Below are 101,869 nucleotides of genomic sequence, written 5' to 3'. Positions count from 1 at the left end.
AGGTAGTTCCAAGGGATTTATATTTGTGCAGGCAAACACAAAATATAAGGGATAGTTTTAAGTGGGTTCAATTTAATACGAAAATTAAATTAAATGAAAATCGCTTATTGTCACAAGTAGGCTGTGAAAAGCCCCTAGTCACCTCATTCCGGCGCCTGTTCGGGGAGGCTGGTACAGGAATTGAACCGTGCTGCTGGCCTGCCTTGGTCTGCTTTCAAAGCCAGCAATTTAGCCCTGTGCTAAACCAGCCCCAGATAATATTTCTGTGCCTGGAAGGATAAAGCCTATAGTTAGGTTCATTTTTGATTGGATTGGATTTGTTTATTGTCACGTGTACCGAGGTACAGTGAAAAGTATTTTTCTGCAAGTAGCTCAACAGATCATTCAGTACATGGAAGAAAAAGGAATTAAACAAAATTCAAGAAAATACAATAAAATACATTAGAATACATAATAGGGCAACACAAGATATACAATGTAGCTACATAAGCATCGTCATCGGTTGAAGCATACAGGGTGTAGTGTTAATGAGGTCAGTCCATAAGAGGGTCATTTAGGAGTCTGGTGACAGTGGGGAAGAAGCTGTTTTTGAGTCTGTTCGTGCGTGTTCTCAGACTTCTGTATCTCCTGCCCGATGGAAGAAGTTGGAAAAGTGAGTAAGCCGGGTGGGAGGGATCTTTGATTATGCTGCCCGCTTTCCCCAGGCAGCGAAAGGTGTAGATGGAGTCAACGGATGGGAGGCAGGTTCGTGTGATGGACTGGGCGGTATTCACGACTCTCTGAAGTTCCTTGCGGTCCTGGGCCGAGCAGTTGCCATACCAGGCTGTGGTGCAGCCCGATAGGATGTTTTCTATAGTGCATCTGTAAAAGTTGGTAAGGGCTAATGTGGACATGCCGAATTTCCTTAGTTTCCTGAGGAAGTATAGGCGCTGTTGTGCTTTCTTGGTGATAGCGTCGACGTGAGTGGACCAGGACAGATTTTTGGTGATGTGCACCCCTAGGAATTTGAAACTGCGAACCATCTCCACCTCGGCCCCGTTGATGCTGACAGGGGTGTGTACAGTACTTTGCTTCCGAAGTCGATGACCAGCTCTTTAGTTATGCTGGCATTGAGGGAGAGATTGTTGTCGTTACACCACTCCACTAGGTTCTCTATCTCCCTCCTGTATTCGGACTCGTCGTTATTCGGCATCCTTTGGACAAAGGTGTTTGTATGATGCAGAAGGGATTTACCAGGATGTTGCCTGGTATGGAGGGCATTAGCTATGAGGAGAGGTTGAATAAATTTGGTTTGTTCTCACTGGAACGACGGAGATTGAGGGGCGACCTGATAGAGGTCTACAAAACTGAGCGGCATAAATAGAGTGGATAGTCAGAGACTTTTCCCCAGGGTAGAGGGGTCAATTACTAGGGGGCATAGGTTTAAGGTGCGAGGGGCAGGGTTTAGTGGAGATGTACGAGGCAAGTTTTTTTTACACAGAGGGTAGTGGGTGCCTGGAACTCGCTGCCGGAGGAGGTGGTGGAAGCAGGGACGATAGTGATGTTTAAGGGGCATCTTGCAAATACATGAATAGGATGGGAATAGAGGGATACGGACTCCAGAAATGTAGAAGATTTTAGTTTAGACGGACAGCATGGTCGCGCAGGCTTGTCTTGCAAATCTTTTTGTGCCAGAATTGGACAGAATACCCCAACTGTGGTTGAATGTCTGCCCGCCCACCATTGCTACTTCCTCAATGACATAGTAGTTTGCCAATTCAGAATGCTGCCACCCATTATCAAGATGGTGCAGTCTGAAGCTGGGACCTCTAGGGCCAGAGCTTGTGGAGGTCATAAATGATTTAGAACAGTAGTAAGGCTTTCACTACTGCTAGGTTACTGACCATTCAAAATTCAGATTTCAATCAAGACATTGAAATATGCATTCTTGATATCATGAGATGTTCAGTGTCATTATGACTGATTACATTCAAGAAACTTGTAATATTAGTTAACAATTCTACTTATGTTTTAAACAATATGCATTATTTTATTTTCCACGTTATCCTCTGCAGTGTTATGTTTTTCCCCTATGCCATGGTCCTTTTCTTCACTGGATACTCTGCTGGTAAACTCACCCCAGGCTGCTGACTGGTATGTTGGTTAGGCAATGTTCCAATTTTCTGTCCATCAGGGATAATCCCTATTTTCTCCATAGTGTCACCATCAGATCACCCTATTGAAGTAGCTGCGAGTTGTTTGACAGGTACCTCCCACATTGTAACAAATGAGATCAGAAACATGCGAACATATTCATCCTTTTTCAACTAAAGTCATAAATGTGTAAGAATCCTTAGTTCCCATTTCTTTTATTGTTATTTTTGGTCCGTGGACCCATAACCAGGATATGCCGTTAAAGCAGAAATCTCAAAGTTGAAGCAGCCAGATCACTTCCCAGGTTTTGTATTTTGGAAGGAAGTCAGACTCCTCAGCACTGGATCATAGGAACCAGCTTTGGAGGGACTTGGTTTAATTTGCTAACTGGCAACTGATGGGTTGGCCAGCGTTCTGTCAGCCAACGATCAGTGATTGGTTCCTGCACCAGAGAAAGGAGCAGAAGCGTTTAGACCTTGGAAGTGAAAGGGATGGTGTCTCTCTCCTGCTTGCTGAAGTGAAAGAACGGCTCTGCCGTTCTGAAAGTAGCAGGTGCCTGGCACATCCTTTGCTGTAAACCTGAAATGATGCAGAAGCTGCAGAGAAAGTCGACAACCTAGTCAAGAAAACCATCTCAAGCCTAGAAGGATGTACCACCCTTTCCCTCCTGTGTTGCTTGTGTGTAGACAATGGGGAGAGTTAGGAAGAGGGGGATATGGTTTACAAAGGGTAGTAGGTAGTCAGTTGCAACTACTGTCCGTTTAATCATACTTAACATAATAAAAGCTTTTGTGTTTTAAAGTTACAACCTGGTGACTAGTTTATTGGTCTCAACCAAGGATCTTAGGCATTTTAAAATACAATCTAATTTCACCCGTGTTGTAACTGTGGGTGGCCGTGGTTAGCACTGTTGCCTCAGTGTCAGTGACCTCGGTCCGATTCAGACTTTGGGTGACTGTGCGAGGCGTTTGCATATTCTCCGTGCCTGCGTGGGTTTCCTCTGGGTGCTCTGAATTCCAAGATGTGCGGGTTGGCTGCATTGGCCATGCTCGGTTGCCCCCTATTGTCAAAAGTTTAGGTGGGGTTACTGGGATTGGGCCGAGGTAGGGTGCTCTTTCGGAGGATCTGTGCACACTTGATGGGCCACATGACCTCCTTCTGCACTGTAGGGATTTTATAGAAGTGGGCTGGAATTGACTGCACATTAGTCCAGGCTCTTTGCATTAAGGAGTAAGATTCCTCTATATCTCACAACCCCAGCTTGAAGTAAAACAAATCAAAAGCAAATCCAATGGTTTAAAGAAACAGCACTGCAGGAATCCATGCGCAGGTCAAAGGACCTATTCCTTAAATCAGTTACTTTGCCCCAAGTACTTGTAAATGTACATTATTTGTTGGCAATGGATTGATACTGTAATCGCAGCGCCAGAGACCCAGGTTCCAAATCCGGCTTGGATCACTGTGCGGAGTCTGCACATTCTCCCCGTGTCTGCGTGGGTTTCCTCTGGGTACACCGGTTTCCGAAAGACGTGCTGTTAGATCATTTGGACATTCTAAATTCCCCCTCTATGTACCCGAACAGGCGCTGGAATGTGGTGACTAGGGGCTTTTCACAGTAACTTCATGCAGTGTTAATGTAAGCCTACTTGTGACAATAAAGATATTATGACAATTGTGATATATATATTAAAAATGAATTCAAGTTCATCTGAACACCGTGCCTGATGGTCATGTTATGTGGTCTCAATTGCCAAATTCAGTGACTGCCATCATTATATCATTTGTAACCTAAAACCCAATCGCAAACAAACAAAACAAAGACTAGGTTCATTCAACTTTACCTTTAATGGGATTTTACAGCTGTTCATTCATTGACCAAGTTTTATTTCAGTAATACAGCTGATTAGATACAAGATGATTAGCATGGAGAGAAAAAAATGTAGCGTCACACCATTTTTACTCAGGCAACTAAATAACGTAGTCCTAGCGGCATAATGAGGCAAGATTCTTTAGCAGTAAAGCACCGTGCCAAAATACCGATCTTGGAGGAGGGGAAAAGTCATCCAAGATCAGATACAATGTTCTACATATAAAATGTTAGGGTGAGATACTTGTGCTTTTTTTTTCGGGAGTTGGAATCATAGGTGGGACAAAGATTGTTTAACCTCGAGTTTTATGTTAATTATTGTGCAGAATTGAATTGTCCTACTCCTTGTTGTAACCAACAGGATTGTCCATGCAACTATTGTCAAATGAATGCTCAAAATGCCAATTGAACATGAAAGAAGGGTGTCCTACTGAGACATCCAGTCAAGCACAGCATAACAAATATAATGGCAATAGTGATATCCTACCACTCTTAAGTTCCACTAAAAACACCAACTTTCTCCAGCTGAATTCCTTTAATCTAATTGGGAGATGGCATCTGAACATACTCCCAGATCGGGGTGGCTGCAGGTTGTACAGTTCTCTGGTACTTGTGAATGCATTAGAGTCAGAAAAGTTGTCAAATGTGGCATGTGGCGCAGTGGTTAGCACTGGGCTTGTGGTGCTGAGGGCCCGGGTTCGAATCCCGGCCCTGGGTCACTCTGTGTGGAGTTTGCACATTCTCCCCATGTCTGTGTGGGTTTCACACCCACAACCCAAAAATGTGCTGGTTAGGTGGATTGGCCACTTAATTGGAAAATAAAAATAATTGGCTACTCTAAATTTATTTTAAAAATAAGAAAAGCTGTCAAAAGTTCTGAAGCCCTAATTTAGCAAAAATTCAGCTGCAATTATAGTTCCATCACACTTTCGGGGAATACCCTTTTTACCTGCGTTGCTTTTATAATATCTATTTCTTATACCATTAACCTTAATCAATAATCAACATGTGCAACTATCTGTTTGACAATCTGCTACATAAGTGGCCACAAATACAGATGATTGTAGAAAGCAAGATAAATTTAACGACTCCGTGATAAGTGGCTTCAATAAAGTGAAAATTGGTCATCACAATACATTCAGCAGTTGCTACCACATTCAGCCTCCCTTTGAAACGGTTTACATTAACTAGTTTACACAATGTTGGTAAAATATTGTGGTTTGTCTCTTTGCTGGTCACTAGAAATTTGGCAATCTCCACATGCCACATGCATATGATCGAGGCAAGCCGGAAATGTTGGCGTTACCAGTCATAGTAAATGGGCTCTGGCTTCCACCAGCACAGCTGCCAACCGTAGCTTTACAAAGTCATTCATCCCAATCCCCAACTCCAATTCATTCAACAAATGCAAGAATGGTAACTTCACAATTAAGGTAGACCTCTTCAATATCTGTAACAGTCACAATTGAGCCACAAATAGCCAACAATCTGGGTTGCTACAGTTCTATTGTCAGAATTTGCATAAGTATTGGCTTTGAACGTCTTTACATGCTGGTATACGTAATGATGGTACAAGTCAAAAATCAATGCCCACAGTGGTTATACAATAAGACCATTCAACAAATATGAAGCCCGCTTTCTGTGTTTAAGCATTTGAGACTTGATTGACAGGCTAATTGTGCCCTTCACTTATCCTACAAATTATTTTTCAATTAAAAAAAGATATCCTGATGGATGATCAATTGAAAGTATCTGCACGGAGGTTGGCTATAGTTTGAATAAAGCACAAAATAAATATGAAACCCCTTGATAACTTTAGGAATTCCCTGATATTTGTATGTACAGCATTATAACATTCATATCCAACCCAAAAAGCAATATCATCCAGTCCCTTATAATCCAGTGCACGGTGTTTTGGTTTAGTTGGGAGAGGAAAAAGGCTTCAAATGAGGCTATTGCAAAACAAAAAAAATAGATAAGACTTCCCTTTTGTTGAAGCCTTCAAGTTTGCAATCTCATGAGACAAAGATAATGACAAAAAGATTGACTAACACTTTGGATGGGACCCTTAGTAATAAACTGAGGTCATATTCAAAATGTCAGTCCTGACAGATTGTGATGTGCTGTGCTTTTCTAGTCATTTCTATTTCAGGTTTCCAGCATTTGCAGTTTTTCTGCATAGTTCTGCAACAAGATAACTATAAAAGTATCTATGAAGTTTATGCAAATAAGATTGAGAGATAATCAGATATGGATAAAAGTATATTGCAGAGGACAGCTGGTCACACAATTAGATTATTCACTGCACCATGAGTTCATCCAAAAAAAAGATTAGAAGGGAATGCCTTTGTACTCAACAGTTGAATCATGTTCACCATACCCAAGGAGCACTCTTAACTTTTTAAACTTAGCACATTGCGGAGATGATGAAATTATATATATTTTTTAAAAACAAGGTGTCATATTCCCCTTTTCTTGTGCCCTACTTTTTCAGATCAGCAGGCAAACTGGTCTCAGATCTGTGTACGAGTAGCAGCATAGGATGTCTAGCGTCTCAATCTTCCTTCTGTTGCAGAGCACCAGGCCTCTACATGGGGCTTCAGGACCTTCCAACTGAGGGCATGAATGAACCTACGTTCTAGTCTGTGGAACATTACATTATACAGACAATCCATCATGCCATCACATCAAATGGATATTAAATGATGAAGCTAATTGCAATACTTGGCCAGCAAGTAAGATTACAGACAGTAATGAAACAAAGATTATGGCAATAATGACTCGAATAAATCGGGAAGGATTCTGCTGCATCTCAAATATGAGAAGATTCATGCAATACAATTGTTTCCAAATTACTGCTCTGATTAAAAGATGATTAAAGAACCAGCGAGAGAACACTGCACATAATATGGCAGCGAAACATACATGGGAGCAGTGTGAAAACCTCAATCCCTTATTTGTACTGATTCAGTTAACTTGACCTCATTGTCCTCAAAGGGGTGGAGTTGAGGTGCTGGGCAGGAGGGTGTTGTGGGTCTGTGACCATTTAGTGTAAATACGTGTGTGGGGTAACTGGACAGTAGAGTTCAACTGTGTTGCCCTCCAGAGCAAAATGGCAAACCAAAGCTAATTTTTTACGAATGGAGTTGGTGGAGTCATTGGAAGGCTAATGGTGCTTCCCAGCAACAGAAAGGTGAAAGGCACAAAAAAAAACTTGCATCGCTATACAATACTTTTAAGGATTCCATGGTTTTAATGTTTTGGAGCTGTCCTTTTCTGGCTTTGCTTCAAGGGAGCTGCCAATGGCGCATCCTGGACAGGTGCAAGTAGTTTCACAAGAATAACCTCACTGCCTCACAGCCTTTGATTTCCCATTCCTGTGGAAGCCTGTGATCAATTCCGCATCTATCAGGGCAGAGGTAAGAAATTCATTGTATTGAATCCTTGAGCTCATGCCTTTGTTCTAAAATTCAGTCATCTTTCTTTAAAAATAAAGCAGGTAAAACAACATGATGCACTCACATATGTTAACAAAGCCAATAATAGCGTGAACCCTGAACTAATCCAGTGCCTTGCAGCTATCAGTTGGTGAGAAAGGGTGGGTCTACTAGTTTGGTTTTGATTTCCAGTGTGGGTGAGGCTGCTGTAGAAGAGGTGCGAGGGTGAACTGGACACAAACTGATTATTAATTCCCCGTCATTAATCGAGCAAATTACCACAGGTTAAGATGAATTTCATCACTTGCTTGACGATATTCCTAGAGAAAGTGAGTACACTTGGAGCTTAACCACAATGATAATTCAAGCACTCGTTAGTTCATGCCAAAAATATCACCAGGAAGAAACAAACAGGCACGCACTTCCCTGTTCTTTGCAACATTTAAATTGAAATGATTTTTTAAAAATGCAGTTTTAGAATATTTATATTTTCAGAACTGTCTAAAGACCCAAAACAATTTGTTTAGGCTCCAATGTTACACTACAACATTGGTACAAGACAGTTTTGAAGTTATAAAGTTATAATATAAAACCCGATCGAGGTTTTTTACTAAACTTTAGAGTGAGACTAAGATTCTTATTCCAGGTCCTAGGCCCCAGGTTTCCCCACCAGGAACAAGGCAAATCGAGAGAATGATACAGCTGAAGTGTGGACACAGCTGTTGACCATCCAAGCCAATCGCAGTGGGTTGGATCTTCCCGCAAGGGATGGAGTTGACAGCTTTGCAGCGATCCAACCCACTGCTCACACACTGGAGCGCTGCACCAACCGCGTAGCGGTGGGTGGCAAGCTATTGGTGAAGTACGAATACGTCTACATGAATTTCTACCTCTTCATCTAATGAGCAAACCCGAATAAACATTATGGCAGCGTCCATCGCCACATTTACAGACAAAAATAAATTTAGTAGCCTATAAAGACTATACATTCATAAAAGTTTTAAAGCTTTGATTAAAAAACAAATTGATATCTCTCCCCACTTCTCCACAAATTTAAGAGTTAAAAATGACAAAGAAACCAATAAATCTACAAAATAAACCCCCAGGGGAGGGAGGAAGCAATTTACAAAATGTTTGCACTACAATTAAATTGCAAACCTATTATACAAAAATAAGGATCGACCCAAACATTTATAAATCTGTTGAAATACAAAGCCCAATTTTGAAATTAAATCTATATTGAGTTTGAGCCTTTTCATTATTTACAAAAAAAATAGAACGGGTTGGGGGGGGGGGGGGGGAGTAATTTGCATAGTTTGAACTTGACATGAACCCAAGTGTCCACCATGACTAAAAACATCAGAACGGAAATGTGTTTTCAGCCTCCCCTCCCCCAATAAAGTGTTGGATGCCTCTCTCTCCCCCCCCCCCCCCCCCCCCCCCCCCAGTCTGAGGAAAGACCACCGCAAGAAGTGTTTGGGGAACGGTGTGTGGTGAGGGCAGAAACTCCTTGTTCTTTCTGAACAACATATCCAAATACCAACTCATTAAAAGTTCAGGGCAAGACAAGAGTTCTACGAAACTATTACCTGCATGCAAAATTGATTGTGCACCTCTCTTAAAAGAATCCCTACACCACTGTACTAGTGGCCACGGCTATGTACATGAATCATACACAGTGAGCATGTCGGCCAATGGTAGGGGAATTACAATCAATTGCGAGTTGAATTATCCAAATGGGCGTTTTAGCAAGTTTATTCTCAAGGACATTCTCCCTGATGCTATATCGCCCGTCAGAAGATCAGACATCAATTTAAGTCACTCAGCAAATGTTTGTAAACTGTCTATAGCCCTTCAGAAATCCAACCATTACAATGAATCAAGATGCGAAACACCCCCCCCCCCCCCCAAAACTTAACTCCTCTAGACTTTTTCAAAATGGGGGGGGGGGGAGAGAAGAGAGAAAAAGAGATCAGGCTGTAAAAGTTAGCATTTGAAAGAATCGAATTAAAGCCAAAGCAGACTTTAATTATAGCTCCTTAAACTGAGGTGTTCAATACTTTTAAGAAAGTTCCCCAGATGTCACAAAAAGCTCATGATACAAAAATCTTAAACTGAGATAAAGTTCAGCACAATTCTTTGTAAGTGTTGGATTTTATTTAATAAATGACACCAAAACTCATTCCAACATGCGTTTTAGTGCTCTGTAATTACAATCTTGAAAAACATATTGGCCTTTACATGATTGCAGATTGCTAAATAAAGAATCATAGAAGGCGAGAGACTAACTGCAGAACTAAGTGATTCATTGCTATTTTCGGTGATCGGTCAACAGTGGATGTGAAGCGGTACTGATGTATGACAAAATGTCAACTAGCATGATCCACATAGCAAGTCTATTCTCCCCCCCCCCCACCCACCCAACCTTCCCAAATAGTCCATTGGGTAAATGCATCTTTTGATAATCCGATAGATCCACTCCCATCATGCAGTGCTTACGGAACACAATGAGACAAGTGATGGGGAACATGCAGCCACTGTTCTCTCAGCCTTGCTACATCCAGCATGTCAGCTCTCGTGGCCACAGCCCAGGGCACCTGCAACCCATTTCCCAGCTCCTAGCAAGTGCATGATCCAATTTTAATGATTCAGCAAAGTCATCCAAGGCATAATAGCCCGTCTGAGCTAAGAGGCCCAATTTCCAGTACACTCAAAGGAAATTTGTTTCAAAATTACTTAGAACTTGACATTTATAAAACTGTCATTTTTTGGATGCATTTATAGGTTAAGCAGACATTATTTCTCAGATATAACACAGGTAACTGATTTGATTTGTATGCTGAAATATAGAAACAAGTTACTTGGGCAATGGGAATATTCAATTATACGAGTGCATTCATTCATGGCCTCTGGCTTTTCAGATTATATTCAAAAATGAATGGAATCATGGAATTCAATCCAAAAATCTTTGCAAATTCTCCATACCCATCATCACATAATGGAACTGGACATACTCAGAAACAACAGACCTGATTGTACAGAGAGTATCTCTTTCATTATTAATAACAGTAGATTTGAAGGGAGGTGTATACACTGGGCTTCAGCCTTTGTTGATTGTTTTTATATAGAGTTAAATAGAAATTTACAGGTTTCAGCACTAAAATACAAAAAAGACAGTTTTTGAAGTCATTGAAAAAAGTTGAATAACGAAGGTGAGAGGTAGTTATGCCTTTGTAAACTTAAGATGTTAAGTTTAAAACTTCGGTAAAAAAAATCATGACTTCAACTGAGCTTTCGAGTTAAGAGCACAACTGCCCTCTTCCTCGAGGATGTTTGCTGACAAATGTGGCTACTTCTGGGAGTTTACAGTTTCACAGCATCTCACACAGGAAGCTTGTTAAAATTGCTCCAAACCAATTCTCACATGACACCGCATTAAGTGCATTACATACAAGCTGACCATGCCAAATGGTTCAATCTCAGTCGGGTACGCCAATTTGTTGGGAGCCACTTGCGCTGCAGCAGTGATGGGACCACAAACCACAAACTTTTTAAATTAAAAAATCCAATCTGTCGTGTCACCATGAGGAGCTGATGTGTGAATCAGCGGCAGGGCAGGGGGAAAGAGAGAGAGAGAGAGAGAAGAGGAGGAGAGATGCCACCCGCACTTCAATGCGTGCCCTGCCAGCTGATCACACAGCAACCTTGCCAAAGAGCAAATTTTGATATTTCTTGAGCTGAACATTTCAAATCAGCCCAAAGAAAATTTAACCAAGTGCAACTGCGGCAACTTTTAGAGCAGTTAAGTCTGAATTATAGCCTTGATTAACTGTAAAAGGACTTTTATGGCAAATTAATATACAGTCAGCAGCACGGATTAAGAGAAGGCCATTTTCAAACAAAGCTGAGGAAGGCAGTTTTGGTGGGAGTTAAACATGAGAAGTGAACAGAAAACAATGATGATACTTAGCATTTTTTGTTGACTGATTGGACAAATATGCTCAACTTCAAGGTTGTCATCGAGTGTGCATGCTAGCTTGGGCACATATTTTCTGAGTCAAGTGGACAGTTCCAAGGTGTGTGATTGATTGGGTGATGCGCTCAGCATCACAAATTCAAGCATGTGTCAGCAAGTTTGAATATCCGGTACTGAAGCTTGAGGTTTCTGCAGCAAATTATAGGCTGATCAGCGCAAGTCCGATGCCAGAACACGAATCTTTCCACTTCTATAACACTGAGAATTAAAAATGGTACTCATGTTGTGTTGCAAGACCCAAATTGCCTGCATGTTTTCCCAAATCAGGAGTGGAATTCTCAGCTAAAGTTTTGCTGAAAAATAGAACAGGATAATATGATTTGAGATTATTTAAAACACGTGCCTTTAAAACACAATGGAATTATTGCAGGGGAGAAAATAAAAAGGTGGAGTCAGCAATTAAGGTCCTAAATAAAACCGAACTTTAGGGTTGAACACATTTAAGAAGCCATTTCCTCTCTCCAATCTGTGGTCTCTTGCTACCATTTCTTATGCCTCAGGCTGGTATACTCTGCCCACAGTAAGGCCATTTCATTTGCCATGATTTTCTACTTGAGAAACGTCGGGAAGCATCCAAGAAAGACTTTTAATCCATTTCTAGAAGCAAAATGCTGTTAATGATGTAGGTTTGGGAAAGATGATCCTTTAGATAATGATCAAGTCCTGGAATTTCTTTAGCAAAACAAATTCAAAATTCAAGTAGCCTAAATTAACGAGAACACAGTTCTTCAATCCAAAGGACAAGAAATGGGATTAAATATTTATAAATTTAGCAAGACAATAAAAATCACTGAAATGAATGGCTTCTGAACTGCATTTTCATGTCTCTCTATGAAAGTCTGTATATATAACAGCTGCTTTTAAGCTTTGATTTAAGATTTAAGCTGTCATATAGGTTTGTACTCAGAAAAAGGCCTGTGGCATGCCAGATTGCCTTTCCGTGCGTAAAGACATTTATGGCTTGTATCCTATGGCTCAACTGATTTCAATAGAAGAGACAGGTGTGGGGGAAAAAACAGCTTGTAAAAAGAAAACAATTTCAGCACACACTACACTCCACACATTCAGACATGAAAGTTTAGAACATAGCATGACGGAATCAGAACACACATTAGACAAGTACCGTAGCTGTGGAAAACATATCTTATAGATGGGCTTGATGCAGCATCCTGCTCAGAGCCACAGTTTATCCACGTGAGGGTGCCAACACTTAATTTCAGACTCTTTTGAGGAGCTTGAATGTAGGAAGGGAAGATTTTTGAGTCTAAAAATTTAATTCCTTCATCTCCTCCTTATACTTACCACATCCAGCCGATTGGAGGAACACCAGCATTGGGCCTACTGCACTAGAAATATGCGGCATGGGTACCAGCATGTTAACATATTTCTAAAGAGAACAACAGTGAATTTTAACGGGGGTAAAAAGGAGAAAAGATTAAACTTGAGGAAACGCAAATGGGCCAGATATTAAAGTGCTGGTTGCACATCACCACCTATTTGGTGGCACTCTTGGGAGATGGTATTACCCTTTTTTTAAAAAAAAGACAGATCTATTGCAGTACTGTGATAATAGACAGCTCTAAGAGAGTATAGTTGCAGTAGGCAAAAAAGGCAGATAATGTGGTAAACTTTAAACCTCTTCAAACATTAAGTCTACACAAAGCAAATTTAAGCTTTTAAGACTTGTATGTACAAAAGAGTTAATACAATTGTATCACCATTGTACGCATTACAGCGTAGCATATAGACTTTTTTAATCCATGATCTCTTTCCATAAACTGTATTTATGCGGGCTCCAATGTGTTACAATACAAGATTGAGTGTCTGAGACTTTGGGCTCTGATAACATTATGACAATGTGCAATCTTTCCTATTCCGGATGCAGGCACACCCAGCATTCTTTGCACCCTTCCCCACCCTCTGGACACAAGCGGCAGTTTGATTGAGAGATTCAGGCAAAGCCGTGCAACAACTCTGCCTTTGGTAATACTGCGTTCATCAGGCACCTAAGCAGAAAGATTTCTTCAACACCATTAATGATGGTGAGCCACGGGACTTTTCTGTTAACGTCTAGTGCAGAACCTCAAGAGGTGAAATGCTGTGTGGGACATTAGTGCCCCTACACTGATGCAGTACATGCGTCTCACTAAGATGTTCATCACCCCGCCAATTATTTTAATCTCCCTTTTTTTCACCCCCCCCCCCCCCTCCCCCCATCAGTGATGCATATGTTTCCATTGAGTAACTGTCCTGAACCAAGACTTCCATGGTTGTTTTTGAGAGGGTGTTGGGGGAGAGAAAGCAGGGAGGCTTGGTACCCTCCCAAAAACACTCTCACATTTGTACTTGATTAGCGCTCGCACAAGCGCAGTCTTGCATTGATGATTGGTTTCTTCCCTTCCTTCCATGTTCACCTGGTGTCATAGATTCATGCGCAGGTGTGCTGGTCTGTTTGGGGGCACTGGATACGTTTGCTTTTTGAAAGGCACAGAGCTCACGCCCATGGGATGTCGGATTGGCAGTGGAGCGGATGCCTCTCCACTGACCGTCACGTCCATCTGTTCCATCCCGACATCCATTGTGTAGTCTGATGATCCACGTTCTCTGGGTGGTTCCATGTTGGCTGCCCGGCCCCAGCATTCAGCAGATGAGAACTTCACTGGACTGCAAAATAAAGCGGCATTATGTGAACTATTCACAGAAATTAATTCGCTCAACCTGGCCAAAACTAAATTAATACTGGACGAAAATATGTGCAGCAGGAAACTAAACCAAGACTGTCCAACATTCTGTACAAACTACTCTACAAGATCACCTGGATTTGAGGCAACTCCTGTACACCTTTTGTTACAGCCAAGCAAAAACCTAAAAAGAAAAGCTACAATCCATGTCATAATAAGAGGGAAAAACAAAGGCTAATCCTCATAAAGCTCAGAATATTTTAGGCTTTCGCTACTTGGAAATTACAATATGGAAATGGGAATTCACCCGTGATGCAAGCAAGTCAATTTACACCCTTTACCTTCATCCACCTATCTATTTAATCTTGAATGTTCACAAGTTTCTTTCTCTATGTGAATTCTACGTGAACCCTAGAAGTGAATTCCGCAGGCTGACCACTGTCCATTAGTGAATCAGTCGGGGCTTTTTTAACAATCTGATAGTTTCATGGTCACTTTCATTGATACCAGCTTTTTATTTCCAGTAGATTTTTTTTTTTAAGAACTATATTTTTTGAAAACCAAATTCAAATCCTTAAACTATCCTGGTAGGATTTAGACTCTCATTTTCTGTCGAGGCCTCTGGATTATTAATCCAATAACACAAGATCCAAAGATGTGCAGGTTAGGTGGATTGGCTATGATCAATGCACAGGGTTACACGTATAGGACGGGGGAGTGGGCCTAGGTAGAGTGCTCTATCGGAGGGTTGGTACAGACTCGGTGGCCTGAATGGCCTCTTTCTGCACTGCAGGGATTCTATGAATAATTCAAAAGCACTGCAATTTATGCAGAAATATAATGTGTATAATTCATCCACCCACAATCAAGTCAGTTTTCTCTCCTGAAGATATACATTGCATAATTCAGCTGCGTATAATATTATTTTTGCCAGAATGAAGATGACTGGTTAATTACTCCACCAATCACACCTTGGAGGTACCACTGTAAGCACCTGGGATTCATTGTATGCACATCATTTTTATGTGACTACCCTGCACTCAGTAATTTGCTGGAAAAATAAACAATTAGTATTATTTAACGAACCTCCACTTACTGCATTTTGCTACTTTCATCAGGAAACATTGATGTAGTTTCTGTCACGAGTACTTTTGCTGCAGTTTCTGGCTGTATATAGAGGCACCATTAATGGGTGGCACGGTAGCACAGTGGCTAGCACTGTTGCTTCACAGCCCAGGGACCCGGGTTCGATTCCCGTTTTGGGTCACTGTGTGGATTCTGCACGCTCTCCCCGTGTCTACATGGGTTTCCTCTGGTTTCTTCCCACAAATCCCAAAAGATGTGTTTGTTAGGTTAATTGGGCATTCTGAATTCTCCCTCCGTGTACCCGAACAGGCGCTGGAGTGTGGCGTCTTGGGGATTTTCACAATAACTTCATTACCGGGTTAATATAAGCCTACCTGTGACACTAATAAAGATTATTATTCCCATTTGCTGTACTATGCGATTTAAACAAACTGTTTGTTGGGTAACTAGACTTTGCTGGTTGTAAAATTCACTAAAATCTGCAGTAAGTCCCAACCTACCTCCAACACAAAGGTATCAATAGACACTCTAATTTTCCTTTTAACATATGGTTGTGGACACTCCTGCTGCCTTGTATGAGATAACTGAACCGGTGACCAAACCTGGGATCTTCTCAGTCTTCATGCTCAGTATCATTTCATGTCCCATATGCTGGGACTTCCTCAATCTACAATATTTATCATATTTAAAACAATTTTTTGGTTCTGAGCAGTAACATTACTTTTATATTTATGCCCACAGAACAAAAGGGCTATGCTAAGAATTTGCTGGACAATTTAAGCCAACATCAAAATACAAATGAAAGGTTGCTTCTGATTTATTCAGTCGGGGGCAGCCGTTGTAAAATGAATACACAACAGTTCGCTGACCTACATCCTTAATTAGCAACACTTCTACAATGAGGATAAAAATTTCATTTCCACAGAAATCACACCACAAAACATTCTGTATCGATTTACTTATGTCACAAAATAAATCATTCAAATTAATTTTGTCCTGTCCGTCATAAATCATCTATCATCTGTGTAATATGAAATATATCCAACTCGGGAAGCAATCATTAATTATTGTCAGCCTTGCTTGTACGGGTTTGGTGACTCAGTGATGTATCAGGGGTAATTTCTGCATGTCTCCACTCTCTTTGTTGAAAAGGCCATGGGTCAGGGATAGAGCCAAAGCATCAAATCATTGCAATTTTTAAAGAATTGACTAAAAAAAAACAGAGGTGGCATGAGGAGAATCTTTTTACACAACAGGTGGTTAGAATTTGAATACACTGCCCAAAAGAATAGTGGAAATAGATTCAATATTAGCTTTCGAAAGGGATTTGGATAAATATTTGAGGATGAAAATAAACTGAAGGTTAGGGAAGAGGTTGTGGACTCGATGGCTGAATGATTCAATCTGCTGCCATTTAACAACAAGCTATAACAGGAGCTCGGTCAACCCAATCGACGTAACTGAACTACTACTTGTAACATTAACTCCTGTAGATGTTACACTTCAGGTGACAAAAGTATAAAATCAATTTTCTGAAAAGCACGAGGAGCCTATCTAAAACATTAACATTTGATCACTGGTTCTGAGCAGATTGTCTGCAGAATTATTTACAAATCCTAGAACCACTTCTGATCTATCTTTGTTTCTATATATAATTTGCATCTAAGGTTTGTTGGAAAAGAATAACAGCCAAACGTTTTTAAAAATAAATTTAGAGTACCCAATTCATTTTTTCCAATTAAGGGGCAATTTAGTGTGGCCGATCCACCTACCCTGCACATCTTTTGGGTTGTAGGGGTAAAACCCACACAAACACGGGGAGAATATGCAAAGTCTACGCGGACAGTGACCCAGAGCTGGCATCGGACCTGGGACCTCGGCACCGTGAGGCAGCAGTGCTTTTTAAAAATAAATTTAGAGAATCCAATTCATTTTTTCCAATTAAGGGGCAATTTAGCGTGTCCAATCCACCTACCCTGCACATCTTTGGGTTGTGGGGGTGAAACCCACGCAAACAAAGGGAGAATGTGCAAACTCCATACAGACAGTGACCCAGAGCTGGGAGCGAACCTGGAACCTCGGTGCCGTGAGGCTGCAGTGCTAACCACTGCCCCACTCTGCTGCCCTAATAACAGTCAAACTTACCCAATGCCGTTTCACCAAAGTGACAGCTGCCTGGGCTACAAGTGTTAAATTATGAGCACAGGTTTCACAGACCAGGCTTGTATTCCCTTGTGAACAGGTTAAAATGGTGATCAAATTGAGGTGTTCAAGGCGATTAAAGGATTTGAATAGATAGGTAAGAGAGATAGCATTTCCTCTGGTGATAGTCCTGAATATGAGACTAGAATCTATTCACAAAGGGAAGTGGAAATCTGGAACTTTCATGCCAGAAAGCCTTTATGATCTGGACATAAATTGATCCGAATGCAAATTGAGTTTTAGTTAAGATGCATATCGGAATGGCAAAATAGGATTGAGATTGAATGGTCTTCTGCTCTTTCAGTCTTGCCTGTAAGTGACTCCAGTTTCACACCAGTTTGGCTGACTTTAACTGCCTCAGATGCGGGTTAGCAAATCACTTAGGTGCATCAATTAAGGGCAGCAAAGGATGGATGATCAATGCTGACCGTACCAGCTATGCACTCCCCAAGGGTAAAATAAAGATCTTGCATCCCATCAGGAGTAGGGAATTCACTCGTTTCAACATACCCAACAAAATCAAACACAAACTCCATTAAATAAATTCAAACACAAAATGCCAGAAATGCACACAGCAAGTTAGTATCTGAATTAGAACTAAAGTTTAAATATCGGGTTGGACTCTCGAGTAGAACGTATGGGGAAAATAAATAGTAATAGACTGGCTGGGTCATGGGGCTCATTCCAGCATTGGCATTGTAGGGAGGAATACACCCAAAACTTCTATTTTCATGTTCAGCTATATATGCATTGCCCATATTTTCATCCTGACCTCCAGTTTTAATTTGTGTAACATTATCTCAGTTACAGGGAGTGGAACTTATTACTAACACAAGAGGATTGTGCTACAAGTGCAAAGTGTGTGTCTATTGCCGATATAGAACATACTGAAGAACATTTAATTACCTGACAGGAGTCCTAGGACTGCCAATAAATCTGCGAGGTGAACGGATTTTTGGCTCAAAAGAGAATTTTTCCTTAACGCTTTCCAGTACTGATGGAGCCACATAAGTGAATCCCTGAAATTGGAGAAAAGAAATGTCATATTTTCATTCTCATGCAGCTGCAAATCCTTTAAAAAAAAAATAAAGTACCTAATTATGTTTTTTCCAATTAAGAGGCAACTTAGCGTGGCCAATCCACCTACCGTGCACATCTTTGGGATGTGGGGGTGAGACCCACGCAGACACGGGGAGAATGTGCAAACTCCGCATAGACAGTGACCTGGGGCTGGGATCAAACCCTGGTCCTTAGCTCCGTGAGGCAGCAATGCTGACCACTGTATCACCCCTTGCAGCTGCAATTCCATAAGGAGCTGGAGCCCTAATATCTTTCGCAATTATTCATTCTTCACATGAGCCGTGACAAGATGAGCTAGGCAGCAATCACAATGGCATTCGATCCTGTCCTTGCCAAACCTCACCTGCACCTATGTAAGACTGCTGTTCATTGACTACAGCTCCGCTTCAACACCATTATCCCAACAAGACTAATCGCCAAACTCCACAATCTTGGACTTGACCCCTCCCTGTGCAGCTTGATCCTCGACTTCCTCACCAACAGACCACAATCTGTCAGGATAGGGAACAGCACCTCCTCCACAATAGTCCTCAACATCAGGGCCCCGCAAGGATGTGTGCTCAGTCCTCCACTGTCTTCCCGATACACACATGACCGCGTGGCAAGATTTAAGTCCAACTCAATCTATAAGTTTACGGATGATACGACTGTGGTGGCCATATCTCAAACAACGATGAATCAGACTGCAGGAGGGAGATAAATCACTTGATTGCATGGTGCACCGAAAGCAACCTCTCTAAATGTTGGAAAAACCAAGGAACTGATCATCGACTTCAGGAAGCGTAGCACGACACACACTCCTGTCTGCATCAGTGGCTCCGAAATGGAGATGGTCGATAGCCTTAAGTTTCTGGGGTCAACATCAACAGTCTGTCCTGGTCCACTCACGTTGATGCAACAGTCAAGAAAGCCCAACAATGTCTCTACTTCATACGGAAGCTAAAGAAATTTGGCATGTCTGCATCGACTCTCAAAAACTTCTGCAGATGTGCGATAGAGAGCATCCTACCCAGCTGCATCACCGCCTGGTATGGCAACTGCTCGGACCAAGATCGCAAGAAACTGCAGTGTTGTGAAATCAGACCAATGCATCACACAAGCTTGCCACACCCGCATTGATTCTGTCTACACCTCCCGCTGCCTCAGGAAGGCAGACAGCATTATCAGAGACCCCTCCCACCCAGGCATTGCCTTCTTCTCGAACCTTCCATCAGGCAGAAGGTACAGACGTTTGAAGACCCGCACATCCAGACCTAGGAACAGCTTCTTCCCCACAGCTACAGGACTCCTCAACAACTCCCCCTCGGACTGATCTGTTCCCTGTAAGAACACTAATCACGACGCCCTATGCTGCTCTTGTTCATGTATTTGCTTTGCTTGGCCTCTTGTTCCGCACAGTAACCAATCACTGTTTGTCGATGTACCATTTGTCAATGTTCTCTGTTGATTATTCTTTTGTCCTTGGCAGCAGAAAAATACTTTTCACTGTACTTCTGTACATGTGACAATAAATCTAAATCAATCATAAGGTGTAATTAGATAGAAGCAAGAATTCTGGTTCATCTCTTGCCTAATTTAAAAAAATTAAATTTGGAGTATCCAATTCTTTTTTTCCAATTAAGGGGCAATTTAGCATGGACAATCCACCTGCCCTTCACATCTTTTGATTGTGGAGGTGAGACCCACAGAGAATGTGCAAACTCTACGCGGACAGTCACCTGGGGCCAGGATCGAACCCGGATCCTCAGCACCGTGAGGCAGCAGTGCTAACCACTGCACCACCGTGCGATCTCTTGCCTAGTTTGATCTTTCATTTCCCGCAACACCTTTTTCTGCTGTGATGAGTTTCCGAAAGGATATTGCAGTCATTTTCTGTAAACGTACCTAGCCCTACATATCTTTTGGTGATTTTGATTGAGGGATAAATATCGGCCAGGACACTAGGGAGAGCTTCTCTACTCTTCTTCAATTAGAACCATGGGATCCTTTATTTTCAACTAAGAGGGCAGATGAAGGTGGCACAGCATTCCTTCAGTACTCCTTTGCAGTGTCTGCCTGGATTATGTGCTGAAAGTTTCTGGAAAGTTGCTTGAACCTCTAACCTTCAGATTCAGAGGCAAATGTGCTGCGGCTGACTACCCAGAAAGTACATAATTTACATCTTTCACCAGAAATCTTTTGACTGAATATTTTCAATGAAATCCTAAAACCAATGTTGAAAAATCTTCTCGTGTATCTGACTAAAAAAGTTTATGAGAGGCAAGGCTAGTGTTGGGGAGCCTGGTATATCAAAGGACACAAATTTAAATTAGTGAAAAATAAACTTAAAACAGGGAGTAGGAACATTCTTTTCACTCAGCCGACAATAAGCTTGAATATATACATCTTTGTCATACTGCAACCAACCAATCATTAGTGGGATGGGGTTACAGCGCATTAAGGAATTTCATTAAAGTCCGTCCAAGCTCATGGGGGAAAAGGTTTCCTCTACCTGCTGGTTGCAATGGTTCTGTGAAGTAAATCTGAGCAGTCTTAAACTAGCACCTAGGTGGCACCTGAAGGAGGTTCTTCAGGATAGTGCCCAAGGCTCAATTATCTTCAGCTGCTTCATCAATGACCTTCCCTCCATCATAAAGTCAGAAGGGGGGATTCGCTGATGACTCCACAAAACTGATCCCTATTTAGTACCAACTGACATGAATGGTAAAACTGTGAGATGCTCGAGGTCAATGCTGAAGCGCATTAATGGAATGGAGGGGGATCTTTTCACATGATTTTCTACAGCTGCACCTACCCCTGATGCCGACAGGGATATTACATCTGGTCTACGGCACAGAAATGGACCGTCCAGCCGAACTGGTCTATGCGTGTACTAATGCTCCACGTGGCCTTCCTTACACCCTGCATCAGGATACCTTTCCATTCCTTTCTCCCTCAAGTGCTCAACAATTTTCCCTTAAATGCATCTGTACCATCTTCCCCAAATAGTCCTCGTGGTCCATATCGTGTTCCATTCTCCGGTGCCAAAATTCGTCAACTTGATGGGAACTTTAAAAAAAACACATTTAATTTACCTCAAACAGGGGCACGTGGTATATCTGACAGGCTTACCAGGAAGACTTGATTGGCACTTTCACTGAGGGTTGAGTCATCAGGGCTGTCAACAGGTGTCTGTCGTGTGAACTTTGAATCAAACTGACTGACATCATCATCCGATTGCTGGAGAGAGAAAAGAAAAACACATGACTAATCTAGAATTGGGTGACTAATCCTTCGGATCTTCTCATTCTTTGTCTCCCATTCATTCTTTCTGGACATTCAGCACAACTCTGAACAAAAAAAGTCCTTTGTTTACATAGAGCATGGGTCAACACAAGGCAGAATAATTACCTTGCACAAACAAAATTCAGCACTTTTGAAACATTAGATTGAGATCCATTAAAAAAAAAGTCAATTCCTTTCGTATGCAAGTTTCTTTTACCAGAACATTTTCTGGTAAAAATGGAGCAGAGCCTGACACAAATGAAACAAAACATGACCATCTTATATTAATGTGACAAGAGGGGAAAAAGCAACTTTTGGAATCACTAATTCTCCTACACTTCACCATTACCTCCTATCCGCCGACAATATTCTAAATCAAGTAACAGGTTTTCATCATTTATTTTATCCTACCTCCAGTCACATATTATACAGTCCCATGAGAATGTTGGTAATTAAAGATAACAGAAACACGTCAAAGCTACTGGAAGGGAAGCAAAAATAAGAACACACAATATTATTTGACCAGGTGCGGCATCAAGGAGCCTCAGCAAAACTGCAGTCAATGGGAATGAAGGGGAAAATGCTCCATTGGTTGGAATCATACCTGGCACAAAGGAAAATGGTTATGATTGTTGGAGGTAGGGGGGCAGCATGTGGCGCAGTGGTTAGCACTGAGACTGCGGCGCTGAGGACCCGTGTTCGATTCCCGGCCCTGGGTCACTGTCTGTGTGGAGTTTGCAAATTCTCCCCATGTCTGCATAGGTTTCACCCCCACAAACCAAAGATGTGCAGGTTAGGTGGATTGGCCACACTAAATTGCCCCTTAATTGGAAAAAAAGAATTGGGTACTCTAAATTCATAAAAAAAGAAAGAAAATAAATTGATTGTTGGAGGTCAATCCCAGGACATCACTGCAAAGGTTCTTCAGGATAGTGCCCAAGGCTCAATCATCTTCAGCTGCTTCATCAATGACCTTCCCTCCATCATAAAATCAGAAGGGGGGATTCGCTGATGACTCCACAACGTTCTGTACCATTCACAACTCAGTCCATGCTGGTGTACAGCAAGGCCTGGTCAGGTTTGTGCTTATGGTTATCTTGGTTTAGCACACTGGGCTAAATCGCTGGCTTTTAAAGCAGACCTAGGCAGGCCAGCAGCACGGTTCAATTCCCGTACCAGCCTCCCTGAACAAGCGCCGGAATGTGGCAACTAAGGGCTTTTCACAGTAACTTCATTGAAGCCTACTCGTGACAATAAGCGATTTTCATTCATTCATATAAGTGGCAAGTTACATTCATACCTGAAGTGCCAGGCAATGGCCATTGGCAACATGAGAATATGCAACCATCTCTCTTTGACATTTAATGGTATCACCATTGTTGAATCTCCTCACTATCAGCATTCGGGGGGTGGCGGGCGGTGTTACCATTGACCAGAAATTAAACTGGACCAACCATATAAATACTATGGTCAGAAGAGATCAGAGGCGTGGGATTTTGTGGAGTGTACCTCACCTCCTGACTCCCCAACGCCTGTCCACTACCTTCAAGGCACAAGTCAGGAATATTCAGGAATATTTCCCACTTGCCTGGATGAGTGCAGCTCCAACAACACTCAATAGGCTCGACACCATCCTGGACAAACCAGCATATCATCTATAATGCATTGCACCAAATCATCCAAGACTCCTTCAACAGCACAATCCAAGCCTGCAACCGCTACCAGCTTGAAAGACATGGGCAGCAAATGCATAGGAACACCACCCCACCTACAAACTCCCTTCCAAACCACATACCATCCTGACTTGGAACTAAAGTCATTTCCTCACTGTCGCTGGGTCAAAATCCTATACCTCCCTGCCTTACAGCGCTGTGGGTGTACATATACCACATGACTACAGTGGTTCAGGAAGGTGGCCCCCCCCCCCCCCCCCCCCCCCCCCCCCCCCCCCCCCCCCCCCCCGACCCCCACTGGCCCATTCAGTTAAAAAATTCTCATTAATCTGTACATAGTTTTTTGCAGCCAGAACAGTAGCTAAATAAGTCCATGGATCCAATCATAATTTATAAAATCACTCAACTTCGTATTTACACTTACTTCTATCTACTGTTGTGTGTATTACTTAGTATATAAACAAAAACTAGAACAAAGATAACATTTAGGCGCCAGGCAGTTGCAACTGAATGGTTGCAGCGAAGGGTTAGCGTCTGTTGAATTTTCATTGCACAAGTTCACATTCCTCCAAATTACAGTTCAAAGAAAGTAATTCTCGGAATAAGTTCTATAGTTTTCGACTTAAATATATTCTAAAGTGTTCAGTCTCAGAGCTAACATTCCTTGGGGAGATTAATTTTATTGGTTCTGGAGAGATGGTCAACATTGACAAGGCTCCATGCATTGTCCAGCCCTAATTTTAAGTGACTGTGATTTGCTAGGCCAGTTCAGATAACATTAAAAGCGACCGCTGCAATGCAAACTAGTGTCACGCCTTTGCCAGATCAGGTAGGGCACCATGAACAAATGAGATTTTTACAACATTTTGGCAAACTTTCACGTTCCAGTCTCAAATAATCAGATTTACTGAATCCCATTGCATAACCTGCCATTGTGGAATCTGAACTCAAACGTCTTGTTGCTATGTCAGTCCCGTAACCATTACAGTACCATACTCATGTTTAAAATGAATGTTGCGTATGGAAGTTAATTATTTAAACAGCTCTTTGATCCTGTTCCTGTGGTTTAGAAACATGGCCCCAGCAGAAAACAGTTTGAATCCTATCTTCAATGTCAGACAATGGGCCCTTAAAAACAATAAATGCAACCCCTCAAATTATTCAGATATATTTAAGTGCTAGCCTTGCCTCAGTGGCAGAACTGTCATGAGCCAGAATTTTGTAAATTCAAGCTATATTTCACAGACACATGGCAGAATCTGGGCCGACAGGTCACTGCGGTACTATTTTACAGATGTCATTCCACGGCACCATTTGAAAGAGGGGCAGGGTTCTCAGTGATCTGTGCAATATTTATCCCCTAACCCAGTGTTTTTCAAACTTTTTTCCCCGGGACCCACTTTTGCCAACTGGCTGACATTCAGGATCCACGATCGCTGGCAGACATGATGGGCTGAAGAGCCTCTTTCTGTGTTGCAAAACTACATGACTCTATGAAAGTAGAGATATATTCAAAGTGCAGACTACAGAGGAGAGCCACGAGGTTGATGTCAATGTTGCAAATATTCAAAAAAAACAACAAGATTTACATTTTTTTCTAACGCATTCACAACTGCAAGAGTATAAAGTAGTTTTCAACCAATGGTAGCACAGTGATTAGCACAGTTGCTTCACAGCTCCAGTCCCAGGTTCGATTCCCGGCTTGGGTTACTGTCTGTGTGGAGTCTGCACGTTCTCCCAGTGTCTGCATTGGTTTCCTCCGGGTGCTCCGATTTCCTCCCATAGTCTAAAGCTACTCAATTTAAGTTTAGTTAATTGAAAGATTTCAGTTCAGTGAAGAGTCGGATTCATTGGTGACGACCCCCTGTCCCATTACTCAGCTTCAGTATTGTCCTTGTGATGGTTCCAAATTACAGCTAGCCATCTGTTTGCGATGTCTGTCAGTCTGCCAGTCCATTCTGCTTCTCACTCCTGGGCCATACATTCTCCCGTATCTCACCTCACACGAGCCATTTTCATGGAACTTTTTCGGTTTGCGATCCTGCTGATCTTACCCAGTAGTTGGGATACCCATGTTAATTTCAGGACGCGGCACGACCCTTTTTACACCTGCCCGCAACCCACACGCAGGTTGCGACCCCCACTTCGAAAAATCCCACCCTAACCAACATCATTAAAACAGAGGGACGGCACGGCGGCATAGTGGTTAGCACTGCTGCTCCACGGTGCAAAGGACCCGGGTTCGAAACCGGCCCCAGGTCACCGTCCGTGTGGAGTTTGCACATTCGTGTCTGCGAGGGTCTCACGCCCACAACCCAAAGATGTGCAAGGTAGGTGGATTGGCCACGCTAAATTGCCCCTTAATTGGAAATAAATAATTGGGTACTCTAAATTTACAAAAAAGATTAAAACAAATGATCTGCTCATTATTTCACCACTGTTTGTGATTGGCAACCGTGTTTCCCACATTACCATAGTGACTACACTTCAAATGTACATGGATCATAACTGCTTTAGGACACTCCAGTCATAAAATGTACTAGCATAAATACAAGTATTTTTCTAGGGAGTGCTACAAGTTTCTATTTTGAGATGAGATTTTAAACTGAAGCCCTGACTGCCTGCTCAGGTGGACAGGGAAACAAATCTTCAAGGAGCAGGGCAGTTTTCCCATTGTCCGGAGCAATATTTATTGTTTAACCACCAGCAAGACAGATCGTCTAGCCATTTATTACAATGTTGCTTGCGCGTCTGTGTGTATTTCTTTCTGCCAGGTTTCCCTACATACAACAGTGACTACATTTCAAAAGTATTTAATTAGCTCTGAAATGTACTGGGACATGATGAGCTCATAAAGTAGCAGCAGACACACAGGAACACCACCACCTGCACGTCCCCTTCCAAGTCACACACCATCCAAACTTGGTGTTATACTGCTATTCCTTCACCGTCATTGGGTCAAAACCCTGGAACCATCTTCCTAACAGCACTGCAGGTATATTTACTCCACATGGACTGCAGCATTTCAAGAATGTAGCCCATCATCATCTCAAAGGAAATTAGGGATGGACAATAAATGCTGGCCTAGCCAGGGACACCCACGTCCTGTGAAAGAATAAACAAAGAAAAACCTATATAACCTCAAGATTGTTGGGATGCCTGAAGGTATTGAAGGTGCGGAGGCCGGGGTGTACGTGGCAAAGATGCTGGAGATATTGATTGGGAGCGAGGCCTTTGACTGGCCCCTAGAGATTGATCGAGCACGGAGGTGAATTTTGCTTGGGTGGCAGGACTCGGAGCCAGCTGAGGGCGGATTTATGGGTGAGCGACCTGGCGGAATTCCTGAGGCTGGAGAAGGTTAAGTTGTTGCAGTCAAACGAGGGCAAAGACCTCCCCATTGGTTCGGTCTACACCTCCCGCTGCCTCAGGAAGGCAGACGGCATTGTTAGTGACCCCTCACACTGAGGCTTTGCCCTCTTCCAAACCCTTCCATCAGGCAGAAGATGCAGAAGTCTGAAGACCCGCACATCCAGACATAGGAAGAGCTTCTTCCCCACAGCTACTAGACTCAACGACTCTCCCTCGGACTGATCTGTTCCCTGCAAGAAAACTATTCACGATGCCCTATGCTGCTCTTGCTCATGTATTTGCTTCACTTGGCCCTTGTTCCGCACTGTAACCAATTATTCTATTTGTCTACTGCGTACGTTCCTTTGGTCGCAGAAAAGTGCTTTTCACTGTGCTTCGGTATATGTGACACTAAATCAATCAATCAAAGAGGGAGACTTTCAACTCCTCCATACCTGATCGTAACAGCACAACTTAACTTTTTATTAAGTTATTTTTCCCTTGGTTAAAGAATTTATTACATTTATGAAACTACCAAGAAACTTATATGCAGCTAATTGGGATAGCCCTGGAAGATCCCATGTTCGATGCAATGTCTGTGTTGAAGTGGCTGATCTCAGCCTTGATAACAACATGGGCATTAAAATCAGCCTCAGCAACCTGGTTCTAGGAAGTGGAAAATGGAGGATTTTCTATTCCCAATATTATTCAGCAATGCTTGAATGAAGTAAGCATATGAGAATATGATTAGGCTTGACTGTGATGCCACTGCATTGGCCAAATGGTCGGCTGAAATTCACTGCGTAGGCTCACGCAATAGAAATGACAAGTGCAGCACCATGGGAGCAGCCCCATGAATCAAAACCAAGAAACAGAATAAGGGAAGGGATAAGCTTACACTTACCAGAAATGGCTTGAAAGGTGGTTCAACTTTCCGAGCTAGAAGATCCTCCCAGTTTGTGTGTCGGAAGAAAGGATGAGCCTGTATTAAAATTAATTGAGTCAATTAATAAAAACCGAATTTCAAATTTAAAAACTCACATCACATAAGTACATATAACACGGAGTCTGCAAAAGATAGAATCCATATATAGAAAATATATTTATTAGTTGTTAGTCTCATATGCGTTTGCACTTGCTTAGCACAAATAGCTTTTTTTATTTGTTTTAAAACTCTCAAAAGCAATTAGTTGGTTGCGAAATATCTTGGGACATCCTGGGAAATGATACATGTACTTATATAAATTCTTGTTGTTACGATTTTGGTAGAGAACAGTAAGTTTTTTTTTAAGAATCCCCAATCCTAGGTATTTACAAAAAACAAATCAAAGAACATATATTAATAACTACATTATCTTAAATTATCATTTACATTAAAGACATACCAAGGGCAGCACGGTGGCACAGTGGTTAGTACTGCTTGCCTCGCGGCGCCAAGGTCCCTGGTTCGATCCCAGCTCTGGGTCACTGTTCGTGTGGAGTTTGCACATGTTTGCGGGGTTTTGTCATAATATCCACTCATGTATATAATGAGATGCAGACAGGTAGTGATTGACACACAGGATGACCAATGAACACAACACAGAACCAATCACCAGACAGGACACCACCATTATAAAGCCCACATGGCATTAAGACTCTCCCTCTCTCAGAACCAGGCTACTGAGACAATCAGAGTTCACAAGCTAGTGAGCACTATCACCATGCGGTAGCTAGTAAGTCTGGTCAAGCCAGTAAGAGGTCATTGTTAGATTAGTAGAGTGTCAACCCACAGCTGAACATGTACAGCAGTCTACTAATTAAATAAAATAGTGTTGGATCATCTCATGTGTCAGACGTCTGTTTCTAGCTTCACTGCATCCAGTTGCAGTCAACGTCGAACCAATCTGCCCAACACATCATGGTACCAGAGTGCTATTAATCCTAACGAACCTACCTCGAGTGAATCTGCAATGACCAGCAAGCAGCCATCCAGCGACATGGAAAACATCCAGCCTCCTCCACAGCTCCGCATCTCTGGCAACCTCTCCGCCAATTGGAAAATCTTCAAGCAAAAGTTCCTCCTGTATATCGAGGCCTCCGACCTAGAGGTAGCATTGGATGCCAGGAAGGTCGCTCTATTCCTGTTGATTGCGGGGGATCACGCCATCCATATCTACAACTCGCTTACGTTTGCCGATGGCAAAGACAAGACGAAGTTCAAGACAGTTCTGCTAAAATTCGACAGCCACTGCGACATTGAGGGGAATGAGAGCTTTGAACGGTACATCTTCTAACAGAGGCTTCAGGGTAAGGATGAACCTTTTCAGTCCTTCCTGACCCATCTCCGCATCCTAGCGCAGTCATGTAATTATGACTCGACGGCTGATTCCATGATCTGGGATCAGATCGTTTTCGGGGTCCACTCCGATTCCCTGCAGCAGCAGCTCCTCAAAATGGAGAGTTGACCCTCTCCATCACTATCGATACGTGTGTAGTCCATGAGCATGCCAAGAATCGTTACTCCAACATCAGGACGGCAGAAACTGCAAAACTGGCCTCCCACGAGGCAGAACGGATGCAGGCCATTGCAAAAATGCACGGCCTAAGCATCGAGGAGAGTGGCCATTTTGCATGCTTTTCCCGGGTTCCTACGCATGCGTGTCATGGCCGGGTGGACGGTGAGGCCGAAAACCCTGACGCGCAGGTGCATATGTTGTCCGACAGCATTGCGCATGCGAGATGGCGCACAGAACGCGCTGACGTCAGCGTCATGACGTGTCCGAATTGTGGCTCCGCCCATTTAAAGCGACATGTCCAGCCAAAGGACAGCCATGTCTACAGTGTGGGAAGCCTGGCCATTACGCGGCCTTCTGCAGGTCCGCTCCACAGATCATCAGCCAGCGATCCCAGCTGCGGCGCAGAAATGTCCGCTCAGTACAACAAAGTATGCAGGATTCTGATCCCGACAGCGCAACAGACCCCGATGCTGACTGCCTCGAGTCTCCATATCGGGTGGGCATCATAACCACATGTGAGCTGGTCTCCACCGCACCTGAAAACCGCCTTTCGATCCTCAGTGTGGATCCCGACGACGAGTGGTATGCTGTCCTAACAATCAATCAGGCTCGTATCTGATTTAAACTGGACACTGGCGCATCTGCGAACCTCATATCACAGTCAGATCTCGATGGCATCAGTGCCCAACCAAGCATTCTTCCACCAGCTTGCCAGCGCCTTGACTACAATGGCAATGCCATAGCTGCCAGTGGATCAGTCAGATAGCGGTATCTCACAAGGCAATCATTACGATTAGAGATCGTCTGGCCTGACAGGGCATCCCTGCTCGCGCCTGCAAGCTCCTGAATCTGGTCTAGCGAGTCCACACCATGTCCTCGATACCGGCAACTGCCTCGCCCGATGTGAATCTTCAGGCCGAGATAGACGTCATTCTCACGCAATACCACGTGTTTGATGGAATGGGCACGCTCCCATATCGCTACAAGATATTACTCAAGCCAAACGCCACCGCAGTGATCCATGCACCACGCCGGGTGCCAGCTCCTCTCAAGGATCGTCTTAAAAAGCAGCTACAAGACCTCCAAGACCAGGGCATCATCTCAAAGGTCACGGAATCAATAGACTGGGTCAGCTCCATGGTCTGCATAAAAAAAACCTCTGGTGAACTCCGTATTGCACTGATCCCAAAGACCTGAACCGCAACATCATGCGAGAGCACTACCCGATCCCAAAGCGTGAAGAGTTAACCAGTGAGATGGCTCACGCCAAATTATTTACCAAGCTGGACGCCTCCTGTGGCTTCTAGCAAATACAGCCGGACACGTCCAGTCGGATGCTGTGCACGTTTAACACTCCGTTCAGCCGCTATTGCTACAACCGCATGCCTTTCGGTATCATATCACCTTCTTAAGTATTTCATCGCATTATGGAGCAAATGATGGAGGGCATCGAGAGGGTGCGAGTCTATGTGGACGACGTGATCATCTGGTCCACAACGCCCAAGGATCACATTGCTCAAACAGGTCTTCCAGCGGATTCATGAAAATGGCCTCCAGCTCAACAGGGCCAAATGCTCATTTGGTCTATCCGCTATCAAGTTTCTGGGTGACCACATTTCACAGCAGGGTGTGCAACCTGACACCGACAAGGTGCTGGCGATCAATGCCATGAAGACCCCAGAGGACAAGAAAGCAGTCCTCCGCTTCCTTGGGATGGTAAATTTTCTCAGGAAATTCATTCCCAATATGGCAGCCCACACTAGGGCCCTCCGGCATCTCGTAAAGAAGTCAACAGTGTTCCAGTGGCTGCCCGCACATGAAAAGGAGTGGCTTGAGCTGAAGGCGAAGCTCACCACAGCCCCAGTACTGGCGTTCTTTGACCCAACCAAGGACACCAAGATATCTACTGACGCAAGCCAGGACGGCATTGGGGCGGTGCTCCTCCAGCGAGACGACTCCTCGTCCTGGGCTCCAGTGGCATATGCCTCCAGGGCCATGACACCGACCAAACAACGGTATGCCCAGATCGAAAAGGAGTGCTTGGGTCTCCTGACAGGAATAGTCATGTTTGATGACTACGTATACGGCCTCCCAAAGTTCACGGTGGAAACAGACCACAGGCCTTTAGTCCACATAATCCAGAAGGATTTAAATGACATGACACCTCGGCTACAGTGAATTCTTCTTCGTCTCCGCCGATATGACTTCGAACTCGTCTGCACACCGGGTAAGGAACTGATCATCGCGGATGCCCTACCCCGATTCATCACCACGCCGTGTGAACAGGGCGACTTCATCTGCCACATAGAGGCACAGGTGCAGTTGTGTGCCAGCAACCTCCCAGCCACTGATGAACGAGTGGTCCAAATAAGCAAAGAAACTGCTAAAGATCCTCTACTGCAGCGCGTGATGCAACACCTCGCCCATGGCTGGCAAAAGGGGCAATGTCCCCAGTTCTTTAACGTTAAGGACGAGTTAACGGTTGTTGAGGGAATCCTTCTTAAACTAGATAGGATCGTCATTCCTCAAAGCTTGCAAGCTATGGTGCTCGGACAGATCCATGGGAGGATCACCTTGGGGTCGAAAAATGTCGACGCAGAGCTCGGGAGGCGGTTTATCGGGAGGACATTGCCGACACGGTCCTCAACTGCACAACCTGCCAGAAGTTTCAACCGGCTCAGCCCAAGGAAACACTGCAACAGCACGAGATTGTGACCTCTCCGTGGTCTAAAGCAGGGATAGACCTTTTTCACGCCAATGGGCGTGACTACGTGCTCTTGGTCGACTTCTTCTCCAGTTACCTGGAAGTGATGAAACTGTCGGACCTCACGTCCAAGTCAGTCTTCAAAGCCTGCAAAGACATGTTTGCCAGGCACGGGATACAACTCACAGTAATGAGTGACAACGGTCCATGTTTCTGCAGCCAAGAGTGGTCCGACTTTGCACAATCCTACAACTTCAGTCACATCACCTCCAGTCCCCATTACCCGCAATCAAACGGGAAGGCCGAGAAAGGGGTCCATATTGTCAAGCGGTTGTTGTGCAAGGCTGCAGACAGCCTCCGATTTCAACTTGGCGCTGCTGGCATACAGGGCAACCCCTCTGTCGACTGGTTTGTCTCCGGTGCAGCTGCTCATGAACCGCAACCTGAGGATGTCTGTTCCAGCCATCCATATTCCAGGCCTTGACCACCTCACGGTGCTGCAGAAAGTGCAGCGATCCAAGGACCAGCAGATCACATATGATGCTCATGCCACGGATTTGCCTGCGCTGGCTCCAGCAGATGTTGTTCGCATCCAGTTGCCTGAGGGAGGTTGGGCAGCCCCAGCTGTTGTTGTCAGGAAGGCCGCCCCAAGGTCTTTCATTTTTCAAATGGCTGATGGCTCCATTCTGCGGCGCAACAGGAGGGCGCTGCGAAGAGTTCCCCGCCCACCACCTGACTGTATTGCTCCGCTGGTTATCATGCTTCCTCCAGACGTCTCCTGCCACGAGGCCACCGATCTCTGCCAGCGATCCCGCCTGTCCACGAGACCACCGCAATGCCAGCGATCCCGCCTGTCCTAGTGCCGGCGTCTCCTGCTCCACCTCTGTGGTGATCGACAAGAATTCGTCGCCCGCCTCAAAGACTGAATTTATAGACTTAACTCTTGAAATGTTGTTCAGTTTGCTCTGTATCTGCAAGATAGACACCTTCCCATGTACATATGTTCATTAACACACCACTTGTACATAGTCAGGCATGTATATACCTCCACGTTCCAAAATGTATTTTTTAAAAAGGGGAGATGTCATAATATCCACTCATGTATACAATGAGATGCAGACAGGCAGTGAGTGACACACAGGATGACCAATGAACACACAACGCAGAACCAATCACCAGACAGGACATCACCACTATAAAGCCCACAGGGCATTAAGACTCCCCCTCTCTCAGGACCAGGCTACTGAGACAATCAGAGTGCACAAGCTAGTGAGCACTATCACCATGCGGTAGCTAGTAAGTCTGGTCAAGCCAGTAAGAGGTCATCAGTTAGATTAGTAGTGTGTCAACCCACAGCTGAACAAGTACAGCAGTCTACTAATTAAATAAAATAGTGTTGGATCATCTGTGTCGGACGTCTGTTTCTAGCTTCACTGCATCCAGTTGCAGTCAACATCTAGACAACCTGCCCAACACATCAGGTTTCGCCCCCACAACCCAAAAGATGTGCAAGGTAGGTGGATTGGCCACGCTAAATTGCCCCTTAATTGGAAAAAAATAATTGGGTACTCTAAATTTATTTTTAAAAAGTACAACAAATTATGTTACTTATTCTCTAAATCGATCCAACTTCAACTGTTAATAAAAAAACCCTCTTCCTTCTTCCACACATCACCATTTTTTTGATGCACTCTCAAATATTTGTTTAAACATCTCCTCCCTCTCAAGAGAAATTAGGAAACAGGCACTAGAGAAACTAAATTAACAACAGGCAAAATTAATTTGTATTTCAAGTTCAAAATTTGATGAATGTATAAAATAGCAGCCACAGTGTCAATGATAGTGGAAGGAGTACTCAACCCTGATGTTTCCGCAATCTTATTTCAGATGTGTCAAGGATGGCCTTTCTGCAATTGATGCATCTGACTGGTGAAGTGTACCAGTTACTTACCTCTGTTCTCGTCTTAGGTCAACCCATATTTGGAGGCTAAGTGATGTCAGGATGCAAGGAATCTTCTAACCAAATCTGAATTTTAAAGTATCTGCTACAAACATACCTGGACATCTGCTGCATCCCCAACTCCAGCCCCGAGGCGTGACGAAGCATTTCTTTTTAGCAGCTAAAAAACACAACATAAATGACAAAAGTGCAAATTTAAAAGTTAGCTTAGTGATTTTACACAGTTGGAATTGGTAGATGTGCTCAAAGAAATAAATCAGTTTTATGAAAGTGTTGCAGCCCCATTAGCAAAGTTCCAGGTTCAGGTTGTGACAAATCACCACGGTTTCTGGCATTATACTGAACTTAATGCTTCAACAAGGGCTGTGAACAAAACATATCCACTGCGTTATGCATCTTAAACTCAATTGCCTCGATGGAACAAAAATCAGCTTACTCAGCCTGGACAGTTCAAGTTGCTATATTTATATAATTCACAAAGGCTTAATTTGTGACGGTGTCATCTCACACTCGCTCTCAATTTGGCGAAATTCCGTTCCGACCACCTATTTTAATTCCACCCTCTAGTCACACCTTAAAGAGCATATTAACAATTTTAAAAATGAATTGGCCCTTGAGATAAGAGTATTGAACTATCAGCTTTCAGCTGGGTCATGTATGTTGCGTCAATGGCTCAAAGAGGACGGGGAGAGGAAACAGAATTAAGTAATATTTCAAAAGCCCCTGTGATTCTTAGAGAAATGGAACTACGGTGGAACACTGGAGTTAAGATACAGATCAGCTATGATCCAACTGAACGACAGATTAGAATTCCTACAGTGCAGGAGGCTGGCATTCGGCGCATCGGGTCTGCACTAACCCTCCGAAAGAACACACTGTCTCGGCTCATGCTCCCACCCTATCCCCGCAACCCATCCAACCTTTTTTGGACACAAAGGGGCAATTTATCATGGCCAATCCACCTACTCTGCACATCTTTGGGTTGTGGGGGCGAAACCCACGCAAACACGGGGAGAATGTCCACACAGACAGTGACCCAGAGCTGGGATCGAACCTGGGATCTCAGCGCCGTGAGGCAACAGGGCTAACCCACTGTGCCACCGTGCTGCCCTGTGGGAGGAAACAAGAGCACCCGGAGGAAACCCACGCAGACACGGGGAGGATGTGCAAATCCACAGTCACCCAAGGACCGAATCGAACCCGGGTCCTGGTGCTGAGTCTGCAGTGCTAACCACTGTGCCATCACGGCGCACTCTGAACAGGCAACGATCCTAAGAATGCGAAAACAAAGGCTGAGGAAGACAAGGAGTTAATTACTCAGCGAGCACAGGAGCACTGACATATTATTTAAGACATGTGACAAACCGTGCTAAAGGGAGTGGTGTGGCATTTGGAATATTCAGATCTTCAGATATTCAGATATTAAGCAATTTGATCTAATTAAATGAATACTCCGGTGCTCAAATTCAGGCAACATGGAGATCCCAGTAAGGCCCCACAGGCCACAAAAACGAGCCTCAGGGAAGAATAGTTATCCCTGAATGTACTGATTTGGCCACTTTACAAAGCAGAGGCCTGGAGAAGACTATCTTAACTGATCAAATCAGCTGTGAAGGCCAGATCTCAGTGGTGATTTTATCTGACACACCTTTCTTTTTTTCCTTTAAATTTAGAGTACCAATTATTTTTTTCCAATTAAGCGGCAATTTAGCCTGGCCAATCCAGCTAACCTGCACATCTTTGGGTTGTGGGGGTGAAACCCACGCCGACACGGCGAGAATGTGCAAACTCCACATGGACAGTGATCCAGGGCCGGGATTCGAACCTGGGTCCTCAGCGCCTTAGGCAGCAGTGCTAACCACTGTGTCACCTATTTGACACACCTTTCAGCGACTATTTCTGCCAACAATTTATTCTCACTACAAGCCAGCTTATATCAGGAAGAAAATTGGACAGCATACCTTTTTAAGAAGATCTCTGGCTTCCTGCGTGAGGTAGGGTGGCAGATTGAGTTTACACTTCAGGATCTTATCAATTGTCTTCTTCCTATTTTCCCCAGTGAATGGAGGCTAAGCAAAATTGAAAAAGCACAAATCAACTCATACTAAAGTTTAAAAAACAAAATGAAATTTTAAGTGTCAAGAGTCTCAAGAATGCCCGATCATTAACAATTGATATACTTAAGGTAAAAGCGTTAAACAGAAAAGATGAAAATTATTTTGTCTTGTATAACCGTATTTCATCTCGTCAAAGCTACCAGTTTATTTTGTGTTCCCTATTCTTGTTTATCTTGCAATTCTGCACCTCAAAAGGAATGGGGAAGCAATTTATGCTCCAATCAGTCCTGTTTTTCAGGAAGCTACTAAGAGCTATTCAAGTGGCCAGCAGGATATTGGCACACCAGTTTAGGAAGCGGGAGGCAGCGACGGAGATTGGGAGAGTGGGAGGAGGAAAGGGGGGGGGGGGGGGGAGAAGAGAGAAAGAGAGAGAGAGAGAGAGAGGGAGAAGCACGGTGCGTAGTGCAGTGGGGATTAACCGGGTCTTCAGGGACTTCTATGAGGGACTGTATCGGTCTGTTGAGGATCCTCAGGGAGTTTGGGGATTTCTCCGGGTATAAGCTTAACATGGGGAAGAGTGAGCTGGTGACGGCATCGCTGCCGCTCCCTCCGATGAGGTACACTACGAGCCCGGTGGTGGCGGCGAACCTCAAAATCTGGGGGCAATGGAGACATCACAGGGGGGAGATGGGGGCTTCGGTGTGGTCCCCGATATGGGAGAACCATCGGTTTGCCTCGGGAAAAATGGATGGGGGGGTTCCGGAGCTGGTACAGGGCGGGTATTAGGAGGGCTGGGGACCTGTTCATCAATGGGAAATTCACGAGCCTTAGGGAACTGGAGGAGAAATTCGGGCTCGCCCCCCCGGAAACACCTTCCGATATATGCAGGTAAGGGCATTCGTTAGGCGTCAGGCGGTGGAGTTCCCGCTGCTGCCGGCACCCAGGGTTCAGGATAGGGTGTTGTCGGGGATGTGAATTGGAGAGGGCAGGATTTCGGCAATTTATCAATTGATACAGGAGGAGGAGGCCTCGGTGCAGGAGTTAAAAGGTAAGTGGGAGGAGGAACTGGGGGAGGAGATTGATGAGGATACGTGGGCGACTGCCCTGGGAAGAGTAAATTCCTCCTCCTCTCGCGCCAGGCTTAGCCTGATACAATTTAAGGTACTGCACAAGGCGCATATGACCGGGGCAAGGCTGAGCCGGTTCTTTGGGACTGAGGATAGGTGTGAGAGATGTTCGGGGGGTCCTGCAACCCATACCCACATGTTCGGGGCATGCCCAGCGTTAGAGGAGTTCTGGAGGGGTGTAGCGAGGACGGTGTCAAGGGTGGTGAACTCCAGGGTTAAGCCAAGCTGGGGGCTTGCAATATTTGTGGTGTCAGATGAGCCGGGAGTGCAGGAGGCGAAAGAGGCCGGTATTCTGGCCTTTGCGTCCCTGGTAGCCCGGCTAAGGATTCTGCTTCAGTGGAAGGATGCGAGACTCCCAAGCGTGGAATCCTGGATTAATGACATGGCAGGCTTTATTAAATAGGAGAGGGTGAACTTTGCCTTAAGGGGATCTGTGCAGGGGTTATTCAGTCGGTGGCAACCGTTCCTAGATTTCCTGGCGGAGCGTTAGGAGATGGTCAGTAGCAGCAGCAACCCGGGGGAGGGGTTTGTTTATGTTTGGTTGGAGATTTATTATTGTTTATTGGTTATTGTTCATTGTTCATTTGTTTATTTATTTTCGCTGTTTCACTGTTCTGTACAGGGGTGGGGGAGGGGTTCTATTTTTCTTTTCTGTCATTTATGATGTAAACATTTGAATAAAAATCTTTTTTTTAAAAAGAGCTATTCAAGTGTATTAGTTAATGAAATGACTTAGATTCACTCTGTTCACACAACCCAACCCACCACCCCCCTCTCATTCAACCAGTTGATGTGGGCTTGAGAATAAAACACACTGGAACTGCAGAAGTCAAGTCGACTATTTTACAGCAGAGGCTACACAAAGTATTAAATAGAATTCACCACAAATTTTAAACTTGCTTACAAATATTTCTACAGAATGCTTAAAAAAGTCAAATCTCATTACATTTCCTTAAGGTTTTGCAAAATTCCTCACGTTGCCAATTTTTAACCAAAGCAAATAGCTGAAGTTCAAACTAAAATTAATTGATATTTTATGATATTAGGTTTTAACCACAGGGTGTTTTCTTAGGCATAAGTTTTAAAACTGCTCTGTTCGTAGATTCTTTGTATAATCTTACTGATGATCATAACCTGACGATTTAAAACATTAACTACTACTATGCACTTCCAAGTAGAATTAAGGCATTCATTGTGAAGTAGCTTGATATTTTTCAAAGTGCCATATAGTTTAGTTTATAGATCTAGATTATTGGATCTTCAAAAGTACTTTTAATTTTAAAAATGGGAGGGGAAAATATTATCGATGCCACTTCTGGGGTATTCAGTGGCCCACACATCTGAATTTCAGATTAAGGCAAAATGGGTTTGATTGTTCTGCGCCTCATGCCAAATAACCCTTTCAATAGTCACTGGTCACAAGGAATGTCCACCAGGAAAGTACCAGGGACTGTTAGTACTTGTCCCGAGGGCACAAGATCACAAAGGCAAGTTAACCCGTTAACATAACACCTCCTTTATCAATAGGTAGTATCTATTTTCACTAATCTTCTCAGTGGTAAAAAAAATGCAACCGCCCGCCAATTTCAAGTGGCACTGTCTTCAGTTGAAAAATGGCTAATGAACTATGGGCTACTTGGGAGTGACTGGGAAAAAATGCTTTCCAGGTTTTATTAAATCTATTGTCCAAGTAAGTGAATTAAGTGATTCTGAATTTACACTGGGCGTATAATCATGGCTTTATGAATAATAATTTAGTTCCCTCACCACTGGCCCCCATAACTATTTTAAACCAATATCTAGGCATTATTTCAACATAAAATTAGGCTAGAAGAGAAATTGATAGCACAAAATTATGTTGAAATAATGCATTCCTAAGGTGTGAGAATTCAATTCTTGTTTAACTGTAGATATTTATCACTCGTCTTTGTTATGGGGCTTCAGCTTATGTTTGGACTGCAATCTTTAACGCAGAATTAAATAAAATCAAGGCTGTATGAAGATGGTTTACAAAAAAATAAAGCAAAGACAAAACAGATAAACTAATCCTGCAGTCTAAAGGATTTAACTTGCACTTTGTAGGGAGATTAGGGGGAAAAAGGTTGGATATTTGAAATTTAGCTACAGCAATGGGAGACAGACTATTTCAGAACATTTTGAATAGCCATCACACCAACACAAGAGAAAAAGAAAATTAGGGATGAGAATGGAACCTCGGGAAAAAAGCATAAAAATATCGGCATTTCTACAACTTCTTAAAATGGATGCAATGTCTGTTAAATATTGCTGATGTAATATTATTTTCTTGGAGTACAATTATCATAGCCAAAACCCCGGTCCACAAACAGGGTGATACATCTGCACCTACTGTCAACATCAACCATTTATCAGACATGGCAATCAAGTTAAAACTATATGCTGCAAGTAATTTGTGATCCATGAAGCCCAAGGCAACTATTTATGACTATGTTGCTTACCTACTTGCTTTTCTTGTTTGCTTCATTGTTACATAAATCCCAAGTCATAACACCAAGTGCTGATATCAGCAGTCTGAGATATGTATAAGTGGATGGGGCAAGATTCAAATTCTACTGAGTCACCATGGTAAGATTTACTGTACCACTACTCCCCACTAGGTTTCTCACCATGTTTTAGAGCACATTAATGACATTCAGTACCTAATTGCTGGACACTGTGAAAGGGTCAAAAGCATTCAGTTTTTAAAATTGTGCACCTACTGCTCCAGTCAGCATGTCGTACATTAGGGCTCCTAAACTCCACCAGTCCACAGCACGATTGTGTCCGCTTCTCATCAAAATTTCAGGTGCCCTGTGAGAAAAAGGAAAGGAACAGGGGGAATCTAATTTCTCTTCAGTTCTGTTCCATATACTACAGCGCTATACTTAAAATGGGGAAGGGGACGCAAATCTTTGTAGGGTTTTCTATCAGAAGCCTGTAGATTGCACTATTTTTAGGAAACTCAAGAACTGCTAATCACCGGACTCTTCTGACGATTCCAGTTGCATCTCAGTTTGACTTATTTCCTCTAAAGGGTGTCTCCAAAGTGGTGGGAGGGTGGTATACGGAGAAGGGGGTGTCAGGAGGTGTCATGTACACCAAGGAGTGGTGTTGGCCATGCCAAAATGAATATTGTAGTTGGGACAATCCCAACGTTTTGGCAGAGTTAGCCAAAGAGTTAGTGTGAGGAGCCAAAAAAATACTTTTCAATAGATATCAAAATATGGATATGCACGCTATCTGTGCATTAAAATGAAATCTTAAGCTTGCTTATAGAATCCCTACAATGCAGAAAGAGGTCATTCGGCCTATCAGGTCTCCACCAATCCTCCAAAAGAGCACCCTACGTAGCCCATGCCCCCATCCTATTCCTGTAACCCAGTAACCCCACCTAACTACAGACATTCTCCAAAGGCCGGATTGAACCCGGGTCCCTGGTGCTGTGAGGCAGCAGTGCTGACTACTGTGTCGCCATGCCGCCCCTTAGTTTTAAGTAGTCCCAAAGATCAGAAAGAATTTATATTTATTTCAGATCTTGCGTCTCAAGTTCCCAAAGCACTTCACATTTAATGAATTCCAACAGCAGCGGTTTTACATTTAGCAGCGAGATAAATGATCAGTTAAAGTCCTAATGGTGTTGGTGAGGGACGAATGACAGTCAAGTTAACATGATGTTATTGCCATGGAATTTTTTGTGAACTGGCAGTGGAGGAAGACAGGCATGAGTTTAAGGACTTGCGGTGTATACAAGAATGATTGAATTATACCAATATCTTCAGGAGACATTGGAATTCAAATGTGCTGCAGTACGGTCTGGCTAAAATGCGACACCCTGCCCACAATTTGACACAAATATTTTTCCAATCTTAATCTTGCGATTGGGAAAAGCCAACATGTCATCATTCTTGCACAGATTTCTAGTAGTGGGGTTGATCATCAAAGCACGGGTTTGGGGAAGAGACACAACAAGATCTCCAGCCAGTACTCCTGGCTTGCACTAAAGATAAATTGAAAAACAGGGAAAATTCAAGTAAGCTCAAATAGACTCCACTTAGCTTAGGTTCTTTATAATCCAGTTGCAGATATGATTATTCGGAAGAAATGATTCAAATTCCTAACAAAATATGTCTCAAAATTTATGGCACTCTGTAAACACTCCATTTCCAAACAATACTTTACAGAAAAAAAGACTCACATGTACTCAATTGTGCCACAAAAAGTATGGGTCACTGCACCATCATGAATTGATTCTTTACACAGTCCAAAATCTGTCAATTTAACGTGCCCTGAAACAAAATGTAAACATATGGTGATTGCAGTGCATACAGGAGATTGAGGGATTACAAGGTAGCAGTCTGGCCACAGGGTTCAAACAATCCCAACAAACACTAGGCAAACAGTTGGCCTCGGGTTGCCAATTTACACTTAATCCTAGGCAGTAGGGCACTGTTGGCCAATAACTAGTGTCCTCTGAACCCATTCACTCAAGTACAATTTTGTAATCTCACCTCAAAATCGGCTATTTATATTTTCTGCTCATTCCTGAAAGTACAGATATTTGTTGAGCTACAATTCCGTGGAAGCCAAGACCCCGTCCAAGTTGCCATTATTCACATAACCCTATCCAGCAAATGCCATTGCGCCCCCAAGAAGGAATCGCAGCTAATAATAATAATCGCTTATTGTCACAAGTAGGCTTCAATGAAGTTACTGTGAAAAGCCCCTAGTCGCCACATTCCGGCGCGTGTCCGGGGAGGCCGGTACGGGAATTGAACCCACATTGCTGGCATTGTTCTGCATTACAAGCCAGCTGTTTAGTCCACTGTGCTAAACCAGCCCCAGCTAAGTCAAATTATGCTCTCATTTGACATGCATGCACTCACACTTTCCAGCAAGGGTCATGAATGTCCAACAGAAGCAGAACCCCTGGCTGATTCTTTCCTATGACTAAATATAGCACTTCATCTTTGATCAACTACCTTGGAATAAGTGATTCTACTAAGTTGTGTAGTTGTCCATTAGGGCAAGTTAGAAAATTTAAGATTTAGTTTTTAAACTTTAAATTTCTAACTTTATTGTTTTGTGCTATAGTTGGTGAGTTTTGGCACCTGCCAACCTAGGCCAGGTTTCTTCAAGAAGATTAACAATTGAGCTTGAATGAAAGTCGCTTATTGTCACAAGTAGGCTTCAAATTAAGTTAATGTGTAAAGTCCCTAGTCACCACATTCCGGCGCCTGTTCGGGGAGGTTGGTACGGGAATTGAAAAGCTACTGGCCTGCCTGGGTCTGCTTTCAAAGCCAGTGATTTGGGGCTGTTTAGCACAGGGCTAAATCGCTGGCTTTGAAAGCAGACCAAGGCAGGCCAGCAGCATGGTTCGATTCCCGTAACAGCCTCCCCGAACAGGTGCCGGAATGTCGCGACTAGGGGCTTTTCACAGTAACTTCATTTGAAGCCTACTCGTGACAATAAGCGATTTTCATTTTTTTGTTTCATTTAGCCCTGTGCTAAACCAGCCCCAGAGCTTTTTAACAACTTGGGTTTTGGACAGAACTATGCAGTTAATTGAGACATACGAGAGGATCTAAAAGAGTTAGTTTATTTCAGCTGGGGCAGCAGTAGCCTCAATGTCTCTGCAATCGGTTAGGACGAAAGGGATTAACTAAAACTTCCTGAGCCCCACTCCCGATTGCTATTCAGTGACAAAAATGATCATCAAGGACAGGGTAGAGCTGTGAATTGATGCACCCAGTGCTTGGTGGCCAGCAAATTCTACTAAAGTTCACAAATTGAGAAACCACATGGGCAAAGTACCCGAGAACCGCTTTTGCAAGCACATCCAAGAGGAGAATTACAGATTATGACCTGTCCAAATAAGCCTGATGACAACGCTGATATGGCATGGTGCACAGTTTCAAATGTACTACACGACTATATTTTCCATCATACATTTTCTAACACTAATTACAAGAGCAGTAGGGGACCAAAGCAAAGAAAACACTTTTTTTTTTTAATGGGAACATGAGACTTTAGGAACTAAAAAGTTACTGCAATCTCCAAGAGTTAGAGCTATTAGACTAAAATGTTACTCATGCCGAATTATTTTATAATGCAAGCAGTTGAGAAAGAACCAAAGCAACCTGCATTTTACATCAACTTTCAATGCAGCAACTACCATCTATCAAATAAATAAATGGGGACTGGTTAGTTCTGGTCATTCTTGCCAGTGGGATCTTCCGGTCCCGATGGCAGCGCATCCCCGCCACGCGTGGCTTTCCTGGCAGCGAGGGGTGCACTCAATGGGAAACCCATTTGACAATGTCAAGATCCTGCCACCAGCCAATGGCAGTCCGTCATCTGCTGCCAAACAAGAAGCGGGTTGCGCGGAAAATCCCATCCTTGGTCTTTGCATTTTGTCTATCAGACTTGCGCGAAAGCAGATTTAATCAATCTCTATAAAATTCCGAAGCACAATTTCGTTAAGATAAGCACATGCCCAAAATTTGATTTGAAATGCAGCTGACACAAAAGAATAAAATGTCCTCAGCAGCCATGGCTGCACTGAGCTCATCGCACTCAAATTGCTGAGTTTCTATTTACCTTGATGATTGAGCATGATGTTTTCTGGCTTCAAGTCTCGATAGATAATACCCTTCTGATGCAAGTGCCCCAAAGCCATTGAGATTTCCGCTAAATAAAAACTTGGATTTGTGGGGTGGGGGAAGGGGGAGGGGAGAAAATAAAAGCATTAGTATTTTTAATAGTTTATCCAGAAGCAAACTATTTTGGGAGAAGTTACAACAGCTTTTTCTTGGAAATAGTATACCAGTAACCATACCCTTTAATAACTTAACCTGGCAATGCAGAGTATAGTCAAAGTTCAGATCAGCTACTTGGTTATTTTGGCTCTCAAGTTGCAGTAAAATTAATTGATAATTTACAATCCCAGTAAAATGACCACATTTTCATGCAGTTGTCCATCTTAAATCAAAAAAGTTCACAATTTTAATGGTCCACTGTTGGCAAATAGCAGGCCCACCAATGTCACATGCATTCATCTCAGTTAAAAATACATTACCGAGGAATAAGCAGAACTACATCAGGCTATTGGGCAATACACTAGAGAAATCTTGAATCTCTATCTTCCCTTTCCAAAAAGGATCATTAGGCATAATTTTAACATTTAGATAATATTCTGACAAATGAAACCCTTGGCCTTCTGCTTTAGCGGCAGTGATCAATAAATTGTGGGCCATTTGGCAAATTCCTTGCATTTTTTAAATCTATTTCCTCATTCCCCCCTCAAAACCACAATTTGCAGCCAATGTTATTCTATGACAAGTCCTGTAGGAAGGATGTACAATAAGACTGCCAGTTTCCCAATTTAAGATTTCTTCAGTTCTTAAATGTTTCAAGTGGTTTGTTCAAGAGCAACTTCTCCAGCTATGAACCTTAGTACTGACTGGTTGTATGAGAATTTGTTTTCCCGATACTACACACGAGTGCTTTCTCACAGCTGAGAGAAGAGGTGGTCGGAGACAAGAAAACAGGACATACACCAAGCAGAGCAAGGTAGCACAGTGGTTAGCACTGTGGTCCCGGGTTCGATTCCCGATTGGGTCACTGCCTGTGCGGAGTCTGCACGTTCTCCCGGTGTCTGCATGGGTTTCCTCCGGGTGCTCCAGTTTCCGCCCAGAAGTCCCAAAAGACGTGCTTGTTAGGTGAATTGAACATTCTGAATTTTCCGTCTGTGTACCCAAACAGACGCCGGAGTGTGGTGACTAGGGGATTTTCACAGTAACTTCATTGCAGTGTTAATGTAAGCCTTCTTGTAAACTAAAAAAGATTATTTTATTTTATGTTACATGAATTAACTGCATCCACATTAATAGCTGGATACAATATGACATTGGGAATGGAGTTGGCCATCTGCCATTACATTTTGTTCATGTGAAAAATAGTTCACTGGCGTGGAGTCTCAGAGGAAAACCAGTCTCAAACCTAGTTTATGAATTAAGCCCCAATCTTTGCGATTCCAAATTTTGCACACGGCTGGGAACATTCCCTTCCAACACACCCGTTTGTACATCCTGATCAAAATATGGAGTAGTTATGGACTGAGGTCTGGGTCCTGCTTGATTTTCATCATTTCCTAATCAAAGCCCAGGGAGACTGCAGCAAACATGATGATGGAATCATAGAATTTACAGTGCAGGAGGCCATTCGGCCCATCTAGTCTGCACCAGCCCTTGGAAAGAGCACCCCATCTAAGCTCACACCTCCACCCTATCCCCGTAACCCCACCTAACATTTTGTTTGGACACTAAGGGCAATTTAGCATGGCCAATCCACTTAACCTGCACACCTTTGGACTGTGGGAGGAAACCGGAGCACCCGGAGACAAAGGGAGAACGTGCAAACTTCACACAGACAGTGACCCAAACCGGGAATCGAACCTGAGACCCTGGAGCTGTGAAGCAACTGTGCTACCGCGCCGTAAGGCATACATACAAGACAGGGAAGGAATAGAGGAATTCAAACAGGAGAGTCAGGTCTGCTGACAAGCCACAGCAGACACAGGGAGCAGCACTGTGCATTAGGTTGGAACCACTGTTTTGGTTGCAGAATTAAAATTAGGTAGTCAAAGAGGGTTGCAATGCAAGAATCCAGGAAATGTACCCAGATATTAAAAAATAAAGGCACAAGCTTCTTCCCACCCTTTCTGGCCCAGTCTCTTTTTATTCTCATTTATGCATGAATCAAGTTTCCGCTTAAATACATCAAAGCTATCCATTTCAAATTCTCACATGCGGCAGCAAGTTCATATTTTTAAATTTTTGATACAATAATTTTTTTTAAATTGAAATATGCAATCACTAACGGTGGAAGTGTTTCACATTTTTAATAAGCAAGATGAGTTAATTTACTGGAGACACCATAATCCAGCACTTTGGATGTGATTTGTTTTGGTGATCCTTTTCAACTGGTGGATCTATTCAAACTTGAATTCAATCTCTTCAAACCAAGTAGTGCAATGCAAATCTCAAAACCACCAGAATCAACCATCATAACTTTACAGGAGCAATCTTCTCTCATGCAGAACCGACTCATAATGACTTCCACTTCCTACACGCGACAACTCTATTTACGCGAGGACTTTTCAAGCAGCCTGATCTAAATCATCAGGCAGGTCACAATGAGGCAACAACCAACCTAGTGTTCCCAGGGAATCGGATTGAAAAGGATACTTGGGCTCACTTCCAATCGACACCTCACTAAATGCTTCTTTTCAGATGTGTTTTGGTTGGAAATCAGATTAACTGCAGACCACATCCTTCAAGAGTTTATCACCAGTAAGGAAATAACAGTCAGATGCCCAAATTGAATCCAGATGCAGACAGTTCAATCATATTTGGACTCCCTCACAGGATGTTTCCACTTTTAAGGGAGTTCAAAATGAGGCACCATAAATATACAGTAGCCAATAATAAACCCACTAGGGATTCATGAGAAACTTGCTGTCACACAAGTGGTCAAAGCAAATAGCATAGATACATTTAAGGGGAAGCCCCAAAGTAAGTGACTGTTTTGAATATGGTGGGCTGAAGTTCCACTGCAAGAACTGAGCAAAAAAAAAAAGACACGGCTGACACTCCAGGACAGTGAGGGAGTGCGTCACTGCCAGAGGTGCATTTTTCAGAATAGACATTTAACCCTCTTGGGCGGTGGTGGTGGTGTAGAAGATCTCATGGAATAAATTCAAAGAAGAATTATGCCCATTGTCTTGGCTAATGTTTATCCCTCAATCAACATCACAAAAAGAGATGGGGCTGGTTTAGCACAAGGCTAAATCGCTGGCTTTGAAAGCAGACCAAGGCAGGCCAGAGCACGGTTCAATTCCCGTACCAGCCTCCCCGAACAGGTGCCGGAATGTGGCGACTAGGGGCTTTTCACAGTAACTTCATTTGAAGCCTACTTGTGACAATAAGAGATTTTCATTTCATTATCATACTGCTTGAAGGAGCTGGCTGTGCAAATTGGCTGCTGCGTTTTGTACATTACTTAGTGAGTACACTCCAATAAGTACTTCACTAGTTGTAAAGGACTTCAGGGTATGCAGTGATCATGAAAGGCACTACATAAATGTGACTCTTTCTGTTCAAAATAACGAGTCTCCTGATTAAGATGGAGTGGAGGAAGAATCTCTTCCCTTAGAGTCTTTAATCTTTGAAATTCTCTATCCCACACAGCAGTGGAAGCTAGGTCATTGAATATATTCACGACTGAGTTTGGCAGGTATTTGATTTACAATGGAATGAAGGACTATGGGGACAGACAGGAAAGTGGACTGAGGCCACGATCTGATTGGCCACGATCTGACTGAATGACCTGACAGACTCAAGGAGCCAAACTCCTGCTCCTATTTCTTATCTTATGAGTAGGATATGGCAGGGGTGGGCAAACTACGGCCCGCGGGCCGCATGCGGCCCGCCAAAGGTCTTTATGCGGCCCACCAAGTCATTTAAAAAAAATTTTTTATTTTTTTTTAAGTTAAAAAAAATGTTTTTTAAAGGCTAATTTGGGGGGGGGGGGTTGTTGGGTTACTTACTGGTATAGGGTGGATAAGTTGACTTGAGTAGGGTGATCATTGCTCGGCACAACATCGAGGGCCGAAGGGCCTGTTCTGTGCTGTTCTATGTTCTATATGAGGCACCCAGAATCATAACCGGGTGAAGTAATTATTTTACTTAATATACTATGCGGCCCTTTAAAATTGTGAATTTCTGAATGTGGCCCTTGCACGGAAAAGTTTGCCCACCCCTGGGATATGGCAATAGTGATTGTTGCAGTAGGATAGGAGAAACTCGTTAAGCATAACAGACGAGCTGGGCTGAATGACCCGTTTCTATACTGTGCTTCTAGTGTCAATAATGCTCTACTCACCAAGCAGTGTCTTCCATAAAGATCCCTTCCCTTTCCAGCTGCATAAAGAGCTCTCCACCTGCAATGACATAACCAATGAATTAAGGGGCAAGTAACTAAGTGAGCACGGTGCCAAAAAAGGACTGAGGGAATACTTTACAGTTAGACAACTGTAAAGAAAACCACAATGGGAAAACTGTCGTATTTATTTAGAAGCACTGGGCCTTTAGCCAACAAAGCATATGAACAGCTTACATTTTCCGATCAACTGGTACAATATCTTTTTAAAACAAAGATTCTAAAACTGCAGTTCCTTAAGACCCCAATAGTTTTTTGAATAAATGCACCATTTAACATGAAACAGGTAAGGAGGGCCCCAGGTTTAAAGGCACCATTGGCACTTATTACGATCCCTGACCAGACCCCAACAGTGGCTAAGATAAGGTAGCACGGTGGTGCAGTGGGTTAGCCCTGCAGCCTCACGGTGCCGAGGACCCAGGTTTGATTCCGGCCCTGGGTCACTGTCCATGTGGAGTTCGCACATTCTCCCCGAGTTTGTGTGGGTTTCGCTCCCACAACCCAAAGATGTGCAGGCTAGGTGGATTGGCCACGCTAAATTGCCCCTTAATTGGAAAAAAATTGGGTACTCTAAATTTAAAAAAGAAACAGTGGCCAGGATACTGGATTGAAACCCTAATATTTTATTTTTTTAAGACTGTACGGAAAGGATACTTTGCTCCCAGATGACTGCTCGAAAAAATAGGGATTTGGTATTTTAAAACAAAACATAATTAACAGTATTAAAATCTTTAACCTTACCCGAAAATAGCTTACAATACCCTTTAAACAATACTAAATACAGTATTTACAATATACAGATATCTGGCTGGATATCTTCAAAAAAACTATTTCAGCTGGTTTGTTTCAGCGGCTTCCATTGTCCTCAGACAAGCCTGCATGCTTTAAATACTAATCATTTTTTAACTGTCCTACTATGAAAGCAAAAGCCTACTTGGGGACTCAGTGCTAGCCAGATCAGAACTCAACTCCAAAGCTTTCTTACAATGTCTGAATACCTTCGCTCCACCCAGCAATTACATCATCTCCCCAAAGCTGAAAACAAATCAACTCCCCAGACTGAAAACCCAGAGAATCTCCCAAACAACAGTTCATTAACCCAGGTTATGATGGTCAATTTCACTTTTGGTTACTAAAAGCTTTCTGGTCTTGCAAAACAAGATTCTTTTTAAAAAATGATTATTGCAGTTAAGCACACTAACCCAGGTGTTTAACCCTTAAATTTTCAAATAGAACATACAGTGCAGAAGGAGGCCATTCGGCCCATCGAGTCTGCACTGACCCACTTAAGCCCTTACTTTCACCCTATCCCCATAACACAATAACCTCTCCTAACCTCTGTTTTTTTGGCCCTCGGTGCAATTTATCACGGCCACTCCACCGAACCTGCACATCTTTGGACTGTGGGAGGAAACTGGAGCACCCGGAGGAAACCCACGCAGACACGGGAGAACGTGCAGACTCCGCACAGACAGTGACCCAGCAGGGAATCGAACCTGGGACCCTGGCGCTGTGAAGCCACAATGCTATCACTTGTGCTACCATGCTGCCCTCATATGGCTATTTGAAAATATATATTTCTTTCCCCACCTTCAAAATGTTCCTTAATCCTTTCAATTTGACATCAGTTTTTGTCATATGCCCTCATTTCTTCTTCTGTGCTCGTGTCAAAAATGTTTTTAACTGAAAAATCTCTCGTGAACACCAAAGAACATTTTGCTACTTTAAAGTTACTTTATATATGTATGTTGTTGATTTGTTGGTGGTGGTACTGGGAAATAACCTGACGAGAGCAGCAGGCAGTATTTCTATGTGCAGTTTAAAGGTCAAAAGATTTTTTTAAATACTGAAGTAGGAAAGTCTACAATCTCTGAAAATCACATTTAGTCAATGATGGGAATATTAGTAAGATTGAAAATCAGTCAGGTTTGTTGTAATCATGGGGCTGGATTCTCCCAAAATGGGACGACAGCCCCACGCCGGCGTAAAAACACTGGCGTTTTACTCCAGAGATTACTGTAAAAAAGTGGAGCTAATTCAATGCCCTGCTGGGGGCTTGCAGGGACCCGAACTAAATTTTGCAGCTTTAGCTGTGGATACGGGCCCCCGTACTTCTGGTTTGGAGTCCGCGCGTGCACACGGTGGCAACCTCCAGTGGCCCGCCAAGCTCCATGGTGGATTCGGATCGCAGAGCCAGATGCAAAAATTAGACCCCCGCCCCAGATCGGGCGCGTGCCCAAGCACCTGACCGCACGGATCTAACCCCTGGCCGCCTATTAGGCCCGCCCCCTACCCCCCCCACCAGGGCAGCCGTGGACCGTAGTCCACAGCCGCCACGCGAGCATCACGACCAGCAATAGCAGGTTAGTTCCACGCCGTCGGGAACTCGGCCGGTCGGGAGCTGAGGATCACTGGGCATGCCTCTGGCAATGAGTCCTCAGCCGCGCAGCGTACTCCACGATCATGGCGATTTTCGGGTCCCGGAGAATCACCGGACCGGCGCCGGGCTCGATGTTGGCATGAAAGTGGTTTCTCTGCCCCCGCGCTGGACACGATTTCGGTGCAGGGCTGTGGAGAATCCAGCACATGGTCTATGTTCCTCATTTATTGGGATGATAAATTGTAGTTGTTGTTACAGCTATTTCCTGATTTTCTTTTGATACTTTGCGAAAAGTTTGAGACCCTGTTAAATGTTTATAATTCAATATATCTAAAATTCTTCATTTACCACACGACTTGCACAATGGATAGTTTAAAGCTGGGTACGTTGGGTGGGGGTGGGGTGGGGGGGGGGGGGAGAGATGAAGGCGGGAGGAGAGAAATTCAGTCAAGGCAAAACCATTTAATCACATTAACTACCATATTTTAGTGCACTGACATTAAATATCAGGTTGAAAACTGTTAACTCAAAGATACTTGAAAAGCAGGGTTAAGGGCTGCGTTGAGAAATAACCCTTTAGATCACAGCTCATACTTCTAGAATATTGATCCTCAGTCCAATTTGCCTTTTTTTAATGTCGGAGTCAATATGCAGAGATAGGTTCATTCTGCCCCAAATCTTTTTAAAAAAATTTTTTACAATTAAGGTACAATTTAGCATGGCCAATTCACCTACCCTGCACATCTTTTTGGGCTGTGGTGGTGAGACCCATGCAGTCACAAAGAGAATGTGCAAACGCCACACGGCTAGTGACCCAAAGCCAGGATCGAACCCGGGTCCTTAGCGCCGTGAGGCAACAGTGCTAACCACTGCACCACCTTCATTCCAACCCAAATCTGAGCAGGAAATTAACAATGACACTACCAGATGTAAAGCAAACTACACATTCAGCAAAGCATCCGTATGTCCATTCCAATCAACTTTTTACAACATGTCTTTGAACATCACTAAAATATATTATCTGGTTATTATCACATTTCTGGTTTCAAGAGCTTGCTGTGCACAAACTAGCTGCTGCATTTCCTACATTATAATAATGACTACACTTTAAAGGTGCTTCATTAGCTATAAAATGCTTTGGAACTACCTCAGACCATGACAGACACTGGATAAATGCAAGAAACCCCAGCAACAAATCTATGGCTGTGCAAAATTTTCTGAGACAGGAATGTTGTGGCATACATTCATTGATCAAACACTAATACTCAGAATAGTAGCACCTGATAAGATTTACATCAATGACTGTCAAAGCAGGAGTTAAACATTAAAAGCACGGACAGCACAATGGTGCAGTGGTTAGTGCTGCTGCCTCACGGCGTCGAGGTCCTAGGTTCGATCCCGGCTCTGGGTCACTGTCCGTGTGGAGTTTGCACATTCTCCCCGTGTTTACGTGGATTTCGCCCCTACAACCCAAAGATGTGCCGAGTAGGTGAATCGGCCACACTAAAATGCCCCTTAATTGGAAAAAATGAATTGGGTACTCTAAATTTTTAAAAACCATTAAACGCTACATTTAAAAATGGGAGACAAGTGCAGCATTATGTTTACAGACCCTTGAGGCGAAAAAGAAAATCAAAGATACTGTTGCTTAAAATGTATACTAGAAATTCTGACACATCAAAATTATTCTATTTTCCACCCTGTCAGAATTAGATTATACACTGAGATATAGAGACTTTTCAATCTGGAAACAGGCCAGTTGGTCCAACAGGTCCTGGTTGGTATTTTTCCTCTGCAGAAGCAAACAACTCTAATCACATTGCCCCACTTTGTTGGAATATCCCTTCAACCTTTTTGCCTTCATTCGTCTACCCAATCTGATCTTGAATGTAGACTAAGCTTCTCCCACAATCAATAACTTGTGAATTGAATTCTATAGCCTTACAACTGTGTAAAAAAAATTCTCTTTTCAGTTCTAATTGAGATTTAATCTTGTATCCATGGCCTCTATCCTTCACCCCTCAACTACAACAGTCTCCTTCTATCTACCCTATCCTCATTGTTTTGTTACTGTTCGAGTAAGGCGTCTGAAACAGATTTTAGGAATTTAATTCCTCTTTCTCCATTTACTCACTCTGCTTCACAATCGATTAGTGGGTAATCAAAAGATGCGAAAGCAATAATTTTGTTATAAATCAGAAAATGCTAGAAGAATTTATATTAGAGAACAAGGAAATGCCAGAGCAATCAACAGCTACTTTAGTTCTGTCTTCATGGAGGAAATCATAAATAACTTTGCTGAAATGCGAATGAATCAAGGTCTAGTAAGGAGAAGAAATTGAAGAAAATTCATATTACCAGAATAATAGCTTTGGGACTGAGAGTTTATAAATCCTTGGGGCCTAATAATCTACATCCCAGGGTACTAAACAATATCAGCCATGGAAATTGTGGATGCGTTGGTGGGTGTCACCGTCAAAAATTGTGTAGATTCTGGAACAGACCTGGCAGATTGGAGGGTGGCAAATGCAACCCCGGTGTTTAAAAGAGGGAGAAAATGGAAACATTGACCAAGTAGCCTAACATTAATAGTAGGGAAAATGCTAGAGTCTATTATAAAGGATGTGATAACAGGACACATAAAAAACATCAAAGTCAACATGGATTTATAAACGGGAAATCATGTCTGACAATCCAACTGGAATTTTTTTTGAGGGCAGAACTAGTGGAATAGATACAGGTGAACCAGTGGGTGTGGTGTGCTTGGATTTTCTGAAAGCTTTTGATAAGCACCACATAAGAGGTTAGCATGCAAAATTAAAATGCATGGGATTGGGAGCAATATATTGGCACGAACTGAGAATTGGTCAGCAGACAGGAAACAGTAGGAATAAATGGTCCTTTCCGAAGTGGCAGGCAGTGACTAGTGGGATCCCACAGAGGTCAGTGCTTGGGCCCTAACTATTCACAACATACAGCAATGATTTCGATGAAGGAACCAAAAGTGACATTTCCAAGTTTGCTGATGACACAAAACTTGCTGGGAAGGTGAGTGGTGAAGAGGATGTTAAGAGGCTTCAGGGGCAATTTAGACAAGTTGAGCGAGTGGGCAAATGTGTGGCAGATGCCGTATAATACGGATAAATGTGAAGTTATCCACTTTGGATAGAGAAACAGAATGGTAGAGTATTATTTAAATAGTGAGAGATTGGGAAATACTAACGTTCAAAGGCATTTGGACGTCCTAGTACAACAGTCACTGAAAGCAAGCATGCAGGTACAGCAAGCAGTGAAGAAGTTGACCTTCATTGCAAGAGGTCCCAGAGTATGGAAGCAAGGAAATCTTCTTGCAGCTGTACAAGACCTTGCGGTCCACACCTAGAGTATTGTGCGCAGTTTTGGTCACCTTATCCAAGGAAGGATATACCTGCCGTAGAGGGAGTGCAGTGAATTTCATCAGACTGATTCCTGGGATGGCAGGATTGTTAGACCAGGGGAGATTGTCAACTTCCCTGTATTCACTGGAATTTAGAAGAATGAGATGGGATCCAATAGAAACATATAAAGTTTGTACAGACTGGATACAGGGATATTATTTCTTCTGGCTGGAGGGTCTAGAACAAATGGGTCACAGTCTCAGGATACGGGCAGACCATTTAGGACTGAGGTGCGGAGATTTATTCACTCAAAGGGTGGTCAATCTGTAGAATTCTCTACCACAGAAGGCAGCGGAGGCCAATTCACTGAGTATATTTAAAGAAAAAAATAGATTTCTGGACTAAAAGGTGTCAAGGGGTATGGGGAGAGTGCTGGCGTATGGCGTTGAGATAGAGAATCAGCATGTTCATATTGAACAGCGGAGCAGGCTCGAAGGACCAAATTGCCTATTCTGCTCCTATTTTCTATGGTACTCAGCCGGTCAGGCAGCATCTGTTGAGAGAATAGGCTGTTTCAGGTCACCGATGACCATTCATCAGGCCATTAACTCGGTTTCTTCTCTCCACAGATTCTGCCTGACCTGAGCATTCCGACATTTTGATCTTATTTCAAATTTCCACCACCTGCAATATTTTGCTTTTTATTTTTATTTCTTTAAATTTCCAATCAAGGGACACTTTAGCGTGGCCAATCCACCTACCCTGCACATCTTTGGGTTGTGGGGATGAAACCCATGCAGACACAGGAGTGTGTGCAAACTCCACACGGACAGTGAGCTGGGGCCAGGATCGAACCTTGGTCCCCGGCGCCTTGAAGCAGCAGTGTGTCGCCCTTATTTTGTTTTTTTATTAATAATTTTGATGTTCTCACTCAGCCTTCTAATGTAACTGCAGATTTTCTCTTCCATATCTTTCCCACAATTTGAGGTCTATAATACATCAATACAAATGTAGGATGGTCTTCTTCCCTCCTGAAGCTCTAACCATATTCATTATCCCCTTTCTCATCTAGCTCAACCTCTGGACACCAAGCAGCCTTTCTTAATGCTATTACAACTGAATGCCTCCTCTGTCTTTTTTCCTATCCTTCTTGAGTATACTACATGTATATCCTATATTTATTTTATAACTGAAAGCAGCCTAAATTTAGCATACATCTATGTCTACTTTTCAGATAATCAAAGCAATTCAGTTGCAACTTTTTAAAAATTCTTAAAAATCTCTGGTGAGCAAAGTAGTGGTCCGTACATTGGATCACCAATGCAGTGCTGTAGTGAAGGAAAGGTTACAGGTTTGATCCATCAAGTTAAAAGTTTGATAATTGGTCACTAAGACAAAAGCCTCAAGGGAATCTTTTGCCAGTGTTTGCTTTGAGCTAGTCCCTTTGTAGAGTTTTGGGAGCAAGCTACCTATCTGTTTCTAAGCATGATAGGACAACAGATTAGATTTATTGTCACGTGTACTGAGGTATAGGGAAAAGCATTGTTCGGTGTACAGTCAGGCAAATCGTTCCATACATGAAAAAGATAGGACATTCAATAAATACACAATGTAAATACATAGACGTAGGGTGAAGCATACAGAATATAGTGTTACAGCAGTGGAGAAGATGCCGAGAGAGATCAGTTCAGTACGCAAGAAGGCCATTCAGGAGTCTGGTAACAGCGGGGACGAAGCTGTTTTTGAATCTGTTGGTGCGCATTCACAGACTTGTGTGTCATTTATCCACTCATTGAAAAATGTTATGGTACTGACCACTGAGATACTCCAGGATGAGGTAGAGTTTGCCTCCAGTCTGGAAAGCATACATCAAGTCCACGATGAACGAATGCTTCACGTCCTCTAAGATACTGCGTTCTGCTTTGGTATGTGCAGTGTCCTTTGCATTACGAACGATCATTGCCTGCCAAAGCAAAATAAAAATTACTTGCTGCCACAGTTTGTACGACAATTTAAAATTGTTTGATTTAAATTATTGCACTGGAAAGGGGACTGGACGCTTAACGGATCAGAACACAGCAGCTTCAGATCAGGGTTTAAATCCAGACATGTCTGACAAGATGTCTCGCCTCTGCCAATTGCAAAGGTTTAAAATAAACGAGTGTCCATAGCCTCAGTTCAGTTGCTCGGAAGTTGACAGCAGAAAATGTTCAGATATTGAACCGTCAGTCTAAAGGGTCATAATGTAACTATCAGGGCAAGTGGCAACAAGTCACTGGCATAATAGGAACACTTTTTTGTGGTTAGGATTAGTCAACAGCATTGCAGCGTGCTATAGGCAACTACACGTTCCACACAGCCTGCTCCTGTTGCTAGCGTTTTCATTATATGTACATGGACTATGAGCATCATTTGCAATGCCAGCATTTATTGTCCACCTCTAATTTCCCAGAAGGTGGTGGCGAGCCACATTCTTAGGCTATTGCTGTCCATGAGGTGTAGGTACACCCAGTGCCAAGAAGGGAGTTCTAGGTTTTTGACCCAGTGACAGCTGTTGCAACGCCCTGGGCAAGTGCAGTCAATTCCAGCCCCACTTATCTTGGAGTCACAACACAAGTGAATTAATTGGCTGCCCAATAATTTACAGTCACCAGGTTTGTAAGTTGAAACACAATTGCTGTTTATTTATAACAGAAATAAAGATGAACTATGCAGTAATTACAACGGAATAATGGCCAGCTAACCTACTATCCTTTACTGACCCATCCACCACCCACACACACAAGACAGACCAACACAAAAGTGCGGAAAGGAGTAGAAATAATAAGGATCAAGGTAAAAGAAAGAAAGAGTCCTTGATTTCAATGTTAAATTATTTGCAGCAGGCTGCCCTCCTTGCAGGTCGATTGATCGAAGGCACCGAAGTACAGTTGGTGATGGTCTTCTTGTAGAAACATTCATTCATTCAGTACTCAGGCAGTAGGATTTCTTCTGGAGAGACACTTTAGCCTGTATTAAACTGGGCCTTCAACTCAAAGGTTCACCTTTGAGTCTCTCTCAAGATTCTGTCTCGGAACAAACCCAGCTTCCAGCCCAGGTTTTAATCGCAATCATTTACAGTTTCAACAAAATGGCATCCAGCCTTACTGGGAAGAGAGAAGAGTTCTTACACTGGATTTTTAGAATGTGTGAATCAGATCTTTGAGAGACAGAGAGAGCTAGAGCTCCTCCATTCAAACTTCAGAATCCAAGTGAAATGAAAACCAGCCTTATTCTAGAGAAACATTCCAGGGAAATCAGAACCAATCACCACTGGTTACCGGCAAAGCTCAGCAATTCCAGCCAGTTCACTGGCTGCCAGCCAAGTCAGTCAAACTGAGTCATCACTGATCTCTCCTCCTTGAATTAAAGGCACAGGTCCATTAATCAACCACTGATAAAAATTGTAATAGCAAAAAAAAAGGGGTGAAAACGGAACAAACAGGGTTTAAACAGGAGGATCCTTACACTGTGAAGGAATTTGCTGTGGGAGTTAGCACGGAAGACAGAGAAATAGTTTACAGTGCTTAAATGAATTCAGAATTGAGAAGCAGAACATTCATGTCATACCAATACAGGGGGAAAAAATGAAAATCCTGATTTTTTTTGGGGGGGGGGGGTTCGGGGGGGCTAAAATAATATTGCAGAGCAAGTCACCTCACAGCATCTGTCCACAAAGATTAGTGTTCAGTATAAACCAAGACAAAGAAAATAAAAACAAATGATATCAAGATCAATGATACAATGAGAATGGAATCTACTTATTTACATTCTTCTGTGTTCTTCTCAGCATGACTAGTCAATTCCAGCCCTGTCCATAAATGTCACTAATGTGCACCATAATTGACAGGCAAAACAGCACTGAGCCTAAAGAAAGCCAATAAAACAGCACACCCTCTTGCAAGGGAGAATGCTCGTACTCCCCCAACAACATGGTGATTAAGTGCACTATTCAGTTTGCTGAACCAAATGGACCACTGAAACTACAATTTATCACTGATCTGCATTAAATTAACCAATCACAGCCAGATATGTAAAATCTCTGGACTACAGAAGGGGCAAACAAACAGGCCTAGGTTCTTGTTTGTTGTTGAAAAAAGTGGGTCTGGACCTTAGCAAGGACAGGATCAGGCTTATCAGTGGATCAGGCTTAGTAACAGACTTGACAGTCTAATGCTCTCTGTCAAAGCTCACACATAATGAACAGCTATTTAACAGTTATTTAGACAAGGTAAGTAAATACAGCCAGCAACTGTGGAAGGACAACTCAGCTTGTCAGCAACTTTCAGGTAGATGGGAAGAAAATGCAAAAATAACAGATATATTTTTGCTTCATTTAGGAAAGGGGCAGCTACTTTTTCCCCATACTATTTTAAACTGCAGAATGCTATGAAAGGAACGGTAGCCTCATCCACCATGCCTGATCTGTACTTCAGCTCCATTTAGTTACCTCTGCTTCATGTTTCTGGATAACCTTACCTAATAATAATCTGCTAATTTCAGACTTGGAAAATGTAAACACGTCGACAGCCTTTTTCGGTCTGGGTGTTTAGTAAGAATTCCACATTTCAGCTACTGTGTGCAAGAAGTGCTTCTTCATTCTTGAATAGTCTAGCTTGAATATTATCCTGGATTCCCTCACCAGAGGAAACAACTTCTATATCAAGTCCTTTATAAAGTTTAAAACTTCACAGTCAGATCACACTTCCAGTTTCTGAACTCACAAGCCGTGGCATTATTCAGGTGTTTTCTCTGCTATTCCCCTTCCAAAGCCAACATATCCTCCCTAGGTTAGATGCCCAAAACTAAATATAGTACAATTCCCCCATAGTATTCTAATCCTTTTGAGAAAAAGAAAACTATTTCATCAGCCTTTTCAATTATTTTTAAAAATGAAGACCAGCTTTTCCTATACCAGCTTTTGGCCCCAAATCCCTCTGCTCCTCCAAAGTTCCCACTCTTTCGCCATTTGGATCGAAGGAGGACAAATAAGAGAATCTTTCACTCCCCCACATTGAAGACCATCTGCCAAACACTGAGTCACTCCCCTAATCAGTCTATCCCCTTTTAGAACTTCCTGCTCCCAGCCATACAATTTACTGTGCCTATCAGAGCTTTTTAAAATGCCCGATTCAAATGTTGGGTTCAAAAAGATCATTTACACCCACAAAGCAGAAGCAACTAGTATTGCAGATTCTCCTCTTTGGGTATTAGTCACAAATAACATCAACATATATCCACAAACGCTCAAGAGAGCATCCTGCACATTTTTGACATCATGTTGTCGGAAGCCACCGTGGATATTTGTGGAAACTTTATTTTTAGCTAACCTTTATAACAGATTAGTGCAAGACAGCACCACGGTGGGAGGTACAGTGCAGATTTTATTTAATAATTTATGAATATCAGACAATTTTCTTTGAACATCCCTTTTAAAAAGCATTACTTCAATGCAGGAAACTGGATTGGTCACAGAAATTGAGAAAAAAAATATCTGGGAAGTAAAATAAAATTTGCAACGATTCTGGGTTTAGGGTACTGAGAGTTGGATACAGTTTAAAGATTGCACACACTACCTTCTTTAGCACTTTCATGGCAAATATCTTTCCAGTATAAGCTCCTGATACTTTTCTTACTTGGAAAACCTGCAAACGAGAAAAGTGTTTTATACTTTACTTTTGAAAAGTACATCTAATCCAGAACAGAATGTCAAAGTATCAAATCAATTCCCATTATGTAGATTCCTCATTTCAGCAGATGTGAGAGACAGCAAGCATGTAGGAGAGGAAAGGGCTACTTTTATTTTCAAGTACTTTTATCTCTAAGCATTTAAAAAGCAAAACTGAAAACATTCAAGTTGAAATTACTTTAGATCTCCAAACTCACCAGAATGCAATCTCATGCAGCTCTACGGGACCCAACAAATACTTTTTAATTTAATCGATTCGTTCCCGAGTTATGGGAGCCATGGGCAAGGCCAGCATTTACTGCCCATCCCTAACTCTCCAAGTGTTAGAGCCTGTTTGAATCAATGCAGTCCTACTGTGCAGTGCTGTTAATAAAGAATGCCAAGATTTTGACCCAACGATGATAAAGGGACAGCAATACACTTCCAGGTCAGGATGTAGTATGACTGGGACGGGAACCTGGAGGTAGTGATGTTCCCATGCGTCTGCTGTCCTCGTCTTTCCAGGTGGTAAAGCTCACGGGTTCGGAAGATAAGGTCCAAAAAATATTGTCAGTTGCTGCAGTGAATCTTGTAGATAAAACACAATGCAGCCTTGTTGTCAGTGGTGGAGGGAATGAATGTTTAAGATGATGGGTGAGGTACTGATTAAGTGGATTCCTTTATGCTGGATGGTCTTGAGCTTCCTGGGTGTTGTTGGAGCTGTACTCAACCAGGCAAGTGGAGAGTATTCAATCATACTCCTGACTTATGCCTTGTTGGCAGGGTTTGGGAAGGAGTCAGTCACTGTGGAGTACCCAACCTCTGAGCTGTTCTTGTAGCCACAGTATTTTTTTTTTTAAATTTAGAGTACACAATTTTTTTTCCCTAAGGGGCAATTTAGCATGGCCAATTCACCCAACATGTACATCTTTGGGTTATGGGGTGAAACCCATGCAGACACGGGGGAAATGTGTAAACTCCACACAGCCAGTGACCCAGGGCTGAGATTCAAACCTGGGTCGTCAGCGCATTAGGCAGCAGTGCTAACCACTGTGCCACATGCTGCCCCAGTATTAAATAGGGTGATCTGGTAATGTTTCTGGTTAATGGTAACCCACAGGATCAGGGTGAACTTCTCAGTGACAGAATGGTTAGGAACCAGAGGACACCAATTTAAAGTGACTGCAAAAAAGCCAGTGAGTAAAACTTTGTTTGCAGCAAGTGGAGAGGACCTGGGATGAATAACAGAGCCTATTCAATTGTGACTTTCAAAAGGGAATTGGAAAATTATCTGAACAGGAATAAAATTGAAGGGGTACAGGGAAGAGGAAGGAGTGTGGGATCAGTGGAGTAGCTCTTAGAGCTGCTATAGACATGACAGGGAAAATTATCTCCTCTGTGCTGTTATAATTCTATGATTCTGTATTGATGGTGGGTGTTAAACACCTGCAATACCATTGGATGTAAAGTGGAGGTGGTTAGACTCTCGCTGCAGATGGCACGAGGGTTTCATGAAACTTGCTTTTAAAATTATTTCATGGGGTGAGGGCGTCGCTGGCACGGCCAGCATTTGTTGCCCATCCCTGTTGCCATTGAACTGAATGTCGCACGTGGCCATTTCAGAGGGGAGTTCAGAGTCAACCACATTGTTGTGGGACTGGAATCACATGTAGGCCAGACCAGGTAACTTCCTTCCCTGAATGACATTAGTGAACCAGATAGATTTTTACAACAGTCAATGATAGTTTTATTGTCACCATTAGTTTTATTGTCACCATTCCAGAGACTAACTTTCAATTCCAGATTTAATTTGAAATTGGATTTGAATTTCACTAGATGTCAGGGTGGGACTTTCCACTTAGCAATCTAAACCTGAATGTCAGCCAAGTCTTAATATGCATGCAGGCATGGACCAATTCATTATCTGACGAATAGTGAATGGAACTGAACATTGTGCAAACATTAGTGAATATTTGCAGTTTAGATCTTAAGATGGAGGAACTTTCTTTGATAAAGCAGCTGAAGTTGGGTGGGACTAGAACACTGCTCTGAGGCACACCTTCAGAGATGTCACAGGCCTCAGATTTCCCACGCCTGAGATTATTGGCCTCCAGCAACTACAACCATCTTCCTTTATGTTAAGTATGACTCCAGTCAGTGGAGTGTTTCCTCCCAATTCCTTAATTTTATCAGGACTTCTTAGTGTCACTCAGTCAAATGTCACCTTGATGACACTCTCGCCTCACCTCTTTAATTCAACTCCTCTGTTCATGTTTGATCAAAGCTTTAATGAGACCTGGAGCCGAGTGGTCCAGACAGAAAACAAAATGAGTATCGGCGAGCAGGTTACTTTAAGTGCCATTTGGTGGCACTGTCAATGACACCTTCCATCACTTTGTTGATGATTGACAGCAGACTGATGAGAGGCTATCACGCCGGAAAACCTCTGCACTGGCAAAGTGGTTTTGCACACTCACCTGGTGCTGAAGTTGCATGCTCAGATGTTTCCTGCTTATCAACTGGCACCACAAAATTATCTGTGCTTGGCCCCAAGGTCCTCTCTGACCAGATCTGCAACTGATGCAAGGATAACACAGCTCTTAACAGGTTTGAACACAAAATAATGGCTCCATGCAGAATATATGTTCCTGGTTAGTCTTGAATAAGTCAGTTTCAGCTGGGCTGCTGCAATGGTTACAATAGCCCTTGATTGAAGGAAAGGAAATAGCCAGTACTCCGGATCATGAGCACTATGTGGCAATTTGCTGGGAAACATGCAAATTCACAGTAGGTGATGATGGGAATGAACTCAGCTACAATGTTCTTCAAAGAGAAAAAGTCAGTACACTCAATGGATATACCTTCTTCCTCTTTTAAAGTATAATTCACTGTTTCCCCAATTGTTCAGACAGGTCAAAAGATACTCAATTCACTGTCTGACCTCATTAAAATTAAAGATTTAAAATATATAGAGCATACAGTGCAGAAGGAGGCCATTCGGCCCATCGAGTCTGCACCGACCCACTTAAACCCTCACTTCTACCCTATCCCCGTAACCCAATAACCCCTCCTAACCTTTTTGGACACTAAGGGCAATTTAGCATGGCGAATCCACCTAACCTGCACGTCTTTGGACTGTGGGAGGAAACTGGAGCACCCGGAGGAAACCCACGCAGACACGGGAAGAACGTGCAGACTCCGCACAGACAGCAACCCAGCGGGGAATCGAACCTGGGACCCTGGCGCTGTGAACAGTGCTATCAACTTGTGCTACCGTGTTAATAAGTATACAATTTTCGATACTATGGGGTGGGGGGTAGCCTATCAGGGGAAAACAACAGCGGCAGAGCAGTGGCCCCACTACGGTTGGCTCAGTTGTTCAGCAGGGTGGATCAAAGCACGGAAGAGTTATAGGGGACTCTATAGTCAGGGGCACAGATAGGCGTTTCTGAGACCGTGGAAAAAACTCCAGGATGGTATGTTGGCTCCCTGGTGCCAGGGTTGAGGATGTCTCCGAACAGGCACGGAGGAGTCTGAAGGGGCAGGTGAACAGCCAGAGGTTGTGGTACACATTGGTATTAATTTTTTTGCTTTTTAAAAAAAATATAAATTTACTGTACCCAATTAATTATTTCCAGTTAAGGGAGAATTTAGCGTGGCCAATCCACCTAGCCTGCACATCTTCGGGTTGCGGGGGTGAAACCTACGCAAACACGGGGAGAATGTGCAAACTCCACACGGACAGTGACCCAGAGCCGGGATCGAACCTGGGACCTTGGTGCCGTGAGACAGCAGTGCTAACCCACTGCGCCACCGTGCTGCCCTACACATTGGTATTAATGACATAAGGCAGGAACTGTAACAAAGTCTGGGAGGGGGAGTTCAGGGAGTTAGGTAATAAGTTTTTAAAAAACCAAGGCCTCCAGGGTTGCAATCTTGGGATTACTCCCTGTGCCAGTGAGGCTAGGGTTGTAACCTCGGGATTACTCTGTGCCACGTGCCAGGAAGATGGTGCAGGTAAACACGTGGCTAAAGAGCTGGGGTAGAAGGAAGGGTTTCAGATATCTAGATCATTTGGATCTCTTTGGGATCTCTTCCAGGACAGGTGGGACCTGTACAAAAAGAACAGGTTACATCTAAATTGGAGGGGCACAAATATTCTGGCCGGGGTGTTTGCTAGCATCACTCAGAGGGTTTAAACTAGTGTGGTGGCAGGGGTGGGAACCAGGGCAGTAGGTCTGCAGGTGAAGTAACTGAGGGAGAGAGAGCTAAAGACTAAGGCCAGTAAGACCAAGAGGAAGAGTAGGCAGGCAGAAGTTGCTGAACATAGCGGGACTGGTGATCTGAAGTGCATTTGTTTCAATGCGAGAAGCATAACAGGTAAGGCAGATGAATTTAGAGCCTAGCTTAGTACCTGGAACCATGATGCTGTTGCTATTAGAGGCTTGATTGAGGGAAGGACAGGATTGGCAGCTAAACATTCCAGGATTTTGATGCTTCAGGAGGGATAGAGGGGGATACAAAAGGGTTGCATTAGTAGTTGAGGAGAATATCACAGCTGTACTGAAGGAGAACACCTCGGAGGCTCAGGCAGCGAGGCAAAATGGGTAGAGTTCAGGAATAAAAAGGGTGCAATCACGAGGTTGGGGGTTTACTACAGGCCTCCCAACAGCCAGCGGGAGATAGAGCAGATTTGCAGACAGATTTTGGAAAGATGTAAAAACAACAGGGTTGTTGTCATGGGTTATTTTAACTTCCCCGATACTGACTGGGACTCACTTAGTGATAGAGGCTTGGCTGGGGCAGAATTTGTAAGGAGCATCCAGGTGGGTTTCTTGGAACAACATGTAGATAGCCCAACTAGGGAAGAGGCCATATTGGGCCTGGTATTGGGGAATGGGTCCGGCCAGGTGATCCAAGTTTCATTAGGGGAGCATTTTGGGGATAGTGGCCATAATTTCATAAGTTTTAAGGTAATTGTGAATAAGAGTAGTCCTCGATGAAAGTGGTAAACTGGGTGAAGGCAAATTACAACAAAATTAGGCAGGAACTGAAGACTTTAGATTGGGGGCAGCTGTTTGAGGGTAAATTAACATCTGATATGAGGATGTCTTTCAAACGTCAGTTGATTATAATTCAGGACCGACATAAGGATAAGTGTGGCAAGTTTCGGAAACCATGGATGACGACGGATATCGTGAGCCTAGTTAAAAAGAAAAAGGACGCATGCGTAATGTCTAGAAGGCTTAGAACAGACAAAGCCATTGAAGAATATAAAGAATGTCGGAGGAACTTAAGCAAGGAGTTAGGAGAGCTAAAAAGGGCTATGAAAAGTTATTGGCAAACAGGATTAAGGAGAATTCCAAGGCATGTTATACGTATATATAAAGAGCAAGAGGGTAGTCAGGGAAAGGGTTGGCCCACTCAAGGATGGAGGAGGGAATCTATGAGTGGAGCCAGAGGAAATGGGTAAGGTACTAAATGAGTACTTTGTATCAGTATTCACCAAAGAGAAGGACTTGGTGGATGATGAATATAGGAAAGGGCGTGCAGATATTCTGGGTCATGTAGATATCAAAAAGGTGGTGCTGGCATCTTGGGCATCTTAAAAAGCATTAAGGTGGATACGTCCCCAAGGCTTGTTAGGATCTGCCCCAGAATACTAAGGGAGGAAATTGCTGGGGCCAAGACAGAAATCCTCACTGGCTACACGTGATGTCCCAGATGACTGGAAAATAGCGAATGTTGTTCCTTTGTTTAAGAAGGGTAGCAGGGATAATCCAGGAGGTTATAGGCTGGTGAGCCTTACTACAGTGGTATGAAAATTATTGGAAAAGATTTTCATGGATATGATTTATTCACATTTGGAAACAAATGGACTTATTAGCGATAAGCAGCATGGTTTTGTGAAGGGGAGGTCGTATCTTACTAAATTGATTGAGTTTTTTGAGGTAAGTGACCAAGATGATTGATGAAGGGCAGTGGATGTTGTCAACATGGACGTCAGTAAAGCCATTGACAAGGTCCCCCATAGCAGGTTGGTACAAAATGTGACGTCAAACGGGATCAGAGATAAGCTAGAAAGATGCATACAGAACTGGCTCGGTCACAGAAGACAGAGGGAAGTGGTGAAAGGGTGCTTTTCTGAATGGAAGGCTAGTGATGCTCTGCAGGGATCAGTGCTGGGTCGGTCCTTTGCTGTTTGTAGAATATATAAATGATTTGAAGGAGAATGTAGCGGGTCTGATTAGTAAGTTTGCAGATGACAAAGATTGGTGGAGTTGTGGATAGTGAAGAGAATTGTCAGGATACAGCAGGATATAGATTGGTTGGAGACTTGAGCGGAGAAATGGCAGATGGGAGTTTAATCCAGACAAATGTGAGATAATGCACTTTGGAAGGTCTAATATAGGTGGAAAGTATACAGTAAATGGGAGCACTGACAGGTAGAGTGGTCTAAGCGTACAGGTCCAGAGATCACTAAAGTGGCAACACAGATGGATACGGCAGTCAGGAAGGCATAAGGCAAGCATAGAGTTTAAAAATTGGCACATCATGCTGCAACTAACAAGTTAGTTTCGCCACATTTGGAATATTGCATACAATTCTGGTCGCCACACTAACAGAAGGATGTGGATGCGTTGGAGAGGGTACAGAAGAGCTTTATCAGGATGCTGCCTGGTCTGGAGTGTATTAGCTATGAGGCGAGATTGGATAAACTCAGATTGTTTTCACTGGAACGACGGAGGTTGAGGGCTGATGACTTGATAGAGGTTTACAAAATTATGTATGGCACAGAGATTGGATAGTTAGAAGGTTTTCCCCAGGGTGAAGGTTTATGATGCAAGGGCGGCATGGTAGTTCAGTGGTTAGCACTGCTGCCTCAGCGCCAAGGTTCCAGGTTCGATCCCGGCCCTGGGTCACTGTCTCTGTGGAGTTTGCACATTCTCCCTGTGTTTGCATGGGTTTCACTCCCACAACCCAAAGATGTGCAGGGTAGGTGGATTGGCCATGCTAAATTGCCCCTTAATTAGAAAAAAATAATTGGGTACTCTAAAATTATTTTTTAAAAAGGTTTATGGTGCAAGGGGAAAAGTTTAGAGAGTGAGAGGGGCACGTTTTTTTTTAAACACAGAGGGTAGCTGAACCCGCTGCTGGGGAGGTGGTGGAAGCAGTTACGATAGCTGCATTCAAGAGTCATCTTGATGAATACACGAATAGGATGGGAATAGAGGGACACGGACCCCGGAAGTGCAGAAGATTTTAGTTTAGTCAGGCATCATGATCGGTACAGGTTTGGAGGGCCGAAGGGTCTGTTCCTGTGCTGTACTGTTCTGTGTACAATTTATGTTTCAGATTCAAAAAAATCGGCACCTGCCGCAGTGGTTAGCACTGGGACTACGGCGCTGAGGACCCGGATTCGAATGCCGGCCCTGGGTCACTGTTCGTGTGTAGTTTGCACATTTCCCTGTGCCTGGGTTTCACCCCCACAACCAAAGATATGCAGGGTAGGTGAATTGGCCACTCTAAATTTCCCCTTAATTGGAGAAGAAAAATAATTGGGTACTCTAAATTAATATTTTTTCTTTAATACCCGATTTAAACCTCAAATCAAATCCAAGCTTTAACCTTTGCGCATGCAAATGGTGCATTTACTTCTCGAACTATAGGATCCATATATTGCATTTGTTCAGAATGCACCTTGGCAGCAATAAAACATGAAAACCCAAAACATTTTTTAGTTCATACGGTACACTTCCCATCACTAAACATACCCGGCTGTCTGAATCGACTAGGCATCCTTCAGATGTAAGTTAAGACGATGACAATTCACAGACTGTTAAATTAAAACCATGCCCTCACCCATCATCTCAGCAATTGCAAAATATACAGCAGTGATCAGGAAAGGGAAGCCTGCTGATTCCACCCATGCCCCTTTCCAGCACCATACCAGAAACTAAAATAGACTATACCACACCCCAACCCAACACACAATCCAACCCCTCGCGTTATCTGTTTTGAAACTAGTTAACTCAGCATTTGCCTTTGTTCAAAACTGGGGGCTTCCCTCATACAAAGCTGTCGTACTGGACTATGCATTTGTTCAATAAGCCTCTGGGGAATAAGCCTCTCTATGCTTTTTCCTTCACCAAACTACAGTACAATCATTATCACATAAAAATATTACATTTTAAAAACTGTTTTTCTAAAATGTCCCAATTAAAATAAAACCATGCTGGGGTTTACAATTTCTCTTTGTATTTAAGCCAGCACTCCAACACCATATAATGATTCAAGATTAATAATCAAGGTCAATGGAAATTCTGCATTCTGAGCTTTCTACAGCATCCACTGAAATCTACAGTATCAGAATTTTGGAATGATACTTACTGTATCTGTCTGAGCATTAGAAATTCCCCAGGCAATTTTAAAAGGAAGAAAGAGCATTTGGAGTTGCCACACTGTCCCTTTCATCTCTGCAATGGGAACTCAAATCCAGCCCAGACTGCTCCAAAAGTCGCCTTGCAGTTTGAAATTGGGCGTAATTAGTCACGCTCAGATTGTACATAGGTCTGCAGCGAATTAAGCTGAGAGCATCCCTGAGTCAAGAGTTCTGAGGAACATTTTTTCCAGTTTTGATGATCCAATGGGAATTCAACTGTGAAACACAACTGCACAACAAAGTTGTAGGCATGTTATCGTTGATTCAATTACTTACTGACTCAATGACAACCCTCTCCTCCTGCGCTCAAGATAAAGCCACAGATAAATAAGGGAGCATCACTGAGGAAAGGCACCCACCTCTAGAAAACCAAACTGCAGTCCTGCTGGATCTGATCTGTCGGAGGGGAATTAAATGAATGAACCAAAAGAGCCAATATGCTTTCTACCCATATATAGCTCAAGGATGAAGCTATTCTTTCAGCCTCTGATTATGCGGAATTCACATGATCACTCTGTGGAAATAGTCCTCCTAGCTCTGAATGTAAACACCTGGCAACCCTGGCTTAACCGCGCATTTCACTTTCTGGAGCAAAAGAAACCTCTCAGATGCAGTGACCATGTCAGTTCTTTAATCTAAAATGTGGTAAGGAAAGGGAGAGAGAAAGCAAAATAGAGGAAAGGTGACAGATTAAGCTGCATGACAGTAAGGATCAGGGAATACTGTCCAGCATCAGTAGCAGGGAGAAATACCAGCTTAGTTCAATCAGCAAGGCACAAAACTGGAGTTTAAACTTTTTGAAACATCAACGCGATCCTTACCTTGCCATAACCACCTTTGCCCAGTACACGCAGAAGTTCAAAGCATTCTGGTCTGATCTTTTCTGGACCTCGATTCACATTATTTTCAGAGATTTCAAATTTTTCACAGTGCTCCATATCCCTGCACACCAGGAGAAAGTATCCATTGAAAATATAATAGTAATGTTCTTAAAGAATAATTCAGCGAAGTAAAGCAACTTTAAAGTATTACAAGAGGAGTGTTATGGGCCAGGGTTTAGAGAACCCCAAAGTGTATCATGGAGTTCACCTGACCCACAACTTTTACTAGATTGTGGTATGGGGAGCACACGGCCCACTCTACAGGTGTGGTACAGCAGAAATGTAAAAGTATTTTTTAAAGCAAAACAATGTTTATTCTATGAACTCAAGTTAACCTTTTTAAAATATACAGTGAATATTTTAGCAACCATTAATTCAAATACAACCCCCAAAGACTACAACACTAAGTAATCCTTTAAGCTTTCCTTTTAACATCTATACGACTTAAAACACCTTTCACCAGAAGCACATCAGGTTAAAGTCACTACTGTTATTAGTTTTAAATCACCAGGATCGATTTAGTCTTTAGATTACAGAGAGAGATTCATGCACCTTCTGGCTGTGACTGCAGCTACCCAGCTCTGAAAATGAAACTAAAACACACCCTGCAGCAAACAGCCGAAAACTAAAGTAAAAAGCTGACTGACAGCCCAGCTCCACCCACTCTGACTTCACTGCAGTAATAAACACCCATTTCTTAAAGGTACTCTCACATGACAGGAGGCAAATAAATAGGAGAAGAGTACTTTCAAAGTATTTTTTTTTTAAATTTAACAATCCATTTCAATTTCCCCTCTCTTACAGGTGATTACTGTAGGGTCCCAGGTTCGATTCCCGGCTTGGGTCACTGTCTGTGCGGAATCTGCACATTCTCCCCGTGTCTGCATGGGTTTCCTCTGGGTGCTCTGGTTTTCTCCCATAAATCCCGAAAGACGTGCTGTTAGGTGAATTGGACATTCTAAATTGTCCCTCCGTGTACCCAAACAGGCGCCGAGTGTGGCAACTAGGGGATTTTCACAGCAACTTCATTTCAGCATTAATGTAAGCCTACTTGTGACAACAATAAAGATTATTTTTAAAAAGACTATACCGCTGTACAATGTCTCTGGGGTCATCCCTGGTACCTCAACTAAATTCTTATGCGAGCTCTGTGAATGTTGCCAGTTTAATCCACCTGAGTTCAATCTGTCCAGCATACAATGTCAGCAAAATGCAATTTTTATCAGCAGCCGACAGAACAAGTAGTAAGAATTAATGCTGCTCCCCCTTCACCTGATTCTGAGGCCCAACTGCTGCCACACCTTAAGTCTACCAATAATGCCGGGCATTTGGGATAGGGGTAGATAGAATAGAGGGAAACATTCACAAGACACTCTCAGCTGTTAAATTTACTGGGGATATCAGTGTGCAAAGCTGTATTGCCTTACAATTTAAATTTTCCACTTTTTAATGCCCCTCCTCATGTCATGAAATATTTAAAAAAAACAAAATTCTAACTCACAGCTCAAAGGCAACGTCATGCTCCATGCAGTCACTGTATTGCACCTGGAAAACAGTATCAATTCATTAGTATAATGTAGTACAACATAGGTACTTCTCTGCATAATGTTGTATAGTTTATTGCCATTTACCAATATCAAAAATTAGTTTATTTCCACAGATCCCAAGAAATGTGTGCAAGGTAGAAGTAATCTTTCAGCAGTTGCACGGCTATTGCATTCTCCCTCCAAATCCTGATTTGGACCCTTTCCCCAATTTCTTTTTGATGTCCCTGTCTTTCCGATTTTACACAGTTCGGTTCTATGCAATCTTTGACCTACAGCGGGCTCTGGGCTTATAGGTACACAAATTGTTGAGGGTGGCAGGGCAGGTTGAGAAAGTTGTTAATAAGGCATACTGGATTGTGGGATTTCTAAAGAGAGACATGGAGTACAAAAGCAAGGGAGTTAAGGGGAATCTTCAGAAAACGCTGACTCAATTTCAACCGGCATACTATGTCCAATTCCGGGCACCACACATTAGGAAGGAAGAGAAGGTATGAGAGAGTCAGAAGAGGTCTACAGCACAGAAAAGACCCTTCGTCCAATCGCATCTGCACCAGTCAAAACCTATCACCTAACTATTCTAATATCGTTTTCAAGCACTTGGCCCATAGCCTTGTATGCCTTGGCACTGCACGTGCACATCTAAATATTTCTGAAATATTATGACAGTCTCTGCCTCCATCACCCTTTCAAGCAGTGTTCCAGATTCCCACCGCCCTCTGGATGAAAAAGATTTTCTTCACATCCCCTCTAAACCTCCTGCCCCTTACCTTAAATCTATGCCCCCTAATTCATTGATCCCTCCACCAAGGGGAAAGGCTTCTTGCTGTCTAATTTATCTATGCCTCATAATTTTATACACATCAATCATGTCCCCGTGAGTCTCTTCCGCTTCAAGGAAAACAACCCCAGACTATCCAATCCCTCTTCAAAGTGGGTGCAGGAAAGATTATTTGGTTCCAGGCAGGGGGGGAACTGTTCTCCTTAAAGAGATGGTTGAGAGGAGGTATACAGGTATTCAAAATCATGAGGCGACAAGTCAGCGTACATAAGAGGAAACCACTCTCACTGGCAGAGGAGTCAAGAGCTAGAGGGTACTTATTTATGGTCAACAGAAAAAGCACCAAAGGTGACATGAAAGAAAGCGTTGACTCCCATTCTGTGATTTCTAAATTTAGCAATTCATCGCTCATGTGCCGATTATATTTTCGCGGGTATCTACTCTTTTACTCTGGATATTTTTGGTTTCCATGTTTCAGACTATCCTTATAGGTTAACTTTATCTACGTTAATTCTCATTGAGCCCAGGAAATGAACAAACTCAGTACAATTTAGTTACTGGTTTGTTCTTGCATTTTCATACAATGTGCTTAGCTCTTCAGAAGGCAGAAAACATTACACTAGAATTTTATTGGCAAGCAACCACATTTTATAACAGTTAAACTTAGCTAACACGCACCAACAGATTCAAAAACAGCTTCTCCCCCACTGTTACCAGATTTCTAAACGACCCTCTTATGGACTGATTTCATCTCTTCACACATCTTCTCTACTGAGTAGTTCTTACACTCTTGTATACTTCACCCGATGCTGTGTCAATCTATTTACGTTGTGTATTTTATGTTTGCCCCATGTATTTTCTTTTAATAGAACATAGAACAGTACAGCACAGAACAGGCCCTTCAGCCCTCGATGTTGTGCCGAGCTTTGCCCGAAACCAAGATCAAGCCATCCCACTCCCTGTCATTGTGGTGTGCGCCGTGTGCCTATCCAATAACCACTTGAAAGTTCCTAAAGTGTCCGACTCCACTATCACAGCAGGCAGTACATTCCACACCCCAACCACTCTCCAAGTAAAGAACCTACCTCAGACATCCCTCCTATATCTCCCACCCTGAACCTTATAGTTATGCCCCCTTGTAACAGCTACATTATCAGTCTGAACTATACGCAGAACAATACTTTTCACTGTACTTCGGTACACGGGACAATAAACAAATCCAATCCAACTTAGCTGATACCTTATGTAAGAAATAGTAAACACTGCTTTGATAAATTACAATAACATTCTTAAATACCAGTTATTTTCCCTTTTCATCCACCATTTAGAGAAGCTAACCATCCAATCCTTTTGGGAGGTTGAGGAGAGAAAGGAGGTGAAGAGGGGTTTAAGTAGACAATTCCAGAATATGCTGCCTTGGCAACTGCAAGCAAGCAATAATAGGGTGGAGGTCGATGAGCAAAAGTCCATCAGAAAAGAGTTTGGGCCCAGCTGGAATTTGGGGATAAGGATCTATAGAGTTGGAATGGATACAAGTGATGTCATGGAGATATTTAACAAGCATATTAGGGGAATTGGAAACAATATGGGTCAGCAAGGACAATAGTACCAGAAAACAACATTTTGTAACAGATAGTGCACAGTTTGATAAATGTAGGAATTTCAGATGTATTGTACTATATGTATTTGGTGCCGTACAAGTTAAAAACCAGGTTTGGTGTGTGTGACTGCGCAGTCACGGTTTTAAAGACCCTGGTTTGAAAGGCAGCAAGCTTTTTGGAGACAGAGGTGCAGTTGAATCATCATAAAAGTTGGGCTGGTGGAATTTTGTTTATATAAAGAAGGTTCCCTGGGGAGTAGATACCTAGAGATATTATGTTTAGCTCAGTAAAATTGTATAGTTAATGGGAGGAACCAGAGGCTGAAGCAGTCAGGTGCTAAGTTTTCAGGTTCTGAATTCAGTTAAAGATTTGACTATGCACAGACCAGCAGCAGCTGCTCTCAAAGGAGTGACTTTTGATCTGTCTGTGAACAGGAGCAGTTTCTCTCAAAACAAAGTCAGAAAGTTCAAGATTTGCCTGTGAACAGGCCAGGAGCAGTTTCTCTCTTTTTTAAATTTTCCAATTAAGGGGAAATTTAGCATACCCAATCCACCTACCCTGCACATCTTTGGGTTGTGGGGGGTGAGACCCACACAGACACAGGAAGAATGTGCAAATGCCACACAGACAGCAACCCGGGGCTGGGAATGAACCCGGGTCCACGGCGCCGAGAGGCAGCAGTGCGCCACCATGCCACCCAGGAGTACTTTCTCAAAGGCTGGCAGATTAAACCTTACACAGACAGGCAAGAATCTGCAAGCTGTTTCCTAACCAAATTTCTCTCTCTCCAAACAGTCTTTTAAAATTAACCTCTATTAAGCAAATATTTCTGGGTCTTTAAAAGTGGATTTTGACCCAAGATGGGTGTTGTTTGAGTGGAGATAAACACAGCAGTTAGGAGCTATTGTTTCATTGTATTGTTAAGCATTGTTCAATGAGCAATTGTAAATTGTTTGCTTGTATGAAGTTATAGTTTTATTTTAATCCTGTGTTAGTAATAAAGTTTGTTATAATATACCATATCCCCATTTGTGTATGGAATCGCTCCTGGAGCGAGGTACCCTTTCCTCAGTCTTATAAATTAAATGATAAAATTGAGGTTTCTGTCAAGTATCCTCGAAACAGTGAAGCACGGTCACGCAGTGTGTTAGCCATGCTGCCTCGCAGCACCGCAGTCCCTTTGGGTCACTGTCCGTGTGGAGTTTGCATATTCTCCCTGTGTTTGCGCGGGTTTAGCCCCCACAACCCAAAGATGTGCAGGCTAGGTGGATTGGCACACTAAATTGCCCCTTAATTGAAAAAAATTAATTGGGTACTCTAAATTTATTTTTTTAAAGTATCCTCAAAACTGTTGGGGTCTAGTCCGGGATTGCAATAACAGGCTGTTGAATTTTGGATCAACCAATGTTTAGAGTGTGCAGGAAGTGGCTGATCACAATGCATCACTAGAATTTCCCTGAACATTCTCTCATCCTCTTTTGAAGGTGTTTGTTTATGCTGGGATGCAATTCAAGAGGGAGCATTAATATTCCTGCACTTCAGTGAAGTGACTATTCTTCCTACATCAGCTTAGTGAGTACTGGGCAGCCTATGTTCTATATCCAGGCCTAATACCGCAAATGTGATTTTCATATCGCTGAGACACACATAATGTATTGTTAAGCAGTTATTGCTGTAATAAAAAAAATCACTGTGCATATAACAAATTGAACAGTGTGTATATTCATGGAAATGATTAGCGCCTTAGTTACAGCCCCCCAACCATATGCAGTTCTATAGGAATAGCGACAAATGTTCAACAGCGAAAGCACTAATGCAGAGTCTCATAAGATTTATTTTCTCATCATGTCATTAATTACAAAGTAACAAGCCTATTAATTATTTTGCAGCTAACAGATTTTGAATCATCCCACAGCCCATAAATTTCAGATGTTATGAAATATAATTTACAACCTTGAACAAGTTAAGTATGACTGCCTGGAAATACACGGATGCAAATAGATAAACAAACAAGAGGAGTCACCCAGAAACCATGTAAAAAGCTGTAGCACTTTTTTTGCTCTTCCTGATATTGCCATTTTTCTTCATCATAGGATTGATTCCTTTTCATAGGGTATGAATTTGGACCATTCTTGGTTTGGGGCAGGTACTTATCCTGGCCATGGTTCACCAATGGCGCTGTACGAGTTATTAATTTTCTACCCATTCATTTTGGCTCAACCCAGCTTGTTGCTTTAGACTGCGTAGGAGATTTTCCAATTGACACCGTACCCCAGTTTTGGGAAAAACCTTTCATCCAAGTTGATACATTAACAGATATTTAAAATTTTGATTGCCACTCCAATCACTATTCTACATGATTTGTCTGAAATGGGTCCTGCCGATATTCCAGCAGAACTAAGTACTAAGACTTGTGCTCCAACTCTTGCTACATCCCTAGCCAAGATGTTCTAGTACAGCTACAACACTGGCATTTACCCCTGCAATGTGAAAAATCGTCCTATACACAAAAAGGACAAATCCAACATGGACAATTACTGTCCTAGTCTCCTCTCAATCATCAGTAAAATTATAGAAGGGATCATTAACTGTGTTGTCAAATAGTACTTACTTACCTATTCACTGACATGGGTTTTGCCAGGGTAACTCAGCTCCTGGCCTCATTACAGCATAGATTCAAATACGGACAAAACAATTGAACTCTGGAGGTGATGTAAGAGTGACCGCCCTCAACACTAAGGCAGGATTTGATAGAGTATGGTATCAAGGAGCCAAAGCAAAACTGGAGTCAATGGGAATCAGGTGGAAACCTCTCTGCTGGTTGGAATCGTATCTAGCACAAAGGAAGATGGTTGTGGTTGTTGGAGGTCAATCATCTCAGCTCTAACACATCACTGCAAGAGTTCCTCAGGGTAATGTCCCAGATCCAACCATCTTCTGCTGCTTCATCAATGATCTTCCTTACATCACAAGGTCAGAAAGGGGGATGTTTGAACAGCACTGTGGTGCAGTAGCTAGCACAGCTGCCTCACACTGTCGAGGTCCCAGCATCGATCCCAGCTCTGGGTCACCGTCCGTGTGGAGTTTGCACATTCTCCCCATATTTACGTGGTTTTCGCCCCCACAACCCAAAGATCTGCAGGGTAGGTGGATGGGGTAAGATCTCCACCTACTGCTGTACCCTATTCTCAGGGTAGGTGGGTGGGGTGGATGTAGGTGGTAGGTGGAGTAACTCATCTGCAGACTCCCCAAGGCACATGTCAGGAATGCGGTGGAATATTCTTTCGTTAACTCCAATAACACTCAAAGCCATCAAGGACAAAAGAGCACATTTGTTTGGCACTCCTCCCACAGGCATTCACTCCCTCCACCACCAACACCCAGCGGCAGAAATGTGAACCAAGACTCCTCAGGCACCACCTTTCAAACCCACGACCGCTACCACAGAAGTATAGAATTCCTACAGTGCTGAAGGCAGCCATTCGTCCCATCGAGTCTGAACCGATCCTCTGAAAGAGCACTCTAACTAGGTCTACTCCCTCACCCTATCGTTGTAACCCCATCCAACCTGCACCTCTTTGGACACCGAGGGGAAATTTTATAATGGCCAATCCGCCTAACCTGCACATCTTTAGTTTAGACTGTGGGCGGAAACTGGAGCACCTGGAGGTAACCCACGCAATCACGGGGAGAATGTGCAAACTCCACAGTCACCCAAGGCTAGACTGAACCTAGGTCCCTGGTGCTGTGATGCAGCAGTGTTAACCACGGTGCCGACCAGAGGGGACATAATTGCAAAACCCCTCCCTTGTTTGATTTGCCAAAGCAATCTCATCATCAGTTAGGAATGCTTTGTACCTGCAACAATAAACCCGCCTCTTTCACGAACTGTCTCTACTGTATATTGAATTTCTTCTGTTAACTGACGTGCTTTTATCTGACAATTTCTTCATGTTTTCTTCCACTTCCTGAGTCGTGGCCTTTTCCTTCTCTTCCAGCCTTGTTGTCAGCGCAAGTTTCTCATTGCTCAGAAACTGCTGCATTCCATCGAATCACCCCATCTACAAGGAGAAGGGCAGCAGATACATGGGAACAACACCACTTACAAAATTCCAATCCAAGACGCACACCATCCTGATTTAGAAATAAATCACCATCCTTTCACTTTCACCGGGTCAAAATCCTGGAATACTCTACCGAACAGCACTGTGGCTGCACATACGCCACATGGATTGCAACGGTTCAAAAAGGCAAGCCCATCATCACCTTCTGATGGGCAATTAGGGTGGGCAATAAATGCTGGTCTAGCCAGCGATTCCCTCAGCCCATGAAGGAATCTGAAAAAAATCCTTCTGGATTGCTGCCTTATTTAAAAACCCCAAGAAGCAACAGTATGAAAAAAACACTTCCAGTAATAAGATAGTCAATTGTATAAACATACTTGTACAACATAGGATTTGCTGATGTTACCTACGGATGTCAAACGCACAGAAATGCTGCCAAGATTTCTCTGGCACCTCACTATATAAAACAATACTGAATTTAGTTCCAAGATTAGTCAACGCTGTCTGTTTGTACTGTTATTGTTCTCGGGTCACAAGATTTGCGATAACTGGTTAATTCATTTGCATGGATTTCTGGGGGTTTTGCCATCGTTACATGGATTGCACACCCTTTTAAGATTTTCCAAAAGCCAGTTGCCTCAGTCGCAGCAAATGACATAACTGAGGGGCAAAATGTTTTTCTTCCTGTCAGTGCCAAGATAAGTAAAGATAGGACAATCAGAGCAAGCACTTAAAATTCCCTACTGATGTCTCTCTCTTTAATCCCCTCAAGATAATATAGATCCATTCCTGCAAGATGCCCTCTTGGACCTCACACTTTGTCGCCATTTCACGTGCGAATCTAGACAGGATAGTGAAATATCAGCCAGAAGTCCTGCTCTTTGCACGTTGGCCCCTGAATGAATGACAGGTAACTACAGATGGATTGAAATGCTGTCCTTTGTCAGGTGTGGCTCAGTTGGTAGAACACTCGCTTCAGATTCAGAATGTGGGCAGCACAAGTGATTAGCACGGTGGCTTCACAGCACCAGGGTCCAGGTTCGATTCCCTGCTGGGTCACTGTCTGTGTGGAGTCTGCACGTTCTCCCCGTCTCTGCGTGGGTTTCCTCCGGATGCTCCGGTTTCCTCCCACAGTCCAAAGAAATGCAGGTTAGGTGAACTGGCCATGATAAATTGCCCTTCGTGACCAAAAAAGATTAGATGGGGTTAGGGTGGAAGTGAGGGCTTAAGTGGGTCGGTGCAGACTCGATGGGCCAAATGGCCTCCTTCTGCACTGTATGTTCTATGTCTAAGTAAATGTTGCATGTTCCAGACCCACTCCAGGACTGGAGCACAAAAATCCAGGGTGACACTCCATCGCAGTCCAATGAGACACCTGTGCCCTTTTGACACAGACATTTCCATGGTACCATTTTGAAGAATGGGGGGAGGATGCCTTGACAATATTTATCCATTAATCAACATCTCCAAAATGGATAATCTGGAGCTTCCTGTACGCAAATTGCCTGCTGTTTTTCCTACATTACAACAGTGACTACACTCCAAAGCACTTCATCGGCTGAAAACCATTTCGACATGCATCCTACTTGTGAAAGTCATTATAGAAATGTTCTGATTTCTTTTTCTTTTAAATACTCACCACCTTTGCACCGTCGCCGTATTGAGAGGCAAAGCACTTTGTCTCTCTTCACAGTGTTCAATGCGCTCAACCACACCATTACTCCACAGTCCCCCCTTCAGTGTTACACATTTTTGGCACAGCCCTCACTTGATTCAATTCCTATCTGCTACAGCACAACACCGTTGCTACAACATCTTCTTGTCAGTTAGTAACAATGTTCCATTCCCTTCTTTTCTTCACCAGTATGTGACTGTGCAGTATCTTCAAAATATATGTGCCAATAGTTACCTTTAATACACCTTCATCAACTCTGATTCAGTAATTGGCACTGTTGCTGCACAACGTCATGATGAGTCAGAACTTCCTGCAGCTCAATGTTGGTATGTTTGATGTAAAGCTGTGCTAGAATCGCCATGCTATTGCTTCTACCTCCAATTCAGTAACCTTTTCTGACCACCTGCTCAGATTTAACAACTTCAGTGTCCCATTTAACCCTAACAGAACTTCAGTTTTCCAACTGGTCCATCATAACTCCCAACACCCAGCTCCATCAAGTATTCAACTCCAACCAACCAACCAACCCCCCCCCCCCCCCCCCCCCCAATTACAAAACATCCATCACCTCAACCCAACTTTTCTAATGCCATCCCAAACTCCACCTTGGAGAAAGTCCATCATCCAGAACTTCATTTGCTTACCTTCCAGCCCACATTAATCTCACTCATTTATCAACCATATTCTTACTTGTCCGCTTTGACCCCATATAATTCTGCTCCACTAATTCACTTTATTTCTATTCTGTCATATGTGGCAGTGTTCAACCACCTTATTTTTTCACACAGGAATTCTCTCCATAAACCCTTCCACATTAATCTTTATCCACATCCAAATACCTGAAAATCCTTACTTGTGACACCCATTTGTAAAATGCACTGATATTTAACTACATTGAAGGAGCTACACAGCCAGGCTAATTGTCAAAGGTTCATTTTGATAGCCACTAAAAGGGACTAAATATGAGCAAACATCTGAGAGTATTAACAGAATGAAGCAAGATGGGACATATCCCAATGCTGGTTTTAAGGAAGATACATTTTCTTCTAAATATACATTTTAACGTGCTTGGAGCTTTAAGCCAATCTCATATCTGCATCTAGGACAAGGGTCACTGATTAAATAATAGTTAAGCAAGTTGCATTCCATTATTACATGTGATTCTAGGAATTTTACCAATGTTTTCAGAATTGCATTCTTAAATCCTGTCTCATTTACCCAAAAAATAAAGACATTGAATGCGAGCCAAAATCAGCTCAGACTGCAGTAATCTCTGGTGTCTCTACTCCTTGCTGATATGCAGGCAAATTCTGCCTGATGAGAGATTATCTTCACCATGGCACACCATCTTAAACTCTGCAGAAGCACTATTTTACTTTGCTGCACAAAAAGTTAATCTGTACTAAGAAACCATTGATAATTCTTTACAATTCAAAACAGTATTTAGACTGGTCAGGGACCCTGTTCAAAGATTCCAACCTCCTTCTATGTTAACAGTCTAACAAGATCAAAGTAATAAAAACAAGTTCCTTTTATTCTCACAACAATGTTAAATTTATTTTATTAAAATAGTCAAAAATAAATGTACCCTTAGCTACAAAATGACAATACTTTAATACCGTTACTATATATAACTTTCACTTCCCCTTCATCTGTTGGCTCCCTTCTCATCACAGTATCAGCTAACTTTAAATTTCCATTTCCTTTTAGCAAATAAACAAACATTTAAAAAGATATTGAGTAAATCACAATTACTCATAACCTATGTACTAATTCTCAGCTATGTCAGCCAGCAAAGGAACTCATACTCACTGAACTAATTACAAGGTTATGATGGTGTCCTTCTTCCTGACATTTTGACCAGAATGAAAGATTTTCCCCTCCAACTTAATGTTTGCAAACCAGAATAATACTCTTGCATTCACTATCTGCTCACACCTTAACTTCTCTAAATTCCCACGGGCAGCATGTGGCGCAGAGGATAAAACTGGGACTGCGGCGGAGGACCCAGGTTCGAATCCCGGCCCTGGGTCACTGTCCATGTGGAGTTTGCACATTCTCCCATGTCTGCGTGGGTTTCACCCCCACAACCCAAAGACATGCAGCTTAGGTGGATTGGTCTTGCTAAATTGCCCCTTAATTGGAAAACAAAATAATTGGGTACACTAAAATTTAAGAAAAAAATTCTCTAATTTCCCTGACTTCCACCTCAGCTAGGTACGGAAGAATGAATTTGTTTCAGTAATGATCGACCTTGAACTGAGTTGCTTGCTTTTTCAATCTTTCCCAGCCATGGGTCCCTGCAAAGTTCCCTCTGCTCCTCCAGCAACTCCTTTACTTTTCATCAGTTAATCCCGCCCCCCCCCCCCCCCCCCCCCCCACACTCCATCATTGGTAGCTGTCCCTTCAATCTCCAAGACCTGGTTTAGCTCAGTGGGCTAGAAAGCTGGTTTGTGATGCAGAACAAGGCCAGCAGCATGGGTTCAATTCCCGTACCAACTGAGAATTCTGAATTCTCCCTCCGTGTACCAGTATGTTGCGACTAGGGGCTTTTCACAATAACTTCATTGCGGTGTTACTGTAAGTCTACTTGTGACAATAAAAGGTTATTATACTATTATCATGCCTTTGAAATTCCATCCCCAAATCCCCCCCACCCAAGAACTTTTTCCTTCAACCAAGCTCTTGGGCCCCTGTCCCTCCCACATATTTTTCAGATCTTAGTGATGTGTCGGATTTGTTTCCTAGCGCCATACAAGCAGCTTTAGAATGGGGTGGCACTGTGGGACAGTGGTTAGCACTGATGCCTCACGGCACCGAGGACCCAGACTGTCCATGTGGAGTTTGCACATTCTCCCCGGGTCTGCGTGGGTCTCACCCAAAGATGTGCAGTTAAGCTGGTTTGGACACACCCCTTAATTGGAAAAATAAAACAAAAGCGTCACAATATTTTTTCATGCAAGAGCTACAGAAATACAAGTTGTTAAATTGACCCAGTCTTGCAGTTGGAGGGTTATAATTGGCCCTTGCACCCTTGGTAAGAAAGAAAATGATTACCCATCTAGGGCTTCCCAGCACCAGAAAGGTACATAGGTTGGCTTTAGTGATGATAAAATTGGAATTGACTGCAATGCCTGTTAACATTCAAGCTCAAAGCTCACATATGATGAATCGCCTCTTGGGTGGTGAGGTGCTAGCACCAGTGAAAATGGTTTCTCAATAATAATTAGCACCTTGTGACGGGGTGGATAATTATCCAAAACATAGTGATGCATCACTCTTATGTCATAAGCAAAGTGGCTACAATTCTATCTATGGAGGCAATCATGTTCCACAGGACCGAGAATAAAGATTGGCCACTTAAACACAGGGAAGGCATGGGTAGCATGGCTGCGCAACAGTTAGCACTGCTGTCTCACAGCGCCAGGGACCCGGGTTCAATCCCGGCCCTGGATCACTGCCGTGTGGAGTTTGCACATACTCCCCATGTCTGCATGGGTTTCACCCCCACAGCCCCAAAAAATGTGCAAGGCAGGTGAATTGGCTACGCTAAATTGTCCCTCAAGTTGAAAAATAATCTGGTACTCTCTTTTTTTTTTAAACACAGGGAAGACAGTTGGGGTTGAGTGAACAGATCATCTGCCTTTAACTTGGAAAAGTTGCTCAATACAGCTTAGAAATATTTAATACCCAGGATTTAATTTAACTTCTGTTACTTGCTTAAGAGGACACCTCAATGATTCGGCAGCACAAGAAACTTAAAGATGGGCCTCCATAATAGTCAATTATTATTGTTGGACATCCCCCACACCCCCAAAAAAAATAATCAACGAACGTATCCAGCAAATGGCTGAACCATACAGAGAGTTGCAGGTTTAGACCGCATGGCTGGCTGATGCTACAAATGATCTCTCTACCCTAAAGTAAAAGCTTGAAATCTGTAGTTAAAATGCTACAACTGTGCTTGGGATCGAAGATAGGAAAAAATAAATCAACAATGGTGACTCTATAGTTACTTCCTGGAAACATGTGTTAAAAATGGACATGGCAATATTCTATAAACACCACCACCGAGGGTCACATATGTATTTCTATTTAGGAGGTACCAAAAGGCAAACGGCACTAATGAATCCCTGCTTAGGTACAGTTACAATAGCTCTGGCAAAGGAGGGGATCAGAAGAGAGAACACTAACGGGCAATATTTGAAGGGAAAAATATAAAATTGTCATTACCATAATTATTAGAAATTATAAGTTGAAATTTTAAGTCACTGATGCAATCTTTTTCACAGGTAACTTACATTAATTCTTAAGCATTTAAATTAGCAATGATTGTAGATTATTGTATTGCATGCAATGAATGGCCTACAACTTTGAAAATATGCATAAAATAACATTTCCCATACTTCGATGCTGAAGAGGTTGACTCAACAAGTTTGATCAAAACCACGATAATTTTGCTACTTACATACTGCCCTACATATGCAGGTTGCAAACTGCATCCAATGATGTACGCCATCTTTGGGGCAAGAACAATTTATCAGTTACAACTAACTGCCTTCCAATAACTCAGGGAAATTTAACCACTCACCATGCTTTTGCTTCGACTGGATGCTGCCTAAAGATGGGACAGGGTGGAGTCAATCACACAAATGCCTGAACCATTCAAAAGATTCTTCACCTCTCTACATTTTGCAGTTCATTTATGATAAATAGGGAAGCAGTCTTTTTGTTTTGAACAATGAAGTTGACAATATGCACAAAGTATCATATTCCATGGCTTATCACAATCTATATTTACATTCAAAACTCAAGATTTCCCTGTGTGGCTGACTTCAGCTTCCTCTAGCTGAAATTGTGATACTTCATCCTCCTGATTTTTGATGTGGTGCAGTATTCACTTTAATGGTTTTCAAAGTTATAAGATCAAACTTACATGAGGGAAGTCCAGCAGACTTGCAGACAATACCAATGAGCTTAAAAGGTAATTAATGCTTTTCAAGAGACAGGTGACAGAGAGTTATAAGGTAGGTAGTTGGGGTGAAGATCCATTTGTGCTTGTTGAGCCTAAACTATAACCACATTCTAATTGCTCAAACAAGAACAAAATACAGTACTACAAATCTAGAAATCTGAAATAAAAACAGAATGTGTTGGAAATACTCAGCAGATCTGGCAGCATCTGTGGAGAGGTCTGAAAGGTTAATGCTTTCTCTCGCCACCCAAGTATTTCCAGCATTTTCTGTTTTTTATTTTTATTTTTTATAAATTTAGAGTACCCAATTCTTTTTTTCGAATTAAGGGGCAATTTAGCGTGGCCAATCCACCTAGCTTGCACATCTTTTTGGGTTGTGGGGGCGAAACCCACGCAAACATGCGGCGAGTGTGCAAACTCCACATGGACAGCTGGGATCGAACCTGGGACCTCGGTGCCGTGAGGCAGTAGGGCTAACCCACTGCGCCACCGTGCTGCCCTTGTTTTTTTATTTCTAATTGCCCAGGTCACCATTGAAAAATTGGTGCAACACCAAGGCACTTACTGCTTCAGAAATCAACTTCAGTAGAAGAAAGCCTGCTCGATAAAGCATCCTGCCGTGTATTTGACAAGAACGTCCTGGCAAAGATAATACTCTCCCGCATCTATTCACCTCCCTCATAAAAGTGCTAATAAATGATCCAACACATCAACGTATAAGAGTTCAAAACTTCAAACACGTATCAAACCCATCCCACAATGCAGTATTTGAATCCCAAATCAGAAGCGTTTCCAACTGTCTAGTCATTGAGTGGCTACACTTTTATCAGGTTTCTTCCCTGCCATTTTGAAGATAGATTCTGCACACCTAAACAATTTAATGGCAATTTACTGCGTTTTGCAGTAGATTGCGCTTTATTAAAAAGCCACTTAACATTATGAAGGACTGTTTTGCAAAGCTGCCATGCATCATGGCCTTGCACATCAGTTTTTCCTAAAGCTTAAAAAAAACACCCAATAATGTGAATGCAGACTGTCTAAAAGTAGGTGTGTTCAATTGTTTGATATAAATGTTTTTGTGTTTGTTTCAGCTTGGGATATATCTCCACAAGAAAAATTAATTTGAATGTGGAACCAGTTGCAACATCACTTTGGTCTGACCGGGACGTCCACTACGGCCCCCATCAGCAAAAAACCACGTTCACCCCGTGACAAGGGACACTGGTGGAAACACATGGACAAGCTCCAGCGGCCGAAAGAGAATGGGCTAAGATACAACCAAATCAAAAACATCCTCTGCAAGGAGACGACGGTGTCCCTCCAGATACCAGGATACTCATTATTGGACTGACTCCTGACCGCGCGCGAACTAGGAGGCGGGAACTGTGCAGACATGTATGGACGACTACGGGAGGAAGTACACTCACCCCTGGACGAGACAAGGAGAAAGGGGAAGAGCAGCTAGGCAGGGAGATAGGGGGAGGATTTTGGATCATCGAAGCACCGCACAGGGAAAACTTTACCTCCACATGTGCAGGGTTAAGCCGAACGCAGTTAAAGGTGGGGCGCAGGCACCTAACCAGGGCAAGAATGAGCAGACAGGTTCTTCCCAGATGTAGAGGACAAGTATTAACAGTGCTAGGGAGGCCCAGCTAACCACGTCCACATGTTCTGGTCTTGCCCCAGACTTGTCAGGTACTGGTTGTCCTTCTTTGAGGCCACGTCCAGGGTTGTGAAGGTTGAGCCGTGCCCTATAGTGGCGGTCTTCGGGGTATCAAACAGTCAGAGTTATGCTTGGGGAAGCAGCGGCTGCCCTAGCCTCCCTGATGACCCGCCGGAGACTCCTGCTCGGCTGTCAATCGGCAGCGGCACCCAAAGCTGCAGACTGTCTGTCTGACCTGGCAGAATTTCTCAAACCAGAAAAAATAAAATATATCATCAGAGGAAGGTTTGCATAGCAGGTGAAGGCTGTTCGCCAACATGTTCCAAAACCGGTTCGTAAGCAGCGCCAATAAGTTATGGGGAGGGGGACGGAAGCAACAACAACCCCCCCTGCGCTGCACGGCGATAACGGCCGACTACTGTGTACAATAATTGAAACCACGGTTGAGCTGTAATGATTTTGCATTGTTGTGCAACTCTGATATAAAATGTGAAAAGTCCAATACAAATAGAACATACAGTGCAGAAGGCAGCCATTCGGCCCACTGAGTGTGGACCGATCCACTTGGAAGGCCTCACTTCCACCCTACCCCTGTAACCCAATAACCCCTCCGAACCTTTTTGGTCACTGAGGGCAATTTATCTCAGCCAATCCACCTAACCGGTACATCTTTGGACTGTGGGAGGAAACCGGAGCACCCGGAAGAAACCCACGCAGACACGGTGAGAACATGCAGGCTTAAAAAAGAAAAATAATTTTCAGGCAGCTGTCAATGGAATGTACCAGTCCTAACAGAGGAAGCAGAAAGACTCCTACACCCAACATTAGCAATAATCTGAACAGCCACTTGCATAAACAACTGCCTAACAGAATTCATACAGCACAGTGGGCAGGTATTCGATTCCTCAGTGTGTAATCTACCCAGTCAGTGCAATTCTCCTCACTTTTCCCCGAAACCCTGCATATTCCTCCATTTCAAACAACCATCTAATTCCCTTTTGAATGTCTTGATTGAACTGCACTCCACCACACTCAGGCAGATCATTCCAGACCCTAACCACCCACTGTGCAAAAATGTCCTCTCTTGTATAGTTTTTGACCTCTTTTGCCAATTACTTGTTCTCAATCCATTCACAAGGGCGAACAGTTTCTTTCTATCTACTCTTGTCCAAGTCCTTCAAGATTTTTAATACCTCCATCAGATCTCCCCTCAGCCCTGTTTTCTCCAAGAAAAACAGTCCTGACTTCTCCATTTTATCTTCATGACTGATGTTCCTCACCCCGGGATCATTCTCAGGTATCTCAAGATGATTTTCATAGGCTTCTCTTGTGCTTTGCCACATCACCACAATTCTGACCAGTTAACTTATTCTGTGAAGTCATTACTACGTCATACCAGAGATTGAAATGCATTCTGTCACCAAACTGCTCTAAACAAACTGTGGCAGCAGCGTAGTGGCATATTCACTGGACTGGTAATCCAGAAACCCAGGGTCATGCACTGGGAATCCAGGTTCGTTTCCCACCATGGCAGATGGTGAAATTTCAATTCAATATAATGGCAACCATTAAACCATTGTCGTAAAAACCCATCTGGTTCGACTTTTAATTCCAGATTTTGTTATTGAATTCAAATATCACCATCTGCAGTGGCAGGATTTGAACCTGGGCCCCAAAGCCTTACTCTGGGTCGCTGGTTTACTAGTCCAGTGAGAATGCCACTATGTCACCACCTTCCCCAAATTGAACAGTATCTTTCAAAAGGCATTTGGATATAAACTTGCTAAAGAACAAAACTGCAGGGCTATTTGGAAAAATCAAGATTGTAGGTGCAAATAGTTCTTTAAAAAGAGCCAGCACAGGTACAGTGGGCTGAATGGCTTCTTTCTGCGCCGTATCATTCTATGGTCAGGATGGCCAAGTGGTCTAAGGCGCTAAACTCAACGTGTGTCCTTCATTGCCCTTGAAGATCTGATGATTGGGGGCCGGTTTAGCTCACTTGGCTACACTGCTGGTTTGAGAGCAGAACAAGGCCAGCAGCGCGGGTTCAATTCTCGTACCAGCTGAGGTTACTCATGAAGGCCCCACCTTCTCCAACATTGCTCCTGGTACCCAATAGTTCCAATCTTAAATGTTTAAATTTAAATCCTTCTGTTTAAATAATGTGGAGACTTGCTCTTCACTACAGGATTTTCTTCAGCCCTACAATCCTATCCTCTGAATTTGCCATTCCTCTACTCTGGCATTCTATGCATGGCCCTTCCCTTATGTTCCATCATTATTACCCATGCCTACACTCATCTAGGCTCCACATAAATACCCTCCCAAACCCAAAGGAACTTTTCTTTGATAAAGCAATTGATCAATTCTACCCATCCACCACTTTAGACATGCGCCCTTCCACCAACAGAACATGGCTACAAGAATACCATCTGCAAGGAGTGCTGCATCTCCCAAGTCACCTAGAAGAACAAGGGCAGCAGGTACATGGGAACACCACTACCTCAAATGCCGTCCTGACATGGAAATTTATTGCGCTTCCTTCATCGCTGTTTGCAAAGTCCTGGAACTCCTACGGAGCACCACACACAATACAACCAATCAAGAAAGCAGCTCATCACAGCTCAAGGATAATTAGGGATAGACAATAAATGCTGCACTTGCCAGTGACACTCACATCCCACGAATAAAAGCAAATCTCCTTTTTTGCCTTAACATCTGATTACGCCTCTGTGAAATGCCTTGGGACATTAAGTGTTCCCTAGGTAAGAGGGAAAGACACAAAGGAGTAGGATGTTTCATTTTGATTCGTGGATTTTACGGCATCAGAGAGGAGAGAGGTCACCTTCAGTATCACTGACATCAACAAGTACACTATACAATGCATTTCATTTTGACAGCAATCTCGACTAGTCATAGAGGTGTATGAAGGATGCAATTTCTTCAGAAGTCCAAATAGCGATTTTAAAGCTAACAGCCAAACCTGGAGTACATACATAAATTTCCTGGATGCCCCAAAAGACTCCATTAACCTTCATTGGCCCTTTTGCAGTAATTGGATGGAAGTTGCAGTAGTTTATTACTCAAATGTCACTAAGCTGAGAACAAGGTCGCTCTCACACAAATAATGGTAAGAATTAAGACATGCGCCCAGAGAACTACACAAACCTGTACGTTAAGAGGATGCAAAACTATATCTTCAGTAAACGTGACATCATTAAAGATTAGAACTTTCAGATGTCTCTAGCATGTACTGTAAAATATCCATAGTTGGGTATAATATTCATTAGTGTTCCACAGAAAGTGACTTGTTACATTTCAGAGGGCTGCACGGTGGCGCAGTAGTCGATGACCTAGGTTCGATCCCGGCCCCGGGTCACTGTCCGTGTGGAGTTTGCACATTCTCCCTGTGAGTCTCACCCCCACAACCCTAAAAGATGTGCAGGATAGGTGGATTGGCCACACTAAATTGCCACTTCATTGGGGGAAAAAAAGAATTGGGTACTCTAAATTTACATTTTAAAATATTATTACATTTCAGCATACATTCCCATTACAAATAAACATTTGCTGTTTCAGGTGGTGAAAAACTAAACCTGGCAGCACTGCGGCGCAGTGGGTTAGCCTTGCTGCCTCACGGCGCAGAGGTCCCAGGTTCGATCCCGGCTCTGGGTCACTGTCCATGTGGAGTTTGCACATTCTCCCCGTGTTTGCATGGGTTTTGCCCCCACAACCCAAAGATATGCAGGCTAGGTGGATTGGCCATGCTAAATTGCCCCTTAATTGGAAAAAATGAATTGGGTACTCTAAATTTATTAAAACAAACTAAATTATCTGCAAAATGTCATGTGGACAATAACAGCAAATGCTTGCCCTTGATCAAATTTCACTGCCAAATCAAAATCTAGCTTGAGAAATTTTCGCTATGCAACAATTGCAACTTTGCACGGAAACAAATGCACAGCTTTGCAGAAAACGATCCTAAAACGAGAAGTAAAATTCCTTGGACTTTGTAAGGAAACTGAATTCCCTTATTCGGTCACTAAACCAATTGCTTCTTGTACTATGTGAGCAGCAGACTTGCAGGGAGAGTGGTTTTAAAACATGAAAGTTCTGTCTTCAATGTCTTCTGGCAAAATCCAATGACTGCAACTCTGCCAGACTACATTTTAACGAACCAACAGAAGGTGTGCAAGAACAGTCAAGGGCAACGGACTGTTCATTTACTTCTCCTTCGAAAGCATTTCTGCACTGTATCAATTCTGTGATTTGGCACCCACTCAGTGCCTTGAAACAGTGCAACTGGAATTAAGAACTCAACGTACAAGGGATCACAGGCACTTTTCATATCTGTCAAAGCAAAAACAGCAAAATTTGTGGACATTTGGGCAGCGCGGTGGTGCTGTGGTTAGCACTCCTGCCTCACGGCACCGAGCTCTCAGGTTCGATCCCGGCTCCCACTCCCTGTGGAGTTTGCACATTCTCCCCGTGTTTGCATGGGTTTCGCCCCCACAACTCAAAGCTGTGCAGGGTAGGGGGCGGCATGTGGCACAATGGTTAGCATTGCTGCTTACAGCGCTGAGGACCCGGGTTCGAATCCCGGCCCTGGGTCACTGTCCGTGTGGAGTTTGTACATTCTGCCCATGTCTGCGTGGGTTTCACCCCCACAACTCAGGTTAGGTGGATTGGCCATGCTAAATTGCCCCTTAATTGGAAAAAAAATAATTGGGTACACTAAATTTTTTTTTTAATGTGCAGGGTAGATGGATTGGTCACACTAAATTGCCCCTTAATTGGGAAAAATAAATTTATCAAAAAAATTTGTGGACATTTTAGAGCTGCAGTCACACAGTATGTGATTGAATCGTAAGATGCAAGAAAGAAGATTCACAAGAATGGTTCCAGGGATGAGAGACTTCAGTCATGTGGATAGATTGGAAAAGTTGTTCTCCATCAGGAAGGCTCAGAGGAGATGAATAATAGAAGCGTTCAGAAGCATGAGACGGTTTGGAGAAACTGCTCCTATTGCAGAAGAGTTGAGAACTAGAGGGCACCGACTTAAGGTGAAGGGCAAAAGATGAAGGGCTTTTCACAGTACCTTCATTGCAATGCAAGCCTACTTGTGACAATAAAGATTATTATTATTAAAAGAACCAGAGACGACATGAGGACGACCATTGTTAACAAGTGGTCAAGATCTGGAATGCGCTGCCTGAATTGTGGTGGAGAAAGTTTTTCAAAAAGAATTGAATAATTACCCAACGAGAAAACATTTGCAGAGTGAAGGGCAAAAGGGTGGAGAACGAGGCTAGCCAGATTCCCCTTGCAGAAAGCCAACATGGACATGAAAGGCCGAATGACCTCCTATGATGGGCAGCATGGTAGCATAGTGGTTAGCACTGTTGCTTCACAGCTCCAGGGTCCCAGGTTCTATTCCCGGCTTGGATCACTGTCTGTGGGGAGTCTGCACGTTATCCCCATGTCTGTGTGGCTTTCCTCCCAAAGATGTGCAGGTTAGGTGGATTGGCCATGCTAAAGTTGCCTCTTAGTGTCCAAAAAGGTGGGGTGGGATTACGGGGATAGGGTGGTGTGGGCTTGGGTAGGGTGCTCTTTCCAAGGTGCAGACTCGATGGGCCGAATGGCCTCCTTCTGCACTGTAAGTTCTATGATTTCATAAGTCACACTGGAGTCACCACAGTGCTCATCTTTCTCCAGCCCAAATTCCTTGTCACATGACAAGTCAAGTAAACATGAGCATCACAAAACGTTATCCACCAGATAAAACTTACAATGGAATTGGAGGATTGTGTAAAATCACAGGACTGGCTCAATCATCCTGCGGTCAGACCCAACGAATTGAGCTTAGAGGCGGCGGCGGCAGGAGTGGATGCACTAATCAGAATTAGTACTTTCTACTCCTCATGAGCAGCCCATTGGGGTCCAGCATGTTTAAAATCTTTTGTTACCAAACATAAAACAACCGTGTTCCGGTTATTACTCACGCGTGGCGGGGCAGCAAGCTGGCTAAGTGAGCTGGAGGGCCGCGGTGTAATTTTAAACGGCAGCCTAAATACTGGGGGGGGGGGGGGGGGGGATATGCAATCATTGCAAAGAGGTTCCTGCGGTAAGGATTTTCTAAATGTTGGGAGAGGGCAAGGATCTCGCGAACGATGACACTTTTGGCCAGTTCGGGACCAAACCTGCACAGCTGTTGGACCCAGAAGCGGGCGGGAGGGCCGGTTGTGAATTTATCTCCCTGCTGCAGGAATGTTATGTACATTTTGAGTGTTTTTTTTTAAATTGCATTTAACAAGGTGCAAATCTGCTGCTGGGTTGTTGTTGCTCTCGGCAGGGTCTCTCTCTCTCTCTCTGTGTCCGGGTTGCAGCCGCCTGCACCTGTCTCTCTGGGCTGGGCTGGGCCGCCGCCTCCCTCGAGCTCCAGGAGCTGCCACGAGCGCACAGAGCGCGCGCGCCAGCCGGCCGCCGCCGCCTCACACCCCACCTGCCGCTTCGGCCACCGGACCACGCTGCCGGCTCCTGCTGCAACGGGTAGGCCCACAACCCCGCCGCCACTCGGCCCTTTCACCCTCGCCGGGCCACTCGGGCAAAGGGGGGGGGGGGGGGGGGGGGGGAAGAGGAAGTGGCCCTCAGCTCGGCTTGACTTCACCCCCGGGCGGGGCCTAGCCCGACAGGCCTCGCCTTCACCTCAGGCGGGCAGCCCCACTTCTTTCTCTCGCCGCCGCCGCGACAATTTTTTTCACCCTCCTTTACCTCATCCAGCTCCTCGTCCGAGCCGCCTTCGTCCTGCTGGTACTCGGGGTCCAGATCGATGTCGAACACCCCGGCCATGTCTCTCGGCTCCCGCGTGCGTCGCTCTCCACCTCGCGCTTCCCTGGCCCGCCCGGCTTCGCTCCTCATGGGTTCCACTCGCCCACCATCACTGCCACCGCTGACGACGGCGACGCCCGCACGTGCGCGGCCTCGCCACGGGGGCGCGCCCGCCGCCCCCATTTCCTCCGCCCCGCTCCACGCACGCACACGTGGGCGCGCAAAGCGTCGCGCGCGACGTCCCTGCTGGGGGCGGCGATACAGGAGAAGCCCTTCAGAACCGACAGGGGGCGGCAGGGAGCCACTCCAGCCAGTTTATTTTTATTTTTTTATATATATTCAGAGTACCCAATTATTTTTTTTAGCATGGCTAATACACCGACCCTGCACATCTTCGGGTTGTGGGGGTGAAACCCACGCAGACACGAGGAGAATTTGCAAACTCCACACGGACAGTGACCCAGGGCCGGGTTTCGAACCCGGGTCCTCTGCGCCGCAGTCCCATTGCTAATAGGGGCTGGTTTAGCACACTGGGCTTAATCGCTGGCTTTTAAAGCAGACCAAGGCAGGTCAGCAGCATGGCTCAATTCCCGTACCAGCCTCCCCGAACAGGCGCCGGAATGTGGTGACTAGGGGCTTTTCACAGTAACTTCATTGAAGCCTACTCGTGACAATAAGTGATTTTCATTTCATTTCATTTTCAACCACTGTGCCACATGCCGCCAACTCCAGACAATTTATGTTGGCCTCTTTGGTCAGCATTTAAACCAAATCCCATCAACCAAGATCAAAAGGCAAAGAGTCATCCGGACCCCAAACGTTAGCCCCCACACACCCTCCTCTCTCCCCACAAACGCTGTCAGACCTGCTGAGGTTTTTTTAAAATATAATCTTTATTGTCAGCAGTGGGCTTACATTAACACTGCAATGAAGCTTCTGTGAAAATCCCCTAGTCGCCACATTCCGGCACCTGTTCAGGTACACGGTGGGGGAATTCAGAATGTCCAATTCACCTAACAAGCAGGTCTTTCGGAACTTGTGGGAGGAAACTGGAGCATCCAGAGGAAACCCACACAGACACGGCGAGAACGTGCAGACTCCGCACAGACAGTGACCCAAGTCAGGAATTGAACCTTGGACCCTGTGGAGCAACTGTGCTACCGTGCTGCCCAGATTGTCCAGCATTTTCTGTTTTTATCCCATCACAAGATTAGTGGGAAATCCCTTCCATGGAATGGTGGTTCCCATTGCCCCATGCTAAGGATGCATTATTTTCCTGCAGCGAAAATAACAGCAAGCACAACTTGAAATTATATAGCGCTGTTATTGTATTAAAACTTCCATGATGCTTCGCAAGAGAACTATAAAGGGCAGCATGATAGCACAGTGGGTAGCACTGTTGCTTCACAGCGCTAGGGACCCGGGTTCGATTCCCGGCCCCGGTCACTGTCCGTGTGGAGATTGCATATTCTATCAGTGTCTGCATGGATTTCCTCCAGGTCTCCAGTTGCCTCCCACATTTCCAAAAGACCTGCATGTTAGGTGAATTGGACATTCTGAATTCCCCCACCGTGTACCCGAACAGGTGCCGGAATGTGGCGACTAGGGGATTTTCACAGAAGCTTCATTGCAGTGTTAATGTAAGCCCACTGCTGACAATAAAGATTATATTTTTTTAAATCTCAGCAGGTCTGACAGCATTTGTGGGTTTCCTCCAGGTGCTCCGGTTTCCTCCCACAGCCGAAAGACGTGCAGGTTAGTGGTTAGGTTGGGCATGCTAAATTGCCCGTAGTGCCCAAAGGTTAGGTGGTGTGGGGAGAGGGTGGGGTTTGGGCTTCAGTAGGGTGCTCTTTCCTATAGATTCCTATAGGTGGCATAATGGTAATGCTACTGGACTAGTAAGGCAGAGACCGAGGCTCCTGATCTGGTGGACATGGGTTCACATCCCACCAGCAACTGGTGAAATTTAAATTCATTTAATAAAATCTGGGATAATAAATCTCGTCTCAGTAATGGTGACTGTGAAACTGTCCTTAATTGTTGTAAACATTCATTAATGTCCTTCAAGGAAGGAAATGTGCCAGGTCTGGTTACATATGACTCCAGGCCCACTGCAATTTGATTGCCTCTTAACTGTTTTCTGAAATGGGCGAGCAAGCCACCCAGTTTAAGGGCAATTAGGGATGGGTAACAATTGCTGGTCTTTCCAGTGATGCCCGCATCCTGTGAAAGAATACATTTTTTTAAATTAACTAAGGTGCAGCACCTTACCAACACTAATTAGTTCCCTGTTTCTTCTAGTATCAACCTATACATCAGGTTCTTATAGGGTCATGTGTACCCTTGTGCGAGGAATCTCAGTTCCCATTGACTGGCGTACATCTTCAGGTCCTCCTAATCAGCACAAGGTACCGTCCTCAGATTATTCCAAAGATGTGTAGGTTAGATGGATTAGCCACGATCAATGCATGGGGTTACGGGGATAGGGTGGGGGAGTGTGCCTGGGTAGGAGGGTCGGTGCAGACTCGATGGGCCGAATGGCCTTCTGCACTGTAGGGATTCTATGATTCAAAGCATCTGGACTCATAAATCAATCCCTTTTCATCCTCCTCCCACTCCATTTTATCACTCATGATTTCTTTGATAAAACACTTGCCGGTCAGTCACTCTCAGTTCAAGAATTTACATAATCCAGGCTGACACTTCCATCCAATAGAGAGGCTGCGCTATATTTCTGGAAGTGCCTTTTTCAGATGCGATGTTAAACTGATGGCCTGTTTCTCAGGCAGATGTGCAAGATCCTACATCTCAATTCAGAGACCAGCAGTGGAGCTCTCCCAATGCGTTGGCCAATATATATCCCTCCACCAACATCACTAACAACAGGTCATCTACACTATCTCACTGAAGTTTGTAGCTCCTGGCTTTGGGAAAGTTGGCTGACACATTTCCTACATTGTTTATTTATTTTATTAAATTTAGAGTACCCAGTTAATTATTTTCCAATTAAGGGGCAATTTTGCATGACCAATCCATCTACCCTGCACATCTTTGGGTTGTGGGAGCGAAACCCACACAAACTCCACACGGACAGTGACCCAGAGCTGGGATCGAACCTGGGACCTTGGCGCCGTGAGGCAACAGTGCTATCCACTGTGCCACCGTGCTGCCCCATTTCCTACATTATAACGGTGATCATGTACAAAAGTGCTTCATTTTTTTAAAAGTGTTTTTTGGGTGGCCTGAGGTCGTGAAAGGCAAGTTTTTTATTTCAAGTCTTCAATTAGTGACTGTGCCCTTGAGTATTGTGCATCAACTGGTCTCAATAGCGCATTATCAAGTCTGCCACAGAGAGTTGACTTGGTTCCAATTATTTGTTGGCAAGCTCAACCTCAGAGAGTCTACCCTCTTAATTCCCTTGGCTCGCCCTTGAACACCCGCTTCAAAAAAAAGGAGCTAGTCATTGATATCAACTCTACCTCAAAATTATGCAAGACTTTGATAGAGTAAATAAGGAGGAACACCAGTGACAGAAGGGTCAGTATTCGGAAAACACAGCTTTAAGGTGATTGACAAAATAAACTGTCATGAGTAAAGTATAAAAGCAAATTACTGCGGATGTTGGAATCTGAAACCAAAGAGAAAATTCTGGAAAATCTCAGCAGGTCTGGTAGCATCTGTAGGGAGAGAAAAGAGCTCACATTTCGAGGCCAGATGCTTTGACAAAGGGTCATCTGGACTCGAAACGTTAGCTCTTTGCTCTGCCGACAGATACTGCCAGACCTGCTGAGATTTTCCAGACTTTTCTCTCATGAGTAAAGTATTAATCTAATTACATTTTCAAAGTTACTATTAAATCTGTGCCAATCCCCTTCTGGCAGTGCATTCCAGATGTCACCTCTTTATGATCCTTTATTTAGTTGTTCACAGGATGAGGGCATCACTGATAAAGCCAGCATTTATTGCCCATCTCTAATCACCCTTGGGAAGGAGGTTGGTGATCTGCCTTATTGAAGACAACTGAGTGGCTTGCTAGCACATTCAGAGAGAGTAAAGAGTCAACCACTCCAGTCATATATAGACCAGACTTGGTAAGAATGGCAGATTATTTCCTCTAAAGTGCATTGGTAAACCGGTTGAGTTTTTACAACAATCTGTTAATTTCATAGCCACAATTTTTGAGACTATAGAACCCACAGAATCCGGACCATGCAGAAGGAGGCCATTCGGCCCGTCAAGTCTGCACCGACCCTCCGAAAGAGCATCCAGCCTTGTCCCACTCCCTTGCCCTATTCCCATAACCTCACCTGCACATCCCTGGACACTGAGGGGCAATTTGGGATGGCCAATCCACCTAACTTGCTCATCTTCGGACTAGCTTCTTAACTCAAGTTTATTTAGTTAATTCGATTTAAATAGCCAAGTTGTGCTTGTTAAGTAATGGGTTAAGAAACATTGCAATTAGGGCAGCACGGTGGCGCAGTGGGTTAGCACTGCGGCCTCACGGCGCTGAGGTCCCAGGTTCGATCCCGGCTCTGGGTCACTGTCCGTGTGGAGTTTGCACATTCTCCCCGTGTCTGCGTGGGTTTCGCCCCCACAACCCAAAGATGTGCAGGGTAGGTGGATTGGCCACGCTAAATTGTCCCTTAATTGAAAAAAATTAATTGGGTACTCTAAATTTATAAAGAAAAAAAAAAAAGAAACATTGCAATTAGTTGTCTCATTTATGTTAAGTGTTCAATGATTGACACTGATATGTAAAGGGGCTTCAGGTGGACTCTGGATCTTGTGATGTGATGATTGAGTTTAGTGCAGAGTCTGTTAAAGTGAAATAAAGGTATTTGTGAAAAGGAGCTGGACTTTTGTCTCTTCATACCACAGCATCCATTTGTTTAACAACTGGTAGCAGAGGATGGTTGCTGTGTAAATGTGAAGGGTTGAAAGATACAATTTTTCCAGATCAAACCAAGGAGTGGAAAAAAAGGGGATATATGGCTGAACCCAGGACGAAGATGGCCGGATATGATTTTCTGAAAGGGAATCATATGACCAATGGAGAAGTGTGGTAGTTATGTGGACTAAGGTGACTGCTTTAGGAAAGAGAAAGCAAGGTATGGCATTGGCTCTTTCTCTGCCATATGGCAGTAAAATCCGAAACAAAGTGCTTTCTGAGCTGGAGTTGGAAGAGTTAGACTCAGAAGAAGGTCTAGTGACTTTATTACTTTATATGGATAAGATTTATAAGAAAGATGACTTGTTAAGTGCATATGAAGCATGGTCGGATTTTGATAAGTTCCGGAAAATGGAGGATTTGTCTATGGAAGACTATATAATGGAATTTGGCAGACTTTATAAAAGGCTGCAGAAACACAGGCTGGAATTTCCACAGTCTGTGTTGGCCTTTAAGTTACTTGACTGTGCTAGAGTGAGCAACATGGATAGGCTCTTAGTTTTGACAGGAGTTCAGTTTACGGATAACGATACCTTATTTGAACAGATGACAACAGCTTTAAAAAAAAATTTGCAGAAACATTCAATTCCAATGGCTCTGATGACCCAAATAGGCCAGCCTGCAATAAGGCAGAATATGGAAGATACACTACTAACAGGATGGTGAAATCGTATGGCTACGAATAGGCCTCAAGACTATAAAAGGAGACCGAGACAAGGAAATTATGAAGACAGAAACCCAGTTAGAACCTACAATAGGAGGATGGACCCCAGAAATGCACGGAGCATGATAAATCGATGTTTTCGATGTGACTCTCAATACCATTATGCTTTCAACTGTACAACTCGTTATGATAGAGTATTTGAAGCGACATATGACACGGAAGAGTCAGAGGGAAAAGATGGTGACCAGAAAGAAGGCATTGTCCTATTAACAAGCTGTTTTACACTGGTAATGGGGGTGTTGGTTGTAGAATCTTTTAACTGTGCTGTATTGGACAGTGGCTGCACATCTACTGTGTGTGGGATTGACTGGTTAAAATGTTATCTGGACTCATTGGATGCTGACAATCGTAACAAGGTTAAGGAATTTATAAGTTCCACAAGTTTCAGGTTTGGGGATGATAATACTCTGAAGTCGCTGAAAAGAGTGGTGCAATATTGCTGGAGTGAATCATTTTATTAGCACGGATGTTGTATCAAGTGAGATACCTTTGCTTCTGAGCAGACCGTCGATGAAGAAAGCACACATGAAGCTGGATATGGAACAGGATAAGGCAACAGTTTTTGGAAAGACGGTGGACTTACAATTTACACAGTCGGGACATTGTTGTATTCCATTATTGACAAATAATGTTTCAAGTAGAGTCGTTCAGGATGTGTTAATGACAGTTGATAATGCGACTTTAGCTGGTTAAAAAGCTTATTGTAGTAAAACTGCATAGGCAATTTGCACATCCGTCTCCTCGGAGGCTGAAAAATTTATTAAGGGATGACAACTATTCTAAGCTGATAGAACAGCTTAGTGATCGCTGTGAAGTTTGCAGGAAGTACAGAAGGACACCAGCACGACCGATAGTAACCCTACCTTTGGCCAGAGATTTTAATGACATTGTGGCCATGGACCTTAAGATCTGGGATAAAGCAAATATATTTATTTTGTAGATTTAGCAACCAGATTTAGTCAATCAACGATTGTACGAAGTAAAGAAAAGAGCAATTTTGGATAAAATTGTGGAAAAATGGATCGGGACAGGAATGGGTCCACCAGCAAAATTCTTTACGGACAATGGGGGAGAATTTGCAAATGATGAATTTAGGGATATGTGTGAAAACATGAATATCTCAGTTATGAACATGGCTGCAGAAAGCCCGTTTAGTAATGGTGTTTGCGAAAGAAATTATGCTGTTATCGATGACTTGCTTCGGAAAATTTTGGGAGATCGACCAAACTGCACGCTAAATTCAGCTTTAGCATGGGCGGTACATGCAAAGAATTCATTGCAGATGGTTGGGGGCTATAGTCCTTATCAATTAGTGTTTGGTAGAAATCCTAAAATTCCCTCCATTTTGGATGACCAGCCTCCAGCTTGGGAAGGGACGACAATTAGCTCCGGTTTTGCTGAATATTTAAACGCATTACATAGCAGTAGAAAAGCTATTTTGGAAGCAGAAGTCTCTGAAAGAATTCGCAGAGCTTTAAGACATAATGTACGCCATCAGATGCTGTTTTTCAGCAAGGAGGCATAATATACTATAAGAGAGACAATTCTAATGAATGGAAAGGCCCAGGGAAGATCATGGACATAGATGGCAAAACATTTATTTTGCAACATGGTAATCAAACTGTTAGGGTACATTCATCAAGGATAATGGGTACCGATTAAAAATTTTCAACTTTAGACCGAGCAGACATGATGAGGAACCAGAGTCATCTGGTACGCATGTGTTACAGAACTATGAGGACCAGTTAACTGATATAGACAGGGTTTCTGTAGAGGAACACAACACTTCTGATAAATTAGATCAGGCCATTTTTCCAAAAGGGCAACTGCCAAAGGTTGGTACAAAAGTGACATACTTGCCTGAAGGGTCTAGTCAATGGAAGGATGCAACTGCTATTAGTAGAGCAGGGAAGGCCACTGGAAAGTATAAACATTGGTTGAATGTACAGCATTCAGGGGAGGAAGTTAAGACAATGGATTGGGAAAACTAAGTTCAAAAATGGAGGGCACAGAAACGCAGTGCCAGTTCAGATAGTACATCAGATAGTGAACAGGTTCGCAGGAAAAGGTTGCGAACTATTGAAGGGACATCCCGCTACAGAAGAGAAAGATCTAGCAGTACAGAACAAGATACCAGGCAGGAAAGGGGACGTAGTTTATCAAGATCTCGGAACAGGAGTAAGACTACGAATACTAATAGAAGTAGAAGCCCACATGCACGTGAGATTTTGGTGGCTTCAAATAAATTAGATGCTAAACAGCAAGAATTGCATAGTTGGAGTGAATTTGGGGTATACACGGAAGTACCGGATAGGGGGAAAAAAGCTCTATCCCACAGATGGATTTGTACAGAAAAGGTTCTTCCAGATGGAACATATAAGGCAAAGGCCAGGCTTGTGGCAAGGGGATTTGAAGAAAACTTAGACGATCAGGACTTAAGGGTAGATTCACCTACAGCAGGAAAGGTTATTTTAAAGATCATCTTGGCTCTATTAGCCACAAAGGCATGGGAATGCAAATCTATAGATATAAAAGCTGCTTTTTTGCAGGGGCATCAGCTCCAGAGACATTTTTCTCCGTCCTCCTAAAGAAGCAGCTAACACAGAAGGGGTACTGTGGAAGTTGAACAAATATGTATTGAACAAAGATGCATCTAGAATGTGGTACTTTTTCGGTAAGGTCAGTCTTGTTAAAGTTAGGTTGTTGCCAGTTGAAAGCAGATCCTGCAATGTTTTACTGGCATTATAAAGGAAATCTTGCTGGCATCTTCATGATGCATGTTGATGATTTTTTGTGGGGTGGGACTAGTGATTTTGAAGCCATTGTAATCTCTGGTTTGAGGAAATAATTCAGGGTTGGAAGTCAGGCTTCAGGTGCATTTAAATATATTGGTTTGGAAATCGGACAGACTCGGTTAGGGGCAATTTTATGTCAGCAATCTTACTTGGAAAGCATCAGCCCAATAGCAATTAGTCGTGGCCGGGTTTCACAAAGAAGACGCAATGGTTTCGGAGATAGAAAAAGAGCAACTGCGAAGTTTAATTGGGCAACTGAACTGGTTAGGAAGACAGACTAGACCGGACTTGAGTTTTGATGTTTTAGAGTTGAGTACAAAGATGAATGATCCCAAAGTGGAAGACATAATAAGAGCAAATAAAGTGTTGGCCAAACTAAAAATGCAGGAGTGTTTTGAAGTTCCCTGTTTTAGGTGATCCGAGGCATTTGAAACTCATAGTTTATGCAAATTTATGTGATGGAGTTTCAAGCGCAGGAGGTTTTATAATTTTCCTTTTGGGGAACAATGCTAAATGTTGCCCTCTTGTGTGGGAAACAAAGAAAATAAGGAGGGGTCAAAAGCACTTTGGCTGCTGAGACATTAAGCTTAGTGGAAACGGTGGATACAGCCTTTTATATAAGTCAGATATTGACAGAAATTTTGGGATTAGGGGATTTGGGTAATATACCTATCGACTGTCACATTGACAATAAATCCATGTGGGAAAATGTGCACTCTAATAAAAAAAAGTGTAAATGAAAAGAGGTTACGGATAGGCATCGCAATTTTAAAGCAGATGTTGGACAGAGGGGAAATAACAAAAATTAAATGGGTTGACAGTAGCTGTCAACTGTCAGACTGTTTCACGAAAAGAGGGGCCAGTTCACAGAAACTTTTAGATATTGTGAATGAAGGGCGCCTGTTTCTGTGAATGTTTGTTTTTTTTTAAAAAAAGGGGATCAGGTGTGTGTTTTAGTTTCTTGAAATGTTGTTTTCACCTAATTGTTTTTTTTCTCCCAGGAAGGGGAGACTGTTAAGTAATGGGTTAAGAGACATTGCAATTAGTTGTCTCATTTATGTTAAGTGTTCAATGATTGACACTGATATGTAAAGGGGCTTCAGGTGGACTCTGGATCTTGTGATGTGGTGATTGAGTTTAGTGCAGTCTGTTAAAGTGAAATAAAGGTGTTTGTGAAAAGGAGCTGGACTTTTGTCTCTTCATACCACAGCATCCATCCGTTTAACAGTGCTGGTAGGTTTGATTCTTGTCGCTGGATCATTAGCCCAGACCTCAAGATTACTAGCCCAGTAGCATGATGACTATGGTGCT

General features: G+C 43.3%; 1 protein-coding gene across 2 annotated transcripts; it reads right to left on the bottom strand.

Annotated features, from left to right (window-relative positions):
* Positions 1–13,008: 13,008 nt before the first annotated feature.
* Positions 13,009–92,232, bottom strand: LOC119975115 (ribosomal protein S6 kinase beta-1-like). Of its 2 annotated transcripts, XM_038814660.1 has the most exons (15): positions 92,032–92,232; positions 70,459–70,502; positions 68,898–69,018; positions 59,542–59,610; positions 55,742–55,889; positions 48,113–48,170; positions 43,769–43,869; positions 41,367–41,457; positions 39,892–39,982; positions 35,931–36,038; positions 34,067–34,129; positions 27,712–27,789; positions 21,634–21,741; positions 18,349–18,461; positions 13,009–14,137 (listed from the first exon to the last, which is right to left on the bottom strand). In XM_038814660.1, the coding sequence occupies exons 1-15, from the start codon at positions 92,176–92,178 to the stop codon at positions 13,894–13,896; spliced, it is 1,584 nt and encodes a 527-aa protein (XP_038670588.1). In that variant the 5' UTR covers positions 92,179–92,232; the 3' UTR covers positions 13,009–13,893. The 2 variants fall into 2 exon arrangements, with proteins under 2 accessions (XP_038670588.1, XP_038670589.1); XM_038814661.1 differs by lacking the exons at positions 68,898–69,018; positions 70,459–70,502; positions 92,032–92,232 and adding an exon at positions 62,111–62,203 and having other exon boundaries at positions 13,894–14,137.
* Between the last annotated feature and the right edge of the window lie 9,637 nt (positions 92,233–101,869).

This window comes from Scyliorhinus canicula, chromosome 12, assembly GCF_902713615.1.
Source record: "Scyliorhinus canicula chromosome 12, sScyCan1.1, whole genome shotgun sequence".
Lineage (NCBI taxonomy): Eukaryota > Metazoa > Chordata > Chondrichthyes > Carcharhiniformes > Scyliorhinidae > Scyliorhinus > Scyliorhinus canicula.
Note: the sequence above shows the minus strand (reverse complement) of the source record. Positions and strands in the feature narration are given on the sequence as shown.

Excerpts from the sequence above, each read along its gene's own strand:
- LOC119975115 (XM_038814660.1), bottom strand. The coding sequence starts at position 92,178 with ATGAGGAGCGAAGCCGGGCGGGCCAGGGAAGCGCGAGGTGGAGAGCGA. Across the intron at positions 48,171-55,741 it reads CATCCTGGAGTATCTCAGTG|GTGGAGAGCTCTTTATGCAG; the intron begins GTCAGTACCATA and ends ATGTCATTGCAG. Across the intron at positions 18,462-21,633 it reads GTGCCAATCAAGTCTTCCTG|GGATTCACTTATGTGGCTCC; the intron begins GTAAGCCTGTCA and ends CTCCAATTTCAG.